This window comes from Pyxicephalus adspersus, chromosome 5 (genome assembly GCF_032062135.1).
Source record: "Pyxicephalus adspersus chromosome 5, UCB_Pads_2.0, whole genome shotgun sequence".
In the NCBI taxonomy this organism is placed as follows: domain Eukaryota; kingdom Metazoa; phylum Chordata; class Amphibia; order Anura; family Pyxicephalidae; genus Pyxicephalus; species Pyxicephalus adspersus.
In genome coordinates, this window is record NC_092862.1 from 95,751,954 (window position 1) to 95,896,132 (window position 144,179).

At 37.2% G+C, this 144,179-nt stretch overlaps 2 protein-coding genes and 1 long non-coding RNA gene across 5 annotated transcripts; 2 read left to right on the forward strand and 1 right to left on the reverse strand.

The window, feature by feature from the left end:
* Positions 1-6,550: 6,550 nt before the first annotated feature.
* Positions 6,551-34,229, forward strand: LOC140332045 (uncharacterized). Its single transcript, XR_011921031.1, has 3 exons — positions 6,551-6,663; positions 13,873-14,172; positions 33,668-34,229. It is a non-coding gene; the product is annotated as an uncharacterized lncRNA (long non-coding RNA).
* A 5,597-nt stretch (positions 34,230-39,826) lies between these two features.
* Positions 39,827-110,688, forward strand: EEPD1 (endonuclease/exonuclease/phosphatase family domain containing 1). The gene is made up of 7 exons (XM_072412184.1): positions 39,827-40,985; positions 87,948-87,999; positions 96,776-96,886; positions 101,984-102,118; positions 106,982-107,108; positions 109,094-109,288; positions 109,948-110,688. The coding sequence occupies exons 1-7, from the start codon at positions 40,120-40,122 to the stop codon at positions 110,145-110,147; spliced, it is 1,686 nt and encodes a 561-aa protein (XP_072268285.1). The 5' UTR covers positions 39,827-40,119; the 3' UTR covers positions 110,148-110,688.
* Positions 110,689-117,956: 7,268 nt separating this feature from the next.
* On the reverse strand, positions 117,957-142,778 carry MATCAP2 (microtubule associated tyrosine carboxypeptidase 2). Of its 3 annotated transcripts, none has more exons than XM_072412189.1 (7): positions 142,582-142,778; positions 131,892-132,556; positions 129,268-129,411; positions 124,999-125,131; positions 121,040-121,345; positions 119,431-119,528; positions 117,957-118,390 (listed from the first exon to the last, which is right to left on the reverse strand). In XM_072412189.1, exons 2-7 carry the CDS (start codon positions 132,453-132,455, stop codon positions 118,229-118,231), a joined length of 1,407 nt encoding a protein of 468 aa, XP_072268290.1. In that variant the 5' UTR covers positions 132,456-132,556; positions 142,582-142,778; the 3' UTR covers positions 117,957-118,228. The 3 variants fall into 3 exon arrangements, with proteins under 3 accessions (XP_072268290.1, XP_072268289.1, XP_072268291.1); XM_072412188.1 differs by lacking the exon at positions 142,582-142,778 and adding an exon at positions 135,999-136,308; XM_072412190.1 differs by lacking the exons at positions 119,431-119,528; positions 142,582-142,778 and adding an exon at positions 135,999-136,306 and having other exon boundaries at positions 118,251-118,390.
* Between the last annotated feature and the right edge of the window lie 1,401 nt (positions 142,779-144,179).

The window sequence follows — 144,179 nt, forward strand, 5'->3', positions numbered from 1 at the left end:
GGAAAAAATACTTGTAGTACTCCGAGCCATCAAATGAATTTTTCAAAGCAATTAAGTCTGGAAGAAAGCTTTCCAAACTTATTTAAATGCAAAGGTGGTCTTTGTAGACCACAAACTTTCACACACATTTCCACACTGCTTATATTGTGCTTGTGAACTTTGCAGTGCCAGAGGGGTTACTTCAGAGCCAGACTAGAATTAGTATGCAATGAATTTCAGCAGAGATGCCAGCACACAAGTACCACTATGAATAAAGTCTGATAACAAGAAAGGAAGAATTTCCATCTCAATGGAGGGGCTCTGTAACCCAAGTCTAGCAGCATTGCATAAATGTGTGACTTTTTCTTTGTAGAACATACTGAATGCAATTAGAACCTGTTCATAAATACCTAGATATAAATGGAACTACCACATATGGATGTAGCATTACACAGTTGCTAATTGCTGGCTTAACTACCAGACCTTATACCATGTTTCAGTTCTGAGTTAAGTATTAGTTCTGTAAAGAACCAAGAGAGATTACAGAACTGCTCCAGGTCTGTCCTGGACGACCAGCAAACTTCAATTTGAACTTCGCTTATACAAAGGAGCTGTGAAGAACTTTTTACAGATTTACTTGAAAAAGATAAAATAACTTATAGTCATGATTGTGGAAAAAGAGATTTTTATTTTAAGGAAACAAAGGAAAAAAGCCTGCGTAGAAGTTACGTCAGCCTGGCCAATCAAGATTGCTGAAGATTGCCAGGAAGAATGAAAAAAAAAAAAAAAATATATATATATATATATATATATATATATATATATATATAGCAGAATAGAGAATTCTAGAAGTGCATTCTTCTCTTCCTTGAGTGGGTCATGTTTAAATCCCCTCTTCTGTAAATTTAGTTATGGAGTGCAATTCCTTACCCCTCTCCTACACTGCATGGGTAAAATGTTTGATTTAAAAGAGGTTGAAAAAGAAATAGGTATCTTATTTTGTCCTGGTGGGTTTGAAATTCTTAGGTTGTCTTTGACATGTTTTTCTTATTTTACTTTTTTAATTGTAATTTTATTGTTATTTATTTTCTTTATTACCCCCAAAAAAGAGAGAGAATATACAGGATATCACTATAATATTTTCTTCTGTTTATGTTTATTAATATATATTGTAGTATTTCACACACTTGTCAATTTTCCATGTTTGTGTTAATATCCTTGTCATAATTGCTACCCTTTATGTACAACACTGCTTCCTGGGGCTGTTTACTTTCCATATTGACAACTGTAAAGAGAATAGCAGATAAAATGCAAAAAAACAGGGAAATAAGGGTGAAAACAGTATAAAAACCATACACCATTCTCTAGCAAATTGTATGTCATTCATAAAGGTTCTCATAGTAAAGGGTTACATAGATTCATTTCCCAGTATGTGTTATGTTATACAGTAAACCTGTTTTTTCATCATATTGCTCCGTGCTTTCCTGTGCAAACATACATGATAAGGAAGAACAGTGAATTCTGTTCAAGGTAAATACACGTGTAATTGTTTGCTCCACAAGGACCAAAGCATTCACTGTTCCCTTTACGGTATAATTTCACCTTATTTGCACATATGTTGCTTAATAAATGTGCACCAATTTAAGGGACTGCTGAAATTACTAAATGACAGTAAGGTTTTTTAGTTTTCAATTTTTACATGAGAAAAAGTATGAAGGTAATCATTTTATCATCCACTAATTCTCTTAGTAGATTTTGGGCATATCAAGGACACTGTAACTCTCAAGTTATAATAAATTATGTTAGGTTAACCAAACTTATATGAAACCATGACTTAGACCTAGATCAGGGATGCCCAATGGGTGGATCGCCTTCTACAGGTAGATCGCAAAGGCAACGCGAGTAGATCGCGCAGCCCTGCCTTTCAAAATAAACTCTACCACACACAGGAGTTATTAAGTACAATTTTTTATTGTTGGTTGATCATTTTGACTTGGTCATTTTAAAAGTAGTTTGCAAGCCAAAAAAGTGTGGGCACCCCTGACCTAGATAATGACATCTTACGGAATGTGAGAATCTATTAACAAATTGTGCTTCTCACTTGTCCTAGTGACCTTTTGAGGTCTCCCTTTCTGTTTTGCCAGCCTACCCTTAAATCCTTAAAACTCATGGCACTGGATGAATTGAAAGCAACCCAACACTTGGTCATTTCACACTTCACTGTGAACTGTTATTGTTTTCTGCTAAGTGTGTTTCTGAAACCTAAAAGATGTCTGGCCTGCTGGGGAGCCCTCAACTCCAGGTATCTTCTCCAGGTAACCTAGCAGTTGCTGCAGTCACCAATATATGACCCTCCCTTAGGCACTGGAACTTTACATTTCGTCTTTCATATTAATAGAAAGTATATTGTATCCCAAAAACACAATAGGCATGATTTTTTAAAGCTCTCCAAGGCTGGGGAGGGTATACTTTCATCAGTGAAGCTGGGTGATCCAGCACACCTGGTCTAGGATTAAAAACATTTGCTAACAAACAGGAAATGACTTTTGAAGAAATCCATTCCAGGTTTGCTTGATTACCCAGCTTCACTAATGAAGGTGTATCCTCTCCAGCCTTAGAAAGCTTTCATAAATCAGGCCCAATGATTCATTTCAAGGCAGATACAATTCATTGGACAAAAAATAGGGACTGTGCTAGCAAATGGTTTGGTTCTGATCTCTACATTCTTTTATCCATTTGGCCCATGTCACACCGATTATTTTTTGCAGTGTTTCCACAGCATCTGAAAATCACTCTCTGTAAAATTTTGGTTGTAGAAAACATCTTAGTCCCCAAATAGATTTCCGCGCATAGCTCCTGAGAAATTTACTTTTTACATGTTATCTAATATATCCGCTGATGATCATGGCACACCAGAAATATGTAGCTGAATAGATTGCAATTTGTGCAATTATGTGAATTGAATCAATGCACATTATTATTATTTTATTATTAACTATTATTTATTTATCGCAGACATATCATGCCATGCTTTATAAAGTCTGTAGTCATGTCACTTAATGTCCTTCAAAGGGGTTCACAATCTAATGTCGCTTCCTATAGTCATTTGTCTTTAATACAGTCTAAGGTAATTTTTTTTAGGGAAAGCTAACAAACCACTAGTGTGACGTGTCCCTAAAGTTTTATAAAGTATTTCAGACCTCCGATCTGTGTCTCCTTTTCATAGATGAATGGTTCTAAAACATTTAAAACTAAGAGTCAATTTAATGTACTTCAGACCTTAGGAACCTTAGGTGGGCCAGGCTGTGCCCGGTGCAAGTGCAAAATTTCCCATGTGTCAGTAGTTAGTGGGAGTAAACGCTGTCCTAGGCTTAAAAGTCAGTGAAGGTAATAATGTCTCAGGGTTAGTGGTAGAAGTGGTGGTATAAAACACCTATTTTACCTCTAACCCACCATCCTGGTGGTGAACGTGAAAATATAATATAGTGCCTGTGGTTAGTGAGATGATTTATAATGCCCTGTGTTATTTGAAGGAATAGTTCTCCATAGTTGATGTCATTTTAACAAATAGTGACCCATCATTGGTGTCAGTAGAGAGAATAGTTTCCCAATATTGGTGTTGGAGGAAGGAATGGTGCCCTCACAGTCGTGTTGATAGAAGAGATAGTGCCTCTTTATTGATGTCAGTTGAAGGAACAGTGTCCCATCAATGGGCCTGATTTATTAAAGCTCTCCAGAAAATACACTTTCATCAGTGAAGCTGGTTGATCCAGCAAACCCAAAATGGATCTGGTCCCAGAATTAAAACATTTACTAACAAACAGTAATGGCTTTGAAGAAATCCATTCCAGGTTTGCTGGATCACCCAGCTTCACTGATGAAAGTGTATCTTCTCCAGCCCTGGAGAGGTTTATTAAATCAGGCCCAATGATGTCAGTGGAAGTAATATTGCCCAGGAGTTGGTAAATGGCAAGTATAAGGCTCAGCTTGAACAAGCAGTTTGGGGACCACTGCAGTAGTACACCCACAGTACTCATCCACATAGAATGTAAAGGTGAACTAAGTAGAATTTCAGAGTTCTCGCTTAATCATTGCCACCGCTCCTCTTCTGCTGCATCTCTTTGTAGTTCTCTTTACTGGCTTCCATTTCACCTTAGAATCAAATTCAAGCTCTTGTGCTTTGCCTTCAAATCCCTCCACAGTTCTTGTCCCACTTACCTTTCTGACCTGGTAAAAAAGTACTCCCCCAGCCGCTTTCTCCGCACTTCCGATGACCTACTAATGAATTCCTCACTCATAACCTCATCACCCACATGGCTCCAAGACTTTTCTAGAGCTGCCCCAATTCTCTGGAATGGTCTTCCTCGTCATTTCCGGCTTGCTCCTACTCTCTGCTCATTTAAAAGTGCACTCAAAACACATTTTTTCAAACTTGCCTACCTGTCTTCTTCTGTCTTTTGAAACCATCACTACTTCCCACCACTGCATATCTCCCTTCCTATTGTGTGGTAATTCCCCCACCTGCTAGATTGTAAGCTCTTCAGGGCAGGGTCCTCTCCTCCTGTGTCACTGTCTGTATTCATCTGTCATTTGCAATCCATATTTAATGTACAGCGCTGCGTAATACATTGGCGCTATATAAATCCTGTTTAATAATAATAAATAATAATATTCTTCTTCATTGCAGCAAATCCTGTAACTAGCCCAAAATAAAATTATATTCCAGTCAAACTGAAATTAAAGTAATCATACAACAGAGTTATAAATTCACAAAGTGCAATGTCTATCCATATATACAGTATTTCTCACTGGTACAGATGGCTAGAGAACTGTACTCATACTCCCTATTTGTAAGTAGCTGTAAATAACATTTATCTTTCATCCTTTGACTACTGTATGCATCACAAAAAAATTAAATAGCAATATTATCAGATATCCTTATTTTTCTAGCAAGTGGTTAGATGCTATTTGAAAATGAATTTTCAATCTAAAATTACCATATGGAAGATATTATGCTAAATTTACAAAGCTGTAACAATCATTTCTTTTAGTGATGAGAGTTATTGAAAGCTGGAAATAACTATCACCAGGCTGAAAATAACAATCATTATGGCAAACAGCATATGTTGTAGCTTGGTAAATTGTTCCTATTTAAAGTAAAACAGCTTGATTCACTGACAGCAGATATTCACAAATATCATCCAATTCACTGGACCTTTTTATTTATTTTCTTTTTTAGCAAAACAAAGACATTGCCACCCCCCTCATGAAGTTACCAGGTACCTACAGATACAGATTACAAAGCCTGCATAAAAACAACAGCTAAATTTAGTCTTTTCCATAATTCCATCATAAAAAAATTTTTAAAAATATATTAATTTACCGTGGAAAATGTAAGTACGCCTTTTGCTTTAGAAGCTGGTTTTGCCCCATTTAGGAATTTTGCATGTTCAGCAGTTTCAGATATAAATATTTTATTACCACCATGCAAATTCTTTAAATTGGAAGATACCTGTGGGTTTCCTTTTGCATTAACTTCTCGGTTTGGATTCCTAAAAAGCATATAGAATATAGTTTTTACATTTCTTAGCATGTTTTAGGATCCATTTGTGCTTTACCTCCAACCTTTGAACAGAAGGCCTCTCATGCTGATCAAGCACACCTTGATATCATGCAGAAATCATGAATGACTCTATGGGCCGAATACATCAAGCACAATCGGAGGTTTACTCGCTCACGCATATTCAAGATCCGGCATTGGACCCCTCCAACCTATTTATCAATGAATTTTCAGCCCTCAAGAATATGATGGCATATTCTCCGGGCATTTATCAACTGAAATGATCCGGCACTTCATAGCGCGCATCTCCGGCAGCTTGACACTAGCGAGCTTGCATTAAAAGTCAATCTTTCTCTAACAAATCATTTATTCAAATGGCACACATCTTCCAGTTAGCTCTAAATGAAAATGTATGATTTGTTCAAATGTTTCAAACAAATAAATTTGCTTAGAAATAAGCATATTTTTAAATGACCTAATGTTTTCAGGTTCTGAAAGAGTTAACTGATTTCAGCTGTTTACATAGGCGCAGGCCTAAACGCTTATAATGCCTGACCCGAGGATCCGCCTGGTGATAAATCCCTGAGAACTCTGTCTGGCAAAACCTCAACTAGATCATCCACCTACGTTCTTGTTTGCTTCTATAGATTAACTAGATCATGCACCCACGTTCTTGTTTGCTTCTATAGATATAATATTTATACAGTGTGTGTATATATATATATATATATATATATATATATATATATATATATATTGACAGTGTCCCAAAAATGTCAGGGAAAGTGTAAAAAAGGCTCCAGGGAAAGAGTGTGTTAATGTGTATGTAGGTTTTTTGAAGGAAAACCAGGGACTTTAGGGCCCTGGAGACGGCCAAGGGAGTGAAATGGTGGGTTCCTTGGCCCAACTGAAGCCTGATTTGGGTTATGTTCACCGGCCCTCAGGTGCAAGATGGAGATCATCAGCCAGTGTGTTGCAGGCTGTAGGGTGATCAGTCAGAGGCTGGAGTGTGATGAGAAGGCAGCCAGAGGGTTCCAGACTGAGAAGCAGCCAGAGTCTGTTCCAGGCTGCAGGAAAAGGGGACAGAGCTCTAGGAAAGCCAGTGGGCAAACAAGACTTAAACTGTGAGTGAACAGTGGTGATATAGTGTATGTGTGTTATGGTGGTGATATAGTGTGTTTATTATTTTGTTGTAAAGTTGTGGAGTGTGCTATAACACTTGGCTAGAGGAAAAAAATACTGCTGTTATTTTGGACTTTTGGAGTCTGCTGCCTCTTGTCTGCCCTGTAAGCATCCCGTTACTTTGAGCAACCCCCAGTAACATACCACTATATATATATATATATATATATATATATATGTGTGTGTGTGTAAGTATAAATACAGATATATAAATACATTTATAGATATCTATGATAAATATATAAATATAGTATAAAAATATCAAAAGATATATATATTTATAAATATACATGTCTTTTCATATTTTTTTACTATATTTATATTTATTTGTAAATAATTGTCATTTTGGATTCCCAAAAAGCATAATTGTATTTGTATATAATTATATATTACATACATATAAATATATATGTGTGTGTATATATATATATATATATGTTTTCATACTTAGGCTTGGTCTACACAAACTGTTTTCAAAACGCATGCAAACGTTTCTGCCACGTTTATATGTGTTTGTATGCACTGTTACAAGCGCTTGTAAGCTTTTTGAGAAAACATCCATTGAAAACAATGGGGGCTTTTTAAAGTGTTTTTAGCAGGATTTTGGAAATCTGGAAGCCCTTTTAATAAGGAGACTCCCACATCTCCGCCACCCCACCCTGGGGAATGAGTACAGGGGTACATAAAATCTCTTACTCATTCCCTAAAGGGGTAAAAAAAAATGTGCAAAAAATAACAGGAGGTTTTAATGGCTATCCCCAAATGATAGGATGATTCCCACGGTTGCATTCATTATTATTATCATGATTGCTAAGTTATGAGCATAGCTGTGGGACTTCTGACAGTGTGGGATCCCCAGGCACTGGGGGTAAATGAGAACAGGTCTCCCCATTCACCTCTAGTGCTCCCTGATTGGCTGAGCAGAGGGAAACGCTGATGACGGCTCAAGCATGATCAGGGAGGAGAAGGGAGCTTTTGTTTTTTAAACTTTGAATGTTTCAATGTTCATTTTGCAAATGAGTCAATGTTAATGCTATGGTATTGTGTTTGTAGCCATATTGTTTCATTAATGTTAATGTTTGTTCTGCATAATTATTTTCTAATCCAGTTTTCTACCCTTGATAGGTCCAAATTGGTTTTGTAAGTATTTTTTGAATGCAATATTTCTTGGCCAGCATCTTTTAACCTTGGGTGATCCAACAGACCTACAATTTAACAAGTAAATTGTTATTGTTTTTAAGCATTTCCTTTCTATGAATTGTTGAAAGGCTAAAAACAGCACAATTGTCTTAATAAAACTCTGGTGGTGTGATGCCCATAGTTGTGCGCCAATGCAGACCCGCTATGTGCGTGTTAACTGTGTTTTGTCAGTTGAAAACGCCTGCTACTTTTACAGAAAAGGATCATCATTTGGGTAAGGTTACATTTTTATGTGTATATTGTTGTTTTGCTTCATGTGTACTCATGTATGTACATACATGCATATATGTATGTATGCATGCATTTATATGTGTATACATATAAAAGAGAAATTATAGGAAGAAATAGGCAAGGACCAAAGTCTAAAATGTAATTTAAACCTGCATAAACACCCTGAAGGGCTATACAAGCAAGAAAATATGTTTGGCACAAAGTGTATTTATCCCTAGAAGTTTTATATACTGGTACTATTTGAATTATGTATCTGGAAGTATGCTTATATACAATAGGGCTAAGATCAAGCAGCACAGAACAATGAGAACAAACCTATACCACTACTACAAATGAACAGAGGAGTTCTGTTGAACAGTGGCAGCAAACCAACATGAGTGAAGTATGTTGAAGGAAACCACAGCTTATTTAGCAAATGTCAGACTATTAAAAAAAATACAAGAAAAAAAAAACCATGACAATTTATTCATAAAAGAAATATGTTCATAATACATTCAAATAACAATATGTGACAATCTGACTTTGAGAATGGGACAAAGGCAACAAGGGGGTTCAAGTAGCAGTTTGGAGTGGAAACCATGCATACATTTGTACTAATTATGTGTGGATAAAATAACAAAACATTGCTGAAGAATTGTTAAACAACAAAAACTGTAGAAACCAGGCACAAAAACATTGCAGCAACAGGTGAAGCTAACAATAAAAAAGATTACAAAAAGTCACATCAATGCATACCATACAAGCAAACTTAATTGATTAATTCCCCACCCACCCCATACATACAAAAACCAGTCCAGGTAAAATAGTAATAATGAAAATACATATGTATTTATTTACATTTAAATCTATTTTTTTTAACATTTTTTTACATTCATACTATTGTTTGATGAGATGACATAATATAAAGTGCTAATTAGTATATATACAGCATGATATGATTTAGTTTGCAGTGTTGCAACCAGACCAAAAAATACATATTAAAACCATTGCAGCCAATCTAACTATAAATGAAGCAATTTTCTGAATTAGTATAATGTAACATAAAAAATGCAACATAAAAATGTAGCACTTACCAAAAAAAGATCAAGCACTAAAGATTCAAATTGACCTGTAATGGACTGGAGGTGCACACAGAACAGAGACCAGGTGTGCACTAATTGCCATCACCATTTACAGAGCCTAACAGATCCTCCTCAATCACGCAGCTGAAAATTTATCACCTTAATTGGCAAATTATTGACCCCACTGCTCATTTATCAATGCTGTGCACTAGCACTCAGCCCCAGCACGCAGTAATGTGCCGTGTCCAGCGGAGCGTATATTCGTGCAGCCAGCTTACACGCATTTGCGTGATAAATCAGCTCTTATGACTGCAAGCTGTCCAGAAGCAATGGGTCTAATTTATTAAAGCTCTCTAAGGCTGGAGAGGATACACTTTCATCAGTATAGCTGGGTGATCCAGCAAACCTGGAATTGATTTTTTCAAAGTCATTTGCTATTTGCTAGCAAATGTTTTGACCAGATCCATTCCAGGTTTGCTTGATCACCCAGCTTCACTGATGAAAGTGTATCATTTCCAGTCTTGGAGAGCTTTATTAAATCAGGCCTAGTACATCAACACAAAACCATAATATTTTCATACACTTCTTTACAGTTGACATTTATACATATTAAACCAATATTTTTCAATGTACAGCTATTATTACATTTAAGTGTGATTATAGCCAGCAAAAGTTATGTAAATGCAATGCAATGTAATAAACAAATTGTGATAATATTGACATGTGTGAACTGTACATAGCTGTAAACATTATAAATTATATTGCCAGCTGTAGTACTTCTTTCACCCTTGTACAAAGGTATTTCCCACACTGCTGCAGTGGGAATCCTTGCATGCTTGTGGTGTCAAGTGTGATAAGGTAAATGAGCATTGGGTGTTCAAACTGTTCCCAAATTATCCTCAAGGAAACATGGGAGGCTAGATATGTTTACACAAATTAGCTGACAGCAGGAAGCTGTCTCTTTATGTCATCATCCTTCCATGGGACACTACTAATAAATCAACAGACGCTATTTCCTATACATTATTGACAGTTTCTTAGTCCCAGGGAACACATGTACATAACAAACATGAGGCTGCTTTTAGGCTCTCGGCAATGCTGTGTTTTATTACAGTACTGAGATCATGTCTGAATGCTATGATTTATTAAAGGAAATGTTTAATAACCAAAATATAGGTACTGACAACTACCAGCTGTCTACATGCTTAACCTCTGGCTTTTATACATCCTAAGTCGCTAACCTAAGAAGTATGCAACAAGCTAGTGTAAAGTCAGATTCCCAGTTCCATGGCTCATCTTTGAAGCCACAGACAGCCAGGAAACAAGCAAACACAGGTTTCCATTTGGAAAAAATCATTCTTTAATAAAGTGAGAGAGAGATTGAACCTTTGGTAAATTGTTATTGCTCTCTGTTATGGTCTCCTGCTACTGTAGCCTATCTGCTTTATGGTTTGAAATGTTTGCATCCATACATGCTCTGGCTGCAGAATTTGGCTGTAACAAGTGGTTTTGGCGTTGCTGTTGCTTTTTATCAGATCAAGGTAGTCTAGCTGTTCTCTGACTTCCAGCATCAACAAGGAATTTTCACCTTTTACCTGTCTCTTACAAGATATTTTCCCTCTGTAGACCCTTCCCTATACGCCCTAGAGATGGTTCTGTGAAAATCCCAGATCAGCAGTTTATAAAATACTCAGATCAGTCCACCTGGCACCAACAGCCATGCCACATTCAAAGTCACTTAAATTCCCTTTTTTCCCAATTCAGATGCCTGGTTTAAATTTCAGTAGTTCACTTTGATCTGATGATGTTTACATGTCTAAATGCATTGAGTTGCTGCCTTGTGATTCGCTAATTAGATTACTAGAAGATAAACAAGGATGCCTAACAAAGTAACCAGTAAGTGTACAGGTAGTCCCCGGGTTACATACGAGATAGGGACTGTAGGTTTGTTCTTAAGTTGAATTTGTATGCAGGAAGGAACAGGTACATTATTTTAATAAATGCAATTAGGACAGATGTTTGTCTCACCATATTATTAGGCAGCGTGGTGTCAGTTACTGTATAAAATCCTCACTTTGAGTTAATGACAAACAAAGCAAGAAAGAAAATTTTATGGAGCCTAGACATTCATTAACTTTTGTAGCAACCTGTGCTTTGATATGTAAAAAGAAACAACTGCAGCGTTTGTCTTGGTCATTAAAGAGTTACAAGATGCTACAGATCAGCTCAGCTCTTAAGATCACCCACAACCTCAGCTGTGTTTAGCAAAAGATTTCTTCTGCAAGTCATGCAAACTGCCCCTCCCCCCTCCAAGCCTCTATCCTGCACACGATGGAGCAGGGAAGCCCGGTTCATATCTAGGAGTCGTCTTTATGTCGGACGTCCTTAACTCAGAGACTACTTGTATATATTGAGCTAGAGTTGTAAGCTTTTTACAACAAAAGAGATAAGGATAAACTAGAAAACATGCAGAAAAGAGCCCAAGGCTCTAAAGCTACGTACACACGTCAGATTTTTATCGCCCGATAATCGGCATCGGCCAATTATCGGGCGAAAATCTGCCGTGTGTACAGTCGGTGTCGTCCGGACGACCGACCTGCCGGATCCACGGACGATGGACGACAGCCGATCCTAATGAAAGGGAAGAGGACAGCGCGCAGCAGGGTGCCGCTCCGTCGCTCTCCCCCTCCTCTCTCCATAGAGCATGAACGGTGCTGTATGTACAGCACCGTTCATGCATCGTGCACTCCCTTGTCGTTGGAAAGGATCGTGAAAGATCCTTTCCAACGACAAAAATTGCAAGTGTGTACGCAGCTTTACTGTTGACTGTATATGAATGTTACAACTTTCATTGGAAATATTTTATTTTTTGACTATAAAATGTTATAACTTTTTTAAAAATGTGATACTATTTAAAATTGTGTTTTAGTTCTGAGTTTATTAGGTATAGAAGCACAATTGTACAATGTCACAATACTTTTCAACACTTTTCACATATTCAAAGCCAGCCACAAAAGGTGGATATGATGCGTACTGGGTGGTAAGTATGAAAAGGACAGCAAAAAAGTGTTGGACAACGTGCAACGAGTGTCCCATTAATTGATGTTCATAGTGAATACAATATTAAGTTTCCTTGACTACTCACATATTTGCATACATTTTCCAAAAAGTACAATGGCAAAGTTCTAATTGCACTGTAAAATTAAAATACTAACCTAAAGGAAGATAATATTATGATGGTAAACACTAATCACCATGGAAACACTTTTCCAGAATTAGCAGCCACAACAGGGAGGCAGAAGCTGATACACAAAAGTCATTAATCGAACTGTGGATGTGCAAATTCTTTTAATTGTTTGCATGCACTGGATGACTGAATACATCAACAAGCACGGAGTTCTATTAATACCATCCACTTTCCAAATCCAACTAGACTTTTTTTTTAACTTAGGGCCCAAAGAATTTGCATTCCAGCAGATTCATATCTAATGCTATCTGTACGATGTTTATAAAATGGAATCCCAATGTTATTTTTAAGTGGAGTACATTTTTTCCTGTAAAACGTTTTTTTTTCCTAAAGTGTAGTTATAAACATTTCCTATTTTGTGCGTTAATAGAAAAAATAAAATATTATATTTTAGCACACATAAACATTGAATACATTTAAATAAAACCATGTAAAAAAAATAACAATGTTTGTATACAGTTTACATCACATCACACAATAATAAAATAACGTGCTGAACAGAAAAAAAAGGCAGAAAAAATGTAAAGTCCTCGATCCCTCAGCAATCTAAGTCCAGTGGGTCGGCCACCGTCCATCTTCCTTCTTCTTTCTGGACAGCAGGCACCGCCATCTTCTTCCAGGTTCTTCTTACATCACCCATTCTTGCACGATGCACCTTCCTGAAAAAAAAAAATATGTGCTGATCTAACTGCACATGTGTAAGATCGGCACTTTTTTTATATTTCATGAAAGCCTGAAGGAGCAGCCAACAGCCTCCTGAGATATGTGACGTATGTATCTCAGGAAGCTGCAGGTTTTACCGACAGTAACGAAGGAAGGGGTGGGGTCCTCCCCCAAAAATTAAAAAAACTAAATAAAACTAAATAAAATCAAAACATTTTTTTACTTATATAATATATATGAACAGCACTGGAGAAATAGGGGGTTCTACAGAAGGAAAGGTAAGTGTGAGTTTTTGGTTTAATACCTAATTAATTTAGGTATTTATTTGGATACAGTTATGCCATTAATATAATGAATAGGAGAACAACTAAAACTTACAATTCCTGGGAAAATGTTTCTTCTTGTGCTTTTCCGTATCAGTCATGTAATCAATAACCTAGGCATTTGATTATGTGGTCTCCATTGAACAGTAGGCACATTGAGCTTGTTTTCAGTAGAAATCATACAACAAAATACCTATATATCTGCAGAGAGATTTTGAATTTCAATAATTATTGTTTTATCATTCTCAGCAACTCTGTTAGCATAACTATAAAAGTCCAGGTTAGCCTTGTTTTTGTTATTATTCTGTTGGTATTATTGTTATCTGTTTTTACTATAAATAATGTATGCTTACCCCTAATTTTTCTTTCTTTGCACCTCCTCCATGTCATCATACAATGATTCATATCCACCACCTGACTCCACAGGACCACTCTCAATGACTCCCATATACCAGAACTAAACCATAGCCTCCATGTTTCTTTTAACCTCTCAAAGACCAAAAAAAGGTATGATATAGTGACAAGAGGAGGCTTCCGCTACCCACATTACCAAATCCTTTGTGTACGTTTGTGTGGAAGGCCCATGATGTTGAGTATAGAGGGATGGACCTTGACCTCTGTTGAAGGGGAGAGCCCTTGGGAAACATCTGCAGCCTCGATCTCCCTCAGTATTGGTGAAGCAATTATTCTAGCAAAACCAGCCTTCCTTTTCCTAGGACCCAATAGGTAAGTGAAGTTGTTATATGCATAAAATTCTACTATTTGCAACTGATAAGGCAAAATAACTTTTAACCATGTCCAGAGAAGTGTAGTCCTCATCTATAGTGGAAGACAGTGGAAAGGCTGTAACAATGACTTCTCAGTTCATATTAAAATTAGGTCTTGGTTAAGAAGGTTAATGCAGCCCACTCTATCTGGGAACAACATGTACAGTGGATGTATAGATAAAAATAACTCTTTTTGCTCTAAAGGCTGGGTGAACCATCGCCACATGTGACATAAACTATGGGCATCTCAGCTGGTGTGGAGTGATCAAGATGGCATCTCTTTGTATTTTCAATAGGATCTTTAAAATCAATGTATATTGGAGAAATCCTCAAATGCAGATGTGGCATCCTGTCCAAAAGAGGACATCAGAAACTCAAAAAGAAGAGGGGTCATGGAATTGCTATTATAAAACCTTTGTTTCCTGCATCTTAAAGATCATCTTTAGAAAACAAGGGTTCATTGCTTACTGGTTTCATTTGGGGAATTTGTGATTCAGACTATCTACCAAAAAATTCTCAAGAAAAATCCATTACAATGTGACCTTGAACATGTGCTCTTTGCAAAATCTCAGGGGCAATCTGTAGGAGAAACAGGCTTCTGATTCCTTGTTCCTTGATCCTCCTTGTTTAGCTATGTCATTCACTACTGTCCTGTTCTTAAGAACCTTGACTTGTTAAATTTGTAAAATGTCTAGGAAGATTTTTCATGCAACGAATGCTGCCGCTAATTCTAGTACATTCAGTTTGTGTAGTACTGGACCCTGCCATTGTCCTAAACTTGCTTTCTGTAGCAGTTCCCACCCATGCTTGGAGACCGATATTAGAAATAACTATAATCCAGTCTCCACGGCTAAAGAATCTGAGCAGAGCTAAACTGTTTGGCCACAACCTCTGCTATAGATCTCTGCATATTGCTGCCAGGAGGATTAGGCAGACTAAAGCCTTCCCTTTGCCACTGCTGTAAAATGCATACTTGAAATCATCACATGTGCTATGGGCCAACTGCAATACTAAAATACCCAGAAAAACCATAAAGTCTTTTACAGTAAACAGTGCCATTCAAATCACATTGTGTGTACTACACACACACACACACACACATATATATATATATATATATATATATATGTTTTATGAGGTCAACATCAGTTCTTTTTTTTGACTGACTTGTAGACTGATTAGTCAACTGCAATATAAGGCTCTCCAGCAAGACCACAGCACTGGGGTTTTGTAGGGACGCATTGCCATTAGAGGAATAGAATGTCATATTATTATTATTATATAATCATATATTAATAATATTGACTTCACACAACACCTGACCCCGCTTAATGCCCACTGTTCACCAGCTACCAGATTTAGTAATACTGAGGGAAGACTTTATTTTTTGAATGTAAAACAAGCAAGGTTGATCTAACTTGGCTGTTCATAGCTTTTAGAAAATTATTTTTTCTAATTAGAAACATGCGGCTGGCAAATCTGTGTTAGCTTTATTTTAATACTGACATGTTCCTTCTGACTGTTTTCATAATGTTATCAGCATTGTAATGAATTTAATTAATGGGAGGCTTCATTCTGTCTGTGTGCAGTAGTAATTAACTTAACCAATTAAATGATAAGCACTGTATAAACATGTTGTACCAATAATAAAATTGTTAGCACACGAATAATACAGTATCATCACCGTTAATAATAACTGATCTTGGCCGTCTTTTCAACTTGATTTCAGGCTGGGAATAGTCTGATGTAACTGAAAAGAGAAACCTTGAAATTGTTCATGGTCTGCAGTCTCACATAATAAAATACTAGTACATTAGAATTGGTTCTGGAGGTAAAGCCCAGATGTTATATGATATCGCCATGGGCTGATCATAATTATTTTCATTTAAAAGCTAGCACTTAGATTTCCTGTATCTAATAAGATACTCAAAGGCACATAGGTTGGTTGGTGCCTGAAAACACCAAAAAGTTTAATCCAGTCTTCAACAGCCTGTTATCACCCTTATATCTTGTGTGACAACCCTTTTGGCTGCTGGTTGGGGCATACAAGAAAAACTCAGATCATTAATCCTACTGTTCATGTATCTTGAAGAGCAGACAATCGGTTTGATCAAAGATTGATTAAACATTTTTGGATTGAATTGTTATTCATAATCATTATTAAAACCACTTTACAATTTTGTTATAAGGGTTCTTCAAAAAGTTTCCAAACGTTTATTTTTTCATTGGAACCAGTGAGTGCAGGAGGAGTAGTAATTGGTCATGTCTGAAAGTGTGACTAGTCTTTCTGGCAATCCGGCTGACCTTGCAGTTTAGTATAAAAATTGTCACACTGTGGTGTAGATGGCTGCAAAACTTGTAAATTGCACCAAAAAGGACCAGTGTTCTGTGATTGGGATAAAGTTCACTCTCTCATATGGATGGTTTGAAATGGACCTACTACTGGGACAGATGCAGAGAACTCACGACATCCAGCTACAGCCACAACTACCCTGGAACTGAAGCAGTGGTGCACTATTTGCTACACTGTCAATCAAAAACATTTTATGCTGGTGGCATTCGAAAGTTTGTATGACGCTGGGAAAAATGCATCGCAAAAGAAGGTGAAAAAAGCGATGATATTCATTTTTGAAATTCGTAATAAATAGAGTAAAGAATAAAGTTCAGAAACTTTTTGAAGACCCCTCATAAGATTATTATTTTGATTAGATACAATCCCATACCAGTGGCTGGGATATTGAGTACATGTAGTTGACCTCAAGGGCATTAGGACTGTGCGTAGCTTGTCGACTATGTGTAAAAAAAATAAAGTTTTACTTTTCTGTCGCATTAAGATTCAGAATAGTATTTTTTATCTCCCAAACCAAAAAGATATCTCTATCAACAGATCTAGAAATGTCCCTGAATTTCAGCATAGGTAATCCAGCTCTGATAGAAACAACAGCTGTTTTATGTTACACTGGACCTCAGTACAAGATCAGTGGACCTTACATTTAATTACATCTAAAATGCTAAGCTTTGATTTCTTGGACAAAGTTTGTAAGGGAAACTACCATGCTTTAAATAGAAACTGCCTGACTTGGTCACAAATTAGGTTGTCAGGGTGCAGTAATTTGTGATTCTTCATCTGTACAAGAAGAACACCAGGTATAACATAGAATAAGATAGAAGGAAACTCCCAAACATAGGGTGATTCATAGATATGGTTTATTCCTGCACAAATAAACAGGACAACAGACAAGGGTAAAGTAATCAGTCACTGAGCAAGCAGGGTAAAGGAGGACCCCTATTCCCTATTATTAATTATTATTAAAAATGTAGAGTGTTATATTACGGACACCTATGCACAATATTATGATGTTAAAGTTAAACCTTAAAGGACAACAAAAAGATGGGACTAGTTATATGTTGAAGTGTGAAAAGCATGCAAGGCCAACTAAAATGGTGAAATACTCTTTTGGATCACCATAGCATATAGATCCTACCCACCATACTAGATCCACCATTCCATATAGATCCCATAATACCAAATAGATATTTAGGTACACCTAACTAATACTATGTCCAGTTCCAAAGAACTCACTTGTCATGATACAGGCAACAAAAAAGTTGAAAATTCCAAAGAATAAAACATATCCGGGGAGATTACGTCCTCCAGCCTTGATGCAAACACAAGGCTGGGTTCTTCAGTTGGGAAATGAGGCAGGCTTTAGGTCATGTACTTTTAAATTATAATATTATATAAATATTATAATATCCCCCCCTCAGTGTCTGTTGTGACCATGCTCCTTTCTCCGGGTAATATTTTGGTGTAATTTTGTACTATCACCTCCCTTTCCCGCGACCACCGGTGTTCCTGATCATTGAATAATTTATATCCAGTCTATTATTCCTGTTTATCGTTCATTTCTGTTTATAATTCAGCTGCCAAAAAATTTCACGTTCTCCAAACTGTTTAATGACTAATGGTATGCTTACTTTTTACAAGGGAAATACAGCACTGGGGGAAAGATTTTATGTTTAGAAATATAAATCATAAAACATCCAAATAACATTACTGAGCCTAAAATTAGGTTACTGTAACTGGCTGTATAATCTGCTTTTCCCAGCATACAGCAAAATTGTACAGATTTACGTAATACACAGTGATCGAAAAATTACAAAAATGCTTAAAGGGAAATTATGACAGATGTTGTATTTTTATCAACCTCCTAGTTTCTGTCATTATTATAGTATTTAACTTAAAGAAGAAAAAATAAATAACCTACTACAAGATACATTAAAACAAGGGTTTTTTTTTGCTTTCTTCTGGACCAACTATGTCCATAGGGTTTTTATATCTGGGGTATGTTTATTTCCCTAGTGGTTGAACTTGACAGACTTTTTTTCAGCCTGACTTACTATGTACTATGTAATACGGAGATTTAGCAATTTTTTTTCTACCCCTAGATGTCCTTGGTCTGATAGCCAGCATTTTTGACCACTTCCTCTCACCCAGATTGTCCTAGACCTGGCCCAGTCTGTATATGGGAAATGTAAAAAAGTAGCAGCATGGTAGTAAAATCTTCTGTGTGTCAATCTGCCCTCTTCTTCTATCACTATACTCCTTGTCAAAACATGCTTGGCTCCTTTTACTTCTTCTCCCTCCCACATTTGAGCCCTGCAGTACAGGACCCACAAAAGGCTGATAAAAGGTCAAAGTTCCTACATTGCTTGCATTTAAACATTACATGTAATCTGGAGTGAACAGGGTCAAGTGTCAGTGATGTATTTGCAAATGTCACTATTATTTTCTAAAATTGGACTGCCTCCCCTGTGTCTTTTTTTCTGCAGCCCCGCTGATTGGACTATTGGGTGATAAGGGGAAAGGATGCAGTTGGTCCCACTGGCAGCTGGACTAAGCTCCCCTTCCCAACTGAAGAGAGATCCCTCAACTTGGTGACTTTCTTTGCTTTTTTTCTGTGTTCATAGATGTAATATGGATTGATTGTTGGGTTCTTTAATTACTTCCCTGGTCTGGAACAAAATTGGTGTTCCTATCCACAATGTGCTAAAATCCAAATTTTGGATACCTAGAAGGACATCCTAGGCATGCTCTCTGGTACTAAAGAAACCACTGACACAAGCATGTAATGCAGCTTAGAGGTCATTCTTCAAACGAAAAAAAAAATTAAACAAGTAAATTGAGAATATTACCAGGTGGGTGTTTCTAAGAACAGAACAGATCTTTTCAATATCTTGAAATCAGAACTGTCCAAGATATATAATTGGGTGAATCAGTTTTAATCAACGGCTGGCTTTGAGGAAGAAATAGATACTTCTGGCTGAGTTTCAAGATTTCACTTAGTGAATTTTATATCTTTTGTTATATTCCAAGTAACAGAAATGTAATTAACAGCTAAAGTCTTTTTTATGTTTTTGGTTATTTTAGAATATTTCTTTAGCCTATGGTATGTGTTACTGATATTACCACATTAATATGGTACATATTATTGTGGTAAACAGTAAATTTATATGTTATATATACGGTATATAGCAAACTATTGTTTAAAAGGCATGAATGCAGGCAACTTGGAAGAAGACTATACTGCAAGTATTACCAGCTACACAAGATGGAGAAGCCATTATGACCTTACAACTATAAAGGAGAACTTTATAGATTGTTTAATATTTTCAAATAAACTGATATAATGGTTTTCCATTTATTGTAAACATTGTAAAATCGCTATGGTATAGAGAAGAACTCCTTTATGTGATAACGGAATTTAGAGAATATTTCATACTGTGGGTATGAAGTTCATATATGTACGTAATTTCTGATTAAGAAAGACCTTTTCAAGTCATAACCTAATATCTTTTCATGCATACTATGTTTAAATTTGTCCAATGGGGTGACAAATTATACAGATAAGTTTCCCTCCTTACTGTTTGATAGATTAGTAGTTGCAAAACCCCCTCAATGCCAAAGCACCTTAGGGGCCTTAAATGACTTAAGGTCCGTAATTCAATGCAGTTGTACAACTACCTTGTAAGTGTTCTGGAACTAAAATGATCTATTGTTTGTTTGTTAAATTTATTTCCTGCATCCTTGATTCTTATATTTCATATGACATATAACAATTTACAAGTACAGTTGTGCTTTCCATGGCATGAAACTTTTTATATACATGTGACTTATTTTGGATTTTATATAACCCTTAACAAGATAGAACCCCATTTATTCACTTACCATATTGAGCTGCCACAAATATAAAGTACACGTATAAAAAATACCCAGAATTTCTTTTAGTCTTGACTAATATTAAAATTATTATTTCTTTGAAAATTTAGATATTTTGACCACATATTAATTAATTATATAATAATGTATTATGTTTGGTCTAGCAAATATTAGATCTCAAACTACTACTGAGGAAGCCACTAGGTACAAATTGTTGGGATATGAAGCATTGTGTAATAGATGAGTTAGGCATAGAAACCTGTCCTCTAGACTTGGACATTTTCTAAGTTTCTTTGTATTAAAACTACTGTTTTTTTTTTTAACCCATTGTTTCAATCTTGAAACATAGTATTCTTGAATTGCCATAAAAACCTGCTTTCTTTTGTATTATTTTTTCTATTTTTCATAGGGGTGGTTTTATATCACTGTATCCTTTGGGAGCACAATATTTGCAATACTTACTGCTAGGATAATCTATTTCCCACAGAACAATAACTTGTTGTATTGATCCTAACCTGTACTTACAATGTTGTTACCACTGGCCTAATTTATTAAAGCACTCCAATACTGGGCAAGATAGACTATGATCAGAGAACCTAGGTGATCCAACAAACCTAGAATAGAATTGAAAACATTTGCCAACTAATAGCTAATTTGCCAATCAGCAATTTGCCAATCATTTGCCTCAGCAGGCTATAGGCTCAAGTAACCTTTGCCTAATGATGAATTTAGCCCTGGGTTTATATACAGGTACCACCCAGTCGTTTGCCCATTGTTTATGTCAGCAGATTATTTTATTAGTGGAGGATTGGGATATGTTTATCTCACTAATTTGATTTACTATTAAGTTTATTGACAGCATAGTTCCGATGTCAGGTGATGAAATATAAAGCTTTTTTGTGACAGATTGTTAATTGCCTTCTATTTTAAACCGCAGACAGCCATGAATTCAGCTCATCATTTTAATAGTCTGACCCTGACTGTTTTCGATTCTAAAATAACCTCCCTATTCTCTCCATTTATTTTTAGTTCCTTGATAGTTGGCTGTGTTTTTATATGAGAGATAAAGAGAATGTCTGGCAGACACATTTATTACTTTGAGTGCCTTCAGTCAGAATTAATTAGCAGTTTTATGGAAGAGTTTATCATATCAAATGCTTTAAGGTAAAAAAAATAAATAAATAATGTGAGCTCGAAATACTCTGTTGTATACATTTTTTACAATTATTATTGTAGGTAAAAAAAATCCAAACTCCAAATATAACTTCAGGGGGATAAGTTCTAAGATTTTGGCGAGGGGAGGGGGGTTAATGATAATGTGCATATAACACCTACCTCCCTTGAGTCCTTGATCTTGCATCTTCATGTTGTGGAGCATGTCAAATTAAATATTCAGCTTTATAGAGGTCAGTGGGATATTCTGACTTCTGCAGAATACAATGTGAGGACCTACAGTATACTAGTAAGAGTTTAACAGTTTTTAAAGGTTATCTATACCAGGAGATTAGATAAACACACTTCCTGTTCTAGAACGCAAAGCTTAAGCTGCGTACACACTTCCAATTTTTATTGTTCAAAATGAACGACGAACGAACGACGAACGATCGATTGGGCAAAAATCGTTCGTAAAAAAAGTAACCAACGACGCCGACGAACGAGGAAAGTCGTTGGAAACCAATCCGATCCGTCGGTCCGGTCGTTCGTTTCCAGCGACTTTCCTCGTTCGTCGGCGTCGTTGGTTACTTTTTTACGAAAGATTTTTTGCCCAATCGATCGTTCGTCGTTCGATTGGAACGATAAAAATTGGAAGTGTGTACGCACCTTAACTGCTGCACTGTATCTATAGAGGGGCAATTGTGTCACCATAAGCTCCTCTGCTAATTTGGACTTCAAGCACCTCTCCTTATCTTCATTACATCTCCATAAAATCTTAGTTCAGTGCATAGTATGTTACAAGGATAAAAGGTCCCTGAAAGGATCAACAGGTATATTTCTGTAATTGCAGAAAATGTACTTAGCCTTAAAAAACTAATGCAGCCCCACACCCAAGATCATGCAAGGTCCAAAACATTTTTTTAGGAAAAGAGCTCACAACTAGAGTAGCAATTAAATCTGACCCTTACAAAACTCAAAACTACTCAAAACTACGAAATTCCCTACAAGAGCAAAGAATAGTCTTTCCTAACTTTCCCTTTATTGTTGTAATGAATCCCATGTGACTTTTAATAGACACAATTTTCCCTTCGCCACCTTACATGATCGCAAAGCTTTTGCAACTGTTGTTGTCCCTCATATGTTTTCAAGTGTTTGCAAGAGTAGTTAAGAATGGCATTAACAGTTTGGCAAGTTCTTACTAGAGAAGGTAACTGCAAATAAAGTTCACACGGCTCATGTAACTCTCATTCTAATTTACAGCTGCTTTCAAGTGAAACACGTTTCAAGCGAATAGCATATTTTGCTGTCTTTTACATGTGTAAAGAACATGTTGGCTCTGTGCTGGTTTGCTATCATTGATTTTTGATGATATTGGCACATTAATTATGTCACCACTGCACACACAGCAACTAAAATTCATTATTAGCTGCTAATCCCTAAATAAAAGGTGATACAAAAATCCTAATAAATTATGTAGCACTAGTATCTCAAAAAATTTATTCCAATAAATGGCCTAAAAATCAATAAATCCACATATAGTTCAACGAAAAGATAAATGTATACCAGTCTGATATACAGTAGTCGCATAAATAAACCAATCCTGGGCTAGAAATGATAAATCCTCAGTCTTTGGTTTCAGAAATGTGTGCATAACTCCTTGTGCATGACTCCACCCCCAGGATTGGGTTTAGCACTCACCCGAACAATGTGATCTACAAATAGTAGGTAGCTTAAATTGACGTAGGTTCATTTCTTGGCAATCAATTTGAAACTTTGACAAGGTAACAAATTATGCCCAAATCAGGGCAAAAGTTGCACCAGGTGTACAAAATAACCATTATCCATTCAACCATTGTCTTGGCATACAAATTACCCCCTCTCCGAAAATGCTTTTTTCAGCCAACTACCCCCCTTTGTTCTGCACAATAGCAAGAGACTTAAACAGAAGACATTCTTCCCCTCCTTCATGGTTTGGAAGAATAGCAATGATTAAAATGAATATATTACCTAGACTACTATATTTATTTAGGACACTCCCTATAGCAATCCCTAAAATGATTCTTAGAAACATACAGAACAAGTTACTCAAACTTGTATGGGGCAACAAGCAACACCGCATTAATGTGTCAACCTTGTACACCCAAAAAAAATTAGGAGGTCTGGGAGCCCCCAATATAGCACTATACCATAGAGCGGCTCAAACAGCAGCTCTAGGACAGATCACTCCACCACATCCTAGACCGCAATGGACAACCTGGAGGCCCTAGCTTGCCCTTCCATATCGATAGAGGTACTTATGTGGATACCTTCCAATAAGAGACCTGCAATTCTCTGCCCCTCTCTCTCCCATGCTTTAGCAGTTTGGGATGGGCAAATAAACAACTACAAACTTCACTCCCAACATTCTCCTCTTACACCTGTTTAGCAAAACCCTGACTTTCTTCCTCGATGGGATCAGGTTTGAGTTCTGTGGTGGTGCATCAAGGGTTTTTTCCGTATTGGGGATTTATTAGATGGGAAAGCCATCCTTAGTTGTTCACATCTACAAGAAAAGTTTGCCTTCCCGCCAGCGGAAGTCTTCAGTTACTATCAAATCAGATCCTTTACAAAAAACAAGCTTAAAAGGCTGTCTCATCTTTACCAGAGCACTGCATTTAAAAAATCTTGTAGTATGATAGCTGAAGTTAAAGGAAGGATATCAGCGGTCTATGGCACACTTTTTCCCTCAAGACAAAAAACTTTTCTACATGAAACAATGGGAAGCGAATCTAGGGGTAGATTGGAGTGCTCAGGTTTGGCAAGAGTTGTCGATTTCTATGTCCAAAGTATCCCTAATACATCACTTATAGAGGCTAACTTTAAAGTGTTGATGCAGTGGTATTTGGTTTTGGTCAGAATTCCTTAACTAAATGCAAATATTTCCCCCTTATGCTATAATAGCTGCGGTGAGATGGGAATCCTGTACCATGCTTGGTGGCACTGCCCTCGAGTCCAGAGCTTTTGGATTCAAATTTATAATCTCATATATACAGTCACACAAGTTAATCTCCCAAAACGAGTGGAAAGTGCCTTATTTTCACAGCTAGAGGAATCAGTTCCAAGACAGTCAATCAGACTGGTTAAATACATTCTGCTAGCAGCCCACATCACAATTGCATGTTATTGGAAAGCTTCTAATATTCTTCTTGATTTAATTAAACATAAAATTAATTTTATAATGGTTTTTGTTAAATTGACATGTACCCTTAAGGACAACCTGACATTTTTTTTTAAGACATGGGACTCGTGGATTGAATTTAGCAATGTGTAATCTCTTCTTGTTGTTTATTTTACCAATGATTGTAATTTATAACTGCAAAACCAATAAACTTTTTTAGAAAAGGGGGAAAAAATAACCATTGCAGATGCTATATCCAATATATGTCATACCCCAAATTAAACAGAAGTCTCTAACAACTGACTTCTTTAGGACAGACCTTTACTCAATGTAAAGGGCATGTAAACTTGTAAGTTATATTAGAAAAAATATTGTTAAAAACCAAATACACTCGCCTTAAAAAAAGTAGAATGTGACTCAGCCCCTTCCTAGTACTCTTCAGTCCCAGTGCCACGGAAGTAGGAGGACCCAGAGTTGTAGATGCCGGAGTCACTTTTATGTACAAGTACTCAACTCATCACCATATGTTGAAGGAGTTATATATCCAGGAGGCGTTCCTACTCCTAAAAATCATCAGTCATTAGAAACTTTGTTCACCTGTGTTCATTACTAAAAGACCTAAATGGTTGTTTATGGGGTGGTCAGAGGTGGGAATACTCCCCACTCTGTGAATCCATCATCAATAAGCTGGGCAATGTACAGACGGAAGAGTAAAGGAAGTTAGGATTTGACAGGGCAGAGTCAAGAAGAGGTAAGAAAACTTTAGAAGACTTTAGGATATCTACAGACTGCATAAAGGGGTTTGTGTTGTAAGTATTATTTGATACTAAGTTTTGCATTTTTTTTTAGAATGTGACTTCATGATAACTTCATGATAATGTTGAAGCCAACATGACAACAAGAATTATTTGAAAACAGAGAAAATAAGCACCACTGAAAAACAAAAACAGGCAAAAACTTATTTTATGGGAAAAAATATAATATTTACATTGCTTTAACAAAGTAGTTTTGAAATAGATCTACTTTAAAGCAGACTTTTAATGATGGTATTTACAATCCCCCAACCCACATGTAAAATTGCTGGGTATCGAAAACAAGTAAAAAAAAACAACATTAAAGATAAACAGTGGGCATGCTGTTTTATTTATTTTTTCTATATAAATATTCATTGATATTTGGTGAAAAAAATAAATATATCCTTGTCCCCATAAGCTGGAATTGCTCTCTTTAGCAGAAATTTCTTGTAGTTATTTTGAATTTGAAATTAGCTTACTGACATTAAACATTCTTGACCTCTACTCCATGAAAAAATATTTCAGGTACAATATGTTTGTAGGTGCCCTACTAAAAACTTAACATTTTAAATCTCCTACACTTAACTAGGCCAGTCCATACACATCCATTTCAGTTTTCATCTGTGAAAAATGAGTGTCTATACAGCAATTACATAAAATCAGACCTAACGAATGGCAATGCTACCTGTTTCCTGGGCTCAAGCAAAATTCTTAGAGGAACGTCGCCTTGGCTGGACGGCTGCCGGGCCATTGCCTTGTGCATGAATTGAGTTGCTTCCTATGACCTGAGTAGCAAAAATAACGAGATCAAGTAAAGACACAGAGAGCCTAAAAAAAGGGCTATATCATGGTGTGATAATTACCATCACTTGTAACAACATCAATAGTAATAACATCAACATTTGGTATTACTGACATCTAATCTGGAACACCTGATTGTACATTTATGAAGTGGTGATAAAGACAGGGTTGTATTTATTTTTTCCACATAGCAAATGTACGTTTTCATTCCACTATATGATGAGAATAGTTATATATATATATTATATTCCTTTTAAGGGCTTGTTATGATACTCATTGATATCACAACTGGTCTGACTTGTGCTGGTATTGAAACCATACCTAATCATACCTATGCTATGATTACATATGACATGGAAAATACAACTGACTGCGCCATGAAAAAATTGCAAAAGCAGCTTTGACCCATCTAAGCCTGTGCAACTCGAACAGAGAAACCTTCCCAATGTACATTGTCTGTGATGGAGTGAACGGCCCCAATGTACAGAAACTTTACTCCTCCTTGTGGATGCTAGTTATAAGGTTTTGACTAGTTGCAATTTTCTTTGTTTAGAGGATAATGAAGTTTGTAGCTGGGTCCTCCACAAAGCATTGAGGGTGATTTGCAATGGAAAGTTTTTCACAATCTGTCAGCCTTCCTACTGAAGTGAATATAGTCTGCATCAAAAGTAGCATGACTGTAATGATGATAGCAAATTGTATTGAAAAGAATGCAGGGTAATCTTGCTGGAGCAGGACAATAATATTTAATCTTCACCAAACTATTGGTTTAAAAGTAAGGGGCATAAAATGATCAGTGCACTAAAATACTTCCCTTGGAGCCATGACCACCCATAACACAGCCCTCAATGACCCCAACTGCACAACATTCCCCTCCATTTCATTTCTTTTTCTCTTATGTCTCCCAAAGAGGGTCTGATCTCCCAAAATGGATCTGATTTAGCAAAGTTTATCCAGGGCTGGGTAAGATACACATTCATTAGTGAACCTGGGTGATCAGGCAAACCTGGAAAATCCAGGTTCACCAATGAAAGTATATCTTCTCCAGTCTTGGAGAGCTTTAATAAATCAAGTGTCTATATATGAAGGGCTGTGCTGTCATGCCATGTAGGTATGCTGCATAGCTCTCAATTGTCCCTGATTTGGAAGGACTGTTCCTCTTTTTCTAGGTTGGAAAAGTATCGCGTACATATTTTGTGATAAAAAGTGCCCCATTTGTCATTTTAACAAGTTTTGTAGGTCATGATATAGTCCTGTTATAGGCGTTCAGGTCATTGACAAATGTGTGCTGGAGGCATGGAGTCACTTAAGCCCCCTGTTACCCTACCCTCCTAACTGCAACCGTAACAATACCACTGGACATTATTTTCAATACCCTAGGAATGTAGAAAATGCCATCAACTAATCATTTTCTAACAGTGAAATGTTTAAAATCCTTTTTTGTTTTTTTTTATTCAGAATGCCAGAAACACAGGGATATAAATAACTATAAACTGTAAATCAAGGTTTAAAATTTAATGTCATCTGTTGCTAAAAATAATACAGTTGACAATCAAAAATCCGGCAACCTCGGGTCCTGAGGGGTGATGTATTTTTAAAAATTCCGCTTACCTCCACGTTCCAGCCTTCCTCTCGCAGCACCGCGGACATCTGGCACAGTTCCAGGGAGCAGGCAGTAGGGACGTCTCAACGTGTATTTAGTTTAGCAAGCAAGACCTAACAGCTGTTTCTGCAGAACAGCGCCATCAAAACATTAGTGGCCAAACAGTGTACTGCAGACTCTGTATTAAAATGCGTTCTTAGATTCATGCCGAGAAACTGAAGGAAACAGATTATCGATGGCCGGATTTTCGATTGTCAACTGTATGAATTTACTTATAAAAAATCATATCCTGTCTAATTTACTACATGGATCACCCAGCCCACTCATTTCAATCTTTGTGGTTCTGGCCCTGCCCCTTAAGCTGTTTGCTTTCTGTCCTGTCAGTTATTTAGTCTTAGTTTCATTTATGGTATGTAAGTTACCTAGGGTGGTCTGTATGTAAAGCAGTCTATGCGGGAATGACAATATTCCAATACAATTGTCTTGATTTATTAAATCTCTCTAAGGCTGCAGAGGACACACTTTTATCTGTGAAGCTGGGTGATCCAACAAACATGGGAAAGTCATTTGTTATTTGTTAGCTCCTGGGACCAGATCCATTCAAGGTTTGCTGGATCACCCAGCTTTGGAGAGCTTAAAAAAATCAGGCTCAGTGTGTGAGAGGCAGCATTGTGAGCTGATAAATGTCCTTGGATGAAACTTCCACTCACTTTCAGCAAATGAGGAGTGAAGTATGAAGCAACTTTTTGCTTTGCTAGGGATGTTCTAATTTTTTCCCTTATTTTGTGGAGAATAATAATAAATATACAGTATAAAATGATTTGTTGATTTATCCTTTTTTTATAAAATAACTAATCTTCCTTTGTATTAGATTTTTAAAATAACAAATTAAATAATTTAGAGGCTGAAAAAAAGGTTTAATAATAGGAATTCTGGGGAAGATGTCCTCTATGACATCACCATACATATTTTGTTGTAGCCCAACCAGCGGGTGAATTAAACTTGATTGCTTATATTCTACTCTTTCTACCCTGTATTAAAAAGGCCTGCTATTTACAGAGGTCAAAAGAACAAGGTGAAATATTTGGGAAATGCACAGAATAAATGGTTCATGGCAAATTACACATCCCTTATCTGATGGTTCTGTCCAAAGTTTCAGTAACTGATAACTGGGTCTGAAAAGAGATAAATATTACTGTACTGTCTCTTTGGCTGAGCAAGTGGTCTGGAGTTTAACCATTTTATAAGAAACTTAAACATACATAAGCTAAAATAACATTGATGAAAAATCCTTACAGTTTTCCTTCAAAGAAAATTTCAAAGAACAATCGTATGTATTTACCATTCTTTCCCTTCTTTTTTTCATAGGCTTTTCTGTCTATTTTGTTCCTTGCTAGTTTGTTGTAATACATTTTCTACTTTTAATAGAGTTATAGATTACCATACTTTTTAGGCAATAGAAAATATTTTGGTTGTTAAAATGTCAGTGAAAACCATCTCAACCCACTGCAGCAGGGGTGTCAAACTCAAATACACAGAGGGCCAAAATTTAAAACTTAGAAAAAGTTGCGGGAAAAACAATATTCTTTTATGAAAATCCAACTGTTCAAGTCCATGCCTTGGAGTAGCAAGTAAAAGTACAGTCGAGGGGGAGTGCTGGAAATACCAGACGCGGCCAATGCAGAGCTAAATCTTATGAGTGGCCCGCCGCTGAAATTCCCTCTTTATTGAAATAGTGCCGCTACTAAAATTCTTGGCATTATTTGCATCTATAAAACATCCAATGCAGGGCCACGCATAGGCAGTGTCCCTGCTGGTCCATAGACGCGAGTGATGCCGGGAATTGTAGTAGCGGAGCTATTTCAATGCAGCGGCGGGCCAGATGCAGTTCATATTAAGGATTCCTTTGGGGGCCAAAAAAAAGAATGTTGGGGGCCAGATTTGGCCCCCGAGCCAGAGTTTGAAACTTCTGATCTACATGATGTAAAGGGATGTGTGGGCTACTAGAAAATAGGAGATATAAATGTGTTTTATAGACCGCTGACAATCAGTAAGTAGGAGGTATCTATGTGTAATACAAATCTCTGTCCGTTAATCAATAATGAAACTTTTGGATCACTATGACAGCCAGGCTACTAGCATTTTAAAAAGGAGTTGTCAGTAGTGGTAAACAACATTCTACCCTCAGTACAAGTTTCCTTTTAGTATGCACACAACAATGTAATGATGGTATAAGATTAAAGAAAAACTAGTTAACGACTTCTCATGCCAGTCTGCGCAATATGAGTCAGCCAATGTCCTGGTCCATTTATGCCAAAATCTATACCAAACAGTGCATTGAGTTTGGCCTTTTAGGTCATCCAAACTTTTCAGAGGAGACACTCCACTAAGAGGCACTATTGACAAATGTTCTCAGTAGGGTCCTGATTACTTGGCATTGGTAATAATATTTAATAAAAAAAAATCATAGGTCCTGATTTATTCAAGTTCCCCAAGGCTGGAGAAGATACACTTTCATCAGTGAAGCTGGGTGATCTAACAAACCTGGAATGGATCTGATCCATTGAATTGAAAACCTTTGCTAAAATATAGCAAATAGCTAATGACTTTTAGAAAAAACATTCCAGGTTTTCTGTATCACCCAGCTTCACTGATGAAAGTGAATTCTCTCCAGCCTTGGAGAGCTTTAATAAATCAGTGTAATAAATAATGTGTTAGTTTAACTATCTTTCTGCAGGATCTGATACGGTGTTGTGCTCACCTTGTGTTCAACATGCAAACAATGGGTAAAATCCAAGGCGGATGTTTTGTTTTGCTATTAAAAGGATTTCGCATCACTTTCTATTAGAAAGTGTCAGCAGTAAGTACAAGGGGTTCAGAGAGATTCCCCTCCTAAATAGTAGACCTCAGAATAGATGTCTTCATAGGAAGATTTTACTTGTTCTTCTGGTAAGGAAACAACTATAACATTTTGGACATTCTCACAATGATGATTAGAACAAACAGATGGTGTGTCTCCAAAGCAGGTGCACAGATATCAATAAATACCTGACCTTTGAGTTTGTACCTATCCTCCTGAATTAGTTCATACAAGCCTTCTGTCCAGAATGTAAATGTAAACCCAAGAACAAACATTTCATAATATTCATTTCAAAACATGTTATTATTTTTTATTTTTAGTGCTCAGTCATTTCCAGGTTTTTCATGAGATGACAATGGTCTTCTGTCTCCTAGTTTACACTTCTGCAATGTCATCATGTCACATGTGGTTCTGGTTGAAACTTTAGCCGATGCCTAATGCAAAGCAGGCATGACCCTTTGTTGTCACCCTCAGGAAACCTGCCTTGAACAATTACAGTAGAGATCATACATGTGGACAGACAGTGGCTGCAGAGGTTGAAGGCAATCAGTCGCCCTTAGATGCAAAAAATGTAAAAAATTATTTAAATAATTTAGTAAGAATTTACATTGATCTAATAAATGTTTAATTATAGCTCTAGGGCTATGTAAACAAAGGTGTCAGGTATGCTAGCAGGTAAAAAGACTAGCACAATGAACAATGCCATACTGGAACTAATGACCACTCATAGATTTGCCGTGGAAGTAAACCAAAAAAACTTCACCTTTACTTTCACAGATCTGTCAATCCCTCTGGTGGTTTTCTGGGTTGGGTCCCGTGTTGTCCTGGAATCCTCCTTTGTCCTGGCATGGCGCCGCCATGTTCTTTCCCCTTCTTTTGCCTTCGGAATACGCCTTCCGATCTTGCACTGCACAGGCACAAGACAGGTGACGTAGCCTGCCGTAGATAGGGAATAAAGGAGTGCCGTTCTCACTGCTCATGTGTGACATTGGCATTTTCTTTTTCCCCATGAGCAGAAGGAGAAGCCAGAAGTCTCCTGGGATGCGTGACATATATCCCAGGAGGCTCTTTGCTCCCATTCTGTCTTTATCACTGTGGCGATGAAGACAGAAAAGGAAGGGGCTTTACCTTTTTTTTAAACGCCCTCCAAAACAACGAAAAGGGTTGTCTACCCTTTTATGTAAGGTAAAAGTTTTATTTTAGGTCAGCTTTAACAGAAATTAAAGAACTAAGGAAATATTTTAGAGTAATACTTCACTTTGGGGCACCCACACACTGAAGACCCACTACTACTTTTTTATACGTCCATACTTGACATTTCCTGCAGCTTCAGGTTGGACCAGTGACGTCAGGAGGGCTTCCTCTTCTTATGTGGGGACAGCTGTGAGTCTTTCTAGTAATGCCATGCTGTCAAGGACTACTATGACATGTCCTTAGAAGGCATATCCATGATGTCTAAGGTTCAAAAGAAGATTAGATGACACTTGATAAAATAGACCCTGTTACAGAAGCACAGATTAGGATGATGAGTAAAGGTTAAAAGTGCAAACAATTAAAAATCCAATATAAAACCTAACGATGATAAAAAAAAATACAAATAATATTATTCATCTAAAAGTCACCTAAATGCTCACCTTCTCCTAAAAAGATTTTAACAGTTTAATATCAGTCACATGATTAATTTTCATGCTGGAAAGAGAGATTAGAGTGAGAGATTAGCAGCATTTTCCTTGCCTAGGATTTGAGTTCCATGTGGCTTTAGAGCCATTATCTGTTATATAATCAGCAGACATTATATTTTGTATGGGGAGAGCTACATTGAGAACAAAGAAGTGACAGCGACTTTCATAAATGATAAGATGATGGATATAAACTCAATCATCATTCATATAGAAACCTTGTGAATAATTTGGAACACAGCCAAACACATCAATATGTCATATAACTGGTGCAGATTTTCTATACAGAATCCCTTAAAACAACACAGAAGGTAATGGAGCATGACTGCCTAGTAATATAAACTAATGGACACAATTAGTAAAAGTTGCAAAGTGCTTTATGGCTGATGGAGCAACAAGATGATTGAGATAAATTAACATTAACTAACAGAGTACAAAATCTGAACTAAACAGAATTAAAACATGGTGTAATGGACAGTTTAATATAGGCAGTCACAGTAGTCTCTGCCACTTTGTAATTTCAGATATCTAATTGCTGCATGCTTAAATTGCACCAAAGGGCACATTATTGTTCATTACTGCATTTGTGCATTAAATTGATAAATCGATAAAAGGAGTTACCTTGCAAAGCAACCACCCAAGCAGTATGACGCTTGATTTGCCTTTCATAGCCAATGATTCTATTATGTCCTGGTCTTTTTTGGGGTTTGGTATGTATGGCTGTGTAAGTCCCCAGAAAACCAATAGGAGTTACTTAATAATAGCATAAATTTATACACAAATCAGTGCACATTAGCAGAAAAAAGTGCAAGACTTCATGGTCTCTGCTTTCATATAGAACATGCATGTATACACTACTAAAATGAATGTAATTCTGCTTTAGGCCTAAGTTAAATTATCCATATATAGCCTGGGCCTGGGATGAAGGAAGTCTCAAAAACTACTAAGAAAGATGTGAATACTACTTTGTAACAGAACTATATGACTGTTACAAAAGCTAGGTCATGTTAGGTAATAAAGTTACAAAATTATGTCTGGAACCTCTGCCACGTTTCACCAGCATGTTTAATGTTGAAACAGGGTAAAAGGCAAACTCCCCAAAGGGGCACATATAACGAATAAAAGCAGACAGAGGTCTCCATACTTTTCTACTTAAATGTATTTTTATTTTTGTTTGTGTTACAGAGAAGATAAAGTGGAAAGAAATACAATTTCCCAATGGACCTTCTCAACGGCAATGAGTACCTGTCAGATGTTGTAACACTGTCCGTATTCCATCCAAAAGTAAATAGATATAATGTCTGATGTCTGCATCCCGGGTTTTACCATGAAAAATAAATTTGATGAGCAGACTTATCTGCCAAAGCACCCATTTCAGTCTTGTGACATCTGTGATGTCCCTCGTCCCTCCGGTGATCCCTTCCTAGGTAGGGAAGATGTAACTCCCATGCATGCACACTGAAGATACTTGATTCAGCACAAAATCAGGCTTAGACTGCATGCAAAACCTAGTGTACAGAAGAAAAAAAAGTACTGACAGGTCTTTGTGTTAAATCAACTTCCACTTGTATTGTTTTTGTGATTGATTGGACATAAAAATGTTACCATAGCTAGGTTGTTTTCCAGGCCCATGACAATATCCAGGCGAAAAAACAAAAATGTAACCATGGCTAAGGTATTCACCAGGCCCATGACAGCACCCAAGGTCGGACACAAAAAGGAACCATGGCTAGGTTATTCACCATGTCCATGATAACACCCAAGCTCAGACACAAAAAATGAACCATGTTTGGGTTATTCAGCAGGCCCATGACAACACCCAAGCTCAGACGTATTAATGAATCATGGCTAGGTTATTCACCAGGCCCATGACAGCACCCAAGATCAGACACAAAAAGGAACCATGGCTAGGTTATTCACCAGGCCCATGACAACACCCAAGCTCAGATGCTAAAATGAATCATGGCTAGATTATTCACCAGGCCCATGACAACACCTAAACTCAGACACAAAAAGTGAACCATGGCTAGGTTATTCAGCAGGGCTAAAATGAATCATGGCTAGATTATTCACCAGGCCCATGACAACACCTAAACTCAGACACAAAAAGTGAACCATGGCTAGGTTATTCAGCAGGCCCATGACAACACCCATGCTCAGACACAAAAAATGAACCATGGCTAGGTTATTCAGCGGGCCATGACAACAACCAAGCTCAGACGCTAAAATGAATCATGGCTAGGTTATTCATCAGACCAATGACAGTACCCAAGGTCAGACACAAAAAGGAACCATGGCTAGGTTTTTCACCAGGCCCATGACAACACCCAAACTTAGACGCTAAAATTAACCATGGCTAGGTTATTCACCAGGCCCATGACAACACCCAAGCTTAGGTGCTAAAATTAATCATGGCTAGGTTATTCACCAGGCCCATGACAGCACCCAAGCTCAGACACAAAAAAGGAACCTTGGCTTAGTTATTCACCAGGCCTATGACAGCACCCAAGGTCAGACACAAAAAGGAACAATGGCTAGGTTATTCACCAGGCCCATGACAGCACCCAAGGTCAGACACAAAAAGGAACACAGCACCCAAGGTCAGACACAAAAAGGAACAATGGCTAGGTTATTCACCAGGCCCATGACAACACCCAAGCTTAGGTGCTAAAATGAATCATGGCTAGGTTTATCACCAGGCCCATGACATCACCCAAGCTCAGACAAAAAACTTTAACAATGGCTAGGTTTTTCACCAGAGCCATTACAGTTTCATTTCACCTCTTTTTATCTTTCTAACAACAAATAACACACTTAAAATAACTAATCAAGCCTTTGATTACATTGATGCTTAAACCTCAAGATAAATTAACATTACATTGAGATTTCACACTCAAAGAGCCTCAAGGGATTAATGCGGTTGTAATATGGTCTGCTTGGCTGCAACTGGTGCATTGCAAGTCATCAGAGGCTGCGGCAGGGGAAGTCTGATGCTTTGTGCTGAAAGGGAGGAGGGGAAGTCCCAGTAAAGATAGTAAATGATTAGTGTGAAAGTGATGACAGCACACATTGTATTATATTCAGGCTGAAGTGCTAAAATAGAAGCCTTTTCATCACAAGCTATTTAAACCTAGTAACAAATAGATCTTTTTCCTATGACTTCTCATCTACGCCATGCATAATTATCAGTGACATAAAGAGCAATAAAAATAAAGATCAGTGATGGAATGCTACGGAACTTCTGCACTACAACTCATATACACATTGTATGGGTGATTAGGTTTGGTAATTGGTACTGTAAAGGTAGCATCGGCTATTGGGTTCACCAAATACATTTAAGCAGGTGACAAACCCAATACAGGTGCAATGAAAAAAAACAAACCAAGAAGAAACAGGTAAAGATGAGAAGAATACAAGCATAGCATGAAAAAGACGGAAGGAAGAAGAGAGAGGTGACGGTAGGGAGAGAGGGTGTTAGAAGACAAAAAGCACCCCAGCATCCCTTTACATGTGCACAATTACTATTGGTGGCCACAGAAAGTCACTAATACTGCACACGAGCTCACCAATAGTTCATGTGTCAGCAGATCTCCCAGTGCAGAAAAAGTATCCATAGAAAGCTTTTGAAAGTGATTGAGAAGACTTGTGCTTATTTTGAAACTAAACATTACTCTAACTCTATCGTCTACAACTGTCCCATCCTGTATAATGAACTATAGGGAGTACAGCAGGGACTTTCTTTTCATATAAATAGTAAACCTTTTGTAATTCCTTGCACTCTTCATTACCATTACCCATGAAGATGGCGGCCCCAGCAATGAAGTCAGGAGAGGTTAAAGTACCTAAAAAATTGTGGACATGCAGGTAAGTTTATTTGATTGCAGCAACATTGCCTGTCCCTTCTGCAATAAATAATCTGCAATTTTTTATTTTTTCACTTCTGCTTCAACAGGCTATGCTGTACAAGCACAAAAATACCAGATTATACTAATTTAACAAGAACCCAACTAATTAGGGTGCCTTACCAACCTAACAAGCAAAAGGTCAAATTTCAAGGAGACGTTATTGGTAGCCAACAGCTACAGATGGAGGACATGTGTATGCCAGAGTATTGTGACATATGGAAGCAATAATGGCAAGGGCTACAGGGGGCACAGGTCCATTTACACCCCAACATTTGATATGTTTTTACAGTGCCGCATTGCATTTTTTGTGCACTGTGTTGGCTGTTTTTTTTCCAATATAGGTCTTTATGTTATCCAAGCATGGTGGCAACATGCAGTGTATCACCAACACTGAATAATTCTAAATAGTGCTATATAGATTGCCCATGCTTGGAAGTCTACTAATATATATATATATATATATACACATATATACAGTGGTACCTCGGTAAAGGTCCACTTTGGAATAAGTCCAACTTGGTATAAGTCCTGTTTGGACATGAAAAATTTTGCTTGGTATACAACCTTTGAGCTAGAAGCTGTATGGGTCAAAATGAGTCCTAACACCGCACGCTACCCTGATTTACCTCTCTCGAAACAAAGCCACGATTGGCCCTGAGCGTCAGTACGCCAGTTGCTACCATTCAGTGAACAACCAGCGCTATAACTCTCTGTGAATTACATAGCATCTCCTCCTCCCTTCTCAGCACCATCCTAGTAGGCACTCGACTCTTCTCAGTATGGTAAAGGGAGGTTAAATTTTCATTTATTTCATCTAATTGCTTTTGTATTTATGTATTTTAGTATGAAGCAGGGTTTAAATTATTTTATACAGCCCCATCAATAGTATAATATGCCAATAACAATAGGATTTTTTTCATGAGAATGGAATAATCATTTTCCTTTTATTTTTTATTGGAAAAATTTGTTTGGTATAAGTCCTGTTTGGAGCATCTGGAACAGATTATGGACTTATACCAAGGTACCACTGTATATATATATATATATATATATATATATATATATATATATATATGCAGGGGGTGTGAATGGGCTCTAAAGTAGAATATGGGAAACCCAGACTGGCTCACATGGATATTATCCTTACTATCTCCATGCTGCCACAACATATTATCCACCAACATATATGTTTACTTTTGATTATAGACATTATGTGTGCTGATACATTTGCAGTGTACATTTTGTTGCTGGGGTACATCTATTTTTATCCTTATCCCAATTTATCCTCATTGCATTATGTACATGAGTCAGCCTTTCTCAGGTCCCCCATAGCACTGATATGTTTATTCATAGCACCTTCTAATTTTATATACATGTTTTTTAAACAATTCCTTGTAATTTTTATTTTATAAACACTTATCTAGATCTATGTAAGTAATATTTACTAATCAATAAACATCTAATCTGTTTTAAACTATTTAACAAGCAGAACACCCCCCCCCCCCCCCCAGTTGAGGGCCAGTGCTTTTTTCTTTTTAAGCTACTAGACCTATTATGAATTTTGGTTTACAGTTTGCATTTTTATGTAATATTACACATTCATTTTTTTTTTCTCTTTGGAAACTCTTGTTTTATTCTCCCTAGGACCCTGTATGTTCCTTATATGGCTCTGGACCTCCTAAATCGCAGAACACATGGCGTGTAAGGACTGGAAAATGTTCACCTGATTCAAACACTGACCTCAGAATAGGGAACAATGATTTGTCACCAGGTGTACAGTAGTCAAGTCTGCCTGGGCAAAGAATTGATTGGCTGGGATTAATTTTCCCAGCAGATCACTATTGTTTTCTGCAAAGACAAGCTGGCAACTGCAGCGCTCTCTGTAGGCTACAGTACGCATGGCTGACCAATCCCCCAGTCCTTAAACTAAAAAGTAATTTTAATGAATCTGGAAAAAAGAATTTCCATAGAAAGGTGGAGAATGTATAGTGTCAAACTGCAATTGTACGCAGAGGGAAAACACGGGACATATTTTAAAAAGCAAAGTTTGATATATTTTCATTTCTGCAATTTTTGTTGTGGAACTTTAAAGCACAATTAGGTTGTTTCATCATTTATTTTGGCATATCCCAACAAAAATTTGAAAATCTGATTACATTTTAAGATTTGTTTTTATGTCATGTATTCTTGTTCATATGGGATGAGTTTTAGCCAAATAAGACGTTATTCTTTTTTATATAGGCAGTAGTTGTCTTTTAGATGAAGACTTTGACAAACAATAAAGTTTGTCTAATTCCTCCTCAAAACCAAGCTAAATTTCAGGTTGCTTCTTCTCATTGCACCCAAATATTTACATCCTGCCAACTGAAATGTTTATATACATAGACGGGCATATAAGACTTTTCCTAACCTCAAACCTTGTGGGTGCTGCCATCTTCCCTGGTTCTCTTACATGTTCTGGATGTTCAGTTACCTTGATTGACCAGGAATGGTTTAACACCCATGCATGTACACAGGAGTTATTCTCAACAGCTGGGCATGCGGGGATCATACATTGTTTAAAAGAAGATTGTGAACAAGTGGATAAGTATATTGCAAAAGGGACATCACCTGCCCTCACATATAGAATGTGGCTGTCTGCAGCTTTTACAAAGAGAGCCAAGGAGCCAAAAATTTATTGCTGGGCTATACATAACTTTTATAAAACTTCAAGCAATAGTGAGAAATAATATTGATGTTGTAAATCACAGGAGGCTGATCTAATAAAAATACTTGAAAATAATAAATTAAAAAGAGTAGATTAACTAACATTACATAGCACCCAACTGTGCTTAATATGGAGGAATTATCCCACTTTAAAATCCAATTCCCTGTGGCTTTTTCTTCCTCAGTGTTCCCTCTTTTTAAGCAGATATTTACATCTCTACATAAAGTGTAATATTTAAACATAAAAAATAGTTATGTTTCACTAAACCTTTCATCCAGCCGCTAAATAATTCCATGTGTTTTTTTAAAAAAGCTAATACAAAGGAAATGTGGTTTGGAATGTATTTTTATGGTATTTTTTGTGTCTTTTATCTACATACTATAAGCTAAAAGTGTCCCTCTTTTATTTCTCCAAAAGCTGGGAAATTTCCAATCATCCAGTAATGTAAAAATGAAATGCATACACAGGAGTTACTTTTCCAATAATTGGATATTTAAAGAAAATCTACCTTTTGAAAGATCATTCTTCTTTAGCACATAAACCTCTTTAAAATAGCTCAGACTGTGAAGGATCACAGTATTCAGAGATCATGACTGAGCAAATACTCAGTTTGAGCAGTGTGAGCAGCAGAGATCCACAGCAGGAGAGGGGAAGGAGCAGGCACATCTAAAGGGCTGCAGAGGTTGTCTTGTGCTGTGAGCAGTGAGGAGGTACAAAGGGAGGAGCAGCCAGCCTTAGGAGTCCTGTAGCAGTACTGGGACAAACTGCAGAGAGCTCAGCAAATCTAACCAGGGATTTCTCTACTGGATCAACCTCTCCTAGAATTCTTTCCTGAGGACCCAAGCACTGGTTGCATATGCCATGGCACATATGTAGCATGTTCTCAGCACATGGATACCTGTATTATGTCACCCGTGGTCTTTATTCTCCTGCATGAACAGCTCTGCATTCTGCATCTCCATTGTGGTCCTTGTGTCTAGCTCCTCAAACGTTGCTATCGATTTGTCTGCTGTTTGTGCTGCACAATGGGGGGTAATCTGGGCTGTCATCGGTCCATTCCTAAAGACCCTTCAGATCTATGTCAGAAAAACCGCAAGTTCAGTGCAGCATGCAACTTCAGCAACATCTTGGTGAGCCAAGAAAGGCTCAACATCAACACAGCCACCGAGGAGGAGCTGATGACCCTGCCTGGGGTGACCCGACAGGTAGCCCAGAATATAGTGGAGTATAGAGAATATATTGGGGGCTTCAAGAAAGTGGAGGACTTGGCTTTGGTGAGCGGGGTGGGGGCTGCTAAACTGGAACAGGTAAAGTTTGAGATATGTGTGAGCAGTAAGAGTGGCTCTGCCCAACATTCGCCCAACTCGCTTCGAAAGGACGCGGACCATGGCCATCATAGCCAACATTTGTCTGCCACCAGGGTCAACATTAACACCGCCACCGCTTCTCAACTAATGAACCTCCGGGGCTTAACCGAGGAAATGGCCCAAAATATTATCCTCTACCGCACTCAGCATGGCCCATTGAAGAGCATTGAGGACCTGCTCAAAGTGGACTCCATTAGCTCATCTTTCTTGGACAGGATTAGGCATCAGGTGTATGTACAAAGGTCTCGTCCATCATCCACCCATACCAATGGAGGCTTACATTTCATGGCCAAACCACATCCAAGCCCAACTTCTCTAAGCCTACAGAGTGAAGACCTTGACTTTCCACCTGGAGGACCTACTCAGCTCATCTCCACCCGACCATCTGTAGAAGTCTTTGGAGGTGTGAGAGAGGGTAAACCTGTGCTCAGGTTGGCAACCTGGAACCTACACAACTGTAGCCTGGATAAAGCCAGCAACCCTGGGGTCAGGGAAGTGGTATGCATGACCATATTGGAGAACTGGTAAGTTGTTTGATATGTAATTCCTATTTGTTTTCTTTGGTTTTCATGTTTAGTAAACAGTGCTTTTTTGTTGTAACAGTGATTTCATTCTATAAAATAATATATATATATATATATATATACAAAAAATGCAAGGTAATTTATATTCATATCGTGCTTGAAATAATACATTGCCCCACAAGAGTAAAAAAAAGGAAAGTAGTTCTACCTACAATACTGCTGAGCTGTCCCTAAGACCACTCTGCAGTCCACCACAGGTCCTCTTCTGTGTTAAATTATATCTAGTGTCATTTAAACCACTACCTGTGCATGAATGGCATGGACACCCAGGGTTCAGAAGGTAGCAAGGAATGGCATCATTATGTGGCATAATTTTTTTCCATATCAGAACAGTCACCTGCTGAAGGAAGAAGAATAGGTTGTGTGATAGACCTACCTGGAACAAGGTAGTTATACACAAACAAAAATAAAAGTGGCGGGGTTGTCCAGTCTTGAGTTGGACTTTAAACTGGTTCTTTCATGAATACCTATATTTTATTATAATAAATATTTTTTTTTAGTGAAGCTGTTTTCCAAATACTACAGTCCAGTGATTTTGGGTAGGTTGATATGATGCCATCATTGTGCTCCCAGGCAGAAGGAATAATAATTTAGGTGAAGTTCATATGGAAGTTTGTCATTGCACAGTTAGCTGCCCCCAGGCATCCATTTTTAATTGCTGGATATCCAGGATCAAGCAATAGTTTTTTTTTAATTTATACATTTTTAAGCATTTGCTGGGGAGTTTTGAAGTCTTTAGAAATGGCTTGAGCCACTGACTGCCCAAGATATTGCAAAAGGTCTTAAAAACTGCACCAAAAAAATGTTTGTACAAAAAAAGGATTTTAACTGATCCAAATTATTTAGTGGTAGCCAGGCCTTTGGGCTAGTTGAGAACTATTTTATTTAGGTAAACTACTTCCCCTCTTTTAGGCTAATAGTTTCCTCCCAATGATCAGATGGCAACATTGTAACTTTGTAGCACCTTGCAAGAGATAGCAGATACAAGAAGTAGCTAATAAAAGCTCAAACATTTGTAAGCTCAAACCAAGAACTACACAGACACCAATATTTACACAAATATTTGAGCTCGGTAACAGAATCTTAGTCCAGACTTTAAATGCTGACCCTGGATAGTGCCAGAACTAGGTAACAAGGTTAATGTCATTCTGCACAGAAAAGCCGATGAAGGCATTGACAAGGGGAGTTATGTAATCGCTGTGGGAGGTATTACGTACCTACAGGTGGAATGCTTACACATTGCTTATCATGCTAGATCCATTTACTTTATGTCTAGTGTAGTTGATACATGATATCTAAGTTATATTTTTCTGTAAATCATAAATAAGTTATCCATATCAGTTATACATCAGGCCTATTATGCTGTGTAAAGAATAAGGCAGGATTTCTCTGTGCTTTGCCTGTATTTCTGTTTCTGGTAAACATATTTAATAATAATAAAAAGGATATTTCAGCAAATTCCTTTGATGAACACCTTGTTCAGATTTAGCACTTGGAGTCTTTGATGTTAGAATCTTGCCTCTACATAGCTGTTCTCAATCTTTTTACCCCATTTGAACTCCTGAAAAAATGTTTGTATCAGGGAACTCCTTCTAATACCAATTAACTAGTGATACGTTAGAATGATCCTACATTGGTACATTGGTCAGTGGAATGAATGCCCCTCTTATATTTGTGGTCAGAATGCCACCCTTACAGACACCTATAACAATTGTTGGTGCCCTACAGCTGGCTCCTACAAGTGACATTGGCCCTGGAACTAGGCAGGCACCATCAAATGGGAGATCAATCAATCACAGACCAAGGAATCTCTATTACCTTCTGGGTAAACCCTAGGGTTCTCCAGAACCCTGGTTGACAATGGATGATCTATATAGTATCTTTTACTCCTAAGGAGACCATATATGTTACAATCTTACAATCTATTTCTTAAGCTGTAATGTAATATACAGTAATATATAATATAATATATAATGTATATAATGTAATATATACAGCCTTCTTGCATCATGTATGGCTAACTTCATGCAGGTGAAGCTGCAGTTGCAATTTATGCATTATACCTATAATATTTATGCATTTTTTCTGTGTACCTTTAATATTTAAACTTCTACAACAAACTTTTATATTAATTGTACTGGTTTATTATTTGCATTATGTCATTGACTTCTATTACCTTGGTGAATGTACTACTTGTACTACTTGACATTTGCTATGAATATTTTCGGTCGGGAATTTATTGTTCTGTGTCCTCTTAGAATAACTGCAGTGCTTTTGAAGAATCCGGCAAATTCTTGGTTTCTACTTGTGAATTTTGGTTGTGCCACTGAGTAATGAATAATGAATTTGACAAAACAGTGGTATTACACTTTAGGTTTCAGTGTTAAAACAATAGGCATGCCATTGTATAATACATTGCTTTGTAAGATCATTTATGGTTAGGACATGTAACTGGACATTATGATCCCTCAAGGCTTGGGATCGTTGGTGGTCAATTCAGGTTGAGATTTATTGCTCTTTTGTTTTACAAGAAATATCATTTTTGACAGTTTCCCAGTTTATAAAGCCACTCCACAAAATTTATTTGCCTTGATAGATTGTCAAGACCTGCACCCAACACCTGCTGAGCATATTTAAAGCAAACCTACCAAAATGTCTGGGCAATTATAACTAAGTGATGGAAAAATGCAGAGATTTCCCAACAGCCAAGAACAATAAGTAGACTCAAAGGTCTAAGCAGCTTAGACTGTACTTAAATCACCAATTGTGTAAAAGTCATGTTTGTTTCACACCCGAGCCCACATATTGGTCCTTTTTACATGATAGGTAGCCTTAGTGGTCCATATGTTAAGCTTAAAGTATATCCATACCCCAGAATTTTTTTTAGCTTTGGAGAGAGCATAGAAGGATTCTGGATTGAAGGAGCATAGAAGAAATCCTATTAGGTTCTGTTGGAAAAATGACTTCACATCTGTTAAAAAGTTTTTCACATCAGGACAACTGAGGGGAAATCCCTCAAAAAGAAGCACAGAAAGAAGTAATATGCTTTTTAAAGTTAAGTAGATTAATTTTTATTGCTGTCTTTGTCCCTGTTTCTGATTTCAGAGATTTTAAGCTCTTCGGGGAAGGGTCCTGTCCTCCTCTTGTGTCACTGTCTGTATTAGTCTGTCATTTGCAACCCATATTTAATGTACAGTGTTGCGTGTACAGTGTTGCTGGCGCTATATAAATTCTGTTTATTATAAATAATAATATTAATTTCTGTCTGTAAAAGTTTGCCACACCAGAACAGTAAATGAGAGGAAAACTCCACAGAGCCCCGCAGAGCAATAAAAAACCGAGGATTTAACCTTCATTCATTTTATTCAAAACCGCCCAAATAATGAATATAAATACACTTTAAGATGCGGGCTGGGCTGATTGACATCACAATTAGGTCAACATGCACCAGTTATCATTATGATTATTTATGCTGTGTTCATAGATATCATCTTTACTGAACCCATTTGCTATTGTGTTATACCTAAGCTCAGTTGTCCATTAATATACACCATTCATTTCAGATTACTATAACCGTCTTATTCAACATTTTTTATTAGACCTTACCTTGGCAGAGTACAAGGTTGTATTCAGTTTTGTGATCCAGGCATTCTGGCCAGACAGCACAGCCGGATCTTTGACCTTTGTTGCAGCAACGTAATATGGTCACACACTGAATTAAAACTCACCTTCAGATTTTTTGATTGGATGGTTGGGCAGCAACGGAATGTTAATGAGGTCATTCCTCTGTTCACTTGGCTTCCTTTTCCTGTTAGCAGATGCTGTACCTGCGCCATAGCATTGCAGTAAAGCCTAATAGGTTGTTAGATCTGGCCCTCTATCAGGCTTCAATACAGGAAAAAGGAGGCTGATACATTAAGATAAATGTATTTAGAATAAATGTAATGTTTTTATGAGTAGATAACTACAATAATTGGTGTATCTACTCATCATCACCAAACATTCATTTTTTTTCTTAACCACACTTTTATTATCTAACCACAATTATTAGAATTGTAGGGGCACAAGAAAGGATTGTAACATTTTTGAGGTTTCAGAAGGACAATGTTATGTGATCCTATTAGACAGAAACTTTTTAAGTTTTTAAACTGATGTTTATTCAAAGTTTTACAGTTTGTAATATTCAAACCATATTTGCATTTCTATTGCTAGACTGTTATCATCTCATATCACATAGGGCAACTCTTATATTGGCTGGTAAGCTTTAAAAATTGGGACTATAACCTAAAATGTCAATGTTACTATCTAGTTACTATCTTTGTATAATCCTAAAGCCTGGCAAACAGTTTAATAATGGTTCTGTGCTAATAACTAGAAAGTTGTCCCAAATTTGGCAAGACACTTAAAAAGAGATGACTGTGACCTTACTTTTTTAATGCTGGGCATCAATGGGTGCTAAGAGTGTTTGTGGTTACCCTTCCATATCATAATAACAATTTACTGGTAAAGTTTATTAAAAAGAACTTTTATTGGATTCAGTTGGGAGGTGTTTTTTTCTTTATTTCTGGTTCAGGCCTTTTCAAATGTGATGTACTTAGTTTGAATGATTAGGGCATTTTGGTGACTCAGAGGTAGCACTCTTGCCTTTGCAGCGCTAGGTCCCAGGTAAAAATCTTAGCCAGGAAAATTTGCATGGAATTTGCAGGATCTTCCTGTGTCTGTGTGGGGTTTCCCCCGGGTACTCCAGTTTCCTCTCACATCCCAAAAACATGCCGTTAGTTTAATTGGCTTCCACCCCAAAAATTCACCTTAGACTGTATAAATATGGGAATGTTAGGGACATTAGATTGTGAGCTCCTTTGAGGGACAGTTAGTGACATGACTGTTGACTTTGTACAGCGCTGTGTAATATGATGGCGCAAAAATATATAAAATAAATACTGTGTGATAATAATAACTTATATAAATAATAAGTATAACTGTTAGGCCCATGTCAGAAGCCAATTTGTCCATTCAGATCACTAAGTTACCAATTCCATATTGAGCTTGGTGATAGGATTGCTTTTCAATCATGGCTACAAATTAATATATTATTCAATTGTAGTCAATAATTCTAGCGACAACTCATTGTAAATCGCTGGCAAGTGATTTGAAGTGGTGGTTATTCGCTACACGATATGGCTTTTGGCATGTCAAACAATCAGGTTTTTTTTCTGAAATTTCATTGTGTTGTTTTATGCACTCAGCTCAGATGCAAATAATGCATAGCTAAATTCACAAATATAATGTACATAAATGTAGTAATTCATTTGTTCCGTTTTTATAGTGATGTCGTGACTCTATTCAATGCTATGTTCTTCCACATTGTATTTATATTGATTTCTCTTATGAGCAGAAGTGCGTTCTTATCAGCATGGAAACAAATAAAAAAGAAATCTATCTGAATGATTGAACAGTGCATTTCATGGCAGCAGCTGCTGCCACCAGATACTATTTTTTGCTCATACAACAGAGCTGCTCTAACAAAATACAATAATACAATAAAAGTACATTCTAACGGCTGTACGAGTGCCTACTCGTGTTTACTGTGATTGAAAAAGAACCATTTAGTATTTAGCATTTTTAAGAATCTGGGTTACAACTAATCAAAGTTTTATTTTCCAGGCATAGTTATATGTGCCTTTTTTTTAGTTGTATTCTCTCCCTGCCAGGGAAGATAATCTTGTTTAATGTAACCTAGACAGCATGTTTGTTATATAACAGGCATTTTTGCTAGAAGTCATATTAAGAATGACTTTAGGTCAGTGGAAGCTTTACCATTTTGTATATCTGCATTATTGACAACTATAGCATGCTGGGAGAGAAGTGGCCATACATAGTTACCCTTTTTTCCCAAATCATGAGTCACAACAGCTGGAATGTCATCCCCATAAAAAAGTACATTTTGTTTTTCTCAAATTACAGTAGAATTGTAGCAAAAACATTACAGATTACTAAAGATACAGGTTTTAGAATTTTATAAAAAATCAAAAACTTAAATTTGAAAAAAAAAGTAGTGCTTGTAGGACATGTTTTTCAACCACTTGTATAATATCTTAGGTTGAAATACAACTCTTGCAACCTATCAGTGACCTGAAATGTAACACTTAAATCTAATTCAGTGAGGCAGTCTGCCATTCACCTGCTCTTTCAGCCTGCCTGTCTTGGTTTCTGGATGTCTGCAGACTGTAAATACAGAAGAATTTGTTAGAACGTTGAACCTCTTACATGATTTGCTGGAGCTTTTGCATCCTTTGTGTTGAAGTTGAATGATATATATCCTTTACTATGAATGTAGACATTTGTCAGTGGCATTGTGCATTCATTTACTTTGTGTAGTATTGCTTTATTACTAATAAACAATGTTTTATGTAACAAAAAAAATCACATATAGTGTGCTATAAGTATATGGACCCCTACTTCAGACCCTAAATGATACTAATGACCCTGATAGACATATCTCCCCCAAATCTCTTGACTAAGTTGGGACTTTCTAGTTCTCCTTCCATATTTTACTGATTGGAATGGTTTAAACAAATGCTTATGCTACTATTGTGGTATTAATGGTCAGGTAACATATATAGGGAATGGACTCCAGAGAGAATGGTCATCTCTAAACAAAAGCCTGTTGGGTAGCATCTGCCCACTGGAGTCATGGGAAGCCATAAAGACTGGACAGGGAACTAAATGAACAGATCACTGCATGTATAATAATAATGCTATTTCCACTTTCAAAGAAAGTTTCACTTGCTGTCCAATGGTAAACATTTACTTTAGTTTTTTATAGAGAGTTTACAGTGAAGCCCTGGATTGTGGAAGGTGTGTGTGTTTCACTTAGGTTTCACACAAACACATTTTGGTTAGGGTTTGTGGATGATGCAGAGAAATTAAACTTTTTGTTTTCAGAAAATTAAAAATTTTGTTCTGTGTTCTGAAATTCCAAAAGTTTTGAAAATGTTTCAGTAGGATGATGCTTCCATTTCTAGGCTCACATGTTTCCTTGGATCCAGATCTTATTATCAGCCTAATCTGCTCTTTATATATACCAGTTGCCTGCCTGCTGACAATGCAATAAAGATCCAAAGGCTGTGTTTTTGTTTGGATAGCCAATTAGGGGGCCACCTGATAGTCAGGAATTGGCCTCAGTTTAATGACTCAGATATGCAGATGAATAGATGAAAGTATCTTGCTGAAGGATAAACCTGTTCCTGGATGTTCCATCATGTACATGGTGTACCAATAATACCAGTTAAGGCTACACCCTTTAATAAATAAACAAATACAGTATATCATCATTCCATTCCACATGAAGTTGTGTGAATTTTTAGAAGTCTCATTTTGTTGTTTTAAAGGTCATTCATGATCAAAATGTTGACAGGCAACCATCAATGTTTGCATTTTTCATGGGTTGTATGGAAAGATCTTTATCCCAAAGTTCCCAAGTCTGCCAGCTGTCACGGCCATTTTGATGAGATCTTATGTCTCAATGTTGGCTTTTTACCTTTTTTAAAGAATGAAACAATAAAACTTAATAACATGAGTACGATGTAAAAATCAAGCTAAGGGATATATCTGCTAGCCTTTACCAATAACTAAAATGTTAGATCTAGATGAAATTATTCATATTATTAGTTAAATAGGTCTGGTATCATTATGTTTTTTTTTACTATGTTCTGCAATAGGCTACGAAAAACCTTTATCCAATGTTCCATTAGAATTGTACAGAGATGCTCACCACTTTATTAGCACATTGTAAAGGCAACAGGCTCCAGTAGGATAGAGAATGACTGACAGTTCTTCTTCTGCTTGGAATCTTTGGAATCAGCCTAGAGAACAATGCCTAGCCTTGTTTGCAGGCGGATGAAGAAAAAAACATTCTGTAAGCCGCTTGGCTGTTCTAAAAAATATTTTGAGGACAGTTCAAGTGCTGAAAAAAACAAACCAACGACATTTTCAGGCCGATTAAAGTATTTCCAATCTATAAAAATAAACCTGTTGTCTATAACCATATTCCAATAAATGAGGACTGCTGTATTATAGTCATGTATGGGTTGTAATAGTCCAGTTCCCTAGGTCACTGCTGGATCTTCCTGAAAATAAGTTTCTTTGCTCAGTTGTTTAGCTAGACTCTTGCATCTCCACACGTGAGCAGGGCGAGCGTGCTTAGGGCTATGAAATTCCTTTAGTATTTACATATGAACGTCCGTCACAGAGCTCTGGAGATGATCAGTGCAGACTGAGTAATATTATATGTGTATGCTGTACTTTTTGCTAATTCTGTAGGTTTAGGCCACAGGTTCATGGTCCTATTTACAACTATGCATTGTGGTTGTATGCGTTGGGCATTTCCATGCCATTAGGATTGATCTAATTTACACCAGTACAACGCATCAGCACTATAGCATGCCACAAAGCATGGCAGCACATTCTGAGGTTTGGTACGTCAGAAAAAATGTGTAAATCAAAGAAGAAAATTCTAAATACTTACCTTACTGGAAGCTCTTGTGTTAATAAGCCTATGTCCTTGCTCATCTCCCACACTTCTATATTTCTAAAGTATATACTGGATGATGGGGTTTCTCATGCCAGCCTATGTGTTATGTAGTGGTGTAGGAGTTAGCAGGAGAAATCACAGTTTAACTTTTGGATCCCAGAAGTGTAGAATACCTGCATTGATTGCCGTTCAGGAACATTAGATATTTTTAAGACATTGTCCAATGGAAAGTTAAGTATGCAGCATTACTTTTTACAAAGATATACTTTAATTATGACCTTGTAGTAACAGGATCAACACAATGCACTTTAATGCATGTTTTTTTTAACACAATTCAGTGTAAAAATGTGAATTGACTCCAAATATGTACTTTAATGACTGTCACACGGCCAGACCGAACCAAAGAATATCAGTGGTGAATTTTATTTTCTAAAAGATTGCAGCTTGAATTAAACATTAACTGCTATGCTGCTCTGAAACAATTCTGCATTAATGTAAGGATGGCTATATGGAAAACCATTGTAGAGTTTTGACTAAAGCAGATGTAATATGAACGGCTTTAGGAAAGAATGTAAAATGAAGTGAATGTTTCCTGCAAATATCAAAGTTCCTCTATTATGTTTTTTGTATCCCATTACAACATCTTCCTTTAGCAAAGTGATCTTGCATCATAATCTTAATATAATATACAGAAACAGAGATATTTATGGTAGAAATAGACAAAAAAAAACACATTTGTTAATGAGTGGAGTAAACTTAGAACCTCTGGCAGGATTTGATTTTTTCTTTGTGTGTCTCTATGACAGATGGCAGAACAGCATTGTAGTAGAACTAACCCCTCTTCTTACTGTCCTATTCTGGAAAATAAGGTTCCATATAGAAAAAAAAAATCTCAGATTTTTATTTGGCCCTGTATCTTTGGTGACGTTACATTCAGAAGTCAAAAGAACTCCAGAGCAGTGCCTACTTGGAAAAACAAGTAACTTTTTGTTTAATTGAATAGTCTTATTGGTTTGACTTTTACTGTATTGTAAGTTGTGTATCTCTAGACCAGCCACTCTCAACCAGGAGGTCTATGGAACCATGGGGTCCCTCTGGAGGTTGTTAAGGGTTCCTTGAGCTGTGGCTGATTGTTTTTTTTTGCTGGTCCCTGCATAATCCACAGACCAATACTACTTAGCTTGACCAGTTGCATGACACCAATGACCTTTTCAGGTGTCTGTAAAGGTTAGTTATTTCTCCATGTTGACCAAAAATTTCTTCTTGTGTAAAGAGGCTGAAAAAAGCTGCTCTAGACTCATGGATTGTCATATAGAGGTTTTCAGATTGCTGGAGTTGGCATTTGAACTGTAGGTGCTTCTGCATGGAGTTTTAGTGAGCTCTAAACTAAATTAATAGTGTCTCCATCTCTGCGTTGCCAACATACTTTAAGCACAATCACATGGCCAAAGCGTTTGTTAGGGAACAAACTGCCAATCAATTTTTCTGGTTGTGTTGTTTTGACTAGAAGCTAGTTAGTGTTTTAACATCCTCATCAGCTTTTGACTATATTCGAACATTTCCAGGGTCAGGAACTTTTGTTTAGCTTGGGGTTTTATAGGAATTGTAAAAATAGTATAAGCCTTGTATATGGTTTTAAATCAACCTGGTATAGGATTAATTGTGAACCATAGCCCTGAAAGTATGCTTGATTCTGTTTTTGCGTGTGATGCGTGTGAACCCTTTCTGCACTTGTCTGTTTTTTTCACCTTTATTATTAATATGTATTACTAAAAATCAGGATGATGAGTAAACAATCAAAAATGTTAGGAGGTAGATTTAATCTGGATTGATTAGAGTACATTATTAAAGCCACCAGCAGATTCTTTAAAATTGCCTTATATTATGTTATATATTATTTCATTAGCAAAGTTATTCGAAGTATCACCAAAAAACAGCATTAAAATTTTTTAAAACTTATTTAGTTTTAAAAAATCAGAGAGCAGGCAGCACAGTGGCTCAGAGGTAAGTGCTCTGGCCTTCCTAGCCCTAGGTCCCAGGTGTGAATCTCAGCCGGGAGACTATGCACGGACTTTGCAGGTTCTCCCCGTGTTTGCTTGGGTTTCCTCCAACATTCCAAAAATATGCAGAAAGGTTAATTGGCTCCCCCCCAGAATTGACCTTAGACTATATTAAAGACATATGACTATGGTAGAGACATTGGATTTCGAGCACCTTTGAGGGACAGCTAATGACATGACTGTGGACTTGTACAGCGCTGCGTAATATGATGGTGCTATATAATAACTGTGTTTGTTTTTTTTCTCTTTTTGCTGCTGAGTCAAGAAATAGATGAGTTTGTTTTCTTACTGCTGTAGCCAGTTTAGTGCTGAGTTGTCTTATATTATCTACTGCTGCCATTTCTTGCAGCACAATGAGTGATGGCACATAATGTTTGCCTTCTCAAGAGTAACGGTTTTGGCTTGAATGTGAAAATACCAGGATAATGAAAAGCCCTATAAGAGGTTTAAAAAATACATTTCTCCAGCTGGAAGCTGTTTTCTAAAATTGTTAGCCATTTCAAAAGTACAAATCCACCTATTATATTTTTCAGTCTCTTATTCTCTTGGAAATTGGTTTGACTTTGTTTCTGGGACATATTCACTCACCTAAAATAGATTTTAAGCCACTTTTATATGATTGTAAGCTCTTCTGAAGTCACTGTTACGTACTGTATAAGCAGCAGTGGGGGACACAGACAACAGGGGGCCCCTTTGCGAAATTGACCAGTGCTCAATCCAACAAAACCCCCACCTCATCTTTATCTCTCTTTTCCATTCTCCATGTTTTTTGCCATTCTTCTTGCTCTCTCTCTCTTTTTACCCTCAACCAATTTTTCTGTCTTTCTGACATTTTTTTGTCTCTTTCTTTCCTTTCTCTCTTCCCATCTGAAGACAAAGGGTACTTGTAGTTCTTGCTTTCTTTAGTCAGCAGGGGCCCCGCAGCAACTTGCAGGCAAGGACCAAAAGAATTTCTGCAGGGGCCCCTGCTGGCTGAGGAGTGTCTGAGGGCCCTCACAGCTACACATACCACATCATGATATATCTGCCCCTGATAGGTATTGAAAGCACAGTGTATACTGCCCTCACTGTACAGAAACCACTCCACGGCAAAACACAAGTTGTAGTGGCTCCGGTTCTAAGAACTGCACATCCCAGTTACACAGATTCATTTTCACATGGAGTCTTCACTCCTTGTCTAATTACAGAACACTTTGTTTTCTCTGATTACTATACAGAATAGAATGTGTTCTCTGCTTGGGGAAAGGGGGGTTGGGGTGTATATGACTGGAGTTGTACTTTAAGGACTAATCTACTTTTCCTCTGTTTAAGAAGAGTACCCCTATTGGCCTCAGATGTTCCTAGAAAACAGGTTGATGACAGAGAAGGGGGCTTAGATCGCAAAGTCAGGTTCTAGTATTACCATGGTAATAAAAGCTGGCATATACTAATATTACTAGATTTAAACATTTAAATTAGCTTTAAACTAACTTATTATAAGCTGGTCTAAAAATGTTGGGTATACTTGGTGAAGCAACCCACCTTTTACTTCCCTTACACTCTTATCACCAGTACTTATATACCTTTTATTCCTTATACCACTTTTTATAATCTTATGATTTCACTGAGGTTCTTTCCTGCAACCAACAATATTACCTGGCCTTCTGAGTATGGTGGAGCATATTACCTTCCTTGCCATGATGGTTTGAGGTCTAACAGTGAAACACTAAGTCTGACAACTGCTATGTGACATGTGCCATGGACAGATAGAGCTCAGCTTATTACTTTTATCATTATTATCAAACACTAACATATTATTCAGCACTATACAATGAATATGATTTGCAGACACAGGAGGAGAATGGGACTTTTCCAATAAAGCTTACAGAGTGGAGGTAGTGTAGTATACAGTATAAGAAGAACTTTAAGAATAAAGATGCCCATAGACTTTAAGCTGTGTACAAACTTCCAATATTTATCGTTGTAAAAAAAGGGCAAACAACCGATCAACCAAAAATTGCTCACAAAAAAAGGTGACCAACAACTGACCAACGATGCCGACGAACGAGGATTGTCCTTGGAAATGAACGATCGTCAGGGGTGATCTGATTGGCCGAGAATACTTCGCTATCTATTGTGTGTACGGCCGTTCAGTGATCGTGCATGTTTCTGCAAAAGACTTTCCCCTTTACATGTCACTCCCTGCATCGTTTATATCTAGCATGTGTACACTCGTTTTGTTACAGCATGTACAGAATTGTGCACAGTACGATCGTTCAAATATAATCGTGCATAATCGTTGATTGGTCGTAATCGTTCGTTTTCTAACCATAATTATTGGAAGTGTGTACCTAGCTTTAAAGAGCAGAACAGAATGACTGCACCGTGATCCATAAATTGCTGAGCTTGGCTTTACCACTATCATAAGATTATTTCAAAGTAGGGGGATGAAGTACAGAGGAGAAAGCCAGAGACAACTTATCAGGAGTGAACAAATGCTATCAGGATGGGTGTTCTAAGCTCCCTAATCACTTTTTTTCCTGATAATAGCTGCAAGAGTCATGGGCCAACCAAAGACATAGACAACAAGCAGATCAAGTGATTATTGGGTCTGTGGGTAAAAGTAGTCTAAAGCTACGTACACACTTCCAATTATTATCGTTGGAAAACGATCGACGAACGATCCTGCACGATATCTACGAACGATCGTATAGCACCGATCCTGCACATAGAGATAACGACACGATCGTTCGTAGATATTGTACACACAATAGATACGATCGTTTGAGCGATAGAGGAACTATGTGCACGACAGGAAAGTGAACGAACGTTCGTTCATTACGCATGCTCAGACCATGGACGATCAACGAACGATCGTACACACGAACGATGTTCAACGATCGTCGTCCAATCTGATCCGCCGGTCCGGTCGTTCGTTTCCAACGACTTTCCTCGTTCGTCGGCGTCGTTGGTTACTTTTTTTACGAACGATTTTTGCCCAATCGATCGTTCGTCGTTCGTTCGTCGTTCGTTTTGAACGATAAAAATTGGAAGTGTGTACGCACCTTAACAAACCAGTATTTTGGGGTTTTCAAAGAAAAAAAGTAGAGTGCGATTTTGTTTAAGTAGAATAGATACATTATCACATTCACTATAATTCATGTTTCATAGCAAATGGCTACATTACAAGCAAACAATATTTTAAAATATCATAAAAAGCAATATCATGAAAAGCATAATTCCACTGTTTTTGCAAATATTCTTAAATAGTTTGAGTTCAGTGAAATATTAAACTTTGTGATTAGTTAATTATCTGTGTTACTCATGTACTTGCTTAGGGAGGCATTTGAAATATGGTTGATGTTGGCACTGCAATCAGAATAATAAAGAACCTCCAAAGGGTTATATGGACTATACTAAAACAAAATTCTATTGTGTATAGCAGGTGGTTGTTTGCTGCGTACAAGTAATAAATTAATCAATGTCATCAGTATCATTTTAGAAATTACTTTATCATAAATCACCATAATTATTGCGTTTTAAGTTCTTGGCAGCTATCTAAATGTAAATTTTGGCATGTGACTACCTGCTGCATGGTTGTTAGATTCTTTGATTTGTTTGTAATACAGTGAGTGAAAACAATCAGTGCCAATTTCTTACTGCCACCCACAAAGTCGAGCAGCCCACATGGGCTTTGTATGCCCCCTCTACTCAAACTTAAAAACCTCTACTGACCCTATGCAAACTAAGAGAATATCCTGAAGCAGTTGGGGTTGACAAAGGACAATTCCAAACTTCTGTTGAAATGAATGTTCATTGCTTTCACAGTTTTATATGAAGGTGTGTTCTTAAAAATGGGACAGTGTGTTCATATGCTAGAAAGATGCGTGTAGACGCCTAAAAGGGCAGGGAAACCACATCTTTGCAAGGACAAAGGTTGATTTAATGTAAAATGTTCTGCTAATGACATGTGACTTATCACCTCAATTAAGAACATATTGGACATGTAGCTATAGTTTAATATGAAGTACATTATCTCTAAAGTTGGACCCAATACAGAGTAGTATCTTGGCAGCTTTCTTTGCCAGGAATAGCTAAAAGTCCAATAATATTTCTTACATACCATTCCCATTTACCATTGTTTTTGTGAGTGCTGTAGTATATGTAGGTAATTTTGTGATTTTGGCAGATGTAAACATGTCAATTCAGGTGTACACAACTTACACATACATATGTTCAACAATGGGTCTGATTAGAAAATCCTACAATTACTCTCAAAATTCGTGTAAGTGTAACTAAACACAAAACAAAACACAAATGAATATGCATTAAGTATACAAGACACAAAACATTAAGTTAGTGTTTCTCGACCTTTTATACTTGAAATCTCATGGTTGAAAGTAATATTCAGGTTTTCAGGGAACCCCTACTATAATTACTTTATGCACAGCTTACAGTACATAAGCATGGTGGTCATGGGAAGAATGCCTCTTACATTGCTGGTCAGTGGTAAGAATGTCACCCTAAAGCTGCGTAAACATGGCAATAATTATCGTGAACAACTAACAACCATTCATCCGATAATCGTTAACAAAAAAAGTGCACAACGACGCCGATGAACGAGGATTGTCGCTGAAAACGAACGACCGCACTGGCAGGTCTGATTAGGTGACGATTGTTCGCAATCTATTCGCAATCTTGTTCGCAATCTATTGTGTGTATGGTCTGTGATCGTGGATTGTTCTGCAGTACACTTTCTCCTTTACATGTCACTTCCTGCATCGTTCAAACGATCGTATCTAGTGTGTGTACATTATTGGTGGATTATATTTGAACGATCGTATCGTTACAGCATGTACAGAATTGTGCACAATACGATTGTTTAAAATAATTGTGCATATTCGTTGATCTGTTGTTAGTTGTTTGTTTTCTAACAACAATTATTGCACATGTGTACCTAGCTTTACAGTTAGCCAAAAAAAACCCTGGTGTCAGTTAGAGTGACCTGAGAGTCACAAATTTCTAATTGCTCAAGGAACCTCTGGAGGAACCCTGGTTGAGAAACACTGTATTAAATTCTAACTGGAGTTAACCAGCACAAGAGTTATGTGTGTATAAGTCTGGGAAGATTGCAAAAAGAAATTTTACCCATTTATTCCCTCACTCCTAAAGACTCCTTTTCTCCGCTGTCTCTTCTCTAAGGCCCTCCATACTGCAGTTGTAGGCACTGACAGTATCCTATACAATTCAGGACTAAAAGTCCAACATTGTAAAAGGGCCCTCTCATGCCCTAGACTGTTGGAGGGAAGAAAATAAAAGAAAAGAGTATTATATTTCATCTTTGGTGCAGACTTCTTACAGCAGAGAGATCTCATCTTTAGAATCATTTAACTCATTAGTAACAGTCATGTGAACATACTGACTCTATACAACCTACATATAAAGTATGCCTCATTGATTTTATCTTGTAGATATCTTTTTCTTGAAATCTAAAAAACCAAAAAGTGTTTAACGCTTCCAACCACCATAGTGGTGCTGAATTGCAACTTTGTTGGTGCAAAAAAAAAACACATTATATATGGAAATAAAATCTAAAACTAGCTGCTAGGGAAATTATAATTTTCTGCATTATCTTTGCACACATTTGTTTACAATTTAATATCTTGTTGTTCTGCTTAATATAGACATCAACATTTGCTGTTAGTGTAACTGGTGGATGATTCTGCATAGTGAGATTATTTCTTTCTACATGGATTTGGCACACAAACAGGTTTTCCACATGACACCCAACAGATGTGTATCTAATTATACCTTCATGTCACACTTTGATAAAGATTTACCCCTCATTCATCTCTGAAACAAATATCAGGCGCTGAGCTATTGGACTCAAGTAAAATATGAATATATTATCTGCTTTATATTAGTAAATATGCATTCATCTAAAAAAATACAATAAATATATTGGCAATTGTTTGTTTGTAATACTTATAAGAAAAAGAATAGACATGACAGAACTAAAGGCAAATGATTTTTCAGTTTCTTGAATGATTACTGAATTTATTGCTATAGGGTACTTAGACCTTTTTTTACTGTTTTATTTTAAAGTGTGACTGTAGTCTTTAAACAGCATGCATGGTGTTAAAGGATTTTTTACTTTTTACCACTAGTGCAAAAGGATTGTAAATCTGCATTGTTTCAAAATGAAAACTCTTTCAAACCTTGCAATTCACTGTGCATTTACAAGAACAGGTGGCTATTTGTACCTCTTGAGCTTTTGCACAATATCCCCTGGAAGTCACTTTTTGCATAATATTTTCTTACTTCCTATTTTATTAAACTGCTGTCACTGTGAGGATAAATTTCTCATGTACTAATGGTAATGCTGTGTACTCTGTACTCCTAGGGTGAGGGGGAAACGTATGTGGGTCCTCTTTTGAATGAGGGCTTCTGGTTCCCAATAGGCATTTTGACTGCAGACCCCCCTGACAATGGGGTTGATGTTGCAGAGTTGAGACCTTTTCCCGATCTTTCTTGCCATCAATGGGGGCAAGTAGGGGGTCTGGGTTTTGTCCCCTTTTTGGCAAGCCAAATTCCAGATTACCTTTTTTGGATAGGAGGGTGGCACACACAATAACTGCTCCATTTCTATCAAAGAAGGACCCCATCCTATGAAAGTGTCCAGTTTCAATATCGGAGGAGACCCACACTGTAAGACTTTGCAAGTTCTTTTTGAAGACATTTTCAGACATTTTGAATGCCTTGCCAAAACAAACGCTTGCATAAGCTTATGCAAGCAACTCAATTCAAGATTCAAGTGTTTGGAAACAGAAGGGGTGGCAAGGCACAACCTGGGACATGGCATCAGAGATGGGTTTTAACTTGGCATGGATAGCCCCTTCATGCCCCTTGCAGACCATTTGTCCTCCCTATCCTAAATATCCAGGTTCTTTACCTGGAAAGAATATCCCATTTTCTTCAGATATAGGAACTGAATTTTGTCCTGTAGCATTTGCCCCTCGATATTGGGTCATTATTTGTTGAGAGGTTGTTTTGCCTTCCTGATGTGCAGGTCTTTCTATTCCTTACTACAATGCACCACATATACCAAGTTACTTCACTTCTGTTTGATCTGTGTTTTAAATGTTGAGTTATGTCAGCCACCTATTTTACAGTGGTAATTAAAGTAAGAAAACATACAGTATTTCCCTGTTTAATAAAAGTTGGTTTAATATAAATAAATACATTAATTGACATCTCTATTTCCTTGCTACAGCTAATAAATATTTAAATGACAGCATTTTCCCTTTATCATTATTAAACATCTCAGAATTCCAAGTTAGAGTATCATATAACAATTTTCAGAATGTCGTATAAAGGTGACCTATTTTCTAAAAACACAGGAGGTCTAGTTTACATGCATATAGGGCCTGGTTTAGTAAAGCTCCCTAAGACTGGAGCAGATAAACTTTTATCAGTGAACCGCAAACCTGGAATGGATCTGGTCCAGGATTTAAAACATTTGCCAGCAAATAGCAAATTACTTTGAAGAAATCCATTCCAGCTTTCCCGATGAAAGTGTATCCTCTCCAGCCTTGGAGTGCTTTAATAAATCAGGCCTATAATGTGAATGTTAACTAACATGAAAAACAAGGGTGAAGGGGGTTAAAACATTATAAATCTGTTTTCTAAAAAGCCCAAAATGTATATTTTTGAAAGGTTACCATAAATTAAGTTATTGTAACTTTGGAATAATAAAGCAATGCCAGTATTTGGAATAGGAAAGGAATGTACCCTGTCTTGTCAACCTTACCATAAACTTCCTCTGTGAACTCATTCAGGGTTGGCAGTTTGTGCAACTTCCAATTAATTCTTAGCAGTTAAACCAGATTCAGAATTAGTTATGAATCAGCAACATCTAGCAATATGAATGCGTTTGGCATTCTGGAACAACATTGAAGGCTTTATTGGCTTCAAGGAGGAGATGTAATGTTGTAAATTCACTTTGAATCTTGAGACTTTTTGTAATACAGGTCCATTACTTTTAATTATAAAAGTTCCAACTTCCAGCCAATACTACTTTAGGCAATGAAAAGTTGCTGGTGATCTCCTAATTCTGTTTTATTCTTGAATGGTTGAAATCTTACTTGGGCTTAATCCCCTTCTGGGCATCCTTACAAGTATTTCATTTGAACTTGGATGGAAGTGTAAAGGATCAACTATTTGGGTCACTCAGTTCCTTTAAATATTTGGGCAATTGCCACATAATAGCCTTACCATGCAACCTTTATGGAACACATACCCACATGTTTTCCAATTGTACTAAAGGGAAACCTTTGTAGCTCAATTCATAAATGTGAATCGAATTCTGAGTTTTTGTTGAGTATACAGTGATGTGAATGTGTCTGTCTTGCACATTATCCCAATGTATGAATTTTGCCATTTTAACCTTAATGTTTTAAATATTCTTCATGCAAAATCACTTATGGGCTACTTGCTCAGCACTGTAAAATCTAATATTAAATTCAATGAAATGGAGAAAAGCGCTTTCTGTAGCCATGTTGTGGTTCAGCATTATATAGACCCTGATTGATGTGGTTTCTCTTCAAGATGTATGATGAGCCTATAACTAACAATTCAAGGCAATCCCATTCACCAATTTTTCCTTCTGTACCCACACTTTACCCCCTAGGCATAATATCTACATGGATGGGCATGGCCAAGTTCAAATTTTCTAATTGCTAAAGGTGCGTACACACTTCCAATTTTTATCGTTCCAATCGAACGACGAACGATCGATTGGGCAAAAAATCGTTCGTAAAAAAGTAACCAACGACGCCGACGAACGAGGAAACTCGTTGGAAACGAACGACCGGACCGGCGGATCGGATTGGACGACGATCGTTGAACATCGTTCGTGTGTACGGTCGTTCGTTGATCGTCCATGGTCTGAGCATGCGTGATGAACGAACGTCCGTTCACTTTCCTGTCGTGCACATAGTTCCTCTATCGCTTAAACGATCGTATCTATTGTGTGTACAATATCTACGAACGATCGTGTCGTTACCTCTATGTGCAGGATCGGTGCTATACGATCGTTCATATATATCGTGCAGGAACGTTCGTCGTTCGTTTTCCGACGATAATAATTGGAAGTGTGTACGTAGCTTAAGGCTACCTTTGTAAGAATGGTTTGTTCCATTCTCATCTTGCCCATTGTAGAGTTTTTGACTTGTTTGTGCATCTATTTGCTGTTATTTAAAATGTACCATTTCTGCTACCCTTACATTATCTAAGATTAGCTGTTTTGTTAGAGACTAATGGTCTTCCCTTTTTGTTACTGATAATTTCCTGTCCATTCTCTTGACTACTGTTTCCCACAGAGTCTTAGGTTGCATCTGGGGGTCTATGCCCATCTTGCACAGGTTCTTTAGTTGACCTAAAAAGGTTGTAAGGGCATTTATAATTAGAGAGCCTGAGCTAGTGCCTGTGCATCAATCGTTTAATTCCCTCTTTATATTCCTGTACCTTTGTTAGGTTTCTGCCCTGTTTATAAAGAAAAGCCGTATTTAGTTTTTTTTTGCCTTTGCCTACTATGTTGAAAAAAGTTTCACATGTTTCTATGACCAACAATAAAAGTTTAATAGTGCAATTAATAATTAATATGACCACTAAACAATGAAAGCCAATGTATATGAAGAAATGTATTAAACAATTATATATTAGGTTTCTGCTAAAAGATTTGTATTACTATACTTTATATATAGATTATTTCAAGACTTGAATTGGTTTTCCGTTGAGCAGATGGGCATTGTTAGTCTGGTATTTACTTAAGCCAACATTTATGTTCTGGGTAATATGTCTGAATAAGCAAACACTGCTTATCTCCATACTGTGGTTACCCATTGCTTATCTCTGTGCATTAGCACTGTATATTTCAGGTTCTGTTTTACTATAGTGGGCCTCAGATAAGCAAGGCCATGGTTCTGTAATTATAGAAAATAATGGGAATGTGTCACTGTCTGATCTATAGAGAACCACATATTCCATTTATCTGATGATATTAAAGGAAAACTCTACATAAGTCTTTGGACTTAAATGGCTTATCAAAGCAAATTTATTATATATTATTAAATATAGAATATTACTACTTACCTCTTTTACATGACTACACTGTATATTTTGTCACTGAAATCCAAAGCAAATCCAATGTCAACTTCTGCATTTACAGCAAGGGATTGCCTGTATACCCTTGAGGAGGGCATGGCCTATAAAATTATTAAGAGCTTTTAAACTAGTGAGCATTCATGGCCACCTACTAAATTCTTCATACATATCTATAGTGAAAACTATTTAAAGCCCAATGTACAGGCACCACTGTGTGTATTTATTTGTGTGAATGCAGAGTGCTATGTTAACACAACTCAGGGGACAGGTTTATTATGCCTTGCATTCACAGCGTGGCCTTATTCCTGACATAGACCAGTAACAAACTGTAGCCAAAAAGATTTGCTGCGGATGAATGGAGAATCTAAGTTAGTTTTTTTTTGGAGGGAGCATATATAGTAAGAGTAGATTTTCTGTTATTTATATAAGGTTGCATTGTGGACACAATTGTGGGACACAGACAGCAATGCTGGGATTTAAATAGGGGGCTGAATTAAATAAAGCAACAAAACATGGTCATGGATGTGAAAACCCTGAAAGGAGATGTTTGAGTTCAACTGTATAATTTAGAACAAATTGTAGCGTGACAGGTTAATCTGTGCAAGGCAGAATGGAATGCTAAAATAGGTCTGACATTTGGTATGGTTTTATTTGATATGGATACCTATATACGTGAATTTCACATTAATACAATAAGCACAGTAAAATATAAGGTTCTCATGAAATGCAGATTTCTTTTATATTATGGAGAGATTTTTCCTTCAATATATGACTATTGAGTTTAGTGCACAGAGCAGATTTTTATGCCCTTGCCAGTCCACTGCTTACTAAACCCTCTCTGCCTCTTTTGATCCGTAATTAAATCTTTGTCTAATAGAAGCTCTAATCTGCTTTTTGTTAAAATCCTTTCCTTATTTACTCACAACGACATCAAATATATTTGTATATACATGTATAGAACCTTATTGTGGAGATATAGTGAATCCCACACTAAGTTGATCAGTGTGTTCCTTTATTCTGACACTCAGCACATATCCGAATAGCATGACATTGCATGATAAATATTAGGAATAAATAAAATTGTTTTGAAGGATTTAAAGTGAAAATAATCTGGCATCACATCTAACTAGAATGCCTATCCTCATATTGCCCATATAGTTCTATTACCTGCCTTTGTCTTAAAGTAATGTGATCTGTTGCAAAAAATAAAAAAAATCAATGTTAGTGTTAAAAGGGGCCATATTGCATGGTTAGGTCATATACTGTTCAATGGGAGCTGTACAGGTGAGAAAAAGCATTTTGTTGCTTACTGTCAATTCATCTTTAGCACAGTGTTCCAAGTATTAATAATGGTGTGGAAAATGTTTTGGAGTAGAGGGGAAATGTTGACTTATGTTCCCCTTTAAAGAATAGCAGTACTCTCAAAGTATGGTTATCTGGTTTATGTCCTTTGCCGTACCTAAAGTATCCAACCCTCTCCTTCACATATGTATTCACTGAGATCCTGGTGTTTCCAACCTGCCACAGCTTCTTTGGATTGTTCACACCCAGAGGTGCCATAATAGTACAGCCCTACTAATTTCTATGGGTGGGGTGAATAGACTAATTTTAAATAAGTGGAAACCGCTGCTTGGAATCTATACCGTTACTCTAATTAGGATGTCTGGTACCCTGTGTACAAGGCATTGGTTGGCTTTCTGTTTTATATATGTGTTAAGGTAGCACTATGCTCATGTTCACAACACCGGGTATGAAAGAGTGTATTGAGTTGAATGATGCTTTCTCATGTTGTTACATTTATTCTCCAAGGTGTTCTTGTTGCTGTAGGCCATTTATCTCTATTAATATTACTTACCCCACTGGGAGAGTGTTGCAGTACTGAGAAAAAGGTAGATACACATTTACTGAGATCTCTGCTTTATCCAATGTTTATTTAATCTCAGGATCATAATTTACAGATAGAATTAGAGGACTGGAGATGTGGAAGAGATGTCCAAAAAGACAAGCTACCTCTTTGATAACTGTTGCCCGGATCATCAATAATAATAATAATAATAATAAAAAAGTAACATAATATAAATAAAAATTTAGCAGCTGGAGAAATGTAGAGAGCACAAATTCAAATAATGAATTAAATAGTAGCAGAGAGATTCTACATTCAACATAATTTTGAAGCCTGAATTTTTTTCCTTCATGACAGGTTACCTAGCAAACACTCTTCCCCACTGACATTTTTCTTTTTTAGCTCTCCACACTTTACTTACCTCATTACAGGTTTAAGAACACCTGTGACCTCCTCCCCGGATGCACTAAATGGGCATAAATGGCCAACTGAAAGATCCAAAAACTGTGACCTGTCAGATACAATGTTTTTACTGGCCCTGTGCAAGTTCTGACATTGAATCTTACCGAGGCATAGACTCCGAGAAAAACTGGATGAGGAGCAATGATATTCAGGGGGTTGAGAAGGGACTAATAAGACTTTTTGCCCATTTAGAACAAAATGACAGAGCTTTCTAAAGCCTCCCTTTCTACCAGAAGACCCCCAATATCACCTTACTAATGTGATATATATATATATATATATATATATATATATATATTAATATTTATATCACCTCTTATCCACTGAGATATAATACTTTGCATTGTATACTATGATTGCTGCTTATATGGGGACTGGTAAAGGGGTCATAAATAGCTAGAAAATGTACATTCTAAGCAGAACTAATTATTGCATTGCTAAAAAAAAGTCCCAATATTTAGGCTTTTTTGCTGGCATTGGCACAATTCAATATTGAGCTGAAATAGCTTCCAAAGGCAAGCTATGTTATTCCCACCCAGCCAATGAAAATGGTCATAGTCTTCAAGAAGAAAGGCATGATGAAGTGACAAGGAATGCAACTTTGGCAGGTAGGTGTGCCACAATGTTTAGCATATATACACAATATGGTAAAACCCTGAGTGCCAGCAGCAGGTTTATTTATGTTCTAAGGTTAGTGATTCTTTTATTAGTTGTAAGTTGTATGTAACATGAGCTAACAAAAAGACAAACTGAAATATGTACATTTTAGGAAATATTAATCACTACAGCATTTCTGATTCCTCCAGTTTGAATTTTGATTATAATTGTTTGTGATTTTCAAAGGAGAGCCAGAACTTTTTTTTTATATATGCCTAATGTACTGTATTTCTCATCAGCTTGACTGCTACATCTTCTATATGACAATAATATTCTTTTGTAAACTCAGATGCCCATTTTAGCAGACAGAGAAATGTTCCTATGTGTGAGTCACATTAAAGACAGACGAGATTTGCCTCTGGGATCCGAAGGGTATGCATTATTTAGAGAAGTCTGTTTGTGACGCTGATGTTTTGCCCGTGGTTTTCCTGTTGGCTAAGCCCTGAGGCTTTTCTACTTTCAGCATGCAGAAGGTCACATGTTTGTGGCAGTCACTGGCGCATACGCACACACTCACACAGAAGCTGCAGGAGCTGCTTTTCTCTTCTATGACTGATTACAGTAATTGCCGGTCATTGAACCCAAGGCAAGCAGGTCACTGAAAGCTTGTTCTGATTACCCATATAACCACGTGCCCTTGCTGTGCCAGGAAAACATTAGTAGGATAAACGGCGTCTTATTGAATGCCATATTGAATTATTTATTATAGTCACAATCATTTTATGAGTTTTTGTAAATGTAATTTTAGCCTTTATTCCAGGATCATACTCAGCTCAGCAATCAAAGCTGATCCACAGGCTCCACACTTCTACCTCTTCTTGGTTTTACAAGAAACACTAAATGCCTTTTTGTTCCCATAAAGCTGGTCATGTAATGCTCCAGTCCCGGGTGTTCTTGCCTTCTTCATCACACATCACGGTCTGCTTAATTAATCATTGACTGTATATTAAGGTAAACAATAGGTGTACTCCTGTTAGTTGGTGATTGTTAAAGCTGAACTTTATCCTTAGATCAATTATTCTCATTTCCCTGCATACAGTGATTTCTAATAAAAGCTGAGGCATGTATCCTGAAACCCTCTAATTTTCTGTCTGATGGACTACATGGCTCATTTCGCCTACTCTTTCACATCTGTTCCCTGCTGGACGTGGTCCTCCGCTTTAGGATATTTGCTTCCTGAACTTTCAATCATTTAGTCTCAGCTACATGTGTGAATGTTAGGGAGGATTGCATTCAAATGCAGTCCTTCCATCAATGCCTATGTACTGATACAGTGTCTGAGACACATTGTTGTAAGATGGAAAAATCCTTTGCTATTATATCTCCACTCATTGTATCCAAAAAGTGGTTCAATAAGTCATTTAACAATGGGGTTTGTAATAATGTTTGCACAGATGATAGTATAATAAGTCAGTACAGACACAATACAAAAGAGCCAAGGTTTATGATTTATTGAACTGTTTGGCAGTGACAGAGTATTTCAGAACTGATAATATAGTTAGTGAAAACTGTTTTGGAGAAGAGTTCAGCATGGGGAGGTGGGGAAGGGGGATGGAGGTTATGGAGCAAGTTTTAGTGTTGCCCAGAGTTCAGGGTTAAAAGAGGAGAGAGGGTTACTTGGATTCCTATAGTCCTTATTTAAGAGGTTACTGTAAGAAGAGCAATTACACAGTAAAAGCTTCCAAGTAATTTTAAAAAATACAAGGGACACTACAATGGGGGAGGTGAGGGAGCTGTATCTAACAGCTACATCCTAAAAACTTAGAAGTGATTTTAGGCCATATTCCCTTATGTTTAAAATCCTTATGTGGTTAAAAGGATGCTATCACTACCTCAAAAATAAATTCTGAAAAGGTGATAAAAGCTGCTGTTGTAAATTACATATTGGTGCACCCTTTGATACAGGAAACACCAAGTTTTCATCCGCGTGTTTTAAGGTTAAGGTGTAAACTTGATGGACATAAAGCTGTGATTCTTGCTAGTCATACACTGTAATTAGAATAACTTACATTCTAAGTCACATTTTAGCTCACCAGTCAACCATTGTCAGCGTGCAGTAATTAGAATTTTTCTATGTTATTCTCTTTTGCCTTGCAAAATAAGGAAGTGTTCTAGTAATACATTGAATCAAATCCATTCTTGTGTTTAAATATCCTGTTCAATTGCTGGCAAAAACAATCTACCAACTTGACTACTGAATACCTTCCTTAACATATTGTACCTCTACTGTAATTTACCATCTTTGCTAGAAAAATTCAGCATTTTTTTTAAAAACCATATTAAAAAACAGCTAATATATTACGGCCATAGCATTTGAAGACATTAGAAGAAGAACATGTAGAGACATCTGACCAAGCTAGGTACACACTTGCAATAGTTATCGTTAGAAAACGAATGACTAACGATTATGCACAATTATTTTAAACGATCATATTGTGCACAATTCTGTACATGCTGTAATAATACGATCGTTCAAATATAATCCACCAATAATGTACACAAGCTAGATACGATCGTTTGAACGATGCAGGAAGTGACATGTAAAGGAGAAAGTGTACTGCAGAACCATCCGCGATCACTGAACAACCGTACGCACAACAGATCTGCCGGGATGGTCGTTCGTTTCCAGCAACAATCCTTTTTTTGTTAACGATCATCGGACGATCGGTCGTTAGTCGTTAATTTCCAGTGATAATTATTGCAAGTGTGTATGCAGCTTTAGACAAGTGTTTGGACAGTGGAATCTACTGCAATCTTTTTAGTTTAACTGATGGATGTTATTTGTTTTTGGTCACAAAGAGTTAACTGTTATGTGATTGCTTCCAGTGATTATAACCCTCTACACGTTTTTAACATGGAAAAAACGTTCAGGTCCGCATTGAACCCCTGCTATAATGACTATATCTACAGCGCCCAATACATTAGTGTGGTGGAGAGTAGGATGAATGCCTCCTATATTGCTGCCCATTAGACCGAATGCCCCCTTTCAGATTGCCAAAAAAGATCATTGGTATCTGGTAAACTGACCTGAGAGTCACTGACTGCTGGCAACCTCTGGGGGAACCTTGGGGTTCCAGGAACCCTGGCTGAGAAGCACTGGTCTCCACAGCCATAACAAACCATGCATAGAGAATTCCCATTGTGTATACCTGTGTATAGCTACCTTGCAGTCACCTTGTAGTCATATGCTAAATGGCCAATGCAAGTGCAGCAGGAAGGAACCATGCTTATTGCTGCAGCTTCTAACAGCCTGGTTATGGAGCTACTGTGTATCAGGAGTTTGCATTGGCAAGGTGACCAGCTTCCTTATCATGTAGTACCAAGGTGTCTTGTTTCACAATTAGGACATACAATGGCCATTTGGGAAGGGGTTAAGTAATATAATATGATTACCCCAAACACCTGTGCAGTTTTCTTTGTGGCATAGAAATTTAATCTTTCTGGTATTATCAATTAATGAAAGGTATCTCATTATCATATAACAAAAATATGAAGGTTTTTCCTTCTGGATTTTAAATTGTTGAGTAATGGAGCTGTGACAGCTTTTTTGTCACAGATGTTAAACCAGAAAAACCAGCTCAGACTTATGTATCCAGGCATCAAGACAATGTGATCAACAATTATATTGTATGATTCATATATTTGTTTGAATATACCCATGTGCTCAGTCAATAGATTGGAAAACACAACAACATTTATTAACTTGAGCAGGGTGTGATTTTAACCTAGAATGTGGGCCTGATGGTCAGTAATGTACTTTATTCCTATTTTATATAAAAACTTCCAGATTGGTTGTATCAGTGTGCTAGATGCACGTTACTGCCCTGCATGGAAGAGCCATCCAATTGGCCCAGAGTAATTCTTTAGCCTGCAGTCATTATGTCTGGATCCTGTCTGTACTGGGACATTTGGATTCATGCCACCCTCATATTCTGAGCACTGGGGAGCGTGAGAAATGTACTTCAAGTCCTCCTTTTGAGAGATTGTGGTTACAAGGATTTAATTGTGTTTTTAAATTTTACATTTATTTTTTTTCTGGGTAAGTGATCCCTAATCAGTGGCAGGAATCAGTTGTATTCTATTTGCATGCCTGCTGTAATAAAAACAAAAAACAGAACTGGAATCTTATAAGTTGTTTTAGACAAGAATTACTTTTCCTGCTCTACTATTTAAAGAGAAACTGTATTGATTTACACCAGTTTTTTTTTGTTTTTTTTGTTTACAACAAACCAACGCACCCACACCCCTCAACTCCACTTCCACTCCTTCTACCTTACCTTCAACCTTGCTTCTACCACGTTTCCACCTTTCATGCCTGCAAAATGGTGGTACTATGCTTTTTCCAGTGAGGGCCTAGGGAAAGTTGAGTAGCTAAAATCTCATGAAGACACTTCGCACTCCATATTGTGATATTTGGGATACTCAGTTGGAATCTTAATGGATGCAGCACAACATAACTCTTAATGATAACTGCTGATAACATATTTTTTTCTACAGGTTTATTTAATCAGTTCATTACAGTGTTTTGACAATAGCTAAAGTAAATAATTGAACCTTGCTTGTAGTGAATAAAAATGTGTATGTAAGTATCTGAATGACCATAGTCCAGTCAGCCTTATAGTATGTTAGCAATATGGCTAGTCATACATTGCTGAGCAACAAAAGTGCCAGCCATTGAATGTCTTTGTACAATCTGCTTACAATAATGGTAGAATTGTTTTACAATTAGAATTATTTTACATTCTGTGGACCATTACCATATCTTCTGGTGACCTCCAAACCAATGAAAGCCAAATGAAAATGACTAAATTAAAAGGTTTTAAAATGCAATGCCTTGCTTTTTTATCTATATTTTATTTCTGCAAGGCCTCTTACCTTACACTGATGACTGTGTGGGCTCCAGTATGACTCACATTGTTGTGAGCAATGTATCAGTATGCATTCTTCTTTTAGTTACAAATGCCTGTGGGTTTTATTCTTCAGCTCCTTGGGGACCCCCGTGTCAATGATGAAATGATTGCATTGCGTTCCCCAGTGATCAGTAGCTGCAGTAAACAATTAGTTTGCAAAAAACAAATTATAGCATGAGAACCTGGCAACTGCTGCTCTTTGCTTTTCTTTTTAATTGTCTATTGCTAAAAGGTTAAACTGTTAAAGGAACCATATGGTGTGAGAAATATGTGGGCTCCCTTTGCTGATCAGTGCTTTTGGAGTCAGCGAGTAAAGTCTGACTTGTTCTAGGTCAGTGATTCAGAAAGAGATACAGCATGACAAAGGGGCAACTACAAGTTTAAAAGAGAAGTTCATTATCGTCAATGTACTTTGATCATATATGTAACCTATAAAGGACAAGCTCACCCAAAGTGATTCTTTTAACTATAGGTTGAACTTGATGGGCTGGCTGAGCTTTTAGTCTTGTCTTCCATACATTAACAATGAAATTAGCTCCTCTCCACCTGTTTGAACTTACATTAGGCAGGCATAGTCCACTGTTGTCACATCAGGAAACTCACCATGAAAAGTGGCCTACAGTCATTGATAGAAAACATGTTTGTAGACAGAAGGAGGCTGCTGAGATACAACAAATGATGACACAACTCTAAAAACAAAGGTTATTCACAATGGAATTGTCTATGAAACACGGGCCTTAGACTGACACATGCATTGGTCTTGATTTATTAAAGCTCTCCAAAGCTGGAGAGGATACACTTTCATCAGTGAAGCTGGGTGATACAGCAAACCTGGAATGGATTTCATCAAAGTCATTTGCTAGCAAGTGTTTTGAATCCTGAACAAGATCCATTCCAGGTTTGCTGGATCATGCAGCTTCACTGTGTATTCTCCCCAGCCTTAAAGAGCTTTAATAAATCAGGTCCATTATGTGTAGCAGAACCTGTATATTTATAGCAAATCTATACCATATTAGTAGGCTATTAACCACCTCTGAACAATTGCTTTTCTTTTTCTTAAAATTACTTTTTTTACTTTTTCTTCGCTTATTTTCATGTCAGTGCTGCTTCCTCTTTTGTTTTCAACCATTTCCGGTACTCCATTGTTGTCTGCACATCCTAATAGACTATGCCTGTTCAAGGTATAATGACATTGCCTGAATATAAAAGTGCACTGGTATTACTTTAATGTAAGACAGTGAAACCCACATGTAACGCCAGTGCTTATAAAGACTAAAGCAGACATCAATGGGATAGCATTGCTTTGGCTAGAAGCCCTTAAATGAACTAGAAGGCTGAGACAAAAAATCAGATCTGGAATATCTAATATGAACATAGGTAAACATTCATGAAGCCCATTGTGGTCCAAAGCAGGGTTCCTGAATGTAGATGTGTCTGAACAAACTTTGACATCATTGGTATGCTGCTGTCATTTGCTCTAAAGAGAATTCTTTAATGGAAGCTTCAGCTTTAAAAAAAATGGAGATCAAAAGGCTGGTGGTCAAAAGTAACGTTACTGATAAAAATAAGTCCTTCCTTAGTGATATTAACCATCTGTTGATTTTCCAGAAGTTCTTTATTGCTGAAACTACTGAAACTACTAATCAGATAGCCATTTGTTTATAGATACTTGAATCAATACATTGTACAGATTTTGTTTATAGGGACAGTTTGTGGTTTCATAGAGCTTCTGTTGTTTAAAATATAAAAAGAGGAAGATGACGGATGTGATGACTTGTGTGACTTATGAATTGTCACACAATTTAGGTGGAACATTTTGCTTTATCAGTAACTTCTTGAAAAAGTAGAATATTGTATCTTGTGACTTGCAGAGTTGAAAGGACCTTTAGTAACACACAAATATTTTGCTGAAATGTATTATTTTTTTATTACGCAGACTACACAATACTGAGTTGTTGTTTTTCCCTGATATCTATGTTCCTCTTCTGGTCTCCTGATGTCTGCTTCACTTGTTCAGCAGGTTTATAAGGGTTCAGCATTTAACTGTGTACAAAGGTTACTACAGGGCATTCTGCTATATTTTGAACTTCAGCAGTGCGGAGAAGGAAATAGTGACAAAACACTTCCCACTCGCTGCTTTCAATGGAAGCATTTCACACATTGTTTTATATAAGTTATTTGTTTAAAAAAAAGCATGCAAAACATAATATTCTATACAAGATAACCTACATGTTTTGTGCATTACCAGTATTTATATACCTGCTCTCATCATAGAAGTACAATAATATGTCCATACCACATGTAAACATATTCTAAGGTTAGATTATGTATGGAAGCATTTCACACATTGTTTTATATAAGTTATTTGTTTAAAAAAAAGCATGCAAAACATAATATTCTATACAAGATAACCTACATGTTTTGTGCATTACCAGTATTTATATACCTGCTCTCATCATAGAAGTACAATAATATGTCCATACCACATGTAAACATATTCTAAGGTTAGATTATGTATGGAAGCATTTCACACATTGTTTTATATAAGTTATTTGTTTAAAAAAAAGCATGCAAAACATAATATTCTATACAAGATAACCTACATGTTTTGTGCATTACCAGTATTTATATACCTGCTCTCATCATAGAAGTACAATAATATGTCCATACCACATGTAAACATATTCTAAGGTTAGATTACCTCTTTAAGCTACCAGCATGTGCATATATAGATATTTCTGTTGCTGAAACCTACTTTACCTACTTTTAAAAATACTGGTTGCCCTGTTGTCACATTAGTATTTTAAGGTCACTGGACAAGAACAATCATATGGATCAGGAGTTCTTTTATTACTCTCACTTTCATTGCTGCACAAGTTAGAAAATATTAAACCTAAGGCACCTAACATTTTCGATGGGAGAATGGGCAGGGTTATACCATCATGACACCACTGAACAAGCGTCATGATGGCATAACCCTGCCCACTCTCCCATTGCAGGCTCAGATCCGGGGGACGTGTTCCACGACTCTGGCGGGTATACGGCCCGCAGGCTGTAGTTTGTCCATGCCTACTCTTAACCTATCAGTATGTTTGGGTAATCTTGGATAAATTAAATCTGAATGTTAATCTGCTTTTATTTTCTCTTCTTTGGTTCTTCCTTCCTCCCCTGATCAACATACTAATTCAGCTATATAAAAATAAATGTTTTTAATATATACCTCATTTTAGATACAGTGACCTTTGCAGAAAAAGCTAATTATGGCTTGTGGAAGGGTCGTAGGGGTGTTGTACGTAGTTTCCTTAACACAGAGATGTGGTAACACTCACATGTGATGCTGAACCTCCATGATTGAAAGAGTTGAAATCCAATATTGAAATGGGTTAGGGCAGGGGTCTGCAACCTGCGGCTCTGGAGCCGCATGCGGCTCTTCAGCCTCCTTGTTGTGGCTCCCTTCAGCTGCCACGGGGAGATCTCTGATGGGGGATCCCCTTCTTCCCAAGACACTGCGGAGGAGGGGGATTCCCTATCCGGTGTTCTAATGAAAAAAATCTACCAGTGAAATAAATCTACCACGGGGCGTGTACAAATGGGTGTGTACAATGACATCCCCCTCCTTTGAACCCCAATTCCTCTGGAATGGGGAGATGTACAAAACCAAAAATGTAGGAGGAAGTGGGGGACACCTGTGACTAACACCCCCTAAAATTTAATTGTTAGGCTATCATCAGAACATAAAGAACTCTGCCCATCAAAAAAATCTACCATTACACATTGCTGGAGGCACCTGAACCCCAATTTCTCTGGAACAGGAAGGGGGTATAGGTGAACAAAATTAGAGGTGCAAGTGGGGGACACCTGTGGCTAACACCTCCTAAAAACTCCACCCATCAAAAAACCCCTACCCTGTTACACATTGTTGGAGGCTTCCAGCACCTAAACCCCAATTTATCTGGAAACGAGGGTACAAGTGAAAAAAATTTGAGGTGCAAGTACGGGACACCTGTGGCTAACACCTCCTAAAAATTCATAAAAACTCTGCCTATCAAAAAAATCTACCCTGATACACATTGCTGGAAGCATCTAGCATCTGAACCCCAATTTCTCTGGAACGGGGGGGAGGCGGTACAGGTGACCAAAATAGAGGTGCAAGTGGGGGACACTTATGGCTAACACCACCTACAATTGAATCGCAAAGGCATCGTCAGAAAATAAAGAACTCTGCCCATCAAAATATTCTACCCTGTTACACATTGCTGGAGGCTTCTAGCACCTGAACCCCAATTACTCAAGATTGGGGGGTACAGGTGAACAAAATTAAAGCTGCAAATGAGGGACACCTGTGGCTAACACCCCTTAAAATTTCATCGCTAAGGCATCGTCAGAACATAAAGAACTCTGCCCATCAAAAAAATCTACCCTGTTACGTTAGAAGCCTCCAGCTAATGTAACAGGATGATACGTTAGAAGCTGGAGGCTTCTAGGGGCATAGTTCAGTGTTTAATTTATTTCAAAGTAGGCCTACACATGCACACTTGTTGTAACAGGTAAAATTAAAAAAATATAAAAACTTTTAAAAGTTTATAAACTGTGTTATGTTTTGCGGCTCCAGACTATTTTTCTTTAGTGGAAAAGGAGGCAAAATGGCTCTTTTGATAGTAAAGGTTGCTGACCCCTGGGTTAGGGCATGGACAGTATAGCTGGGGAAAAAAGACTAGATGATAGTCGTCCTTTAGCCAGGAAACAAGGAGTTCTCTAATCAAGTTATTGGAGTTTCTAACACACACACTACAGCTGTGCAAGAAGGTAGAAATAAAAGTTTTGGGTTTTTTAGCAATTTGTGCTATAGTAGCTCTTCTGTGGGATTAGACTAGATGTGGCCACCTCCCAACCCCCAAAATCCCCCCCTGGAAATCAATTGATTTAATGTACAGCGCTGCATAATCTGTTTGCGCTATATAAATACTGCTTAATATTAATAATAATTTGTGACTATGTTAAGGTTTTCTTTCTTTTAAGCAGCATATCACATTTAAGAACAATTTTGCTGCCTAAAATACCCTGCCATTGTAGCAGGATAACCAATGTTAAGCATAATAATAATTGTTTACTTGTATTACAGCCATGCAGATCATAGTTACATGAAGATATTAAACAGAACTCTTTATAATGCCACTCCAGCACCTTTAGTACAAGATATACAAGATGTGCAGAGAGTCATTAACTACCTAATTACAAATGATTCACACTGTGTCTGCAGCTTTCATTGTGTACTATCTATGTAACATGAAAAATACATTTGTCACTAGCAGGTTTGTCTTACATAATCAATAACAAACAGCTGTAATTAAGCCTTTGTTTAATCCTTTTTATTTTGTGTTGAGTAAGACATAATAAGCTATAATTATTCTTAATAAAGAATGTGTGGTCCTTACAGGGCCCATCTGTGCATAGAAATTCTAGATATTTATAGATTTTAGGAACCAATTGGAATGTTATAGTACTAATCATTATAGGAGATTGTGACTTTATGTGCCTGTATTTGTTCCTATGCTACTCTATATATAATTATCTATGAGATTAAAGAGAAAGTTTATTTTTAATGTAAAATTACTATTTGGCATCCCCTTCCTTTTAGACTTTAGATGCAGTTAATGCTCTTAATGCCCCTGGCCTGCATGGTTGTTGGCAGAATTTACTGCCCCTCTAGCTGTGGGGGGGCATGTGCCATGCAGGCATGTGCCAGGCATGGAGGGCATATCATCAGCACATACATTGCCAAACATTGCACAAGCTGCAAGCGCATACACCAAACACATCCAAAGTCTATATTAAACCATTAGGAAATGTGATGCAGCAGGCCAGGTAATCTCAAGAACCCTAAAAGCCCAATTGCAAATAAAATGTTTATTATTATTATGTAATTTTTGGGTTAAAGCTTCTGTCGGGCATTTATTTCCATTTGTGTCCCTAATAGGAAGATTTTTATTGACATGCCCATCAGACCAGGAAGAAATGGGAATCCTTTCTGTCCCAGAGACAGCCGCACCCCCGTTTCTTGTACTTCTATAACAAAGAAAAGAAGTGATTGATATCTCTCTAGTAGGGTCACAGATAATAAAACATTATAATAAGATACATTGTAAATCTAAAAGAAGAGCTGGGTCAGCATAGACAGTCAGACATTTCCAAAAAAGAAGTAGGCTTTGATATTGAGGAGGCTGTGCTAGGGAATCTACTTTTACTGAAGTAATCAAATGTGCTAGCAAGGTGCATTGCAAATCAATAAAAACTGTTTATGAAATAGAAAACATGCTACAAGTAAGTATTTCAAAGACTTGATTTTATTATGCTTTTTCTGGCAGTTTTTAGGTTGGTCCCAGGATCTCTTTAAACAGTCATGCACCTGTGAGGGAGCATTTCAGGTTCTGGAGATAGGGCTGGACATATATCCACGTTGGTGCCATTAAAACATTTACTGTCTTGTTGCACCTTGTATGTGCTTTTTACAGCAGTGGTCGCCAACCTTTTCGGTCCCTCGGACCACTAAAATTACCGGCTACAAACCATGCATGCGCGGGGAGCTGTGTGTCACTCAAAGGGAAAGAAACCTCCCCTATAGTGTCCAGAGATACACCTGCCCACCTCCCTTAGCCTGGGACGGACCACCAAAATTTTCTTGGCGACTGCTGGTCTATAAGTTACTTTATCACCACACCAAAAAATGCATTTTACAGGATTCATTTGTTTTTAGTGCGTGTGTTGGTTTTGTGATATATTATGTGATATACTAAAATCATAATGGTTATATAAATCAAATTTATGATTTTAATAATGTTCTGTACTTCTTTGCTAAGTAATGATGGCCAATCATTTTGTGCAAAAAAAAAACTGCATATTTACTGCATACTGCAAGATATTGTAAAATCTGCAATTTAATAAAACTATAACTGGGCTAAAGGACTTGCAGTTACGTAACCCCACACCTATTCCTCATCTGGGAACAGTTTAGGACACAAAATCTGACAACAAGATGTTTACAACAGCGATTTCAGAATTTACAGAATGAACGACAGTGACCTCTTGTTCCCAGAGGTTTCAAGTGAGTCTTTGAGCACATGTAAAGAGAAACCATTTGTGGTGTAAGTCCTTCACATTTTCTTCATGAAATGCTTACAATCATTGTTATTTTACATATATCTTATGTCATCATACATTTAAATGGTTTAAAATTGCAGTATTGACATATACAGTATATATATATATAATATTGTATTATAGAGGTGAATGCATGAATGTTGAGTTTTATTTGTGAAAAATGTATTAGTAAAAAAAAAACCCTGAGACCAACAGCTATTTCATAATATTATGTGATTATATAGCGGTGGCAAAGTAGACAGCACTTTACAGAGTCCATAATCATGAATCTGCTTCTCAACTGACCTCACAATATATTGTTCCTACTTTAGTCTGTTGTCCCTGACGTAGTCCAGGGTCAATTGATTGTGGAAACTACTTAAACTACCAGCAGTATGTTTTTGGAATGTGGGTAGGAGAAAACCTTTAGTCACCATATTATAACCTACTTGGTCTGGACAGTAAAATAAGCATACAAAAAAACCTGTGGCACTCCTTATCCTGCTCAGCACTTTGGTTTGTTTTACTTTTTTTACCCCCTTGCTACTACTGTGTCCAGTTTTGATGTTAGGGTAGGCAGGAGGAATCAAAGCACACCAAAGGGAACCCCAAAAATTACATTCCTAAAAGAGTTAGTCTTTGAAGGAATTTTAGCAGTTTTTCTTCAATGTTTGCTGCAGTCAGGTATACACTTTCTCTGGTTTCATTTGAAAGCACATGTGACAGAGGAGCATTTAGGAGCAATGACCAGAATGTTGTCACCCTATGGCAGAATGTTCCTGAACAAGGACCTTCATGACATGTATTTTTTTTTAATGTTGCCAACAGACTTTTAATTAAAGCTTTAATGTAAGATGTCAAGAATACATAAAGAAATATTTTTTTATAATTTAGATCTACCTTTGGAATGGTCCCTCCTTCTAGTGCCTGTCTTTACTGATTTAGGATTACGACCGTAAGCAATAATTTGACACTGGTTCACAAAATAACATTATTTTCTTGGACTGATGTAACTTGATGTAACCAGAGTGTTTGTGTTTTTTTGTGTGTGTCACTGAGAATTATGTAGAAATGTTGTAATATGCAGCAACACTCCTTGCAAAACTGCTTTTCTTCAACATGGTACTTAATACTAATGGTATATCTGAGTAAATTACTGTCCAAGGGTAAAGTCTGGAGACTATTCATTTCACATCATTACCTAAGAACTGATTCTTCATGCCATTGCCTTAAGTGTCCGAGGCAACCCCATGTCTGGACTGTAGCCAGAAGGATCTTAAGGCAAGGAAACTCTTCCCTGGAATCTCCAGTTTTACAGATTATCTATATTTAAACTGCTGACAACTGCTCTGCAATGTCAGGTTGTGTTCAGGTCATGGGAACCCCAAGGGTTTTTCTGCAGCCAATGCAGGTTCTTCTAAGTGAATCATAGGGTTGATGTTCACTGAGGATGTTCACTTTTTAAAGCAAATCTTCACTTATCTTGTAAATAGGGTAAAACAAAGTGAAAGAATACCCAATCAAATAAAAAGGAATTTAAACCCAACAAGTTTTTTTCTTACACGTGATTGGATGGCTGAATTTGGCACAACTTCACCTCATTCACCAAGCGAAGAGAATTTTAGCTTTTCAATGTGAATTGGGCAACATAGTGGTGACTTCAATTACCCAGTCATGTTTTTATGTTTATTTGCACATAAATTAATAAAATTTGGTAACAATTCAGTTTTATAGGTGAAAGTTAGTTCAGCTAAAAAAACTAGGGTCATCCTGATCTCTTCTGACAACCCTACGGGGTGGTCCTGTGTTGGAATGCAAGTTGCATCCAATCTCAGGCTCTAAATAAATTCTACTTAAATGTAGAGTTACCTTTAGAGTCATTTATACATTGGTTGGTTCAGTATGGTGCCATTTATTCCTAATGTCACCCCAACACACCACAACACAGGGTAATACACTATTGTGTACTATGGTGCATTGCGTTGGAAAAAATGCTTTATGTCTATTTGTCTGCTAGTTGTGGTACATTGCACAGTAACATTAAGGAGCAACCCCCACTGGTGCTATAGACACCCCTGCCACTATGCCCCCATAAAACTACTCCATAAATTACTTTTACTCCAAGTTATTGTCACCTACAAACAATGCAGGGATTATGAAAAATGAATGTCCTCTTTGTTGCCTTGCATTCATTTCAAGTATAGAAGACATTAATAAAACTACAACATAGATGACTTGATATCTAGAACATCACATTTTGCTCTGCTGAAGCTGTTGGTGGCACAGTCACCTGGCACTTACACACGATCACTGGCAAGCACAGGGTGGACCCTGAGCTTAATCTGGGATTCTTCAATGGAGTTCTGTTTTGTGTCTTTTAAATATGGCTAGCAAATGTGCTAGATCTGTCTTGATTGCAGCCACCATTTAAACCTCTGCTCAGCTCATAAGCAGATCAGTGTACATTATATGATTGTAAACAGGCAGGTAAATTTGTTTATTGCAGAGATGACATAGCCTGTCATTTCTGCAATAAATAACTTGCCTGCTTGCAAATGTTTCAATTTTAGATTTTGTTCTGCTTTAAATAGTTACATTTCTGCTGTTCTGTCAATGTAAAATAGGTAAAATGCTTACGGGAGTGGACAGCAATGGGATAATGTGCTGCTGCTCCTTTCCTGCAGGATTATAAAGCATTGCACAATTGTAGTCATCTGAGCTGTCAGATTGTAGAAATCAAATCATCCTATCAACATATGTCCTGTAGGTATTTAAACAAAATGCCAACAAATGTGTTTGCTTCAATGCCAAGTCATGTTCTAGAATAGAATGTATAACAAAATAGATACTGGATAGATAGAATTGATTAAGCCACTTCGTAATTACCTGTTGAATGGACAAGGATTATGTACTTCCCATGATATCTGTCCGTGTAGTGAACCATGAAAATGTTATGTAAATATTATTGGTGTGTTATCTGGTTGCTTCATGTCTGATATTTTTTGTTAAATATTCATCTACAAAACAGAAGTCTATTCATTTGGGTGTGTTTACTTTAATGATTTCTGTGTTTCTGATGTAAGTAATGATGCAGTGTGCAAACATGTGTATTGACATCAAATGAGTTTCTCTAGTCTTTATTGAAAGTACCATTATCTGCCCAATCAGTGCAGGACATTATGATATTGAATATGCAATAAAAAAGAAAAGGGGTTCAATGTCATGTCACTGAAATGTCACTTTAAAAAATGAGTGAAACTAACCATTGATGTTACAGGGTAGTTGCATGTTAGTTAAAGTGGAAAAAAAATCACCATTACTTTTGAAAAGCCCAAAGTCCATCCACAAACCGAGCCCAGAGAATTCCATGCTGCCTTGGCTTTCCTTTCTTTGCTGGGCTCCCCATTCTCTACAGTTACGCCAACTTTGTTTTGCCTTCTTCTTGGTTCTTTCTTGAGCTGGATAGCCACCCTTTTACAAAATGGTAAAAATATGATGATAGTACAATATTATGGTATTGTACATATTATGGTATGATAATACAATATAAAATGGTACAATATTATGGCTGTCCAACAAGTGTGCAAACTATAAGTATACATTTCTGTGTGCTCATCAGATAATCCTGGGCTCATTTTTTTCTTTTTGTTTGGGGAAGGAGGCAATAATTAACATTCTAGTAATTTTCGAGGTCTGTTAACCAGAGGCATCTGATGAACTTGGAAGTCAGTGCCCATATGGGAAGTTGTGGAAGCCACAGAAAATTTCAAGCTGTTGTACATTTTTGGTAACATGGCTTCAACATCAAGTAAAAAATATAATGGCTACGTGATTACGTGAATTTTCTCGCTTCAAGAAGATTTATATATATATATATATAAAATTCCAAGACCTTGCATTTGATAAGGGAAGAAGAAGGAACCAGCTATGCCATAATAAAGGCATATTAAACTTTAGCTCCAACTTTGTATGCTAACCAGGTACTTCTGTTAATATGGGACCTTTTCACCTACACAGATCAATGTAGGGAATTAGTGCCAGGTGTAAAGATTCTCAGTAAGGTGTTTACCCTTAATGGAATGTGCTGGGTTGAAAATTAATGTATGCAGATGACAGTGCTATTTGTCTCAGAGCTGTAGGTTGTATGAAGGTGATTGTGTTGTAATGTACTCATGTACGTAGTAAACAGTGACTAGGTCTTTATTTTTTTTTTTACATATGTACAACTACTTTTCAATTTTACAAGCACTACATATAAAAGGTCTTTGTTTGAAAACTACATTTTAAAAAGGTGAATACATCATAGTCTGTCCAAAAAAAGTCACACTCCAATATTTCATTAGACAATCTTCGCTTTGTTTATGGCGTGCATTTGCCATGATATTGTTTTCATAGGCTTATGCAATGTCCCAAAATTTATTTCTGTCCACAATTGCATGATTTTTTCACCAAGATCATTGATGATGGGAGAGTCAGAACCCCTGTGTCAAGTCTTCTCCAGCACATCCCAAAGATTCTCAATGAGATTATGATCTAGACATGTAACCTTGTAATTTGAGCATGTCATGAGGGAACAAAAAGTCCATTATTGGCCAAAGCTGGTCATTTAGGTAGTAAGCTGACCTTAATTTTTGGGTACATAACAGTGCTAAAACTAGACCTGACCAAATGAAGTAACCCCAGATCATTAAACTGCCCCATAGGCTTAGGTATTTATGTTGGCCAGGCAGTGAATATTTTAAAGTGTCTATTTATAAAGAAGGAATCTGTCATTCACTGAAACAATCGCAGGTGGAGAATCAATTACTGCTGTTAAAACACATGAACCTTCAGGATTCTCCACCATAGTGTTTCCATGAATGCCAGATTCACTGCTTAGTGACCCCTAAACATATAAAGCAATCTACAGTATTGTACAATATTCCCAGAGGGAATGCATTACATTTCAACAACTGTAAAGTTTTCATGTTTTAAAACTGTACAAGGTGTTCCTTATTCATTGCTTGTATTGTTTCATATACAGTATATCAGTTTATACATATAAAAGTAGTAACATGGTAAAAAAAACTCCTGCCCGTGTGAATTATACACATTGCAAGGATTTAGGCAAATCATATAACATTATGTAACTAGAAATAAATTATATTAAGCTCCACAATAATTACATAGTGTTTGATATTAATAAAATACCAAATGGAATAAAGAAAAATGTTGTAAATTTAACCAAATGATAGGGAGGAACGGGAAAAGTTGAAAGACACATTGAAAAGTTGAAACACATTTGTATTAGGCAATGACACATCCCAACTACTTTTTCAAGGTTAAACAAGTCATTCTCTGCACACATCCTATTTATAGTTAGGTCTTTTTAGAGTGGACCTACTGCGATGTTACCTCTTTGGGCTGAATGCTATACAAGTACATAGGCACGTAGCTGTTAATCAGTTTAAATGGCCAACATCTGTGGTTCATTGATCCCTATAAGGTGCACTTGCAGGATACACAAGCTTTTATGTCTTTTTCCAAATAGGGTGCCATGGATGTAGGTAAAAGTAAGTACATTGTGCTTGTGTTGGCCATAGAACATGTGGAAGGCCTACTTTTGTTCTACAACTAGTCTCTAACGAGGCTGTATAAGCCTATGTGCACCTTTATGGTTGGTGCTGAATATCTTCCCTTGGTCTACACAATGGGCCTGATTATTAAAGCTCTTCAAGACTAAAGAAAACAAATAATCATGTGAGAACCTGGGTGATGCTGAAAACCTGAATTGAGTTTCTTAAAAACTATTGCTATTAGTTGGCAATCGTTTTCAATCCTGGACCAGATCCATTCTAGGTTACCCAGGATCACGCAAGATCTCCCATGATAGTCCATCTTTTCTAGTCTTGAAGAACTTTGATAAAGCAGGTTCTTGATCTTTGATTTGAATAATACATGGTATTAGGTATAGGTTTTTGTAACCAATAGTATCTGCTATAATAAATGTAAATCAGTAATCATGGAGAATAAAAGTTGAAAAATCTAAAAAAAAACATTGGCCATGCAAAGGGAGGTATTTCATTTATGTCACCGATGCTGCACTTTGTTGGAATGTGTTTATTCTGTATCTGCAAATATTAGCATAAATATGTGATGAACTAAATATCCTGTAACCAAAGATCTTGGCTGTTTTATTGTTCTGCAAAAAAAAAAAAAAATCCTGCTATATTTTCTTTCCACTCCTATGGTCTAATAGGATTGTAGCTTTGGGCAGCTTCAGCTGATCAGTGGCTGTTGGCAACATCTGCACTTTTCCGGTCATTCAGTAGTTATAAATATGACCCTATTGTATGTTAATGAGCTTTGCCTTTATCCCCTCACCTTAGGTAACATGGCCTAAATCGACTGGCTCTCAGATAGTTACAATAGGGTTGATTCACCAAAGGAATCTAGGCTGTTTACATAGAAGGGTGAATGATCTCCTTTCAAGGGATATTTCACATTGCTTAGTGAATAAAGTGAAGCTGGTGCAGCCATCCAGTCACGTGCAAGAAGAAATCCTGTTTTAGCAAAGTTCCTTGATTATAAATGGATATACTCTTCAAAGTACACCACATTTACTAAACTAAGGGAATTATCTCTTGCAATGTGATAATTTACCTTGGTAAAGCAAACCTATGTGCCTTTAGTAAATCAGCCCAGATATTTTTGTTTATATGTCAAACTTTACAGCAATGTGAAATAGAAATAGAAACTGTAAAAATCCAAAAAACTCAGAATAATGCATACATTGCAGGCTGTGCTGATCGCGGGCTTTGCTGATCAATGAATGCAGCCCTGGCTGCACTTATTGATCAGCTTAGTGTGCAATCCCTGGCACTAGAGGTTAAATGGGGACAAGTCTCCCTATTCAAAACCTCTAGTGCTCTCTGATTGGCTGAGGAAAGCAGTCCCCATTTAACCTTTAGTGCCGGGGTTTGCACACAGGATTCCCAGGGCTGCATAAACGAATGCAGCCCTGAGAGTCCACTGAGATCAAAGGGCACTAGAAGTTAATCAACCTGTAAGCTTTCCTCAGCGATCAGAGAGCACTAGAGGTTTTGAATAGGGAGACTTGTCCCCATTTAACCTTTAGAGCCCGGGATCGCACACAGGTTTCCCAGGGCTGCATGAACGAATGCAGCCCTGAAAGTCCACTGAGATCACAGGGGACTAGAGGTTAATCAACCTGTAGTGCCCGGGGATTGTAATGGAACTGCAGATGAACTCTCAATGGAGTTTCTCCATTGAGAGTTCATCTGCAGTTCAGATCCCACAGTCACTGGGCTGATAAGTACAGCCCGGTGACCGAGGGAACTTTGAAGTCACAGTTGATTGTACGCGAGGTATGCGAGTGCCTTCAATCAGCTGTGATTGCAGGGGAACTCTCAATGACGTTTCTCCATTGAGAGTTCATCTGCAATTCAGTTCACATGGTCACTGTGCTGTACTTATTAGCCCGGTGACCGTGGGAACTGAACTGCAGATGAACTCTCAATGGAGAAACTCCATTTAGAGTTCATCTTCAATTCCACTGCGATCCCCGGGCACTAGAGGTTAATTAACCTCCCTAGTAATGAGCCCTGTATCAGGTAAATTTATTCAGATGATGAGAAAAATAAAGGGCTAATGCCCTGTACAGATTTCTGATGGACATCACGATTGTCACAGAAAGCAATCTTTTTCGAGTGCTGTACACACAGCCCTGTTCTTCTACAGTCTCTTCCTCTTTTTTCTCATCCTTCTTTCCTTTTCTAACCTTTCCCTTCTCTATCTCTTTGTTTTTTTCCCTGAGTTGGTGTTAAGGTGCGTACACACTTCCAATTTTTATCGTTCCAATCGAACGACGAACGATCGATTGGGCAAAAAATCGTTCGTAAAAAAGTAACCAACGACGCCGATGAACGAGGAAAGTCGCTGGAAACGAACGACCGGACCGGCGGATCGGATTGGACGACGATCGTTGAACATCGTTCGTGTGTACGGTCGTTCGTTGATCGTCCATGACCTGAGCATGCGTAATGAACGAACGTTCGTTCACTTTCCTGTCGTGCACATAGTTCCTCTATCGTTCAAACGATCGTATCTATTGTGTGTACAATATCTACGAACAATCGTGTCGTTATCTCTATGTGCAGGATCGGTGCTATACGATCGTTCGTAGATATCGTGCAGGATCGTTCGTCGTTCGTTTTCCAACGATAATAATTGGAAGTGTGTACGTAGCTTTATTAGCCCAAACATGTAACACACCAAACAGGTTTGTTTTCATACTGTAATTTTTTTTTGTGGCTAGATTGACTCAATTTTGTTATTTCTACCTTCAGTCAAAGATTCTGTTTTCACCTAACACCTAACACCTGAAAACCTGTTTTCACAAAAACAGACGTCAAAAAAATCAAACTAAAGTTCATTCATCTATGGCTACTTTATTGATGTTTTATTGCTACTTTATGGATATGATGAAATCATTACCATAAGTGCGCAACAGCCTGAAAAAATTGGTTCCTTGAATATATACTTTTACAACATTCAATCCTTAAAAAGCTTTAAGTGCATTCTTGGTTTCCTGAAATAAATGTATTACTGCAAACAGATTTTTTGAATGTTGGAAGTGTAATAAGTGCAAATATATATTCCATTTGGGTAAAAATTATGAACTCCTTGTAGATATTACAGTATTGATTTCTTTATGTTTATGAGACAACTTTATTTTGGTCCAGGAATTAAACTCTTTTACAACATTGCCTGCTGGACTGATCAACCTAATGTATAAAAACACATCCCAATTGATTTGCTATTTTTTTTTTTGTATTTTTAGGTTACAGGAGTAATAGTAGTTCTTGTAAACACATTTACAGGAAGAAATACATTCCCTTCTTGTGTGTCACACATTGGATAAAGAAAGAGAACATAGTGTAGAGACATTTAATAGCTTTTAATGATTTACTGTAAAAGCCATTTTATTGCAGCTAGTAGAATGTCTTGTCATTATCTTACTAAAAGCTGAGTGAGCGTGGATATCAGTATCAAACTGGATTAGTTTAGTGTGTACAGGCTGCAGTAATATTATGTAAACAAAGAGCTATCAGTCTTATTAGTATGTATTTATTTCTTCTTTTGACTTGTTTTAGGTCAACAAAAATGTTTTAGGTATATACGAGAATTCTCTAAACCAGGGCTATCCAGATTTAAAGGGCCCAAGGGCTCTTTTTGTATCCTCAAATGGAATGGAGAACTGCACATAAAATCAATCATTACTCTTACCATATCAATCCACTCATAATGTAAGATTTCACAGTTACCAATGTTTGAGAATAGGGACACCTTGAAGTTAACAAGAAGAACTGTATCAAATTTTGGAGTATGGCTTACGATGGGAGTAAAAGAATCCCTATTATTGTGGTCGGTGGCAGAACTATTAAACCCCAACATTGATATCACTGATGAAAATAATAACCCCCAGCACTGGTGAAAGTGGCAATAATCCTCAGTACATTGGTGGTCAGTGGCAGGCTGTAAAAATAAACCCCCACCTATACACCATTGATGGTGTTTAGTAGATAAAAATAATAGTAACCCTCCAGCATTATGCTCATTTCAGACTTGTGGTTGAAAACAGCACAGTTAGCCATTACTAGACGTAAACAAACTGCTGCTTTGCCTCCAGGAGCATCTGCACCATAGGTCAATGCATTTGCACGTGTTGGCCTTAGATTTGGGTGATAAAGTAGTTCTTCCTTCAGAAGTGGGAAAGTGACCAAAGGCTGGGAAGCAACATGTTGTTTCCAATAACACACAAACTAGTTCCCAACTGCTCCCATACAGTTGAATGGCAGTGGTTGGGAGTGTGATAGAGCATGCAGTACGACGCTGCAGTTTACCAGAAGTCTGAAAGGGACCTTAGTCTTTCGATACTACTGGCCTGCCCGGTACAGCTCCCTCTTCAAGTCGGGCTTGGAGTACATTTTTACTGTTAGGTGAATATCCAGCTAGTGTTATTGATGGGTGTTGGAATGCACAAAGACATCTAGTGCCCAACAAACACTACTTCTACTCTGCATGCTGGTGGTGGCCAGATGATGAGTAACGGAGAGGAGAAAAGTCAAGGGGGAGTCAAGATTATATGGTGCATGGTTTGCACTGCTCACACACCACAAATGCTGTTGAAATTAAAGCAGGTTTTCAATGAACAAAGTTGATTTAAAGAGCTTTTCTTATTGGTTCCTGTCTTTGTATACCTATATAATACAGTCAATAATATATTGATGCACTCCCAAAAAACATCTGTCCTTTTACTGTCTGGCAAGGAAAACAAATTTTACTTGTTTCAAGCATTAGGGAAAAAGTTAAAAGTGCTTTTTTTTAATTTTATTTCTTAACTTCTACCCTACTCAATTAACAGCTTATCATTTGTTCATTTGATTTATATCTAACACAAATAATTTCTTTCCTGGTGTAATAGGTAAAAATAGTAAGGCGAAATCTATCCATTAAAGCCACAGATAGCAGACTAACCATGCTTCATCCAGTTATCTGGGACCTTTAAACTGCACAAATAAATATAATGGAATTTAAGATCAGTTGTAATGTGCTTGACAACAAGAAGCTAATAAAAAAGCAAACTTTGGTACATTTGCCAGTTTTGTTTGAAAATACATTTTATTATGTTATCAAGGCAATCACATTTTTGAGATGCAATGTGTTAACCCACATTACATGCATTGGCTTGTTGAGGTGTCCTTATTTTTAAACTACACTGCATCCTAGTACAATAAGGCAATGCAGCCCTAATGAACAGCAGTAAACTACGTTTGTGTCCAAAAAATGCTGTTCTTTTTTTGGTCTGTTGATGTATGTTGTCGGACCATTCAAAATGATGTTTGAGTGTCACAACATATGTTAGCTCAAAGCAGAGGAAATAACAAGTGTTAATAGATATATAGGTGGTGACTTTTGATATCAGCCCATTCAGTTCTGGCAGGCTACTTTTTACTTTAAGAAAATGTTTGTGTATTTGTTTAAAAAATTCACAGGTTGAAATCACTGTTAATATAATAGTTATATATTATATACACTGTTATAACAGTTATATATTGTATCTAGTCACTTACATATGCTTTCATTTATTTTTAGCATCAAGATTGTAGCTGTCCAAGATCTGAATGATAAAGATGCACTGGAAAAGGTAATTATTTTTTTATTAAACTATATATAACTGCCATACATAATTTATATGCACTTTATGTGCTATTCTGTTCTGTATAATACATTTCCTTTATGGCCTAGTGGCATAAAGAATACTGTTTACAAATTTACCCTAAAGTCCAGGCTAAAATCAAAAAACACAAATCAAAAGCACTGTGTATGATGAATTAAAGCTGTGGCTTGTCTGATCTTTTTTGTGTTAGTTTTAAAATCCTATCTCTGGACATTCATGCTACCCATTAAAATGAAAAACATAATTTTGAAGCCTTTATGATCTGAGATGACTCACTGCTGGACCGACAGTGAAAAGGGTGTACATAACCTAGGTGGTGGGCAACTGAAGAACAACTTTTCTCCAATTCTTGAACAAAATAGAAGACTTGGGACCCAACGAGCGATGTGACCAAAGATTCAGGTAAGTATGCTACGCCCTGAAAGAGCAAACAGGGAGCCTGTATGGAGATCCATCTTGGATTTCATTTTCTAGTCTCCCCAAACAAACTCTCAGTGGTGATTGGCAGTGAATCCGTGAGTTTTTTTTTAAATAGTAACCCATGCTTCTCTGCTAAATGGATTTTTGCAAGCTTTTTTATTATATAAAGCTACCTCTGTCTTTCTGCAGTGCCTGTGACTTCTTACCTCTCAATTGCAGAGTGTGCCTCATGTCTTTCTATTATGCAGAGTTTTTACATTTTATCTTTTGCATACATTGCCTCATGTATCTATATACACGGTGCTTTGTACCTTTATGGCTGGTGGTCCTTGCTAGGACTTCATATCTGGTGGTTACTTCTGGTGCTGGGGTCTCCTTTCCCTGGGTTTTTTTAGCAGTGGTTTGATACCTGGTGGTTACTGCTGGGACCTTATGCCAGGGCCCCAACCTTTGGGTTGCTACAGGAATCTGACTGTTTGAGGGGGGGGGGGGGGGGGGTTCTGCTGGGACTTCCTTTGTGAGGAATGCACTGGAACTTGATTAGGACCACACACCTTTAGGCAAAACAAAATATTTATGAATGAATTTAAATATAATTGTACATTTAGAGTGTAACATGGCTAGTGTCATTGAACTTTACCACAAAGTTAACATCAGATGTTTGAAATCTAAATATAGCCTGAAAACAGATTTTTTAAAAAGCATGTATGCCAACAAAAGCATGTTTTACAACGTTACATAATTTTCCCGTAGATCTAATAACACATTTAAAAAATCATGTAGCTATGATTAAGTGTTAACTTCAATTTGCAGGTAATGAGAGCAGTTTCCTTAGGAATGAAAAGGCCCATACATATGTAGAATGACCTATAATCATAACCAGTTGAAATTCGTGTTATGCTCCAAACTGCAATCTAATGGGCCAAGCCTTGCTTGGCTTACAGAAATAAATGTCATGTTATATCATATATAACATGGTTTTAGGAGGCATCATCTTCTGATTAAAATGAGACCAGCCTTTCCTAACCTTTTTAATCCAGAAGAACTGTTGAACTAAATTTAGGTTCTCAGAGAACCCCTAAAAAGTTGATTTCTGTCTGTGGGAAGAATGCTTCTATTGCAGTGATAAAAAGTAAAGAATGCCCATTACAGTGTTTGACACCCTTCCAGAAATCACTGGTGTCATCCTACTGGCTTTGTCAAATGATATTTAACTGGGAACTATGCAGTCACCATCAGACAGAAGATCAATTACTGAAGGATTGAGGAACCGCTAACAACCACTGGAGGAACCCTAGTTGACAGCGGCTGAGATAGACATTTAATATTTTGCTATAAATATATAATATGTATTTGTCATATTTCTTTTACTGTAGTAAGTGAGTGCAATCTGGCAGTAAAACATGAATTCTTGGTTTTTATTAGTAGTTTTCTAATTTGTTAAAATTCATTTAAATTTTACCTGATTTTGGATCTAATATGGTCTAAACAGTTTCAATAGAGAGACCATTGTGAGCACATCTTTATTCTTAATATAAATCAGTAAAGCTGTTCATTGTAAATCTCAAGGTTTTTCTTGCAGGTCAGTTTTTAGTGGACTGAAAATATAATGTTCAATTCAGTAACAATTTCAGAACAGTCAACATCATAAGGAAGTGAACAATCTAGGACTGTTTTAAGGTTAAAGCTGTCAACACCCCTGAGATCTATTGTCAGGTTTGGTGGAGGTTTCAATTTCACAGCTGCTTTGGGTGAAAACTAAACATACCTTCTGGCAGAGGGCCCCGGTGAAACAAAGCTTGCCAAGAAAGGGTGACCTCGGTGTAGCACAGATCTACTGCCAGCCATTGTTTCTGTGCTTGCAAATAACTGTTCTCAAGGGTCTGTTTCAGAACTGGAAAATAGGATCTTGTTGAGTCACTTGAATATGTAATAAGATTTACCTTCCTAATCTTCAGGTTTAAAGATTAAGTGGCGGATCAGATGGGTTGCATGCATTTTACATGAGCTTTTGTTTTTAGACATATATTCGTTATGACATCTCAGGCTGAAGTTATATAATGTTCATAATGTGGCTCTGTGGCCTTTTATTTATCTGACTTGCTTCTGTTTAAACTGTACAGGCCAAATTTCTTTCTCTAGCCATTAACTGAAGATTTATACACAAAAATATTTGCAACTCTGCATTAAAATATCTTTTACATAAAGAGTCAATGGAAGAAAAACAGAAGCTGCATAACAATTAAACCAGTTAACATGCAACTGCAGGTGCATGCCCACTTCCTCAGCTGTACAGTACCGTATTTTAAAGCCACAAAAATGAATAATTAGTACCAAGCCACATCCAAATGTCTTTAGGCTTTTCTTCCTGCCTGATAGTTGAGTTTATTAATAGGGAAACTGGTTTGCTTGGATTATTTTGGGGTGGTCACATTTGTTATTACCCATGGCAGTCCATAACCTGCTTGATCCACTATCTCGTCTTCATAGACAGAAGCATATATTCTTAGTTTGCAGTGGCTATCCTTTTGACAGTGCTTAATATCCCCTGGTAATGGAATATGTAAAGTGTACTTCCACTTTACATTTAACTTTTAGTTTTTGGTAAGATAATTGTTTGAAAGTTCTCATGGCACCACTCAACCTGCATGTATGAATATAGAAGGCAGACACCCCAACTCTTACTTTGGGTTAGTTTTATTATCTTTCTCAAACTTCATGGAACTAATGAGACCAAATTGATTTGTTTCCCTAAAACGACATGCCTCCATCCACTTATATCCATCTTCATTGCCTTTTACACCACTCTATTCCTCCAAATCTTTGGATGGTACAATAGAGGACGACATATATTGTTAAATATATTATGTTTTGTTTTTTGTTTTTTTCTTTTCATTTGAGCCTTACAATGGGGTTTTGTAAGCTGGTAAGAACCTGAAACAAACTTTTTTTCTAAACTGTAGATTTTCACCATTATTGATACACAATGAGATGAATGGTTACAAGATTAGTGGTTGGATATATTTATATTTATATAATTAAGCTAACTGAATCTCCCATTTGTACTCAATCTGATCCTTCAATAATAAAAGCTAGAATGAAAATTGGCAGGACACTATCTCAGTGTAGAATTTCAGTGATGCTGTGTATGAATATTTGTTTAGTCTAATAAAAGTGATCAATGAGTATTACATTTCTTTTGTTCTGTACAAAGTGGTCATATTTTGCTGCATTGACTATATACACAAAGTGCAGATGGAAGCACTGTAAGTCTATCATATAGTCCCTCAAATAAAGTGATGAAGCAGCTCATAACGAAGCATTCCTACCATAATATATTATCATGACTTATAAGCATGTCCTCTTAAGTCGTTTGTGTTTTTTTTTTTTACATAATATACAAATTTAACAAACCTTTATAGCATTACACAAGTAGATAGCAAAGTCACTTTGTAGTTTAATTTAGGTATCTGTATTTTGATGTCTTCTATTATTGGCTTAGCTCATTTTTATAAGGAGAAAGCTGAGCCTGAAATAGAATACATGTTGTGTACAGAGGTCTTCCTGGCCTGAAGACAAATTTGTTAAAATGTCCTTTGCAACATTTAAGTAGGACTTGTAGGAATGTAATAAAATGTCCTTGAAAGGTAACGATTTGGCAAGCACTTACTGTTCTTAAATTAGAAGTTCGGATGTGTGTTATTCACCGAGGGAAACACTTAGGTTACATTTTTACTGTTGTAGGAAGCCCATTGTGTATACCTTTCTTTTTCCCACTAGAAATGTAAAACTTTGGCCAAAACATTTATTTTAGTTTTGGGTAGAGCTGGGAAGGGTTAGGTCAACTGACAATTTTTTTCCCAGAAGGGAACTCTCTTCAAAGCATGGGTGGGATAGGGTTTATTAAATAGATATAAGCTGAAGCAGAAAGTTTTTCTTGTTTTTACAAAGAAAAACAAACAAACCAACATGAGTCAAGATGCAACCCAAGGCATCCCTCATCCTGGGATGAGCATTTCCAAGTAATTAAACATAAAGTATGTGCCTCAACACAAAATATGAACTATAAATAATAAAAACAAAACAATACATACTACAGTATGTATAGAAACTGATATGTTTAAAACAATTTTCAGAGCCCCTAAAAATGATATAATTTAAATAATCCATTATGCCGCTGCTTAATTAGCAGACACCCGAGCACATGTGCTGGAATTAAAAAAAAAAACTACTTGAATAACAAGGGCTCTATTATAAAGCGGAAATCAGACATTCCCTCATGCTAATCTTCCAGGTCCATATGTTTCAATGACAGTAATAGATTCCCATCAGGGAATGTCTAAAGGAATGCCAGATTCTCTCTTTTATAAAAAGAACCCTAAGAGTTTAATTTTCAGTGATGTGAGGAGAAGGATAGAAAAAAAGAAAGAAATTTTGTGTCCCTATTGGAAAATTTGCTCATACTTGTGACAGTGATTACTTTTATGATATGCGATCACTTGACAACCACTTCAGATGAAGGTGCCTATGGATCTCCTCATTTAGGAATAACAAGATGTTCCATCCACTGGGAGGCATTTTTTTCCTTGATCTATTCCGCCATAAACATTCTTACTTTTCATTAATGAGAAACTGTATGTTATTTGCAGCATCTTACATATCAGTAAATTGATAGAAATTCACTTCAAAAAGACTTCAAAGAACAATCAAAATCAAACAGACATACAATCATACTTTACTCGAAATGTGGTGTGCCAATAACTCGTCTTAACTCGTAATAATGCCAGCATTATCCTCCTCCTTTAAAGGGCTTCTTCACATTTGACATTTTATATAATATATTTTGTTTTGTTGAGCAGAAGAGTAAAATAAATGTATAACTGGAATAGTTTTATTTTTTTAATAATTAACCTAATTAAATTAGTGGTAGAAATTTGTATTAGTAAATGTGGAAGGTGAGGATCATATCTAGCAATGGAAATTATAAGTAACATGACAAAATTGTCTTAGCCAAAAGTACCAATACCAGCCCAGCAATATACACTACATAGTTCTATTGCCAGCCTTGGCTACACTTCTATATGTACAACTTTAATTATATATAGAGATGTAGGAGAGATTGTACAGAATTGTTGCCATGAACATGATATTCAATAAATATTAGAATGGCCATAGAATACTCTGCTATAGCTTGCTAGGTAGTACCTAGCCACAATAGTCTGAAGAATGTACTGTATGTGCAAAATTTTTGTCTATAGCAAGCAATTCTTTGTTTAAAAAGTAAGCCTTGTTCTTTGTGACCATGAACAGTTCAGTTTTAGTCTAAATATATCTTACAAAGCAGTTTTTATATCAAAAGTCACCTTCACCATAAATCCTGGCTTGGCTGCTACGTAGCCTCTAGTAATAAAAAAAAAAAAAAAAAAAGTAAATGGCAAATCTAGTAAATGTATATCTTCATAAGCAAGAGCTTCTTATTTTGTATTAACATTTACAAATACGATAAAGGTTCAAAGGTATTCACACATTTTTCACATTTCAAAATGAATGAGCCAACTGTTTTATAGGTTCTTTCATTAAATCCAATGTGACAAATGCGTGAATTTAGGTAAAATTTGGGGGGATATTGGAGAAAACATTCATACATAAACCTCATATCGTACAACTTTTCTTAATTTTTAATATAAATCTCCCTAGAATTTTTGGGTGGGAAGAAGCTGTAGAGAAGTGGACGTCCCTGTATGTGACTCAGCTGTTTCACTCAGCTGTTGTAACCACTCAGGTGGTTACTGGAAAGTTCTGGGTGGTACGCCCAATTAAAAAGAGCTGGGGAGAACACTAAATATATTAATGATTTTTAGAGCTTGTTTGTACACATTTATTATTAATACATATTGCAAACATTTGGTTATCACAAAAAGATAATTATCTTATAGGTAGCAAAGAAATTCCTACTGATTCATTAGGTGCTACTATATAGAACTTAATATTACGATTTTAAAATATTAATAGGTCCCCAGAGGGGGTCCATGCCATTCTAGAGCTAAGAATATGACTGGCTACCTCTTTAAAGTTTGTCACATTAGAACCATGTGGCCTTTTAACAAAGCTGGCTATGCCTGATAATGACAGGGATGACTACTGTATGGGTTTGAGTTTATAGTATGCTTGGTCGGATAAACAAATTAGAGTTCTAGTTCTGATCCAAGAATTTCTAACAAACTACCTAAAACAGATATTTCATTTTTTTTTTACATGGAGCTGAGTATTTAAAAAGAATATGAACTGTGACTATCTTGAACAAAATTAAAATGTTTTGAATTATGAATTGTACTAAGAAACTTTTATGGCAGATGACATAGAAAAGGAATTGCAACAGATCTGCAAACTGTTTTCCTTTCTAAAAACTCCCTCATTACTTCCTGTTAGCCCAACTTCTGCCACATCACTTCCTTTTGGGACCAGTTAGGTACCCTTTTCCATTTGAACTACAGACTGAGATTCTAGTTGAAACATGATTTGCCACTTAATTGGAACCAAAATCATAAATTTGGCAGAATAAAGGAGAAGCAGGGGGATAATTGTACTGCAGGTTCTTAGAGGCCTGGTACCACTTTTGCATAGTGGATTTTAGACACTATTCCAGGAATGCCAATAGGTGCTGAGTGCTGTGCAGAGTTTTTTCCCTCATTAGCACCAGCAGTATCTGGCTAAAGACAGAGTGTAGCAGTCAAGACTTTATTGTTAGTGTGCTTTATTTATTGTGTACCCTACAATACAGCTTATGGAGTTATGAGGACAGCACTGTAAAATGTATAGAGTGCAGAGTTTAGGATCATGTACAATCAATATTTGCTTAGTATATCCTCTTATATTGGGGGCCAGTTTGCTCCCTTACATTGGAGATCAGTGCTTATTAGGCCTTTTACATTGGCAGTTAGTGCTCTACATCTTTTCTCACATTGGAAAGTAGTTCTCAGTGTGACCTCTTACATTGATGGTCAGTAGTCACTGTGTCCCTTTTCATTGGTTGCTATTGTAATACCTTACATTAGTGTTCAGTATGTGAACCCCCTTACTCTAAAAATGTGCCCAGTTGTAATGGTGGTGAGTATACCCCTTTATTTTGGTGACCATACCTACAATCGTGCTGGCAATAGCGACAGACAGGCAAATATACACAAAGTTGGCAATGCCCACTACTACCCAGGTCTCCTCCTAAATTCCCCATACCTAAAAAAATTCAGGTGATGGTACAAAGCCTGGCCAGTAATGCAGCTAATTACATTCTCTGTCCATTCACTGTTCGTTCCTTTGGCAGAGGAGGACGTCATAGATGCTCAGAGTTCAGGTCCTGTAATGCTGTAACTAAACAACATACCTGACCCATTAACATACCACAATGCAAAATGTTAATGAACATGCAAGGAAAGTGTTGACCAAAAATGATCAGGCTACATTTCCTTTCCTGAACAGGAAATGCATAGGGCCAATAGAAAGTGTGTTGAAATGTGTATGGTTTATAATTTCCTATAATAAAAAGGTTTCATGTTCTGAATTTAAAATGCACATACATAGATTGTGAATGGGCCCATATAACTCAAAATGACTGACAGGTTCACTTTATTTAAACTGTTGGCATTAATAATTGAAACACTTGGTTTCCAGGTGTTTACCTTAGAATAATAACTCACTGTGGCTCAGTGGAATAAAACGATTAGGAAAAAAGCTTTAGTAAGCTTTACTAAACAGAAAAGAAGGTAATTAAATAAATTACCAGTTTTATATTTTACTGTACAAGTAATTGTTAACACAATGCATATTTAATTTAAGCACAATGACAACAGAAAAAAGTTATATGTCACAGTTCTGAATATGCTGTATATCTGTGTACTAGTAGCATAATGGGCAATTTGATGACAAAAACTGATGACAAATTGTTTTGTTCATTAGGATATGAAAACATGTTACTTAAAGCCAATAACCTGATCTTGTCTGAGTTTTAAATTACATTCTAGTTGGCAATTTGTAAGTGTCCTCTAATTCCTCAATGTGAAACTGATCACAGCATCAACTGCTAGGAAGTTGTTTTTATTGACGCCATTCATTTTTAATATCTGTTGTAGTATGCTGTACTAAACATTTTACTTTAAATTAAAACGAATATATCAAATACCAGAATTAGAGTGCATTTATAATGCTTTTTATTGGTATACAAAAAATGTTTAACTGGATTTGGGATTTATTATGTGGACATTTTTTATTTAATTCTATTAAATTAATTTGCATTAAAGCATAATGATCTCTTCCTTTGCCTCTTCAGTTTTGCACAGAATTAAACCAGCCATCGTTGCCTAACATACGCAAGTGGAAAGGAGTCAGAGGATCATGGAAGTGCGTTGTTTCTGAAAAGCCATCATCCGGTCCTAATGAGGTATGTGACATTGCATTGTTTTCCTATTGCTGGTCACATTTTATCTGAGGAAATCTCTGTTTCTACATGTAAGATTGTCTTAATTTGTTTTGGCAGTCATCACACTAGTGCTATTCTCATTACTTTTTTGTCAAACCAAAGTTCTTCAAGTTCTTCCACAGTTTTTCAATATCTTTAAAGCTGAACTAACATAAGTTTGAAGCCCTCAATTTAATTCAGTTTATACATTTATGAGTTTTGATAAAGATATCTTCATCAATCATTTTTTAACTTTGGTATCATTATAGAAGCAAATACCAAATTTCAGGACATTTACCTACTGTAAGCCTGGACAGGGTTGTGTTTGTGATATATTTATTAGAGAACATATAGAATTGTATCTATCCCTAAACATTTGGTACCCAAGCAATATTTGGACAAAATCTCAAATTTTCTACTTTTAGTGTGGGTGTAGTGCTGACCATATCTTGCACGTATGCACAACATACCGCCTAGTGTCTCCTATGCAAGCAGCGTGATATTCATGCTCCCCTATGCCACCTTGTTTCAATTGTCAACATCTCTGGAATAGCACCTTTAGCCTCTGCTGTTGGGTTACCAATGAAAATGCAAATGTGTGCTATAGGTGAAAATTGTCCTGGCACCAAACTCCATTCATACTGACAATTAGGTGTGGGAAAACACTGCACATGTACAAGCTGTGTACACAAATTTAATAACTGCTAGGGGCAAAAGAAAACATTATTTTGGCATAAGAGATATGTTGAAAGTCTCTTCTGCCAAGGAACACTACCCTTTTTTTTTCGTGTATTAATTTCACATGACACATGTACCTACAAAAAAAACCTCACATTAAGGTGTCAGTATATTGAACAATCAATTACTAAATATGGTAGCTGTTTTGTCTGCCAAAAGGTTTGTATCTCTGTCTATCTAGTCCTGAGATAAACACAGACAAAAGACAAAATAAATTAACTCCTCTTGTTGGCTTCTTCTTCTTGTTCTTTGGTCACACATGTGCATGCAGCACATCTGATTTACTGACATGCCTGTGGGTTGCCACACTCTTTCCTAGTTTGAAATCAAATTTACATAAAATTACAAAATACTGATATAAAAATCAGGTACTTGCTGTAGTTGCATTAGAAAATTATTTTAGGTTTGTCAAGAATATAACTGGATTCATCAGTAAGTCTATCTAGAATTTATCTTAAGTGAACCTGTGCCCAGATCATAAACACTAAAGTATTTAAATGTCCCTACAGATAGCCCCAGCTATCTCAGCATTGTAAATAAAGTCTAAGCTGTAAAGCTGCGTACACACCTGCAATCTTTCACGATCCTTTCCAACGAGAAAAGACTGCACGATGCATGAACGATGCTGTACATACAGCACCGTTCATGCTCTATGGAGAGGGGAGGGGGAGAGCGACGGAGCGGCACCCTGCTGCGCGCTCTCCCCTTCCCTTTCATTACGATCGGTCGTCGTCCATCATCCATGGATCCGCCAGGACGGTCGTCGGACGATGGACGACGACCGACTGTACACACGGCAGATTTTCGCCCGATAATTGGCCGATACCGATTATCGGGCGAGAAAAATTTGCCGTGTGTACGCAGCTTAAGAAACCATATTGGCTGATCACCCACAGGCTGAATTCAGTAGTCCTTTAAACTGTCCCTTTAGCTAGAATTGAATTATTAGTAGTGTGACCTGCATGTTGCAGCAGCACTAGCAAGTGCTGAACCTTTCACCAATCTCATAACATGAGGGCCACATGATGAGGGTTAGTTTAAAATTTCATCATTTCATTTATAGTTTAGCCCTCCAACCTTGCCAAGTATTATGAACCATTTATTGAACTTCATTTCTGCTTTTAAAATTTGAGATCAGGCTGTGGGTTATTCTAGAAAAGGACAGACAATGTACATGACAGATTAGTGTAGCATGCTGAGTGTACCCTGCACATCCAGGCTTCTCCTGCAGCTGTTAGAAGTAATAAACTCCCACGTGCCTGCATGATAGTTATATCACCCAGGCCAATCAAGATGGTCAAAGAGTGCAACAAGAGTACAAAAAAGATGGCAGCCTCCTGCAACGGAATGGGGACAGGTGAGTTCAATTACAAAAACTGCGATCAGGCAGATAAAGTTTTTTTATTGCAGGAGGGACATCGAAAGGCTGTTCCAAAGTCTTAAAGACTGTTCCAAAGTCTTTATTGCGATGTTTGAGGGTGGTTGAGAAGGCTTAAAGTGGAACTTTGGCCTTCTTCCATCTTCATACGACACCTGATATCACAGAAGGAGCAGCCAGGCACTTTCGGTGAGGCTCTCCAGAAAGGGGTGGTGCATCAATTTTTTTTACAAAAAAAGGGTGTTGCATGAAAAATAGTAATTTTTACTTTATATAAAAGTATTGTCTAGCTTATATGTAAAGTAAAAATTTTAGGAGTTTAGGTCGGTTTTAACTTGACATTAAAAGAGAGGTCAGGGATGGCTTTTTTTTTTACTTCAGTTTGTTTACTGCCTATTATGAATCATACTGTATATCGTAACTCATATAGGGCTCTTTTTAAAACAGGGAATCTGACATTCCTGCAAACATTTGGTGGTATTCCTTGGAATATTTGAGGGAATATGAGATTTCCTGTTTTATAAATAGAGTCCATAGAGTCTATTGTCTCCACACAGGTGAACTTTAATGTTTCTAAGTCTTTGACCCTTAACATTATTGTCGATTCTGCTGAAGTTGGTTATTCCACGCTCTGTATAGGTTTTCCAATGTGCAATCATGCTGTTGAATATGGGTGATACAGGCATATAGACTTGTTTAATTCTCTTCTACATGCACGGTTCAGAAGTGGCTTGCTATACAACAGGTGCTCTGCCTGGACACCCTATTAAATTTACATGAAGGATATCGGATCTTGGCACTCCTTAGTCTCCCCTTCTACATGATCCTTTTTAGTGTTTTGTCATTTGTCCCAGATTTTTATTGTATCTATACGAGTAAAAATCCAATATGTTATATATATTTGCTATAAGATTTGCATAGCTGTGAAAAAGCTACATGTAGCTTACCCTGGCTTTTAATGTAAATGAAACTTCATAGTAACTGGCATAAAAGAAGTTACACGTAACAACTCTCGTACTTCATTTTGCATATGAACCTCATCAGAATGTTCTGCCACCTGAAGTTCAGGGGTTACCAAGCATTGTATGCTCCTGGCAAGTGCTTTTCTGAGTCACTATTTCTCCAAATTCTCAAGTATTAACTTCCTGAGTTTCACTGACCACAACTGTGCTATTAGCTGCTATGGCATTGTAACTGCTCTCCTCCAGTGCTGGAGGCTGGTTGGTTATGTAAAGTTGTTTTCATACTTTCACACCAGGTGCTTACATGTCAATACTTACTGAGCTAATATAGAACGTGCCATGCTATTGCTTAGGGAATGCTGAAGGTGAGTAGACAGTTGGCTACCCAGAAATAAGTAGGCTTGCACAATACAATTGAAGTATTATAGAAACCAGTAAAGTATTTCATAAGGTACTGCTTACAGTACACTACTAAAATACTCCACAGCTGTAGGATTCCTGTACATACTGTGATTACCGAACAATAAAAGGAGTCTGTTAGGATAGAAATACAGCATATCAATATGGCCGAAGATTGAATCTTTGAGGTTGTCAGAGTCAGTTTGGGTTCAGGGTCTCTCTATACAGTGAAGCAGCATATGGATGATGTTGCACCTTCAAAAAACAAACGAGAAAGAGCAACTCCTTTGTAGGCTTTCTTTAACTTTGGACAGTTTCTACCTCCTTCAGCACTGCAACATAAGAATATGAGCCAATGAATCTATGAAATACAAAGCTTTTACTTGCTAATGAACTGAATAAAACCTGCAAAGGGAGACAAATCCTAGTAATGCTATTTTCAGCAGCCATCATCTATGAGACAAGAAGCAATTTGTGCATTGTTGATGAGTTTGCTGATATAGCAGGAAGTTTGCCTGTCATTAATACCAGTTTAATGGAATCATATTGATCAAACAAGTGTATTGTTTCAGCATTTGGCTCAGGCATATTTTCTTTTAATAATTTACAGGGTGCTTTGTGATCACTCACATAGAGACAAGAATATGTTCAAAGATACTTGACACAAAGGACTTCTAACTTGTAGATAACTGCTGAGAATAGTAGCTAAGTGATATATTGTAAAAAAGAAATGCTATTGTTCCTATAGTGCAGTATGAACCATGTGGGTTGACTTGGGGTCAACAGATTTTTATGTGTTATTATTTAGGTATTAAGTCATTGGAATTGTTTTATATCATGTATTAGGCTACGTACTCACTTGCAAAGGTGATAATCGGCTCAGGGCTGATGTTGGACGAGAATCTGGAGTGTGTACAGCCAGCCATGATCGTTCGTTGCCCATTGTCCATTGATCCGCCAGGATGGTAATGGGCGATGGGCAACGAATGATCGTAATGCAGGTGAAGGGGAGAGAGTGCAGCAGGGTGCGCTCCGTCGTTCTCCCCCTCCCCTCTCCATAGAGCAGAACGGTGCCGTATATACAGCACTTGTTCATGCATCGTGCAGTCGTTAGACAATAGTTAGTTAGACAATTATTGCACGTGTGTATGCACCCTTAGTTTTATGGAGATTCAATACCTAGTTCTTTAATAGTGTCCTTGTATGAACACAAGGGGCTCTCCAAAAAATAGACATTCTTCCAGGGTAATCAAGCAAACATGTAATGGTTCTAGTCCAGGACTAAAAACATTTGTTAAAAATTAGCAAATGACTTTAAGAAATCCATTTTGATGATTGCTTGATCACCATGGATGATAGTTATTAACATTATCAGTAATTTAACATTGCTCTGATTTAGATTATTATAATATTGGTATCTTGTAATTACATTTTTAGGCTATTTTAAGTATTAGACTGAAATAAGAGGTTTCCATATTTTTTCCACAGGGTTTACCATCACATAATAACCAGCAACTCTTCTTTAACAGTGTTAAATCTCCGCTGTTAGAATGTTTTCTCTCCCCTTCAGATAATGTTTGTTTCTCTGATTCTCTATTGCAGAAAGTCTCATACTCTGGATATCTGTGGGACTCATCAGCTGGCATTGAACTGAAAAATGTCAGTTTGCAAGAAAGCCCTCAGACCAATGGCAATGGCAAGCACACATACTTACAACCCTACATTGCACATTTTAAGGTAAAAGAGAACAATCTTGTTGCATATTTTATTACTGATAGGATAACACTTTACTACTCCTACTATTACACTCTAGTGTAAATTCACACCATTGGTTTTCACTAGTTATTTGGCTAATTTGTCCTATATATTTAAATTAAATTGATGATAATTTGTCTTTTTGGAACATTTACTGCATTTATTTGCATTGGGGTTTGTACATACTGGCATTTATTCTCTTTTCTTTTTTGAGATATTTGCAAGTATAGGTGTAGGTAAGACTCCAGCATTATGTAGGCATTCTAGGACCTCTAGGACCACGCTGAGGGGTAGTCTGAAAAGATGGCTACATTGTGAGATGGCAAGCTTTGGCCTTTTCACTGTTGTAGTGTTAAAGGCTGCGTTTGTCTGCGCCTTGGAACTGGCGTCAATGCATTTGAACACATTGGGCTTAACTTACTAAAGTGATGTGCAATTAATAAAATAGTTTATTTGAATTATCTCATTTAAAAAAAAACAATAGTGTGTTTCAACATAACTGCATTTTTAATTGAACATAGCCCATAACTTAGCTTCTTATTTTCGGTAAGGGCTTATGTACATTGATTGCACTTTAAATGCTGTTTTATCATCCAAGCGAATGTGAACATGAACAGTGAATGTCAGAGAAGACTTTAACACTGGAAAAGCCTAATTTGTGATGTTCACACTAATACAGCAATAGACAATGGCTGGGTAAGTGGGTAAAGCTACCTGGTTCATGTTCAGTACTCACTGATTTCTTGGTGTTTTTCAGCAGCTATGGCTTCTTCTCATTGTTTAAATCCAGTGGTACCAGTCATGGGTAGATGTAGTCAACAGTAGGCCCCTGTGCAGAACTGACTTGGGGCCCCCCTACCAAAGTGACTTGGGGCCCCTGTGAGGGTTCCTGTTGGTTTGTGGTCCTTGTGCAGCTGGACACTTTGCACCTCTTTATGTCCTTCCCTGGTACTTTATTAGTATGGTGGTCATTAGGAAGAGTTAAGAGGAACCATAGATCCTGGTTGATAAACATTGCTTCTTTAAGGTATTTAACTATCTTCCATTATCCGTTGTCAGTTATTTATATGGTAGAGAAAAGGAGCATTAATATATCTTTATGAACACATCTGAAACATGAATGATGGGAGATTTTTTAAAGGTTGTGTCGTACTACAATATTTTCTTATTTTGATGAAAATTTAAAAAAAGTAATTACTTTGAGCAAGTTTCCTGTTGTGAAACAACTGCATCCTGTCGATGAGAGGTTGATAAGAATGCTATTACAAATATGTCTTTGTTTATAGCGTTAAATTGATGCATTTGTAAGTTAAATAAACAGAAATCTAGAGTACAGTTTCATTAGAAATATGTGAACTAGTTGAATACAGACATTCTGTTTTTTATTTCTACAGCTTGAAACAGGAAATTGCAAACAATATAAGGCCCTGAGTCTCCATATATTATTATTATTATTATTATTATTAATAAACAGGATTTATATAGCGCCAACATATTATGCAGCACTGTACATTAAATAGGGTATACTAGAGCAGTGTTTATGAACCAGGATTCTGTAGTTCCTCCTGAGCATGCTAGGGGTTCCTAAAGTATTGGCCAATTTGGACCTCTCTGGTCAGTTTAAATGGCACCAAAAATCTTTTTTGGCTTTTTGTAAGGACAACATTCTTCCTAATAGCCAGCAAACTAATATACTGTGAGCAGTGGATTTAGTAACTTTAACAGGGGTTCCCTGAGTTTTAAATGTTATTTTGAGGGTTCCCCAATGTTAATAAAGCTTTGAAAGGCTGCACTAGAGATTATATTGTTTTCTTGGTTGCACTGATATCTGTTAATACAGCAGCTAAATTTTAATCGAGACCTGAAAGTAGTGTAGCTAAAGTGTACGTTAAAGCAAAATTAAAAAGAAAAATCCCTGTGCAGTATATCTTTACAATAAATGCACATTTTTTCATGTTTAGTTCCATTAAGGCACTTTTAAGTACCAAAAATACATTTTGATTTGCCAGAAATGCTCACAGCTGTTAAATTCTATTGTAGAGTGACAATGCACAGAATGTGTATGTGTGCTGTAAACCCCTCCCAGGTTTCCTTCTGGGAACTCTCTTTTTCTTCCTTCAACATAAAAAGTTAATCATTTTGTAGTCTCATAAGAATTAAGAGGGCTGATTACTGTCCTTGTTGTAACACGGGAAGTGTGCACATGAACAGGACTGCTGTGAATTTTGGATATGATCAACAGGTATTTTTTGCATTTAGCAAGCAGGAATAAAACGAGTTTAACAGTATATTTACCAGACCAAAAGGGATAAAATATGAGTTCATTATTAGCAACAAAACTTGCAATAATTTCCTTAAGGATATTGCCCTTTTTCAATCCAATAAACAAATTATCTATGTGCTAATGTTTGCAATAAGTCTGTGTAATATTTACACAATGACACATCTCAGACAATGCATGTAATGTCTGGGCTGTTTTCAGAACATAAATATTCAAGCAGCCCCAGGCACAATGGCCTAAAAGCACACCCCTTTGCCAAGGTAATCTTCTTCAGGGACCTTAATCATGACGGTATATTTGCTGACATTCTTTTGGCCAATGTTACTATATGTGCATTCTAACTTGCCCAGTGCAGGGTTGTCATGTTAGTGCGTATTAATGTGCCTGATTTATGTAAAGTGGTGTAAGGGTATTGTATGTAATGGTATGTTGGTATCATCATTCCGAATAAAAGAACTGACTCTGAAGAAGGGCATCTAGCTACAACAAACTAGACTGCCTATTAATAAAAAAGCATAGATATATTATCACAGTAGTAAGAAAATCTGTGTGTGTGTATTATTGTATTGTAAAAAAATGATTTATATATAATATATATTCTTTAATCTGTCTCATTCCAGTTACTGTAAACATGGTTTCGTAGAGTTAAGAGCTGCCACCGTGTTGTTATTTATAGCTGCTGTACACAGTGATCTGATGTTATTTGTGACACATGTAATCTTTTGATCTTGGTTATGGAGGATGCTGGCATAATGTGAAAATTTTGCATATGTACAGTACACCACTTGTCAACTACAAAATGTAAGCCTTCTGACCTATTAAATCAGTAATGCTTTCTGGCCTTGCATCTACTACTACGATTATTGGGAAATGACAATTAACATAAACCTGTTTTTTACATACAGGTTTACTTAATGTTACCCTAACAGTAATGCACAGTAAACTATGCTAAGCCTGTAAAGGATTATGCCACATTGCCGATCACTGGCTGCCAAAAGTAGCTACAGGTGTGTTGTATATATTCACACCTGGTGCACACTCCTGCAGGCTCCTATGTAACAGGTAGCAGGAGAAAACTAAGTATGTGGTCAGGGTTTAGGCACTTCTGGAACAGCTGGATACCTGCAGCAACTGCAGCCTGGGAGGTTAAAAGACATGGGCTAAAGTAAGTATGCATGATCTTGTTTTACAAGTTGGGCTTAGTTTAGTGTGCTGCACTCAGTGTATATGTTCCGCCACGTATAAACAGGGCAGGTGGGGTGCAAAGGAACATCATGAGTAAGATTCAAGTCATTCTAAGTAAAATTGGGTCTGCCAATTATTTAACTACTCATTGAAATAAAAAAAAGGTCTGCATGGTTTCCTTTTTTGATAGAAGCACAGGGTTTTAATCTATGATTTAGACAACTATAGAGGATATGGGCAATTACGTCAACCTATTGCATTGGCAAAGCGCAGGTTCATTTAAGGAAGCCCTGCTGCAACCGGCCCTACATTGGTGGATGTGTGTCAGACAGATTTTCAGTGAGAAAGCAAAAATGTTGCAAATGCAGACGAGTCAAACAGACTGTATTTTTCCCAGAGGATATTGTGTAAAATAGTGGGGAATAAGTGTCTTTTTTAGTGAACACTACTGAATTTAAAGCGGTGTGTACAAGGTGGCAAAATGTTCTTTTTGATAGTGTCTTCATATATCATATGTGTATAGAGTATGGCTACATTTTTATGGCTGCATAATGAAAGTTGTTGATCTTGGTTGTATATGTAAATAGCAGCCTACATGAATTTGAATGGTGATACATAAACCAATGCAATGTTCAACTCCAACAGCCCCTGTATTATGACCCTACTCTTCGGTAACCACCCAAAAACAGCCGGATGTCACTGAAAAGTGTTGGATGTTTTTTATATTTTTCTTGCAGCGATAGATAATGCCTATTTCAAACCTTAATTATTATTTTGTAGGTTTACCTATGGGAAAACTGATGTTTTCTTAATTATTTTCCTTGCCTTCCTTTGCATCTACTTACTTAATACTATACTAAATACATTCAGGATGTATGAATGAATACAGAACTACATTAATTTGTGTTTTTAACATCTGCCTGGCTTTTAGCTATAAAGCTGAACTCCAGACAAAAATACAATTTACTCTTACAGTAGGTCCACCTTTCCATGCAAGGCTTGTGGCATGGCTGATATGACCATTGACAAGGGCCCATTTGAGCAGCAGAGGAGAGCCCTGCCTGCCACAAGTAGGGAATTGTTTGATAAGTTTTATTCCTGTTCTGTCATCTCATGAATAAAGACCCTGTGCAGTTAGGACCCCCTTCTGCAAAATACTTTTGCCTGGAGTTCATCTTTATTTCTGAATATTCATATCTTTGCATTAGCCTGCTTGTAACTGGTTCTCTTAAACTGTAGAAAACTGTACAAATCTGAAGTTGTCCTAATCTGTTATCATCTGAATTTCTTTTGGGACTGTATCATTCTCTTGCAGTCTGATAAGTAAGATCATTTATTGTGTACCTTTCTTCATTAACCTTTGAATTTTTTCCCTTAAGGTTGGAACAAATGATGTGACCCTGGTAAATATTCATCTGCGCCCTTCCCCAAATGAAGCTGGAAAGCAGCAGAGTGACAGCAACAAACCATCCACCTTTGGACAAACATTGCAGGAGACTTTGAAAGGTATGTAAGGCAGCAATGACCAAGGTACCTGAACACGATCCAGCCTGCCTCACTGCCTCCCATCGTCATTCCAGGAATGCTAGAGAATGTTATTTAATGGCTTTTTTCAATGGTGTACGGGTGATCAATCACTAAGTCACTTAAATGTTTACAAACACTATAAATCTTACATTCGCAGAAATATTTCAAACAGTATTTATGTATAGAATTCACTTTTACATAAAGGTGATCTGAAAGTATATGCAAATTTGTTTCCTGATCCACAATATCTATAATAATCTGAAATCAGATCACAAATTGCTATATGGTGGATTGGAAAGAAGCTATTTAGAGTTTATACCTGTGCCTAACCCATGTGCTTAGTTGTTGCATTTTGACTATCGTAAAACAGAAAAGTAACAACAAAATACAAATGCAGTATGATCTTTTAATGGATTTTATTGCATTATTCTAGAGAGGACAGAATTAAAATTTTAATATAGTCTTGTTTGATACCCTGGTATTTGCTCTCTAATAGGCCCCTTACTTGTCTCTTCTACATTGAGAGCAACAAGAACAGTAAAGCTTTACTAGGTCATTGCATCCAATACAGCCTGCATATATAGCCATTGCATTATGGTGGGTTTCCCTTACCGCACTGCAGGTCACCAAGGATATGTAAACACTCTATGAAGTGCTGGCTGGAAAGTAAAAGCATGTTCTGCATGTTGAATGTTAACGGGTAAAGGTAAAACTACCCCTTTACCTTTTACTTTGGTGAACATTCATGATGTGCCAGATTTGATGCAAGCTACTTCTCTTAGCACCGTTCAAGGACCATCTCCCTTCTGACCAAAGGAATATTAGTTTGTATCCTAAAATGCACCTTAAGTACTGGAATTGTTGAAATTCATGTGAATAAAAGCAAATTTTCTCTTATGTGGCCTTTCTGCATGGTTATTCCAATCCAGAGATTACTAGGAGTTCCTTTTTGGTTGATGGACCTCTCATGTGATGATGACGAGTTTTGTGACCAATGCCACTCGGCATATTCTGTAGCATGACACCAAAGCATTTTTAAGTTTTTGTAGGGGGACATTCAATCTACTGACCATTAATGTAAGATGTATTTTTCCAGTGATTGGTTTTAGCAGAGGTTCCCCAGGAGTTGAAAATTATTTCAGGGGTTCCTCAGGGGTATTAAATTGGTTTAATATTAAAACAAAATCATGGAATTTATGTTAAGGGCACATAGTGGGCCTGATTTATTAAATCTCCCCAAGTCTGGAGAAGATAGACTTTCATCAGTGAAGCTGAGTGATTCAGCAAACCTGGAATATATCTGGCCCAGGATTCAAAACATTTGCTAGCAAATAGAAGAAATCTATCCCAGGTTTGCTGGATCGCCCAGCTTCACCGATGAAAGTGTATTCTCTCCAGCCTCAAAGAGCTTTATTAAATCAGCCCCATTTACCCATTAACAGATTAGAATAAATATGAATAATCTGTGATGAGGCAAAAGCTAACAGTTCAGAAGTATGAGTTTTTAATGATGTGATCACACATTTTTTTGTTGCACACTTGCTGCTATCCTTCAAAAAAAAAATGTTGCCAGATCTGTTGACAGTACCAATATCGCCCCCCAGTGGTGACCCTATAGGATTTGCAATTGTATGCTATTGTCAGTAATAGCAGTAGAGTAGTACAGTACTTTAGTATGTTATCAAACTGTATTTCAATTATTTAGTTTGTAATCTCTAAATCTTGTTTTGTGATGCTTTACAAAGTGAGCCTAAATACAAATTTGTTTTCTACAAAGGGGAGTTATATTTTATAATTAATAACCTATTAGAGATCAGCAATACTATTAGCTACTATTTTTTTTAGGGAAAGCCAATTTCTAATGATTGGTATTTCAATATATTTATGCCACAGATTGCTGGTCTTTATAAATAATTTCTGAATTCTTTGTTAAAATAACATGTGTGTGTGTTCTATATTTTCAGCTGAAAAGGATGTAATCATTTTAGGAGGATTCAGCCAACCTGCAGATAGCAGTAACTTTGATTCTTTGAGAAAAGAAAAGTTCCATAACTTGCTGCCTGCAAACACATTTACAAATATAAGCACAAAGACTCCTCAGGGGAACAAGTCCCTGGACAATATCTGGATCAGCAAGAGCTTGAAGAAAGTGTTCACAGGTTAGGCCTTTGTGTACTGTGTGTATGTACTGTGTATATAAGTATATTTGTCATACCTGTGTAGGTGTCAGGCATTAAAAAATACACTGTAGAGGGATTGTAGATATATAGGGAGCTCAACATGAACACTAAAATATTATGAATCCTTTTTAGTTAAATCTACTATTGTAAAATTCTTGATGATCGTTCAGGTGTATTGCAACAAAAAATCTGGTATTGGTTATAGCCCTTCGCTATGTGATCTCAGATACGAGAAATGTAGTGCAGTGTGCAAGCACATATGGCTTTTAAAACAGATATTCTGCCTAATTTTCTTCTATGCATTATTTGTATTCATATATCAATCTCATTGATACTAGAGTTTGTCTTGTCTAATATTGTGATTAATTGGACTTTTATTTGAATTGCCTGGGGTTGGATTTGATTTATTCAAATGTATGTCAAAGCAAGCCCTAGCTCTAAATGTATCCATTATTATCTATCATTATGTAAGGATAAATACAGGCTTCTCGCTAAAACACAGAAGATCATTCTAAAATCTGTGAACCCAAAAAAATTCTGGGACATCCAGGACAGGGTTGTGCTCCCCTTAAATCAAGTAAAAATGATATTTTGTACTGCAAGAAAATGACTTATGGCTCACTTTTCTCTCCCAACAGGTTATTCATTAGTGGTGAGAGAGGGCCTCACAAACCCTTGGATTCCAGACAACTGGTCATGGGGAGGTGTAGCTTCGGAGCACTGCCCTATACTAGCGGAATTTTACATGGAGAAAGACTGCAGCAAAAAGGAGCTGGCTTCAAAAGCCAATGGCGTCACTGTGGAGCGCAACGAGGCAAACTCAAAACATGAAAGATGAAGAATCAATAAAGCACTTTTATCTCACCAGGAGATTTAGGACGGGATATTTCTCCAATATTCAGACTGTGAACAGGACTTCTATGCTTTCCATATCTGAGATAATAATGTTTGATTTCAAGTGCCCACCACCTTTCATGTTAACACCGGATATTTTAGAATATCAGTCTGTGCTAGATAAACCATTGCTTTTTATGATCTCTCAGCTTTCCGTGGATGTTTATAACCCATAAAAAAGAGACTGCAACCAGAAGAGAAGGAAACTTAAACTTTCTGTGAAACGTTTTATTTTTAACTGAATCTTGGTATCTGATGCAATAACATAACATAAGACTGTCAACCGGAGACCATTAACACTGTCAGTTTTTTTGTTCTCAACTAAATTAATGAAATGACCTGCAGATTGCATGCTTTTATACAGTACGCATTGAGAACATTTTCAACTTTTTACTATGCACTTTTAACCCCTCTAAGCTACTGAAAGCCAAATGGCTTTAAAATGTGATCAGACTATGCTTAAAATAAATGACTCCCAAATATAATTCTTTATGTTGGTATGATTTTGATCTTAAATATATACTGGTTTTAAATGAGAGACACAGGTATAATTTAAAGTCCCAGTCAACCCAAAAGTGATATTTAAGTGAAAGGGGTGATCTTGGTGTGTTAAGTCAGACTCTGGTTTCTTGTATGTCTTGGGTATTCCACTGGGAAGATCTTCCTGCCTAATTATCTAATTTGTTCTTGCTAACCTGTTCCAATACCTGGATGTTTAAGCACTTCTTATTCCCTTCCCTATAATTTAAAATAAGTTAAACAGCAGGGAAAGGAGAACTCTTAATGGTCACATCAAGTGTGCATGAACCGAAAGTCTGGTTCAGAGATCTCACTAATTAAGTCCCCAGGAGAGAGCGAAACTGTCCATAAACTAAAATATAACTCCAGACAAAAGTTTTTTTTTTGTTTTGTATAGTGTAAAGCGGGAATAACATTTCTTTTGCTGTCTGTGCCACTGTTAAGATTTCAGCTCACTTTCTGTTTCTGTAACTTTGGATCTCCAAATTTTAGGACTGATGGGTGTTGTGGAAAAAAGAATTGGTGATAAAACTTTATTGGAGAACACCTTTCTTTCATGACAGCTCTTAAGCTGCGTACACACTTCCAATTTTTGTCGTTGGATCTTTCACGATCCTTTCCAACGACAAGGGAGTGCACGATGCATGAACGGTGCTGTACATACAGCACCGTTCATGCTCTATGGAGGCGTCGTTGGTTACTTTTTTTACGAACGATTTTTGGCCAATCGGTCGTTCGTCGTTCATTTCCAACTATAAAAATTGGAAGTGTGTACGCAGCTTAAGTTTACCGCTGTTTAGAATTAGAGGTTAGGGAGTTAAGGTTAAAGTGGAACTTTCATTAAAAAAACAAAACACAATTACGGCTGGAAAGCCCTAGTTATCTCCGTGATCCTGGTACAATTGGTCCCGCACTATCCCATCCTCCTTCTTCCTGGGTGTCTTCTATCATATTCGTTCTTCTTGTGACATGCACACAGTAAGATCCGCACTACTGAAAGCTGCACTACCCAAGAAACTGGATCTCCATGTGTCTGTCCTAATTATCCTGTGAAATTATTTCTAACCCTCTCTTTTTGCTTCCCAGTTAATAACTACCCAGATCACCAGTCATTAGAAGAAGTTAAACTGCCAACACCAGGCTCTTAGAACTAAAGAATTTTTCAGTGCTACCATTTTAGCTTTGAAAATCTGAATTCGAACAAACCAAAGTTCCTTACCCACCACTGGCCCCTTGAGCTTTCTTTAAGTCCATCCTTGTTATCTGCACTAAAGACTAATACCTAAATTTACTAAACTTCCAAAAATGCAGAAGAGGGCAGTTTCCTTTATATTCAACATCAAAGTAGACATACTTGAAACTGTCTACACTTGTCTCGAGACATAGCCCAATAAAATCTATGGATCTGCATGACTACTGTGGGAGAGTGGGTTAATTAGGGTTAGGGAAGGCGGCAGACGTAGTAAATGCACTTAATTTATGCAGTTAACCTTTAACGATAATTTGTCAAGGAATAAGTATAGAGGGTACTTTAAAAATATGTATGCTTGACTGTTGCATAGGCCCTCTAGCTTTAGTATTTTGAATCACTTGTTCCTTAGGATGGCTTCTGACTTTACTAAATTAATCTACTTTCTGTAATGACCTTCAACTTTTCCACAAACTTTTGCAGATTTTTTATCAAACTTTAAGACCAATAATGCCCTGCCTAAGTTATACTGGAGTATTCAGTGCAATATTGTACCACATCCCTGGTGCTCAACACACAGCTCATTGGCTCTTGGTGTGCTTGTCCTAGACATGGTCTGGCTCCTGTAGCGTTGGTTGGATGGTTTCACCTCCAGCATGGTTGTGATTGGTACCCTGCACCAACCACAAGTACAGGAGAAGAGTGACAACACAGCCATTGACAATCAGTGTGGAAGGGTGAGGTCTAATACTGCCACTAGGAATTGTTATCGTGGTCACTGAAACCAATGCTGGGGTCTATTATTTTGGTCAACAATAACAGGGTTAAGGGTTATTAGTGTGTTTACTAATATCAATGCTGGGGGTAATTATTACACTCACTGATACCAGAGCTGGGGGGGGGGGGGGGGGTGTTCTTGCAGTCTTTAATATCAATGCTGGGGGTAATTATTGCTCTCAGGGATACCAACGCTGGGGGTTATCATTGCAGTCACTGACACCAGTTCTATATGGTATTATTGTGATTACTGACACTAAATGCACTGTACATCAATGCAAAACAAAACTCAGCTATTGTGCGGCCCTCCTGGGAGTGTTGGAGGCCTTACTTGCGGCACTCCATAATGTTCTGGTTGACCACCCATGTGCTACATTTTTTTGGATTTTAGTGTGATGGGTTACAAAGTGTGTACCCCATCCCCCCATGTTTACATTTAAGATACCCTACAGTCTTTTTTGGGAATACTTATTTGCGTGTATTTTAGCAACAGTTCAGCTGCTTTAAGCCCAATTGCATTTTTTACATTTCTCAGGGTTTAAGCAAAAATGGGTCGAAGTTCGCCAGAGTAGCCAGTTGCCTGCAGCTACTGTTAATGTGCTTTCTCTCATCTCTTTTTTATTATTATTAATATTATTATTATTAATAATAATAATAATATTAATGTTATTAACCACCTGAGCGTTACACTGATTTCTAGATTTCTGTTCCAAAAGCGTCACAGGTTTTCATGAATTTTTTTAAATTGTAGACCTGTAACTTACAGCAATATGTCCGAATAGGGTTCTAGTAGATATCATGAATATAAAAAATGTTTGAAACACACAATCATGTAAAAAAAAAAAAAAAAACTTTTAATAAAATTAAAGGAAAAACACAAAAATCAGCTTAAACAAGAACACATAAATAAATGAAAAATACTGAAAATGCGACGCTGGAACACGGAACCGACGCTGGATTAGCACAGCTGGACCAGGTAAGTGGGGATTTTAGTGTAGGCGAAAAAATACGGGGTTAACCAAAAGAGCAAAAATATTTAGTGCGAGAAATTACGGGCTTAGCGGTTAGGGGGTTAATAATTTAAAAAAAACAGTATTTATATAGAACAAAAATATTATGCAGCACTGTACATTAAATAGGGCTAACAAATGAAAGACAGATATAATTGGCCTGATTTATTAAAGCTCTCCAAGGCTGGAGAGGAAACACTTTCATCAGTGAACCTGGGTGATCCAGCAAACCTGGAATGGATCTGGTCTTGAGGCCTTGGAGAACTTTAACAAGATCAGGCCCAATGACACAAGAGGAGAGGACCCTGCCTAGAAGAGCTACAATCTTTCCTTCTGCCAATTCCATTATAGCCCTGAATTTATTTATTACAAATATCTTCATGCCTCTCAAAACATTAAAAACATCATTAAAGAGGAACTAAACTGAAAAGTCCCCAAAACAACAAAAATACACTTACCTTCAATCCAGCAGGGCAGTCTGATCCGTCCAAAGGTCTCTTCCATCAGGGCCTGTGCCGTCCTGGCATCTGCTCCGATCTTTGCCTCTTCTTCCGGCTTTTTCTTCCTACGTCACCAGACCCAGGCAGGAGATCAGGTGACATAGGTTGGGAAAAAAACTTGCTGATTTCCTTGCGCATGTGTGAGATAGGAATTTTTTTTTCAAAGGGGCTCCTTCTGCGCATGCCTGAGATGCTCAGGCATGTGCAGAAAGGGCACCCAAGAGCCTCCACGCTCCCCATTTATTCTCGATCACCTAGGTGATTGAGAATTAGGGGGCAGTTCTGTTTTTAAAAAAGAAGAGTGTTGCACTTAAAAAAAACAAAAACAAACAACAGAATTTTTACCTAACATAACAGGGTTGTCTACCCTTTTATGTAAAGTGAAATTTCTGAGTTTAGGTACACTTTAGGGACTCTTAATATAATTATTTCTTGATATAATTATACCCTACAATCTAAAAAAAATTTCCATGCAAAAAATTTTACACTTTTTGCATGAAAGTATGGAAGTTCGGAAAAAATTAGAACACCCGGCGTTCGCGTCCCTCTGCGATTCCTGATGATGTCCGTGCGTGCGCCCGTCGATGGGGGTCGTAGCGGGAAATTCAAATATTTTGTATTGGATTCAATACAAAGTCCTGTATCCATTCCAATACAAAATAATACAAAATATATTTATGTGGTTTTGTCTATAGGTATGTGACGTTGGACTCTGTTTTAAAATTTACCACACTAGGGAGGTGTTTTAGAAAAATATATTAATATACAGTATACCGAATTATTGCATTTTCAGTATTTTTGATTTATTTATGTATTCTTGTTTAAGCTGATTTTTGGTTTTTTTATTTAATTTTATTAAAAGTAATTTTTTTTTTTTACATGATTGTGTGTTTCAAACTTTTTTATATTCATGATATCTACTAGACCCTTGTTCGGACATATTTCTGTAAGTTACAGGTCTACAATTTAAAAAAAAATTTCATGAAAAACAGTGTACAGAAATCCAGACATCAGTGAAACGCCCAGGTGGTTAATTACTGAAGTAGATACATTTTGCACATAAACTACTAAAACTTTCAAAACCTATCCAATAACATATAACACCCTATAATAAAAAAAAAAGATCTAAAAACTGGTAATCTGCTGGCAAAGAAGCGTTCAGTGAACATGGAGAGACATCTAGTGGAGAAAGTTTATACCATCCAATTTAGTGTGATGCTACAGGAAAAGTGGGAAATCATATATACAATATAATACTTCATTTGTACAAAGAAATAAAATATTTCTCTGCCCTTGATCTGACCTGAGAGAGCAAATCTGAAATACAATCTGTATGTGTTTTTGTCTGTAAGTGATTGTGGGATAGATTGTGTAATGATTAAAACAGTAATGGATACTACAATGGTTCTTGGTAAAGTTAATTTTAGAATTTGAACTGAACAGGATTTTAAAGCTAATTTATACTTTTACATTATTTGTATAAATACTGAATTTCACAAATAAATTTTAAATATGAATGCTGCATCCATGACACATAGGTTCTATTCATCAGGGTATATTTATTATTTGTTAATATTATTATTACTAATATTTATTTTAAGGAATGTCAGATTCACTGCTTTATAAATAGACCACTTTATTTGCTTTTATTATGAAGCCTCAGCATGTTCCCATACAGAACTAAAGTCTGCTGAATAAAAAGTGATAACAGGCAGCTTTCTTTCATGAAAAAGAGTCCATGAAGTCTTATACGTTAAAGATGTTTCCACTAGACTGGCACCATTTTTCTTCTAGCGTACATTGAGCCACACATGCACACCTCAATGTACAGTTTTGGCACAATTTTGTGGCAAGATGAAGTAAATCATCTGCGCATGCACAGAACTTACTGTACATCATCTTAACTCAGTCAATGAAGATGACTATGAACCCAGTAGAAGACAGGATGAAGATGTAAGTGGTGGCGAGAGAGGGAAGTGCAGCACTGAATGGGGTTCATTTTGGCAGGTAAGTTTGCCATAACCACAAATATGGGCTGATGATATCCATGCTAATACTAATACTGCTGTGATTGGTAGTTTACGGAAGAAATAAAGGATGTGACTTTTGTTAAGCTCACAGGAAGTGGTAGGATCAACTTATATTTACTTATATACTTCTGTACTTGCTAAAAATGTCAGTAGACTGAAAAAAGAAAACTAATGCAGCCACTTGTGTATGGACTGGCAGTCTGCAATATATGATATTTTTGTGTTTAGTTATCCTCTGTTAACACTTCGTTTTGATAACAAAGATTACAAGTGAGAACCTGTCAGGGTAAAAGCATTGTTACCTATTGACTTCCTATTGACTTGACTATTGACTATATGTTTCAAAGCCTGTAAAGATCTGCATTACCAATTCAGCCCTTTAATTTATAGTTCATCTTTTTCCTCAGTCTAAAGGCAATAATAACACAATGGGGCACCGTAAAAGCTCACAATTAAGTGGGAACTGAGGCCAGGGTCACACTTGTACAGTACTGCGCCAAACATTAATGCTTGTAAGTGTTGGTGTGCTGTGCTGGCCTCCCAATGCACTTTGCCAACCATTGGGTGGTGCAAAATACTGCAACAAAGGGTATTACTTATGCCATACATTGTTGTGTGAATGCAAGCAAGTGCTTCATTTGTGCTCTGACATGAGGTGTTTGAGGCTGTTTGATTTGACAGTAACACAATACAATACACATCTGGGACTCCGCTATGCCCTAAAATTTAGGCTCAAAGGAACATCTACTCTCTTAAAACCTGACAAAATGAATGTTCTATTCAAAATCTCTCTGTTCTTGGATAAGACCTGATAGGTCAAAGAAAACACAGATATGATTTCACATTTTAGAAATGCCTAACAATAGACTACAAAAGCAGTAATACATTAATGTTTAATGTATATTTTCTCTTTATAAATAAAAACACATATACATATAGTAAATACTTATATCAACCATTAGATACTGCATTGACCTTCATTATATGGCCAAATGCCTGTATCCTAATATACATAACATGTAAAATCCAAGTACTGATTGTGTCTTCATCAAAACTATTGCTAGAAACATTGCTGAAATGCAGGAACCTAAAAATACCTGCAAACAAATGTGCTGTTTCTTCAGATTGGTATCTAGACCAGGCAGTAAAGAGGCCTATGACTTCAGCCTTAGTCAAGAATGAACCCCCATGCTGTTCTGACCCTTAGATCAACCTCCCCCATTTCATTTTCAATTACCACTGCCACGGATAGATCTGGTATGCCCTATGGTTGAAACCCATGTAGTACCTGGGACTAGAATCTAGATTAACACAGTTCCTTTACTTAAGCACTTTAGGTCACAGTAGAAATGTTTTGAGTTAGGTTGGGTAACTTTAATTTTCTTGTGCTGCTCTTACAGCTTCTTCTCTTCAGCAAAGGTTTTCAGGTTAGTGTTGAAACACTGTGGACTTTCATTTGTCATTTATTCATTCATAGATAAGGGTCAGAATAGGCCTCTAAAGTCTTTTTATTTTGTTATCACCAAGCCTCTAGCACAGGTGTAGCAGGTCAGAAATGGCATTCTAGGATTCATTTATGTAACCAGCCATTGTGTATTAGCCATACTGCTGTTAGTGTTTGCTTTTGGGGAACAAGTGGCTTTATTATATACATGTGTTCAGCCCAATAAAGAGATTCTCATTCTGCATTGCTTAAAAGAGAGAATAAATTGTTATAGAACAGAAATATCCAACTTCTAAAGTGCACATTTATTTATATAATAACACTTGATAGTATAATAATAACATTTTTAAAAGTGATAAATCTTATTTTTATTAAACAATAAAGACATTTTTTATAAAGAATAGAAAGAGGAAAGATGTGAAACATGTCAAGCTCAAAATGTATTATTTGTATTTTGATTATAGTTTATAAAAGTATTGCACTGTTCTTTTCAGTTGTCCAGATCAACTGTTCTACAGTGAAGTCTAGCCATAAAGAAAATTGAACATTGAATTTTTCAAGCAATAAGCATTTTCAGCTCCTCATCTGTCAATTCATTCACCTCCATAATCTTCTCTAAATACTCCATATATCGACTCCTGTCTTGGAGAAATTGTGGAATTCTGGCATTGTGCAGAACAGCGAGGTCTTTCAAGCGGTCTAAATCCTCATATGAAACCTTAGATAGAAATTATATAAATTTAAGAACATTACGTAAACAATACACATCAGCGAAAAATTATAGGAATTTTTAATAAGCAATATTACCTACCTTCAAAAAATGTCTCATACTTTTTACATTATTACTATGTTGCCAACATTCTTAAAATATAAGGTACTAAATCTTGGTCACAATATTAGTTACTTTGGGTGGTACTGTATAAAAAAAGCAGCAACATGGTTTTTATTATGAAAAGGAAAGATCTACTGGGGTTTAAATTATACCCTATCTTTATGTTTTCTGAAGCAGAAGAATTATTTGTGAAATGCACTGAAAGAAATAGGGGATGCAATTAAGTATAATATGAGATCTGTTAAATACAAGTTATTTAATTGTTTTTGTATTAAAAAAAGGCAATACATTATGTTTTTATGTAATATTCAAAGTGTGAAGAATATAAATATATGTGCCTTTGAAGTCCTTTGCTTTTGTTGAGACTAATACTATACTAATAACCTATACTAATAGAATCCTCTACAGAGGACCACAGAAACTATATCTGCAGTCCAGGTGTTAGGCTTAAATACACCTAAAAATGTTACCTGGTCGTGGTTTCTACCTGACAACAAGGTGGGGCTTTAAAAATATACCCAAGTACATTCCTCGACTTTGTGTCTATAATAAATTATCCTGATCCACTTGCAGTTATCAGTACATCAACCTCTTTGGTACGGGTTTGAAATTTCTGCATTTCTGCCTCGCACCGAATGCTTTTAAATAAGTTGTCCTCTTCACTCAGCATGCAGTCTTGACTTTCAAACACAATCTACTTTTTGGAGCTGGGTTTTACTTAATGGTACAACGTGAAAAAAATGCATTGGAGAGTAGAAATAATATATTAGTCAGAAAGCTGCACTGTCATGCTAGGCTGCTTTAATAGAATTCTAAGTGAATCCTAAAATCTAGATAAATCATAAGGCCAAACATAAATACAAATGGTTGCATTTTTTTTGTTGTTGTTGTAAATTTTAGTAATATAGCTGAAGCACAAAGTATACCTTTCCCATGGATGTTAACAGGTGGAAATCAATGGTTTCTCTGTGCCTTAGTATTCGTAGAATCCCATCAAGATATACTTGATCTTTACTGAAACAGCCTGAAAAGATTTAAAAATTGCTAAGAATTATAGAGCCTTATAGATGCATAGGTATTTGCATGGCATGGCTTTGATGCCAAGTTACATATCCACAACGTGAAATGTTGTTCTCTTTTAGACAGGTAATAGGGAATTGTAAGGGCAGAAGCAGATGTCTTAACAACATCATCCACATCCATCGTTCTAATATGGTTTTGGTTTCCAAGGAGTTGTCAGCTTGGAATTTTGGAAGTAACTGGTTTCTGGTCTTGTTAACTGATGGTGTGGGAAAAGTGACATTTACTGCTCTAGCCCCTGAATGTTCTAGAACAAGGGTGTCTAACTCTGGCCAGCAACATCCTTTTTTTTGGCCCCCATAAAAATCCTAAATATGAATTGTAGCTGGCCCGCTGCTGCATTGAAATAGTGCCGCTACTACAATTCCCGTCATCACTCGCGTCTATAGACCAGCGGCCTCTCTGCCTATGCGTGGCCCCACATTGGACTGTTTTATAGACGCAAGTAATGCCGGGAATTGTAGTAGCGTCATCACTTGCGTCTATAGACCAACGGCCTCTCTGCCCATGTGTGGCCCTGCATTGGACTGTTTTATAGACGCAGGAAACTATAGTAGCGGGGCTATTTCAGTGAAGAGGGAGTTCCGAACACTCATAACATTAAGCCCTGCATTGGACTGTTTTCTTGATGCAGGGAATTGTAGTAGCGGTGCTAATTCAGTTTTAAGTTTGGCCCGCGACTTTGTCTAAGTTTTTAATTTTGGCCCATTGTGCATTTGAGTTTGACACCCCTGTTCTAAACAGAACTATTTTTAGGCATAAGTGGCATAAGCATATGTTTACAGCACTCCCATGGCAAGGGCGCCAATGATAGGGATAGGTACTAGGGTGAGAGAAAAAGTCATCACTGGTAGATATTTAGGTTCCACTGCAGGGTACATGTGCAGACAGCGAGCATAATGACAAACAGAAAGAGTGAGCACACTGTAAAGCTATTTACAGTAAAGGGAACCTATCCCATTTAAGGCATAATAAAAGATTTACTGCTTGTAATCATCCACTGCTAGTACGTATCTTCCGCTAGTTCTGCCACTGCCCAGTTTATTTGCCAAAGCCCCCTTTTCATACACAGGGAAAAAAAACTTCTTTCTGCCCTAGGTAATTGTGCTCAATCCTGGCAAATGGCTGCTCATGCACCATGTATTGGATTGTAAGAGAGCAGGACATCTGCTTTGCTATAATCTTATTATTTTCATGTATGTTTAAAACTTTAAGAAGACTCCAGTTTCTTTAGAAGCCTGTGATAACTGGCTCCCACTTTACACAGGTCTTGCATTTCTATGAAAGTCCATGATAATGCAAAACCCCTCTTTCTGCAAGTGCAGATAAAATGCACCTATCTATGAATTTGGCATTATTGCGGAAACAAAACTAATATCAAGTTATTGCCTTCAACACAAAGTCAAACCCGTCAGAGCCCCAACTAATGTATTGCAATTTTTGTTTTGCATTTACCTGGTTGTGATGTGTCAGTACAACCTCTTTTTGCCCGTACACAGTAATCCCACCGTGTGTTTGGATCTTTAACAAACTGACCCACATCCTGGAACAATTCGCTGAAAGACATGTGGCTGGCTTGGTATACAGTGTAATATAGAAGGGCAGCCCTCCACAGATAGGGATCTTTTCGAAATAACACACTATGTATACTTGCGAGACCTTCCTCTGTAGGATTGATTGGCTTTAAACCATACTTCTTACGACCACTGCTATTATTCCAAGGTTGCTGATTATTGTTCATGCCTCGAAAATAGTGTGTCCCTGCACAGAAAAGATACATTTTAAAATGATAAGTAATTTAATGTTGGTGCCCACCTTCAACCCTATAGGCTTTACTCATCACTAATACACATTATAATTCTTCCTCACACAGACTGGCTTACCCTCGGGTGAACAAAACTCCAAAGACTGTGTGTTCAGTTTTTTTCCTGCATAGGTCCGACCTGTTCGTTAAATGCATGCCATGCATTGCAGTTCCACAGGAAGTGCTGGTGCCTGTACGACAAACTGCATGCATCTAATATGTTCTATGGTCCTGCAGTGCGCAGGCACATAGTTTGCATTGTGAGTTAGAGTAGTGAAAAAGCTGAATCTGTGGCCCCTATAGCATGGAAACCTAAACAGTATAAGGTGGAATTAATTTGTGTAATAGTGATAACCTGTCTTGATTTTCAATTATTTGTAATGTTTTTCACCCAGTTTTGTGATTCATGTAACCCCATTACATATCACAAACTCCATAGCCAGGTCATTGACCTCACTTTTTCTCCAGTTTAGTTAAACAATAGCCTCCTTCAGTAGTAATAATTTATTTTGGTTGGTTGTTGTTTGCATGTCCATATACTTGCCCTCTATTCATTCATATTGTAATGCACATTTGCAATGATGTGTGTTTGTGCACTGTAAAATTATTACTACAGAGTGAAAAAAAGGGTTATGCACACACTGCAAAAATGTTAAAAAGACCAACAGAAAAGAAAGAGAAACATTTTAAGTGTACTCCTAAATGTAAACTAAAACTAAATCTCACTGGTGTGAAAATTGTGTTGCAAATTGGTTGCCATGAATGATTGCAAACTACTACTTTTTGCAATATATAATTCAAAAAGCTCAGTTTATTAAATATGAAAGAGGACAATGGATAAAAATGGTATTACATTTCCAGTGGAAGTATTCTACCAAGGCTGAAACAGTATTAGGATTTAGACTAACACAGAGGTAAAAATAGAAAACAGTGACAACTCCCACATTCTTTACACGGAAACACCCTGGAATGTACTAGGCAAATGGAGGTATTTTGGTGAAAAAATTCTATACTGAGTTATAGCCCAGGCAAGTGAGGATCATTTCATACAACTTACTTGTTTGACCAAATCCCTGCCAAACCTGTGATCTGAGGGTTGCAGGTGCCCTTTTGGGACTTAGTGCAGCCTTTAATGCCCCTGAAGATAATAATAATTTGGGTCCCTACTGAGTCCTTACTAAAGCTGAAGGGAAGAAAAAATATTCTTTAGACTAGCTAGTAATTAAATGGTTTGGTTTATTTTTTCTGAAGTACATACTTTTATTCTGATATTTATCCTTTTCCCTTTTTATGTTTTCAGATATTTTTTATAATAAGTCTTGCTGAAAGACATATCAAACACGGCACATGGAATTTTAAAGGGGTTATTGGAGCACAAAATACAGAAAAATTATTTTATACAGGGCTATCATAGAGGTGTCTTCTAGTAATGAGGCTGATTTGCCAAAAGCAGTGATGATGTGCATACATAGACGAACCCCAATATTTAAGAAAGCATTAATGACTGCCTATACTGTGTATGCTGTCATATTATAGCTTGGATGCTCATTTATGAACAGCTGAGTATGAAAGGCTAACCCATAACAATGTGCACATATAAATCGATCATACACTACACATTGCTTTTGGCTGCCCATCTTGTGTGCATTTTCTTTGTAAATCTGCCCCATTGCATGTAAAGCATGTCGTTAGTCTGCAGAAATGTCTGTAGCCCCAAGTAGTATGACTTCAGTTACAGATGACTTACTTTAGTTGGCATTTACTAAAAGGTATATGAGGCTCTTTAGCTATGTCAGGGGACGCATTTTAGGCTCCATAAATCATTTAGGTTGACCGCCACTGGTATAAACAATGAAATGGGTAAATTACAGAGAAAAATCTTAGTTGTGTTTTTTTTTCTAAATACAATATAATGCTGTTCCAATTGAGCACTATATATTTCGAAAACATGGAGCATAAAAAACCCTAAAAAACTGCAAAGGTGAATTACATAAACTGCCACCAAAAGTTTCTATCAAGGCTGTGAGACAATGGAAGATGTTGCCTTCGTCTAGTTAGTCTAAAGCTGCGTACACACTTGCAATTTTTCTCGTTGGAAAGGATCTTTCACGATCCTTTCCAAAGAGAAAAGACTGCACGATGCATGAACGATGCTGTACATACAGCACCGTTCATGCTCTATGGAGAGGGGAGGGGGAGAGCGACGGAGCGGCACCCTGCTGCGCGCTCTCCCCTTCCCTTTCATTAGGATCGGTCGTCGTCCATCGTCCATGGATCCGCCAGGACGGTCGTCGGACGATGGACGACGACCGACTGTACACACGGCAGATTTTCGCCCGATAATTGGCCGATACCGATTATCGGGCGAGAAAAATTTGCCGTGTGTACGCAGCTTAAAGCAAGGTTTAACATGAAAAAGAAAAAGAAGCATGTAGAGCTGATTAGGACAGAACCAGCAAAACAAAAACAAAACAAAAAATAACAATAATATGTAATGCAAGGATTTAGAGTCCGCTACCAGATCTGTAAAGGTTCTTATTTATCCAAGGCATTATGTATCTAAAAGTACTTTCTTGCAATGTTGAAGACATTCACAGCCTATCCAGAACTGAAGAGGCAGCTTGGATAGGGTGTGAATTATCTTCAACAATACAAAAAACAATTCCAGTTGAATGTGACTACTGAATGTCTGCTAAGGTAAATCTTTGCTCCTAATCAGCAGAGATTGGGTAAGAGAGGTTGGGTACAGACACATTTTTAGTGGTGATGGTTAGTATTGTTGCATACAGTTTATATTGGTAGTATTTATTGATTTCAACAAAATATTCTCTGATTAGATCAGAGCTCTTCCTAAATGTAAAGTGTAGGAATGCACAGTGACTGTGCTGTCCTAGTTCAAAGAGCTGTGTAGAAGATTTGTTTTACTTTTTTAAGCTTCTAATGGTGAATAGTTAAATAAGAAATAAACACTAAAATAAATGGTCAGATATAATGTGAAATATTGTATCATAATAGTCTTTTCTATACCACCAAAAAGGGGAGATCTAGTCCCTTTTTCAGAAAAGTATTGTAATATTAAGCAGACTTGATAAATACAGTTGACATTCGAAAATCCGGCAACCATCGGACCTGAGGAGTGCCAGATTTTTGAAAATTCCAGATTTTTGAACATTATAACCACCTCCACACACAGGCCAGCCTTCCTCTCGCAGCACCACTGACATCTAGCACAGTTCCAGGGAGCAGGCAGCAGGGATGTCTCAACCTGTATTTAGTGTAGCAAGCAAGACCTAACAGCTGTTTCTGCAGAACAGCGCCATCAAAACATCAGTGGCCAAACAGTGTACTACAGTCCCTGTATTGAACATGCGATCCGAAATTCATGCCCGAAAACTGATGGAACCAGATTATCAATGGCCGGATTTTAGATTGATGTTGTATTATTTCTCATTTAAACAGGTCTGTATTCATAGTGCTCACCCTTGCTGCTTCATAGGCAAAAACACGCAGGTTCACCATATGCAAACTTGCATGTTTCATGCCAGGATGAGGATGAAAGGCTAATCACCACCTAATGTCTGTAGGCAGTTCCAGTCACGCTATTTCTTACCTATTTCATGTCTGAGCATCCCTTCAAGCCACTGTTCCCGTGCAGTAGACGTATTGATAGTCAATGTTGGACGTCCATTAACAACTGTCATAGAAGCTCGTGAAAGTAAATCATCTGTAAGGTGAACTACAATCTGGAACATGGAAAACAAGAGTGTCAATGTCAACCTTCATGCCTGACAGAGCAGTTTATTATCCTATATTCTTTTATCTAAATGCAAGAGCCACAATAATTATATCATATTGACAGCCAATACAAGCAAGAAAGCCTCCACAAGAACTGAAATTATTCCCTAATAATGATTACTCAAATGCTGGGAACCAGAAACGGCTGATTCTATATTTTATACAATTTCTTATTCAGTGTATGATGGACACCAAAAGCAAATTATGGGTGTCCCATTATTGAAAAACAACATAATGCTACAAAATCTGTAGTTCTAATAGCTAAAAAAAGACACTAGCTTCATACAGAGTTACAATGTATGCAAAATTGCATTCTTTTTTAGAATTAAAAAAAAAATGGGCACGAACTGTAGGCAGATATAAGAAATACAAGATCAAAAGAAACTCAAAATACAAGAAACAAAAGAAAATGTAAATTTTCATATTTTTTTCATTGTAGGCTGTAATTCTTAGGCATAACTCACCAATATTTAATAAATTTATTAATAAACTTTAAATAACAAAACACAAAAATCTGTTAAAAAAAAATATTTAAACATGTAATGTAACTGTATAGTAGCATATATAATATAATTATATATATATTATATGAATATTTCTTTGTATTGGACTCAATACAGCTATTTCGTATTGAATCCAATACAAAACTATTTGAATTTCTCGCCGATCCTCCCGCCCCCACAGACGCATGTACCAACGTCACCGGGAAACCTCATAGATCTCGTCTCTGCACTTCGCGGCTGGAAATTGGAGGAGGAGGACGTGTCCCCAGCACCTGTGGGGACCAGCAGGGCGCCGGGGGACAGCGCCAGAACAATGTAAGTGGGGTTTCTTTTAGTTAAAAGTGACCCAGAGTGTGACTCGGGTTTACCGCTAGGGAGGATAAAGAGGAACTAAACTTAAAACTGCCAAAAAAAACAATCCCGCAGGGCAGTCTGATCCATCCGGGGGTATCTTGCATCTGGTCCCACATCGTCCCGGAACCGGCGCTCCAGGTGTAGCCATCTTCTCCTCTTCTTCTGGGTTCTTCATCCTACGTCACCCAACACAGGCGCAAGATGGGGTGGCGTAGGATGGAAATAAAATTTGACAATCTCATTTTGCATGCTCAGGCATGTGCAAAAGGAGCACCCAAGGGCCTGGGATACATGACGTAGGTATCTTGGGAGGCTTTGCGCTCCCATTCATTCTCGATCGCCTAGGCACCCTTTAAAAAAAAGGGTGTTGCACAAAAAAAAAAAAAAAACAGGGTTGTCTACCCTTTTTTGTAAAGTGAAAATTCGGAGTTTAGGTACGCTTTAATATCAATCTCTGTGCAGGTGTACAGAGTGGAAACAGAAAAAATAGCACAAATAATCAACCAGTTCATGTGTTTCCAAGAAGCATGATGATAGGAGGATGAAGCAGAGTGACAGGGAGGTGAGCTTCTAACAGTGCTGCTTCTTAATTACTGTTTAGTCAAAGCTTGGAATTAGAGAAAGTAGGGTGAAGGATGATGGCCCTCATTCAGCCTGGAACACCCGATACATCTTGTAGTGGAAAGTAAGTACTCCTGTGGATATTTTGAGTTTGAAAGTGAAAGCAAATACTGTATTTTCAATGTCATTTTTTCTTATAGTAATGAAATTCAGCTTTAAAGCCTAACCCTAGGAATCTTTTCCTATGGGGGATGTAAAAGCAGTTTTACTTACTTTATTTACTTGCTCCTGCAGGCTTCATATCTGTGAAACCAGTTCGCCACATTTTCTTTTCTAAGACACTTTGAACTGTGGTCCCAGGTTCTGACATTATCCTCTACAATGCAGTGCCCACCCACACACCCAAAGAATCAGATAGTGTAAAAACCACAACTAAAGTCTTTCTGACTTGTACACTAAGCAAAAAAAGAATATTTAATCCTTGCAGTGCATTTTTTTATACCTAGAGTTTTACTTGATGTAATGCTACGTAGCATATAGTGCACATAGTTCTGATTCATTTTCCTGAAAGTATATATCTGGGCAACACTTTTTCCTGACTGTGAATAGATGGGGGAAAGGTTAAGCTCTTTGTTGTTTTTATTGCCATATGGTTTCTTTTTGGGAACATTTATCATAAATTGTCCCGTCAACCATTATCAACATGCCAGAAAGTTAGGGAATTACCTAATTAAAGAATTGTCACAAAAAAAAAAAGAGAGAGTAAATCTTCTAACAAAGAACAATAAAGTTGAGACTTACATATAGCGGGGAAGTAGGACAGAAGGGGATTAATGAGGGGTTCAAAAAATTGTTAAAGTTGGCGAGCTATGTGAAGGATAACGCAAATATGGACAAATGTTTGTTTAAATATCAGAGTGAAATTGATTGTAGAAAATGATATAACGTATGCCAATAGAGGGTGAATAGTAAAAATATAGTTAATATCACAAAAATACAAGTAGTATTCAAAGTATACAGCATAATTAAAAACAAGTGATCAAAACTGTAACAAGAGATAAGGTAAAGTCTCAATCCTGACACGTTTTGACTAGTTGGGCTTCTTTAGAGAAAGGTGTGATGTACAGATGTTACACTAAAGTACAGCCATGAGGAACCTTACGGTTATGCTAAAGGGGTGGGATGCCAATGGATGGAGGTTATTTAGATGCTTGGATGTTGCATGCTTTATTTATAATGTTGACTAGAGAAGTCTGTCGTGAAAGTAAGTGGGCGTGGCAATTTTAGGAGGATGAAGGAAACCCCAAAAAAGGGTTTCATCCCCTTCCATTAAAGTGCTGGGGAAACAAATCCTATACTAGTTTGTTTGAAGGAGGCTCCTGTAAATTTAGAGTGAGATTGCTAGGAAGTCAGCAATTGAGGGTTGTAATTGGATACTTTTTTTATTTTACTTCTGACAAGAGGATCTATTCCAGGCGCTAAACTGTCTTGGAATGTAATATTCCTAACTTAGAGGTGATTTCCATTATCTTCATGTTGTGTTTCCTGGACAGGAGCTAAAGTAAAATCTTCTTAAAGTGAAATAGACAGCAACAATTAAGCTAATAAGGGTCTTACACTTTCACTACCTTCAAACAGGTTTTAGCGAACCCTTTATATAATGTAAAAATATGGGTTTTTTCAATTTTTTGGTTTCCCCTTTTGCCTTTACGGTGGTGGTGGTAGAGACTGAAGGAGAATCCCACAGCCTTCTGGGATACATATACCTGGAGGCCGTGGGCTGCACCTTGTGCACATGCCTGGGATCGAACACTTGTCATAAGGGGCTGCAGAGAGATCAGAATATTTTTTTACATTTCATAAAGACACATTTGAGGCCCAATTTGAGGTCCGGAGGTGTGAGCAGAACCCGGATTAGGAATAAAGAAGATGGCCACTCCCAATGTTTTATCTACACTGGAGAACAAGTTGGGATGGCCAAGACCTACTGGACTAGGTTTGTGGAGGGATAGATTTTCACCAGTACTCACTTTAAGGACTATCTTTGAAGTTTTTTTGAGTACTGTTGTCCAAATATTATTTGTAAATACTATTTCTCTTAGTGCCCTAAGGGGTTGCACATTCTTTTATAATATTCTAGTTTCTCTGTCTTTGACTTTATTCAGTATTAGAACTCAAAGACTTATGTATTTAATGGCACTGAACCGCCTGAGTCTCTGAACACCTGTTTCCCATTTCCCATTACTGTGAAAAATGTTACAAGAAACATTCTCTTGCATATTTTATTTAGCCAATTCTGTAAAAGTTTTTTGCCTGCAGCAGTATCCAACATGTTCCACGGACCCACAAGTTTCTTTAACTAACTTTGAGATTGCTTTTAGATCCTTTTAAGGCTGCTATTTGATACATTACTTTTTTTAACAATTGTTGCACAGTTCACCTTCCAATACTGAATTCAAGCAGACTTTAAATAATTAACACTATGGATTAATATATTTTAAGATATTTTTAAGTGGTGATTATTCATGCCTAATATTTATTATGGCTTGCTACCACATTTAAGAATGGCCTATGAGCACAAAAATAATGTATTCTGTGAGGATCCTTTAATTATTCAGGCAAAAAAAATTACACCCATCAGGCATTGCATATTTTAAGCTACTTACTTCACCCAGGCAACCTTCTTTTTCCATGTATTTTCGAACTTGGTGCCATATTCGGCTCTTTGGGAGCAGACTACCTCCTGTGGCTTGCTCAAATTTCTCATAGCTGCCGTATTTTTCCAGTGCTTTCTTCATAATATTAACTGCCTGTACAAGAATACAACATAATTAATGACTGGCCGTGAATGCAAATGAAGTGTAAGTACTATAAGGCTATGCTGAACTACCCAAGTAACACTTATATTATTTTTATCAATTTATACAAAAATAGGGGGTTTATAAACCATGTGATTGTTAATTAGGCCACAATTGTGTATAAACATTTGACATCTTTCATATATGGTGCAGTAATTGGCAAACTGGATGCTGCTGCTAATATTATCTCAACATATACTAACATAAATTATGTTCCTATTGTAAGAGTTTGCCACTTATGTTGGTTTCCTAACTGCTACTACTGAAATGTTTTAATCAGTGGCCTTGTGCTTTAATCCTATTTAGATTCCTTTCATATAGTCACAAGGCAACTGAGGGTCTGGGTTTGGCAGAGTCAAGCAACAACAACAACAACAGTCAAGCAAATACAAGGGTTGATTGGAAACATAGTTGCATTCAAGCTGAAAGGTACTTAAAGAAATTCCACCAGCCAAGTACTATTGTAGGAAATGGAAAACAGAAAGCATTTTCAAAAGTTGTAACAGTGAGTGAATATTATTTAGAGTTCGGTTAATACAAGGGCAGTCATGAAAGATCATGAAACATGACAAGCACCCAAACAGTGCTCAATTGTAAAAAATGGGCTAAAAGAATCCATTGATCATTCACTGAATATTTAGACACAGGCAACTTAACCAAGGGCATAACTAGTACCCATGCATGTGTGCCAGGGTCCATGGGAAACAAAAGGCTAGAGAATATAGGCGGAATCTAGGATGGCAGACAAGGAAGTTTCAGACTCCCATAGATAATAAAGAGACTAGCGGCCGCTGACTGCCAATTACATATTTGAACTCGAGCTGACCACCAAACACAGAACTTCACTGCAGCTAGTCAACAAACACATGACAAATCTCCAGATTATTATTAAGATGAAAAGGTGATATGAACCTTCTTAGGTGAAGTGTAAAATTCCTGTCTGATCCTGATCACATCTTCACTTTCCTGAACCAAAACAAAAGGCTTGGGTACATGTATTGTCCTTGTTTTGACATACTGTATATTTATAAGCCATTTGATGCTTACTGAAACTATTAATTCTTTACTGGTAACTGGCAAAGAAAACACAGATTGTCTAATGTTTCCCACACATCACCCACTGCTCAGGGTGTCTGGGAAACAGTTGGAATGTCAGAGGGCCCTTTCACTACAACTTCATGACTCCCTCTGTTGTCACTTTACAGGCATGTTTTTTTATCTGCATACTTGATGGCTTGCTTGCAAACATAATGTGCCATCTGTGCTTCACTGCTTTGATTTGCTCATGGGATACTTTTGTGACACTTCCTATCTACCAAACAAATGCCATAAAATAATTGTTCCCTAATGTACCAATTTTCAGGCTTGTTTGGCTTTGATAAGAAAGTTATGAATTTCACTTTTTATCTCTCACTTCTCATATTGTTATTTAGAATTTCTGCAAAGTATGGTAATCCATCACTAATTTCACTATAGCACAAAAACAATCTGTGAACTGGTGACACACTGGTGAGTTACACAGAGCTGCATGATAGATGGTTAAGTTATAGATGGTTATAGACAGAATGTATGGTTGTTGCTTGATCCAGCAGTTAACTTTCTATAGTGATTGTCACACCTCCTGGCTAAGTAATCCTTCCATTAAAATACAATATTGAGAAGAGTACTTTCTTTTTTCTGTCAAAAGCACAGGAGGCTTTACAGCCTTGGTGATTATACTGTTCTGTTTTTCGGCGTTCCCTCCTACTGCTGTCCTTTGAAACACGATCAATGCTTCCATGTTAGCAGGAATGGAGGTTACCTGTACATGCTAAGCTTCACATCCTTATGATCTTCTTAGTGTTGTACTGAACCTCCTTCCCCCTTTGCAAGGCTACATTATCCTCCTGCGTGTAGTGGAGTGATTGTGCCCCAAGTAGCAAAAGCTGCTAGCCACCCACACTTTTTGGACAGTTGATGACCTACACACACACAGTAAAGGCAAACGTATGTAATCATGGGGGACACAAACACTCACACTCAGGGCAACACACACACTAATATCAGGGCATACACACAGCCAGAGTGAACAAACAGCTACACCAATGGAGCAGACATTAACCAACACACAGTCAGGGGAAACACATACACACACTTACACTGTTGCCCACTAACAGACGGGATAGAAACGCTTGCACACTTGTAGTGAAGAAAATATGTAAAATTCCCCCTCCCAGGTTATGTTTTTAGAAAATAAGCAGCAAAGAAAACCTAACAGAGATTATAAATACTAGAAAAATATATTGTATAAGCTTCCACCTTTTACCTTGTTTATTACTTTTTACTTGTATGCAATAGGTTTATCATAATTATACTAATGTGTGTCTTTACTAGGTTTTTGCTGTTTTGGTAAAATATCAAATATATGTGGAAATATATAATGTAAATTATACCTGTTTAAGGAATCTGTCTGAGGCATGGCTGTGTCTAGCTAATACATTTGGCAGTGCAGGATTGGCATACTCGAACTGAGGATCGTAAGTAAATGCTGACTTGAAAAACTTGATCTTTTCTTTATCAACATTTGTAGGCTTTATAGCATTTAAAATGCAAAATTTCTTCGCTGGGACGTCTTCTTTCCCTAGTGATTTTGACACCCGGGTGTCTTTTCCTGTAGTTAATACTTGCTTCCTTTTGGATTTGGGTTTAGCTCGATGAGTGAACCCTAAGCCATTGCCTGACACGGTAATACTTGGTGGACATTTATGAGTCACTGCTCTTGTTCTGGAGATAAAATTTGACATGTTTCTCCTAGCATATAACCAGGCATTATTTTGTGAAGAAGTTTTGTGGTACTCCTTGCTGCGTGATGTACTTAACACTCTGCTCCCTTTCCTCTTTTTCTTGGTGTGATTCAAAAGTGGATCCTTTTGAACTTGTTTCTTTACTTCTTGACTTTGAAGAAGGACGTTGTAGCTGCTTGTTCCAGTCCTGAATGTGTCTCTCAAAATGGTCATAGACAGAACTTGAACATCTTTTATCTTCTCTCTGGTTAGCTCCTTCTCAACATTTAGAACTGATTTTCTGGCAAGTTCCTTTTTAGGCCAGTGAAGTGTCTCTACAATAAACACAGAGAGAGTATTTACAGTGATAAAGTATATCAAGTGTTCTTCTTAACTTCAAACAATTGAATGTGTCTGAATTTCAAAAATGCAGCTAAATACATATTCAAATGTAAGGGAACAACTCTACCTGCCAAAGAATCTGTAATCCCATGCAATCTCATAATTCAGCCACCTTTGCCATTCAACACTGCATGACCTGAAAGGTCAATGCAAGAGCAGCGCAACTCCCTAACATTTAACTGGAAATATTTTGCCCTTGCCATATTTTAAAACCAGTCTTCAACAAGTCTTTGATTATCTGCAAGAGGTAAGCAATTTGCTTGGACAGAACCATAATGTTTAGAGAGTGATCACATGAGAAGACAAACAGACCTGGATTCCATTTTTATCTTATTCTAGTTTACTTTAAGCGTCTACTTCTCTTGAATTGCTCCCTTTCTCTTCTGTTATTTTTTTATCACATTGTACTTACCTGTTTTCCGTCAGTCTTCAATTCTGGGTGTTGTTGTCTCGGATTCTTTTTTCCCGGCAGTGCTATGGGTGGTGATATTTCTTGAGCAGTAGGGGGTGCATGCAGCACTGTTCAGGATACTGTGAGCCCTGACTGGTATAATGACACATGTATGTCCACAATGGGCAATAAAATAGTGTAATCCAGTGCAGCACTAAAAGGTTTACCTCTAAAATTTTGAGATGAATAAACCCTGCTCTCCTTTGATATCATTTGTTTTTTTTTCTTGGAATTGTCTATGGCCAAATACAGCTTTCCATTAAAGTATCTGAGGCATCATTGGTAGTCGTGTGTATTGGAAATATGGGAGTATTAGTGGCACCTAAATTCCCACACCTGCTGGCAGAGGCTGAGTAGTTTTAGCAAGACAACAGTCCCCCTTTTAACCCCCTTTTATTCCAATCGACCACTTGTTTGTTTGGACAGGTCACCCAGCTTAGAAGTTAGGCAAATTGTGCTGATTTTAAAAGTGACTCCTGTATACCCTCTTATAAGTTATTCATGGCAAGGGATCATCTTCAAACACATTTGTCCAGGGACAAGGTAGGAATTGGCAGCACTATACAGACACTTCTCATTGTATTTGACTTGCTTTGCAATATTAATGTTCAGTAAGTGTTCACTGAGAACACAAGCAATTAATTTACAAAAGTGGAGAGGAGGCAGCGGCTTCCATTTATAACTATTTTCTGTACTCATTTTTAGTGTGAGACACAAATTATATGGTCCAGTCTGGCAATAACTTGCACTATCAAGAGTAGAATACAAGAGTGATGAGTGATTGCATAGCCTGAGATATTTGAGAAAGAACTATAACAATAGGGTTGGAGGAAAAGTTAAGATGAATGTTGTGTATTCTGTGCTTTGGTTATATTACAATAATGAGACAGTACTCAGTGCATGCATTGCTTACAGAAAGCTGTGATGGCTATAGACTGTAGACATTTATTGATTAATATTCACCATTTACACATTAGGGTTGATTTAATAAGGGAGTACAGACCACTCATTATGGGAAGTGAATGTTCTCTACGATTAGATTCATTCATTTTTTTAGTTAATTTCTTGGGCTAATTTCAGACCTGCAGATGGCAACCTCCTTGTGCAGGCAGCTGCAGGCAATTCTGGTTGCAGTAGATTGAAAATGCAACAAATGCTTTTGGTTTTTTTGCTTTTTGCTTTTCCATTTACATGAATGCAAGCGCCTTCAACTGCACCTTAAAGCCATTAGAAAAGGGTTGGAAAGCGGATGAAAGCATACTGGTAGCTTCCTTTTATACATTAACTTCATGAAAACATTGAGCAAACCTCAACCACATGACACAAAGGTTGAGTGCAGTTGAGGATGAATTTGGGTTGGCACAACAACCACAGGGTTAAACCGCACAGTACTGAGGAGGGATGGGATCAGATAATAACAGCAGTTTGCAAGTCTGAAGGGGTATAACTAAGCAGTGTGGCTGCTAAACGCCTGTGTTTTAGGTGTATTCAAGTTTTCAGACTAAAATGTACTAGAAGATAACTGCACACCCAGGTATAAAGAATATGCAATGCAGAGCTTTATATAACAGTGGCAAAGGCAGATGGCTAATATCACACTAAATTTCATGAGTTTTCACTTTAGATTTACACGTTTTTGTAATTAGATTCAATTGAAAATGTGTGATTCTTAGGTGATACTTTGTGAGTATTGTGCGAAAACAATTATAAATAGACCTCTATGTGTTACATAGGTGTAACTACATTAAAAACAATATCCATTGGGTCATAGTAGCTGCCCATGAGCCAGACCAGATTCAAGCAGTGGTCTCTTCACTCCTGCAGAATGACTCCATGCCACCAGCACATATTCTTTGCTGAAATGATGTCCATACTCTATGCACAAATGATGCACAAAGTCTGCACTACTAATTTATCTGATTGATTTACCAGAATGGTAGCAATGCAGTGTGGGTGCAAACAAGTCCCTAAAAAAAAGAAAATCCATATCCAAATCATATATTTCAATAGTGAGAAACATGAAACATTATCAAACATCATTGGCAAAAACATTTAATTAGAGTAGTGGGATGCTAAAGGGTTTTAGAATTGCATTTTTTCTTCTAAAAATGCTAGTTGCCTGGCTGTATTTTTTTCTTTTTGTTTCCATAATTCATGTCACAGACCTGAAACAAGTATGGAGACAGTAAAGAAGAGCTCCTGTAGTTGTTTTTCTGTATTTGCATCAGAAAGAATCCTATTTACCTGAATGATGTAGTGTGGACGGCAGCCCTGTTTACCTGCTTTTCTACGTATTGCATTTATTGGATGCAGCCTTTCATTGGATTCATATTTGAATACACATATGGGAGCTGTCTACAAATGCATCAACAATTCCCATGTATGCAAACTCTGGAGCACCTACTGAATATATAGGATCAGCATGACAGCTGGCACCTAGCAAGGAAGAGATGTCAAGAGTGTTTTTCTTTACCGAAAATGAAAATGTTATTACCATCATGCAGCTAATTGAAAGCAACATCAAGTGTGGAATTCCTAGGTATTAATAAAATATAATCTTCTAACCTTAATTATGTTGGAGTAGCAAGTAGCTGATCATTGACCACAAGTGATTACACATTACGTTTGGTGTTTTAATACTGTTGTTTCAATGCCTGATCTGTAATTTTGTTACACCATGTTTAATATTAAATTTTATGGCAGTGGGGGGTAATATATTTTTCTACCCATCCCGCACAGATGTCATTTGTAGTGATTTTAATTGAAAGGCTACATGTAATGTCTGCTAAATGTGCTGCACTGCGTCAGCAAAATGGATTGTAAACAAGCGAAAACATTACCAATATATAGGAGAATATTATAAAAAATGACATATGTGATCATGAATCTTTCTAAAGAAAATGTATATCTTCATATCTACTCACCAGTAACGCAGATAGATTCCATCATGTTTTTCTTATATCTGTACCATGCAGCTTCTTGATAATTGCTGTATTATGATACCTTCTAGGGATGTCTGCTGTTACTAAGAGATTTGACAGAGAGCCAGCATTTTACTAGATGCAGTTGGTCGATGAGATTGGTGCATTGCATGAAAATATCTGGTATATTTCCAAAGGTATGGACAGATGGAGAGCCTGACTGTTCCCTGACATTCAGCCTGTGGCTATTGTTCTTTTCCCATTGACAACAGTGGCTTCATGCTGGAGTGGTTTGGAGCTCTACCTTGGTCTCCATGGTAACAGCTAGCTACACGTCACACACCAAATGAATAGGAATTAATTCTACAAGTGAACATTTAGAAGCTGTGTATGCCAGCAGAGTTCACTGAACAACTAAGAGGAAAAAGGAGCCATAGATAGCATACCAAATAAAGTTAGGCAAAGGAACAAACACATAGGGGTGTAAACAAAGGAATAAACTGCACTGCAGTGTTGTAGTATAAAGTTCATTTCAGATTTGTGGACTGACAGCAAAACAGAACACTCACCTGCCTGTACATCATTCCTCTTACCACAAAGTAAAAAAATGATCTTCCTAGCTGTACGGTACAGTAGATGTGGTAAAAACCCACAAGAATATCTGAACCAGCCTTAAACAAACTTTTTACTCCTAAGGAAGCCTTCAAATAACTTCCAGATCTCAGGAACCCCTGCTAAACCCAATTTTTGGATGGTCTGTGGGAAAAATGCCTCTTAAAATGGAGGCCAATAGAAAGAATGCCCCCTTACAGTTGTGGCTATATTACCATCCATACAGACAATAAAAACATCAATAGAGTTGTTCAGCTGGGTCTACCAAGCGGTGTTAACCGCAGAACATGTATGCACCATCAAATTGGAAATCAATCAGCCCTCAGTTGAAAAACCCTGGTTAAGATTGGTCATTTTAAACAAAATAACAAATTCTTTTGATAAGTGTACTGATGTTTTTCTTTATTTTGCCTTTAAAAACATTACAATGACACTAACCTGCATTAGATAACCATGCAATTTCAAAAGGTCCAAACAAACCGTGGATTGTATGTTGGAGTGTGCAGGGCTAGAGCTTGACTTGGGGAGAAGGTAAAGCCCCAAATCTGTTTTGGGTCTGCAGGGATGGATTGGAAGTCTAACCCAGGTACCTGCAAGCAACCTCAAGGTACCCTAATGTCAGCTTTAATCTTACCTTAGATGCATCTTAGGCTACGTACACACTTCTAATGATATCAGACGAGAATCTGGCGTGTGTACAGCACTCGTCATCCATCGTCCAAATGACCGTCCTGGCGGATCCACGGACGATAGAATGAACGATCTTATTGGAAGTGAAGGAGGAGAGCGCACAGCAGGGTGCTACTTTGTCGTTTTCCCCCCTCCCCTCTCCATAGAGCAGAACGGTGCTGTATGTACAGCACTTGTTCATGCATCGTGCAGCCTTTGGTGGCTAGAAAGGATTGTGAAAGATCCTTTCCAACGACAATTTTTGCACAGGTGTATGTAGCTTTAGGCTGGGGCAGCTTCACTTTAAATGCAAACTCCAAGTGTGTTAAGCCCCTCCCCTGCAATTCAAAACCTTACGCAGTACAAGACCAAGTATGTGACAGTCAAGCCCATATTACGACATTTGGGGGCCTGGGCCAACGTTTCATTTGATGGGCGCCTACACCCCTCCCCCAGCCCTAACTATGCACTTCTATAGGGACACCCTAAACACAAAATCATTGGATGCTACCATTTCCTAAAAGATGGAAAGACCAGCACTATGAATGTTCATCCACCCAACTTCACATAAGCACTGAATGCACCTAGTGGCAGAACTGGGGGAGTAATGGTGGAATGGCTTAAGCTGCGTACACACATCCAATTTGTATTGTTGGAAATGAACGACGAAAGAACGACGAATGAGGATAGTCGTTGGAAATGAACGACCGGACCGGCGGATCGGACGACGATCGTTCACCATCTATCGTGTGTACGGTCGTTCAGTGATCGTGCATGTTCTGAGCATGCGCGATGAACGAACGTTCGATACAGGCTGTATTGTGTATATGAGTGTGTGTGTGTGTGTATATATATATATATATATATATATATATATATACACACACATCTTTGAACGATCGTGTCGTTATCTGTATGTACAAGGTCGGTGCTATACGATCGTTCGCAGATATCGTGCAGGATCGTTCGTCGTTCGTTTACAAACGATAATAATTGGAAGTGTGTATGCAGCTTTAGTCATTATGTGTGCAGCGTTGTCAGCAGGAACTCAGCAGCAGAGCATGGTGCAAATAGGCATACCTGCTATCTCGATTGTTTTTAAAGAGGGACAGCTATGAGAATGCAAAATAAATCAAGCATAGCACACTGTAGCAAAACGTGGGCATGGCTAATTGGCACTAAATAAAGGGGTACAGTTTTAAAAAATTACAGTCCTGAACTCAGTGACAGACCCCTATTGCAGACCTCAGTATAGACCCCCAGTGACAGATCTCAGTACAGACCCCTTTGTTCAATTTGCCCCTTAGTAGATACAGCCCTGGTAATAGTTAAGTGGCAAGGGAATGCCATGGGATGCATAGGCACCAAAACATTTTTGTCTGTTTTTTTAGCAACTTACACATGCTTTAGGTCAGAAGAGTAAGGACAAATTCAAGTTTTTTACAGCAATTTATCAAACAACAATCCAACCAAAACCACCCTGTTATCACAGAAACAAAATTGAGAGGTTGAAATCACTTTTTGAGATTTTGCATTGTACCATAGAGTGGTTGTGTTGCATTTCTTGTGACACTTTATTTAACACTAAAGCTACGTACACACTTCCAATTATTATCGTCGGAAAACGAACGACGAACGTTCCTGCACGATATATATGAACGATCGTATAGCACCGATCCTGCACATAGAGGTAACGACACGATCGTTCGTAGATATTGTACACACAATAGATACGATCGTTTAAGCGATAGAGGAACTATGTGCACGACAGGAAAGTGAACGGACGTTCGTTCATCACGCATGCTCTGACCATGAACGATCAACGAACGACCGTACACACGAACGATGTTCAACGATCGTCGCCCAATCCGATCCGCCGGTCCGGTCGTTCGTTTCCAACAATTTTCCTCGTTCGTCGGCGTCGTTGGTTACTTTTTTACCAACGATTTTTTGCCCAATCGATCGTTCGTCGTTCGATTGGAACGATAAAAATTGGAAGTGTGTACGCACCTTAACACAGGACTGTTTGCAGATAAACTGCTTCCAAAGACTAAAAAGATAGCTTTTTCTTGGTTTGGCATACAACAGCAGGGAAGGGATATCACATGATGCATTGGGGCCAATACAAGACAAACAAAAAAGATGCAAATTGATGTCAACCAGCACCAAACAAACACCTTTCAAAACTGCTAATGAATGCTTCCAGGTGCCTTGTTATTAAAGTAACTGACTGAAAAAACCATCTGTAGATAGCCTTAAAAAGGGCTTTATTAATTTTATACAGCAAAATATTGTGGTTCATATGTAAGGAGAAAGAAAGAGGTTTTGAGGCTCAAAGTTCAAAATATTAATGTAATTATGTATTTTTACATTTTTGATCCATACATAATTACTACAAATTCCATAGGTTTTGAGTATATCCCAACTCTTGTTGTCAATCACAAGGTTAGGATGCACATCCTAGACATCAAATTCTCTGACATCATACAGTAATAAATGTATATATAATATAGAACCTTTTACGGTCGCATGTTTCCCGACGCGTTTTGGCAAAATATGGCTTCCTCAGGTTAGTTGTTACATAGGCTGTATGGTCTGTTTAGCAGAGAAGGAATCTATACATCTGGGTAAAAGGGCAGTTCAGGCTGTAGCTATGCAGTTTCAAGATGCCAATACAACATAAGGTTTCAGTGGTATATAATTTACAAAGGGTTGCTGGGTCAGAGTAGTACTTTAGTTTCTCATCAGAGGAGTACAACTGTATAGTGCAGCGATATGCCCCATCAATGACAGTCGCAAAGTGCTGCAGCAGAAAAAATATACGTGTTCGTACCGGCTGTGCTGGTAACCTTATGCTGTATTGTCATCTTGAAACTGCATAACTACAGCCTAACTGCCCTTTTACCAAGTGGTATAGATTCCTTCTCTGCGGAGAAGGAGGAGTGCCAGATTTTTGAAAGTTATACTTACCTCCACACACAGGCAAGTTTTCCTCTCGCCGCACCCGCGGACATCTGGGACAGTTTCAGGAGAGCAGGCAGCAGGGACGTCTCAACATGTTTTTAGTGTAGCAAGCAAGACCTAACAGTTGTTTCTGGAGAACAGCGCCATCAAAACATAAGTGGCCAAATCGTGTACTACATTCCCTGTATTAAAAATGCAATCCGAAATTTATGCCGGAAAACTGAAGGAACCAGATTATCATAGGCTGGATTTTAGTTTGTCAAATGTACAGTGTTAGAACAATGTTTCTGAACAATGCACAACACAATACACTGCCACTTTTTGAAATAGAAAAAACAAACATAGGTTGCCAAGAAACTAATTTGTATAGTCCTGTATGTATGTACATTAATCTCTTTACTGCTAGGGAGCAGGTATCAAAACATTGTTTGGTAGGAATTACATAGTTCAATAGTTAAGCCATAAAACAGTGTTTGATCAAAGTTCAGGTCCAACAAATACACAACAGTTTTTTTCACTAGAGGCTAGGCAAGCATTTGCTATAACTTGGATAGATAGCACTTTGTGTTACTTTCTGTGTAACAATGCACTAAAGACTTATTGTTTGCTGGTTTGTTTAAACAATATTAGTTAATACATTTAGAATGCACAATACATGTTTTCCTTCTGTTCCCTACCTGTTGTCTGCTGCACCAATCTTCCTACCTGACCCATTTTTCTCAAAACATTGTAACACAATACACATTTATTCACATGTATGCATTGTGGTATATTACCAGTTCAGGTAAAGCATGTTTCCCATTAGGAAAGAATAGGATTAACCCTAAAACATGTATTCAACATATGCCACCAATATGCATCAAGGTACAATAAAACGTGTTCAGATGCTTGTAGTGGAAACCTTTTATTTTCATTTTTGAATTGTTGTTTCAATAAATATAAATATTAATCGCAATACAAGTGCAAGAAACTTTGATAGCAATGTACAAAATATATGTATGACCCTTTTTTGTGTGCAATCACATGACAATGCACAGTAATGTGTCACCATGATTTGTTGTGCGCTGTAATGCCAGTCTGCTTGAATGGCACCTTAGAGTGCTATTTAGCATGAATGGCACTGCAGTGGCACTCACGTAACAGTGTCAAGTGTCACTGACACTATTATGTATTGTAGTGTGGTAATGGGTGCAGTACTTCTGCTCACAAGTGTAAATAAAGCCTCAAATACACTTTAGGTCCAAATGTCATTTCCACTGCTATGAAATGACAAGCAGGAGGTTAAGTGGTTCACATACATTATAAAGCTAAAGTAAACTTCTAAAGTAAAACAGTTTTGAGCAGACAGTCTTTTTTGCAAAAAAATCAGGCAATGTCCCTTCTGCAATAAAATAAAGGTACTGTACCGATCTGTTTACAATTTTTAAACACACTCACAAATTCTGTATTGGGGGCAGCATCTTCACCCAGTCCTCCTCTGGGTTCAGGTCTTTAGCCATCTTGACCTATCCAGTCCAGAATGATATGACTTCAGCGCACTCCTGTATGAGTTAATTCATTCCCCGCAGCCAAATATGCTGGGATTGTACACAAGGAAATCTTGCAAACAGGCAGCTAGGTATGTAATTAGGGTGCACGTCCATAGACGTTCTTTTGAAATACTTTTAAATTTGCATAGAGTTTCAATAGAAACAACACATTTAAAAAGGCTGCATATAACCTGCTTTGCTGGTAGTTTAAATGTACCTGCCCTGTCAAAAAACAAAAAAAAAAAAATAAAAAAAAAAAAAAAAGCGTAAAGCAAAGCAGGTCAAATGCAATCTATGAACTGCCATGTGCCAGGAAATCAACTTGGACAGTAACTCATAACTCATACTGTGCCAGGGTTACATAAATATTATTAAAAAAAAATTTTTTATAGCGCACTGGCATACTGATGATGACTAACATTAAAAAATGTAAACCTACTAACAAACATAAAACATTCAATGTATACTGCAATCAGCTTTGTGGGCAAAGATAAAGCTAAAATTTTGATGCTGGTGCTAAAAAATGTGACAATCTGATAGGTGGTTTAATATTGTGCTTTTGTTATGATAAATACTAGGAACCAGGAGCTACAGTTCTGACTCTTTTCAATTACTTTCCAGCAACTTTAAATTGAAAAATTAATAAGTGCCTGAAACTCTTACTGAAATTCTGAGTCTATCCCTTTGAATGTTTCACAGTTGGTTGAAATTGCCATACAATTGGCACATGTATAATATAACTGCAGACTGGTGTTAGATACTAGTTATAAAAAAAAACATACAAAACATTACTGAAAAGTCCACAAACTTACGTGCTTTTTTCTTTCATTAATGAGAGAATTTCCCATATTCTGCCAGAGTGAACTACGAATAACCAGGAAATCCATTAACACTCCCAGCTGTAATGTATTTCAATACAACAGGGAACAAGGTTATCACTGTGTTGATTGGTAACCTCCAATTACAACAATATCAGGTTTATCCAACCATGGTAATGCCTGGGCTTTATTCTGTTAAGCCAGCGTTGACTGAAAAGCAAACAGAATGTGAAATAAAGGTAATGTATGCTCAGAGCTGACAGAACTAACACCCAATGCACAAAACACTGGGACATTGTACCGTAAACTGCACAGGTCTATTGGCTTGTGTTATATGTAATAACAAACACAAGGAAATCGGGTTTACCTAACACACTCAAAATACCATACCGTGTTATATAAATTACATGCTTTTAATCACGGCAACTAGAATGGAAAAGCCAAAAAGCATTTTAGTGATTTATTATAATGTAATAAAAATAGAGCATATTATTGGAGCTTGTATGTATGTTTGGATGGAGACTAGACTTTCAGAAGTACAAATCAGAAGCCCAGGTAATTGCAAACTGTGTTACAATAAAAATGCAACTTACTCTTTTGATCAAATACTGCTATAGTTACCAAATATTCAGTTACTAACTGAAAGTAGGAACACATCACTCTTGGTTTTGATTTATTAAAGTTATCCAAGACCAGGGAAGCTAGACTATCATGGGAGAACCTGGGTGATCCAGCACACCTGGAATGGACCTGGACCCGATCCATTCCAGGGTTGCTGAATCACCCAGATGCTCCTATGATATTTTATTTAGTCTTTGGGAGCTTTAATAAATCAGGCCCTCTCCCCACAAGATCATCTATACAGATGTAAATTGTAGCAAAGCCATGGCCATTTTTGCCAAACCTCTCATCGATTCCAAAATCATGACTGATTCAAAAAGGTCACCGGGTTAGATGTGAAACCTGAAATTTGTCATTGTTAGTTGTCATTGGGATAGGAGGTTTGGTAAAATTTCACAACATGCACACCTGGTTCAGAGACTGTCCAAGATAGGATCCCGCCTTTTATTCCTTTTAGAAAGATTCTTCCTGCTGTGTGGGAGAGGATGTAAGCTAAGACAATGGCCGCCGGCATACTTTTCAATGTAAGGAGACACACTGTACGTATGTATATGCTTGGTGATTAGCAAATTCTGTATATTTTTAGCTTTTGTATCCATCAAGGTTTCCAATAATCACATGTACTGTCAGAATCACTAGTAACTAAACCAATACAATGACAGTGCCTGTCATTAACATAACTATGTCACCTGTCCACATTTCCTCCTCTCTGTTCTATACTCAGACCTGCATTTTTAAAACCCTACAAATAATTTGGATAGTTATTGTGCACAGTAAAGCAGGCTGTACGTCATCCAGCAGTTTTCAAAAAGCTGTTTTTTCCACTCTGTCTGTTACATAGCACATGTGGATGTAAAAAGCTAAATGTGTGAGTCACAAGGTTTTGAGTTTGAAATGACTGTGAACTGTGGAATTTTGAGCCGTTGAACACCAGAAACAATATTAGCATTCAGAGGACAGAAAATGGGCAG

Coding starts and splice junctions, on each gene's coding strand:
- EEPD1 (XM_072412184.1), top strand. CDS start 40,120: ATGGGGGGTAATCTGGGCTGTCATCGGTCCATTCCTAAAGACCCTTCA. Junction 107,109..109,093: donor ATTGCAGGAGACTTTGAAAG/GTATGTAAGGCA, acceptor CTATATTTTCAG/CTGAAAAGGATGTAATCATT. Junction 109,289..109,947: donor CTTGAAGAAAGTGTTCACAG/GTTAGGCCTTTG, acceptor CTCTCCCAACAG/GTTATTCATTAGTGGTGAGA.
- MATCAP2 (XM_072412188.1), bottom strand. CDS start 136,023: ATGATGGAATCTATCTGCGTTACTG. Junction 132,557..135,998: donor GGAATCTATCTGCGTTACTG/GTGAGTAGATAT, acceptor TGTTTATTGTAG/AGACACTTCACTGGCCTAAA. Junction 118,391..119,430: donor TGTTAACATCCATGGGAAAG/GTATACTTTGTG, acceptor TTTCTATCTAAG/GTTTCATATGAGGATTTAGA.